Source organism: Aquarana catesbeiana, linkage group LG06, assembly GCF_042186555.1.
Source record: "Aquarana catesbeiana isolate 2022-GZ linkage group LG06, ASM4218655v1, whole genome shotgun sequence".
NCBI lineage: Eukaryota > Metazoa > Chordata > Amphibia > Anura > Ranidae > Aquarana > Aquarana catesbeiana.
The window spans coordinates 40,778,107-40,894,424 of NC_133329.1; the positions used below are offsets into that span (position 1 = coordinate 40,778,107).

Here is a 116,318-nt window from a genome sequence, read left to right on the forward strand (position 1 = left end):
CTGCGCCCACCAAGATTAACTGTGAGGACTTACAGTGTTGTGGCACCAGCACCACCACCAAAGGCCCAATTTTTCAGCCCCTGTTCAACAGGGGCATGTAATTACAATTCTTGATCTAATATTTCACAGCAGGGCCCTGTGAGGGCTTACAGTGTTGAGGCCACAACAACACCTAAGGCCCAAATTTCTGCTGAGTATATAGGGCAGGCCCCTACTTTCAAACATCCAACTTACAAACGACTCCTACTTGCAAACGGAAGGAGACAACAGGAAGTGAGATGAAATCTACCCCTAGGAAAGGAAATTCTCTCCTGTAAGAGTTAATATGGGAAAAACTTTTCTCCTTTCCACTGATGCTTTATCACCAATCTTTGTTTCACTAAAAAAAAACAATTTTCAAAAAACATTTGTCATTGGGACAAAAAGTGAGGTGAAATCTTCCGAAGAGGAGCACAGACAGCAAAACAAATGTCACAGGGGTGATAACCCTTCCCTATGTTTTCCAAAAAGCTTAAAAACAGATTTTTTGGCTGGAGCTACACTTTAAAAATGTACCAGTTCAAAATTACAAACAGATTCTACTTAACAACAAACCTACAGTCCCTGTCTTGTTTGCACCGCCTGTATACTGCTGTTCAGAGTATATAGGGCCTGGGGGCCCCACGCCTTTCCTTTTTTTAATTTGGGTGCGTGGTTCCCCTTAATATCCATACAGGACCCAAAGGGCCTGGTAATGGACTGGAGGATACCCATGCCGTTTGTCTCACTAATTTTCATCCATATTCCCAGGACCCGACATTACATTAAAGCCGCAAGCAGTTTTAAATGACTTTTTTACTTTTAAAATGTCATTTTGTGCAGGGACTGTTCTAAGCACGGGAAACACGCGCCACTTTACAGGCATACTATAGACACCCCCCAGGTACGATATTTAAAGGAATATTTCACTTTTTTTTTTTTTTACTTTAAGCATCATTAAAATCACTGCTCCAGAAAAAACAGCCGTTTTTAAAAGTTTTTTTTTGCATTGATACATGTCCCCTGGGGCAGGACCCGGGTCCCCAAACCCTTTTTAGGACAATACCATGAAAATTAGCCTTTAAAATGAGCACTTTTGATTTCGAACGTTCGAGTCCCATAGACGTCAATGAGGCTCTAACGTTCTTGTGAATTTTCGGTCCGTTCGCAGGTTCTGGTGCGAACCGAACCGGGGGGGTGTTCGGCTCATCCCTAATCTCCTATCACAATTTGGATTAGCAGCAAGGATGGGAAGTGTTATCATAATGGGGGATTTTAATTATCCAGACATTGACTGGGTGGAGGGAACCACGCATTCATCTAAGGCTCCCCAGTTCCTAAATGTCTTGCAGGACAATTTTATGGGTCAGATGGTAGATGCACCAACTAGAAAAAAAGCATTACTGGATCTACTGATTACCAACAATACAGACCTGATCACGGATGTGGAAAAACGGGGCAATTTAGGTAACAGCGATCACAGCGATCCCAGGTCAATTGGCTTCAGTATAAATCACACAAATAGGAAACATAAGGGGAATACAAAGACACTGAATTTCAAAAGAGCCAACTTCCCTAAACTAGGAACCTTGCTAAAAGGCATAAATTGGGATAACATTTTAGGAACAAAGAACACGGAGCAGAGATGGGTTTGCTTTAAGAGCATATTAAATAAGGGCATTAGCCAATGCATCCCATTGGGTAATAAATTTAAAAGAGCGCACAAAAGTCCTGGATGGCTTAACTCCAATGTAAAAATGCATATAAAAGCAAAGGAGAAGGCCTTCAAAAAATACAAGGTTGAGGGATCATCATCAGCATTCAGACTTTATAAAGAATGCAACAAGAAATGTAAGGGTGTAATAAGGGCGGCTAAGATAGAACATGAAAGACACATAGCGGATGAGAGCAAAAAAAAATTCCAAGAAATTCTTTAAGTATGTAAACAGCAAAAAAGGAGGACAGACCATATTAGCCCCATAAAGAATGAGGAAGGACATCTGGTTACAAAGGATGGGGAGATGGTGGAGGTATTGAATTTATTCTTCTCCTCGGTCTTCACGAGGGAATCGGGGGGTTTCAGTAACCAAAACTGCAGTGTTTATCCTCATGACACAACACAGGAAGCACCTCCATAGTTAACAGAGGACAGAATGAAAATTAGACTTGGGAAACTTAACATTAATAAATCACCGGGACCAGATGACTTGCACCCGAGAGTACTTAGGGAACTCAGTCAAGTAATTGCCAGACCATTGTTCCTAATTTTTACTGACAGTCTACTGACTGGAATGGTACCAGCTGATTGGAGTACAAAGAAGGGCAACAAAGCTAATAAAGGGTCTGGAGGATAATAGTTATGAGGAAAGGTTGAGAGCACTGAACTTATTCTCTCTGGAGAAGAGACACTTGAGAGGGGATATGATTTCAATTTACAAATACCGTACTGGTGACCCCACAATAGGGATAAAACTTTTTTGCGGAAGGGAGTTTAACAAGACACGTGGTGACTCATTAAAATTTGTAGAAAAGCGGTTTAACCTTAAACTACGTAGAGGGTTCTTTACTGTAAGAGTGGCAAGGATGTGAATTCCCTTCCACAGGCGGTGGTCTCAGCGGGGAGCATCGATAATTTCAAGAAACTATTAGATAAGCACCTGAACGACCACAACATACAGGGATATACAATGTAATACTGACATATAATCACACACATAGATTTGGACTTGATGGACTTGTATCTTTTTTCAACCTCAACTACTATGTAACTACCGGTATATGTAACACAGCATTGTAGTGTGAATAGGACACATCAAATGTATATTAAGGTTAGTCATTGGACTTAGTCCACAGAGTTATATGTGGTTGCTTTGTTTGTGGGGGTCTTCATATGTCAATACCCCAAAGGAATGGAATTTTTATGGCTATTTTGCATTTGTTTGTTTTGCTTCATTGCAGTACAAGGTGTTGGATGTGTGAACCTCATCTGCCCTCTGGGATATACTATTCTTCCTCTGCGCCTATACCTTCCACTCTCTGCTTTAAGTGAGTTTTTGAACTTTTGATTTGTATCTCTACACACCTTTTTACGCCCATTTCAAATATGATATGTCCAAATCTCTTGTACGTTTATTAAACTTGTGCACAACAGAAAATTTTGTTTAGTTTCGCTTCGTTGTCATTCGTAAAATACATAATTTCGTTCTGTTAGATTCATTATGTTATGTTAATACGTTTTCGGATAATTCATTATTTCTGTAGAGTGTCGATATTCGTTATACTGAATCTCGAATCATGTCAAATTCATTTGTTATATGCGCTATAATTTCGTTCGTATTCGTTGAAATTCGATATTTATGTATGTATATATATTCGTGATAATGATTCGTAGTTTGGAAAGTCGTTTGTTTATTGAATCACACACAATGACAATATCTCTTCTTCTCTGCTCAAATACAATACAACACCCTTCTCAGTCAATTCTCAGGAATGCACTTTGCCAGTAATCCAACCTCCAGCACAAAATTATTCAGCTGATTGGACTGTAAGATTTACTTTGAGTTGACCTTTTGTTTCATTAGATCTTTAACGATTTACCAAATCATGTCGAATTCATTCGTATCCGCTATAATTTCTTTTGTATTAGTTGAAATTCAATATTTACGTATGTATATTGATTCATGATGATTCGTAGTTTGGAAAGTTGTTTGTTTATTGAATCTATTGACACACACACTGACAATATCTCTTCTCCTCTGCTCAAATACAATACAACACAATTCTCACTCAGTTCTCAGGAATACACTTTGCCAGTAATCCAACTTCCAGCACAAAATTAATCAGCTGACTGGACTGTAAGATTTACTTTGAGTCGACCTTTTGTTTCATTAGATCTTTAACGAATTACCGAATCATGTCGAATTCATTTGTTATATCCGGTATAATTTCTTTCGTATTAGTTCAAATTCGTTATTTTTTTATTCGGACATTCGGATGCATCCGAATGTCCGAAAGATGCAAAATTCGGCCGAATTTCAATTAGTTACGAAACGAATTGCACAAGCCTAACGTTTATGACTTTTGCTCCTCTTGCAGCCACCTCAAGCCCAGTGTTGTGCCCCCACGACTGGACACTATATAGCCTCTAGCTCTGTGCATGCATGTGAGTGCTCAATACTTACGATATGTATATTATCTTATGATTACTCTATGACTTTTGTCATTAACTGTTATACATCTTTCAACATGTATAGGATCTCCTGAGGAAGCCTATTAGCGAAACTAATTCTCTTCTGTTCTCAGCTCCATAAGAGCTGGGGAGGAGTGAAGCAGCAGCACACTGAGCTTTCCAGCACACTGAGCTTCCCAGAAAATGGCTGCTCAGTGTGCTGCTGCTCCCCCCCCCCCCCCAGCTCTTATGCAACTGAGAACAGAGGGAATGTGATCACTTATAAAAAAAGGGCAAAAAAGATATTGATTCTTTATATTATTCCAGGGAACAGCAGAGGCGTCCTTCCCACCAAAACAGCTGTTCCCTTGATTAACCTTGGTCTGGCTTACATTCCATTTTCCTGAATCTTGGATATTTGGCTACTGTACCTGGATCCCGATTGGCCAATTGGCACAACATCTGCCTACAGAGAGATGCCTTCATCGATATTGTCACTCTTTCAGTCGGGAACATGGATAAGTGTTTGACTTTCAGTCAAAACTACGCCTGATTGGCTCACTGTCGTATGACAGGTGTACCCACCGAGTCCGGTAAGGAGTACCCATCCATTTTTTATATCTTTGATGAAAGTTTACCCATTTCCAACTTCTAGATGTGTCACACAGCCACCGTTGGATTTACTTCATTTTATCATCTGCCACAGAGGATACCTCTTTAGTCACATTCAGTGGACTTACATTCACAAACTTATTGTGCTATTACTTTAACAGTGTTGGGACTTTATTACACTTTAGCCAGTACACTTCATTATACACCACGTTTTATTTTTGTAGTTGTTTCATCACAACATTTAAATTTTTGTCACACATTATTCACAAGCACTACACTTTTTTATTTCCAATCTTTTTTTAATAAATGGATGCATGTTTACATGCTCCTCAACACAGAGTGGGCTTAGTGACTATAGTTACTACAGTTTTCACTGAGAGCTTCACGTCAACTGGTTGTTGCACTCACTGCAAGTATACCCGGATCTGGCATCGGAAACCCTCAGAAGGAGAAGGTTGTTGAAGCCCCTGCTGGAACTGCTAAGGACTAACGACGTACAATATTCGTGGGGCTTCCCAGCCTGCTTCATGAGAAAGAAAGAGGGCCGGTCGGCAACATTAAGATTTTCAGAAGATACGGAAAAATTCTGCAAAAAATTGGATATTCCGCTAGTGGAGATCCCAGGCTGGTGGGAAGCCCACGAGAAAACATCTAACGCCACGGACCAAAAGCTGTGGCATCTGTATGATAAAAAGAAGAAATCATCCAAGAAGAAGTCAGAGAGAAGATGATGGGGACACAGGGGACTGGACGTTGGAGACGGGAGGGGGGTTGGGGGGGAGAGAGCGCTGCACGGTGGGTGGGACTGGGAGGGGCAACCCCATCTGGGGGGCGGCGGCCGCTGTGGGCACCATAGATGGAGCTTAACCTTCGAGGGGGAGATCCGGTGGGCTGGAAGGACTGGGTTGGCCACGGATCCCAGAGCCTAGTGAAGGCAAAGCCCCCAATAGGCTGTGGGGCGGGGGGGTGGGTGTTGTGGGGTGGGAGAGGGTGACAGGAGGTGGGAGGGGGGAGGGAGGGGGGGGGCAGGTTCTCTCTCCAATTTTAAAGTAAAAGGGCTGCCAGAAGTCCAAATACACCATGGTGCAGATGAGTCAAAACAACAAGGTTTAGGTACAGTACAGACAGATAACACCGAAGATAGGCAAATACCGAGGAACCTTAGGTGGAGAAGGCCTTACAATGACGGAAGGAGGAGGTGGGAGGGTCAGGACAGACGATGACCATACTAAATATAGTATCCTACAATGTAAGAGGGCTTAACACTTCAACCAAAAGGGCCAACATTTTAAGCGAGTTAAGGTACCTCAAGGCTTATGTTGTTCTTTTACAGGAGACACACATCTCTCAGGACTCAAACCTTAAAATCTGGTCACGAGACTACCCATTGTGGTACTATGGGGACTCTCCAACTAAGCGAGCCAAGGGTGTCGCCATAGGATTTGCTAGAGGAGTGCGGTTTACACCGGAAGAGAGAATGGTGGACCCGGAAGGGCGCTATTTGCTTTTAAGGGGTAGAATAAATGATGTAGAGTACTCCATAGCAAATATCTACGGACCTAATAGGCACTCAGCAAAATTTCTGTTGAGGGTGGTGGAGAAGTTTATGGAGTTTAAGAGGGGGTGGGCAATCATGGCTGGGGACTTCAATATCTGTATGAACACTGAATTAGACTGTACGTCACGAGCACGGCGGCCAGGGATGGTCCGGGGGGAGTCACTGAAAAAGAAACTCCATCAATATCAACTGATGGATGTGTGGAGAATTCAACACGCTAAAATACGTGACTATACTTTCCATTCCGCCGTGCACGGGACGTCCTCGAGAATTGACCTATTCCTAGTAGAACATAGGATGCTGGACATGGTAACCGGGTCAAACATAGAAACCGGGACTTTCTCGGACCACGCCCCAGTATCAATAAAACTAAAGATAGAGGGTGCACACAATAGGACTAATATATGGAGATTGAACAAAGATCTGATACAGGATGCGGAGGTCGTGGATAGGCTAAAAAAAGAGCTAGATTGGTATTTTTTAACAAACAGTTCAGATACTACCTCTGAAGCCACAGTGTGGGAGGCCCATAAGGCCTATATCAGGGGGATCCTGATTACAATAGGGGCAGCAAAAAAAAAAAAGAGAGCAGGCGGAAAGGTGAAGTGTTATATAAAGAAATTCACGACCTTGAACAGAGCTTTAAAAATACAGGGGACCAGGGTACAGAAATGGAAATGATCATAAAGAAAGAGGAATTAAAAGATCTTATTGAACAAGAAAACAGAGCGCTCTTCTATCGGCTTAAGAAAGAAAGGTACCAATGGGGAGATATGTCTAGCAAATACTTATCTAAAATAGTTGTTGCACAAGCCAAATATATTGCCCCTAAGATTTATTTGTAGAAAAAATAAAAGTCTGAGGATGAGAGTCATGCTTTATTGGCACTGGTTCCAGAACAATGACATAGTAATTTTTCATATTTCCGTTGCTTTGAATTACAATTTAGAGACAACTACAAACTAAAATTTACAGGTTAGCAGTGCTATTTGACACAAGGTCACATTCACGCAGTTGGACCCTAAATGTCTACAGACACGCTGCTGTTGGTGACTCGTGGACCATACCAGCCGGCCCAGTTTTTAGTGTCCCTCCCGCCATGCTGAAAATAGATATAGCGCACTCCTGGTCCATAGTTACTGAATGTGTGTGTTACCTAAAGGGGAAGAGAAAGTAGAGAAGTCTTAACATAAAATTTAATTAAGGGTTGCTACACATACAATTTCATGTAGATTGTAGAACAATTAATAGGAAATTATATAAAGTTGTGAGGACTTTGTGTGTGGAAGATTGCAGCTCATCTAGAACATTCTATGTCAGAGTTGCCAAGTTAAAAATCAGCCCCGTCAGTAAATGTCAGGGGTCAGAGGATAGTACCATGGTGCTTGGGGGGGGACACAGCCATCCAAACCTTCCAAAAGTGTTGACACCAAAGAGACTGAGAGCTGCAATGGAGGAAAGGGTTGCTACGAGTGGTGTCAAAATATCAGAATTTCTGTTCAAACATGAGATTTTACACATATTGATGTGTCAAATGTCATCGGCAACTCTTTACGTAAAGCAACATTATGGAAGGATCTGTAAGGAATTGCAATTGGAACATTACATAATGCCATTGGCCATCACCGTCCGGTAGGTTCACAGGCTGTGGGCAAAACTCCTGTAAGGTTTTCTTGTCTGCAGAAAGCAGTCGGACCAACAACTCATACTGGCAGCTACAGTCTGTCCTAGACGCATACCTGAGGGGGAAGAAAGTTTCATAGGGCGTTACCACAACTTTCAGTTATATAAGGAGACTACAGCTTAGGTACTATTTTTGTTCAAACTTTTAGCCCTTTCGCGCCTAAGGGTAAAACAAATCTAAATGCCTAAGCACAATTTTGCAACTTCGATATGTGTTAGTAAAATTGTACATATCATCACATCTACTTTGTACATCCAGGTGGATTATACTACATTTTTTCAGGACAAATTGGGCTTTCATTTGGTGGTACATGATAATGGATATCTCTTAATTTTTTTTCAAGGGAAAACTGGCCCAAAAATAGTAAAAAAATTTTTTTTTTTTTATTTTGCTGTATAATTCTTGCTACTACCGAATAACAACCCAAATTGCGATGCCACATATGGGTTAGTTAGTTTTCGTTTGTAGCCGTAGTACAGCCCAGTGCGCATTTTGCCTTTTTTTTTTTTTTTTTTTTAATCTTACCTAAAACACACTGGCACTAACTGACACTGATACTAATGTAAAAAAAAAAAAAAAAAACTGACCCTGACCTTGACCCAAATACTAACCCTGGCACTGACCTAGATCAAACCTTGATCTAGGTATTTTTTTGGACTTTTGTATTTTATTTTTTATTATTATTATTATTTTTACACACACTTTTTTTTTCTCTGCAAGGGGAGAGAGAGAGATAATAAGTATCTCTCTCCTGCATTCACAGAGGAAGAAAACACGGGGGCAGGCTTCACAGTGACTGATCACTGTGATAGCCAATGAGAATCCATCACAGCGATCAGGTGGCCCGGAATCGGGAGATCCGGGTCCCAATTGTTAGTATGGGGCCCGGGGCTCCCGCCGAGACCCTGGTCTGTGTGCTGGGAGAGTACCACACGCAAAGGGAGATACACAAATATTCTGCCCCACAGAAAAATAGCCCAGTCCATTTTGGCCACATATGCGTACGGTCGGTGTGAAGGGGTTCATTTCAGTTGTAAATTATTGTTATTATTTAAGGTACTTATATAGCGCCGTCAATTTACGCAGCGCTTTACATATACAGGGGGTCCCCTACTTACAAACATCCGACTTACAAACGACTCCTACTTACAAACAGAGGGAGACAACAGGAAGTGAGAGGAAATCTACCCCTAGGAAGGGAAATTCACTCCTGTAAGAGTTAATATGGGAAAAAGGTGTCTCCACTGATGCTTTATCACCAATACTTATTTCCCTAATAACCCCAAATTTTCAAAATCCAATTGTCATTGGGACAGAAAGTGAGGTGAAATCTTCTGAACAGGGACACAGACAGCAAAACAAATGTTACAGGGGTGATAACCCTTCCCTATGCTATCTACAAAACTTAAAAATTGTTTTTTTGACTGGAGCTACACTTAAAAAAATGTACCTGTTTCGACTTACAAACAGATTCAACTTAAGAACAAACCTAAAGTCCCTATCTTGTTTGTAACCCGGGGACCCCCTGTACATTGTACATTCACATCAGTCCCTACCCTCAAGGAGCTTACAATCTAAGGTCCCTAACTCACATTCATATACTAGGGCTAATTTAGACCAGCATGTCTTTGGAGTGTGGGAGGAAACCAGAGTACCCGGAGGAAACCCACGCAGGCACAGGGAGATCATGCAAACTCTATGCACCATATGGCCAAAAGTTTGTGAACTTCTGACCAATACACCTATACAAGTTTGATGGACATCCCATTCAAAAACCACGGCCATTAATATTGATGTATGTAGCAACTTCCGGAGTTACTTTAGGCCACTTGTAAGAAGGTAAAGTCAGCCAGTCTGTTACGAGGTGACTCTGTCTCAGTGGTGGCCCCTGCACTGTGGGTGCATGGAAGCCGCCCCCCCATCCATGCACCATGGATTCCTATGGCAGGGGTGGGAGGGGGTGGTACTTTTTGAAGCACCCAATTAGAGCCAGAGGCTCTAATAGGCTTCAAAATAGGGTGGGCTCAGGGCGCAGAGAGTGCGCCCTGATCCCATCCAATTGTGTGACGATAGCAAATTACTTTTCGCTATTTTCACACTAACCTTCCTCCCCGCCAATCAGGAGGCAGGACATCAGACCTATTTCCTGATTGGCCAAAGCGCCAGGCCACCCTATTGGATGCCTGGCGCTTATAAAGAGGAGCTGCCAGAGCTGCGCGTGGGGGTGGGGGTGCTGTCAGAGCCACGCACAGGTAGTGCTGCCAGAGCCATGAGCCCCGCGAGTGTGTGTGGGGGGGGGGGGGGTCGGTAGTCACAGTGGCTGCATATGATGAGCACAAGTGGCTGCATATACTTGGCATTTGATGGGCACAAGTGGCTGCATATGATAGGGAAAAAGTGGCTGCATTTGAAGTGCACACTGGCTGCATATGATGTGCACAAGTGGCTGCATATGATGGGCACAGTGGCTGCATATGATGGGCACAAGTGGCTGCATTAGATGGGCACAGCGGCTGCGTTTGATGGGCACAAGTGGCTACATTTGATGGGCACAAGTGGCTGCATATGATGGGCACAAGTGGCTGCATTTGATGAGCACAAGTGGCTGCATTTGATGGGCACAAGTGGCTACATTTGATGGGCACAAGTGGCTGCATATGATGGGCACAAGTGGCTGCATTTGACAGGCACAAGTGGCTGCATTTGACGGGCACAAGTGGCTGCATTTGATGGGCACAAGTGGCTGCATTTGATGGGCACAAGTGGCTGCATTTGATGGGCACAAGTGGCTGCATATGATGGGCACAAGTGGCTGCATATGATGGGCACAAGTGGCTGCATTTGACGGGCACAAGTGGCTGTATTTGATGGGTTGATGGCAGCAAGTGGCTACATTTGATGGGCACAAGAGGCTGCATATGATGGGCACAAGTGGCTGCATATGACGGGCATAAGTGGTTGCATTTGATGGGCACAAGTGGTTGCATTTGATGGGCACAAGTGGCTGCCTATGATGGGCACAAGTGGTTGCATATGATGGGCACAGTGGCTGCGTTTGATGGGCATAATGGCTGCAATTGATGAGCACAGTGGCTGCATTTGATGGGGGGGAGTTCAGTATTTTTCAGTTTGTTTGTGCCCCCTCAACATTTTTTAGCACCAGCTGCCACTGCTCTGTCTCAAAATATTGTGTGGGAATAATTTCATTGTGTCTTAGGGTCCTTTTAAATAAAGCCTTCCTGTAGTGCTGTAATTGGTGGAGTTAGTGCCCATATATACGCTATATTACCAAAAATATTGGGACACCCGCCTTTTCACACTCATGAACTTTAATTGCATCCCAGTCTAATGCCCCGTACACATGGTCGGATTTTCCGATGGAAAATATGTGATAGGACCTTGTTGTCGGAAATTCCAACCGTGTGTGGGCTCCATCACACATTTTCCATCGGATTTTCCGACACACAAAGTTTGAGAGCAGGATATAAAATTTTCCGACAACAAAATCCGTTGTCGGAAATTCCGATCGTGTGTACACAAATCCACGGACAAAGTGCCACGCATGTTCAGAATAAATAAAGAGATGAAAGCTATTGGCCACTGCCCCGTTTATAGTCCCGACGTACGTGTTTTACGTCACCGCGTTCAGAACGATCGGATTTTCCGACAACTTTGTGTGACCGTGTGTATGCAAGGCAAGTTTGAGCCAACATCCGTCGGAAAAAATCCTAGGATTTTGTTGTCGGAATGTCCGAACAAAGTCCGACCGTGTTTACGGGGCATTAGTCTGTAGGGTTCAATATTGAGTTGGCCCATAACAGCTTCAATTCTTCTGTTAAGGCTGTGAGTGACAGGTGATTTACATATCTCATGCACATACCCAGCATTCTGATTCCTGTCGTTTTTGGGATGTACAAATAAAAAGGATTTTGATCTACAGTGGTGTGCGGTCATTTCTTCTAAATTCATTGTGTGTGGAGGCGAGCACCTACTGGATCATTAGGCTTCCTGGTCTCACCTGGAGCGGCGGGTGTGTCTTTTATCCTCGCTGTGAGTGACAGGTGATTTACATATCTCATGAACAAGCCAGAGAGAGGCATTCTGTGTACTTCAGATCCCCTCCTCCTTTCTTTTCTAGCTCTCCCAGGATTGGCTGTTCCACACCTCAGCATGATTGGGCATGCTGAAGTCATGTGGTGACTTTTCTGGGTTTTGACTGGATGTTAGAGATCATAGCAGAAGTTCAGTGTAAGAAATACACAGGAGAAAATGTATGTTGACAAGGGGAGTGTAGAGGTGGGCAGGGAGTCTACTGACATCACGACTCCACCCACCGAGCTCCAGACAACAGACCCACCCACAGAATCTGCAGTTTTTCGGGTCTCATAACAGACAGAGGGGAGACATTCGACAGGTAAGGATACATGCAGGAGGCATGTATATCCTTATCTGGGGTGGCACAGTGGTGTAGTGGGTAGCACTCTCGCCTAGCAGTAAGAAAGGGTCGCTGGTTCGAATCCCGACCATGACACTACCTGCCTGGAGTTTGCATGTTCTCCCTGTGTCTGTGTGGGTTTCCTCCGGGTACTCCGGTTTCCTCCCACACTCCAAAGACATGCTGGTAGGTTAATTGGATCCTGTCTAAATTGTCCCTAGTATGTATGAATGTGAGTTAGGGACCTTAGATTGTAAGCTCCTTGAGGGTGTAGGGACTGATGTGAATGTATAATGTATATGTAAAAGCGCTGCGTAAATTGACGGCGCTATATAAGTACCTGAAATAAATAAAATAAATAAAAATAGATAACCACTATGGCAGTAGTTTAGAAAGGATGAGAGTGGGTTTACATCCACTTTAAGAGTTCCCTTCACTGGAACTAAGGGGCCAAGCCCAACCCCTGAAAAACAACCCCACATCATAATCCCCCCTCCACCAAATGATTTGGAGGGGTGGCCCAATACTTTTGGCAACATATTGTGGATGACCAAGTTTGGGGTGGAAGAACTTCACTGCCCTGCACAGAGTCCTGACCTCAACCCGATAGACTACCTTTGGGATGAATTAGAGCAGAGACCACTAGGGAAGGCCAAGCCCAACCCCTGAAAACAACCCCACACCATAATCCCCCCTCCTCCAAATGATTTGGACCAGTGCACAGAAGCATTTCATTGTGAGTTTGGGGGCGATTTGAAAGACATCTGTGCGGGGGGCATGCACAGATGTCTATTGAAATCTCCCTCGAAGTAGGCAATAGGCTCCAATGTGAACGAATAATTAAGCTTATTATCAAAGCTTAATTGAAGAAGCTGAAGTTAGAAGCTGATTGGCTACCATGCACAGCTGCACCCGATTCTGAATGCTCCATCTCCTCCACAGTATCTATGAAGCAGCTAAGTCACAATTCCCATTTGCTCTGCACAGAGATACAAGATTCATCCTACAACTCTCCCTCCACCAATCAGCTTATAAATTACACTTACCAGTCTGTGATGATAATGGCCGGTTGAGCTTCGTCCATAATCTCAGCACTGAACCCCTCTTTCTTTAGGTCAATAATCTGGGACTTCTTGCAGGTTCTGCAAAGATCAAAAGATTTTTTTATTCTTTATTTAGGACCTTAAGAAAATCATATACAACATGATCTATATACATTGCAAAACCTTCTACCAAAAATGTATCCTTTTCACACCTGGTTGTGCTCCTCCAAATCCATCAGGGAAATGTCCTAGTTGTAGACTTTTAAAAAAATGACAACTTGGACTTGTGCTGTCCAGTAGACCAAAAATGCATACCCCCACCTTTTGTAAAAAAATAAAATGGACCCTAATTAAAAGAAAAAAAAAAGTGCATTATTTGTTGCATAAGCAAAGCATTGCAACTGCAATCAGTGGATCGTGGGTGCCATGCTTAGGTCTCTGCAGATTATTTCCCAGCCTCAGGTTCTCATGCACACTACTCCCCCAGGAATTATGTACCTTCATTTACGGGTCTGGAGAAGTAAATGGTGGACATGTGCTCCATTAGGAACTCCAAGTCCATTTTCATGGCAGCAGATAAAACTGGTGGTCCTCCATTCACGTTTGTGTGCCTTATCTGAGTGGATAAGGTAGCTGTGTGGGTGATCCATGCAATTTATCTAAAAATAAAGGATGCTATGGGCAGAAATAACCCACGATTGCAGCTTCAGAATGTGACTGATTTATAGTACATCCTAAATTTTGGGTGAACATAAAACATGGTCAGAAAGGTGGACTAAAGGCAAAACCGTTTTTTGTATAGAGTGAGCCAAATTGGGAGATTTCCCTTCAATTCCAAGAGTTAAGAGTTAGTGGTTGTAAAACAGGAAGTAAGAAAGAAATCTGTCTGAAGTGATTGAATTTCTGGTTGTCACTGGAACTAGTGTCCCCATTGGAAGATGTCCCCTCCGCTTTCCTATTTTGGGGAATTTACCATTAACTCTGTTTCTAAGAGTTGTCCAGGACAGCAGGGATTCCCTCCCTAATATACTGTAAATGTTGGGATACTATTTTTTTGTCATTATAGTTTCCCGGTCGGATTCTCATGCAAAATACTGGTGAGGGGGCAGCAGACAGGCATGTACTGGCCATCGGGACTACCGGGAGTTTCCCAGTGGGCCGATGGCCCGTTTCAGTGACTTTTTTTGGCAGTGTCACTGGCCGCGGCAGCTTCTGGCTATAAAAACATGGCCGTGAGATCTCCTTCCGGCTAGCAGGTCTCTTTCCCCTGTGTTCAGTGGAGAGGGGAGGGGCCTCCGACCCGGACAGCTAACCGGCATCAGTGTACAAGCAAATTGTCTACTTGTACACTGAAGAGAGATGCCGGTTCGCTGTCTGGGTCGGAGGCCCCTCCCCTCTCCACTGAACACAGTCCGGTGGTTGGCCGGTGATGGGTTGCCTAATGAATACTGGGAAATCCCGTGGGCACCACAGAGCTGCCATCTGCCCCCCCACCCCACTCAACTCTTAGCTGACAGCCAGAGGTGCAGGGGGAGATACTGCAGGCACCATTGACCACAGTTGCAGGTGAGTGGCCATGGGGTGATCTGCTGGATGTACTGAGTATTTGGGGGGACAGAGCTGGGTTGGAGGTGCACATTAAGTCCTGTACTAGCGCTACATCTGGTGAAAAGTGACTTGGCAGGTGACAAGCTGCATCTGGTGGCAGGTGACATGGCAAGTGACAATCCGTATCTGGTGGCAGGCGACATGGCAATGACAATCTGCATCTGGTGGAGGCGACGTGGCAAGTGACATGCAGCATCTGGTGGAGGCAACGTAGCAATTCACATGCGGCATCTGGTGGCAGGCGACGGTGGCAAGTGTAAGACTCCATCTGGTGGCAGGCGATGGTGGCAAGTGTAAGGCTCCATCTGGTGGCAGGCGACGGTAGCAAGGTTAAGGCTCCATCTGGTGGCAGGCGACGGTGGCAAGTGTAAGGCTCCATCTGGTGGCAGGCGACGGTGGCAAGTGTAAGGCTCCATCTGGTGGCAGGCGACGGTGGCAAGTGTAAGGCTCCATCTGGTGGCAGGCGACGGTGGCAAGTGTAAGGCTCCATCTGGTGGCAGGCAACGGTAGCAAGGTTAAGGCTCCATCTGGTGGGAGGCGACGGTGGCAAGTGTAAGGCTCCATCTGGTGGCAGGCGACGGTGGCAAGTGTAAGGCTCCATCTGGTGGCAGGCGACGGTGGCAAGTGTAAGGCTCAAGTGACAGGCTCAGGGCTCCCACTGATTCTGCATTATGGTGAGTTGAACAATTTCATTTTATATTACAATGTAATATGTGCATCAATGCCGGTTTCTGAAATTACAGCCAATTAGGCTGTAGCAATGTTCATGCATGACATTAGCCCTCCCATTTCACGCAGTGATGTGAGAAGGAGGAGAAAAATACAGAGGAGGATAAGTGAAATAATAAAAGAGGTGAGTGAGGAGTTAGAGCATGTTTTCAGTTAACACATTTTCATATAAAAAGCCATTTATACTTACAATAGAATATTTTGACATTTTTTTTGCGCAATTACGTATAGTTTATATACTGTTTTTGTGCATGTTTGCAAAATTAAAGTGGGCCGGTCTGGATGAAGTCCAGGACCAAATTTTTGTCCCAGTCCATCCCTGGCAGCAGACCACCTATTTAACCTCTTGTTGACCAGGCTGTTTCTGGCACTATTTGTTTACAAGTTTAAATCAGTATTTTTTGCTAGAAAATGATTTATAATCCCCAAACATTATCATTTTTTTTTTAGCAGAGACCCCAGGGAATAAAATGGTGATTGTTTCAATTTTATGTCACACAGTATTTGCGCAGCGGTTTTGCAAACACAATTTGTTTTGGAAAGAATACACTTTATTGAATAAAAAAAAAAAACACAATAGTTACCCCAATTTTTTTGTATAATGTGAAAGATGTTACACAGAGTAAATGGATACCTAACATTTCACGCTTTAAAATTGCGCATTTACAGAGGAGAATAATTGCTCCCACTCTATTGTTCGTGGTGATACCTCACATGTGTGGTTCGCATACCATTTACATATGCATGCGCAACTTAAGTATGCATTAGCTTCTGCACGCAAGTATGATGGGATGAGAACGGTTTAATTTTATTTATTTTTTATTAGTTATTTTACTTTTTATTTTTACACTGTCCATTTATATCACTTTTATTCCTATTACAAGGAATAAAATTCCTTGTAATAGGAATAAAATATATATATATATATATATATATATATATATATGTATTCCTATTACAAGGAATACATATATATATATTCTTCCAGCCTGGACTGCAAAATACATCATGGCGTCTCTCCGGTCCTCCAAAGCCATAGAGACGATCAAGGAGTGTTAACTCTTTGATCATCTATTGGAGCAGCTGGTCACACTGCCGGATCTTATGTCGGGCAAACTGGTGAAAATGGTAAGCCCGAGAAACACTAGCGAGTGGCGGAAGGGTGGGGGGGTTGATGACCCCTTCCGCCGATTCGGAAACCGTTCCAGCGGCTCATGAGTCACTCAGACAGGTTTCATGAAAAAGCTGGCCGCCTGTAGAAAAAAAAGAACCAGGAGTTATGGCTCAGTCTTAGTTTGTAGGGTTCAATATTGGGTTGGCCCACCCTTTGCAGCTATAACAGCTTCTGGAAAGGCTGTCCACAAGGTGTGTCTATGGGAATGTTTGACCATTCTTCCAGAAGCGCATTTGTGAGGTCAGGCTTATTACCAATATTCATATAAAAAAACATCTTGGTAGCAGTGACCATAACATGATTTAATTTAATGTTAGCTGTAAGCAACAAACACATATGGGAAATATAAAAACACTTAACTTTAAGGGAGCAAATTTTCCAAGGATCAGGGCTGCTCTCCAAGACTTACTGTAGACTGGGAGGGAATATTGGCATCGATGAACACAGAACAGAAATGGGAAATCTTCAAAAAGACTGTATGGGAACTCACTGCAAAGTACATTCCCAGGGGCAATACATTTAAAAGGCTAAAGATAAAACCTATGTGGCTCACGGCCGAAGTTAAAAAAGCTATACATAATAAAAAAGAGCTTTTAAAAATATAAAAATGAAGGAACACTATCATCGTTTAAAGGTTACAAAGAATATAACTGGGTACTAACATTTATAGGTAAAGTTGATCCAGGAAAATAATTTTTTTTCCCCTGCTGTAGAAAGTTGGATCATGTTTTGCTGGGGGGAGGGGGGGGTTGCCTTCCTCTGTATTAACTGTGGGTATAGGATTGTATGGTTGGTTTTTTTTTTCTTTTATTGGGTGAACCAGATGGACTTGTCTCTTTATTCAACCTACCGTATAAACTCGAGTATAAGTCGTTCTGAGTATAAGTCGAGGCCCTAATTTACCACAAAAAAAATGGGAAAAACTTGTTGACCCGAGTATAAGATGAGGGTGAGAAATGCACAGCTACTTTAAGTGGAAAAGAGGGTCAACATAGCCCATTTGCAGCATCACTGTGCCCATTTGCAGCCATGGGTCCCCTGAACTTCAAACTCGGTAGTTAAGGGTTCCTAGATGCCCCCTAGCTGCAGCCAAAATTTGGGGTCTCTGAACCCAAAGGGTCCCGAAATGATATTGCTGCAGATAGACACAGTTGACCGAATTTGGGGCCCCGTATCTCGGGGCCATTTAGTGCTAAGAACCCCAAATTTGGTGTGCAAACCCAGTGGAACTAGTACCATAAAATTTCCAAAGCTGGGGTTTTTTAGCACCAAGTGGCCCCGAGATACAGGGCCCCAAAAATCAGTTCAGAAAATGTCAAGCACTTTTCTGCAGCAGAGAATGACATTTTCCGAACCAGTTTTGGGGCCCCGTATCTCAGGGCCACTTAGTGCTAGGAACTTCAGCTTTGGATATGTTATGGTACCAGTTCCACTGGGTTTGTACACCAAATTTGGGGTTCCTAGCACCAAGTGGCCCTGAGATATGGGGCCCCAAATTCGGTTCAGAAAATGTCAAGCACTTTTCTGCAGCAGAGAATGACATTTTCCGAACCGATTTTGGGGGCCCCGTATCTCGGGGGCACTTAGTGCTAGGAACTTCAGCTTTGGATATGTTTTGCTACCAGGTCCATTGGGTTTGCATACCAAATTTGGGGTTTCTAGCACCAAGTGGCCCTGAGATACGAGGCCCCAAATTCGGTTCGGAAAATGAAATTTTTTGCTGCAGAAAAGTGCTTGACTCGAGTATAAGTCGAGGGGGCACTTTCAGAACAAAAAAATGTGCTGAAAAATTCGACTTATACTCAAGTATATACGGTAACTATATAACTATGTTTTCTATCGGGTTGAATACAGCACTGTGCAGGCCAGTCACGTTCCTCCACCCCAAATTCACTCATCTATGTCTTTATGGACCTTGCTTTGTGCACTGGTCCAAATCATTTGGTGGAGGGGGGATTATGTTGTGGGGTTGTATTTCAGGGGTTGGGCTTGGCCCCTTAGTTCCTGTGAAGGGAACTCTTAAGGCGTCAGCATACCAAGACATTTTGGACAATTTCATTCTCCCAACTTTGTGGGAAAAGTTTGGGGATGGCCCCTTCCTGTTCCAACATGACTGCGCACCAGTGCACAAAGTAAGGTCCATAAAGACACGGGTAAGTACGTTTGGGGTGGAGGAACTTGACTGGCCTGCACAGAGTCCTGACCTCAACCCGAACACCTTTGGGATGAATTAGAGCAGAGACTGTGAGCCAGGCCTTCTTGGCCAACAGCAGTGCCTGACCTCACAAATGCGCTTCTGGAAGAATGGTCAAACATTCCCATAGACACACTCCTAAATCTTGTGGACAGCCTTCCCAGAAGAGTTGAAGCTGTTATAGCTGTAAAGGGTGGGCCAACTCAAAATGGAACCCTATGGACTAAGACTGGGATGCCAGTAAAGTTAATGTGCATGTAAAGGCAGGCGTCCCAATACTTATGGTACTATAGTGTATCTTTATTGTTACTCCCAGGAGACTGAGAATAGGTTTATGTTTCTTTTGGGGCCGTTCGGAAGAGAATGCTGGTATTGTTTATAATTTAGCAAGTAAAACAGTCAGCTCAGGGATCTCCAAACTACGGCCCTCCAGCTGTTGCGGAATGACACGTCCCATGAGGAATTGTAAAACTCTGACATTCACAGACATGACTAGGCATGATGGGAATTGTAGATCCTGAACAACTGGAGGGCCAAAGTTTGGAGACCCCTGAGTCAGCTCCTCCTTATGTAATGGAAATGAGGAGGGGGAGGCTTTATGTGTTCCAGCAAAGGATAACTGGGCAGGGCTGACACTGGTTGGAATTTTAGTGTAGTAGACACAGTTACCAACTCAAACTGGCCATTAGGTGCCAAGCGCAGAGATGTATTCAATAGATTTTTTTCCCCAGAGTTCAACCATCCCATGTGCCATTAGAAGTATAAAATGAAAATCTTAAAAACAGTTTACAGCATTTATGTGTTAATGACATTAATGAAGGAAATTGGCCTTACTGGTTAGAGGTTACAAAGTATTTTATGAGAGATGGATTTGGAAAACATTCTCCCGAATCTCCAGGCAAATCTTCAATCTTCCATTCACTACCACCATTTTCATCTATGGTCCAGTATTTAAAATCCTCTACAGCGGGGAACACAGAATCGGAAAACACATTGAAGTCATGAAGCAAAATTAAAGTCATGTTTCTGCCAAGGCTGTCAGAATAAATGTTATAATATAAAATTGATTGTAGGTACACATTGTGAAGTCCGCTTTAATAACTTCCACATCTGTGGCATTATTAAAGCAGATCTCTAGCCATAAACCTCATTTTGACTAGTCCAATAAAATATATAAATAAAACCAGTGTTGGCTGTAATATTCAGCATCAATACAGATATTTCCCCCTCCATGCCTTTCTGCTGTCTCCAGTCTGATGGCCATCATCATTCCTCCCACTTCCTCTGAGCCCAAGTCATCCTGGACCTATCCCCAGCCTGTGACTGGACAGTGAAAAAAGTCAATCTCTGTCTCCCCTCCAAGTAAATGGAATTGTAGTCAGAGTCTTCGAGTGAGAAAGTGATACTCCTAAGCACCAAGGCCTGAGGTGTGCATTGGCCTGGCTGGTCAGTATGCCTGAAAGAGGGCATACCCTGAATGTAAGAATAAGAAAAAGTACTATAAGTATGTATGAAGACTGGGGAAAACGGGTGAGTGGGAACACAGAAATGCCGACGACACCTAGCCTTGACAGAGGAGGAGGTTTAAATAGCCCTCGGACTCCTCCCACAAATACAGGCAGGCCTCCGGCCAGCCTTACACTTGTAGTCAGAGTCTTCGAGTGAGAAAGTGATACTCCTAAGCACCAAGGCCTGAGGTGTGCCTTGTCCTGGCTGGTCAGTATGCCTGAAAGAGGGCAAAAAGACACAAACTTAGGTGAAGAATGGAAGGTAACAATCCATCAAGTGGAGTAGCGTGCGCCCGGATGGCAACAGTATATATCCGATAAGTATCCGCTATGACAGGAGAAACCCCCCCAACTTCTGACTTGGTGATGAGACGGAACCCCCTATAGAACCTGCGAAGCTACCCAGAACCCAACTAAACGTCCCGTGAAAGATTGGATAGAGCCTGAAGCCCGAGACAACCCAGACATGAGAATGAACTGCTTGTGAATGAGAGGATACGTGGGGGAAAGGGAGCAATGGCTGGCCCGAGGAGCCCCTGCAAACTGATAGCCGAGAAGATGGAAACTTCAAATGAACACCAGTGAAGTGCTCAGTGAAAAGCCCCAACCCCTGGCCTACCCATACTTGGTATGAGGAAGTGCGAGGGTGAGTGCAAAAGGACAACTGGCAGGAGTTCAAAATGCTGAATACCTGAAGGATGCAATGGAGTAGGCGGATGAGGCCCATGCACTATGGCAATAAGCATTGTCAACATGGAGAAGCCATGCCAGACACAGAACACTGGTCCCACCTGATTCGATCGGGTCGTGCTTCAGCCTGTGACCTGACAACAGAGTCTGAATCCTGAACCGAGGCAGGAGGGCCAGACTCCACCCCGGGGAAATAAGTCCCATGGCATGATATAGACATACCCAAAGTGACTGAAGCTCCCCTACCTGAAACAGGCTGGGGATCGGAAAAGATGACTGGACTGACGTCCCTGAGCAGTTCTCCAGGCAACATCCTAGACGAGATCAGAGCCGAGAGTGGAATCCAGAATCATGACATCGTTTGCCCAACCTACTACTTAAGGACCGTCAAGGGTGGCACAGCACACACCCTCAGAGAGACTGTGAATCCCTGGCGGTGACCAGGGCCTCTAAGCAACAGGACATCAACTGAAAGAAGATTGACGACTGCTTCCGACCCAAGGGTGAGCCCAGTGGTGAAATTACATCTGCACTAATAAATTAGCCCCAACAATGGGCAGGACTGATGAAAGTGAGTACAATCATGGTTGATAACGGTATGGATGCCAAAACAGCCCAACCTGAGAACACAAACAAGAGAAATGACAGACAACCAGACATGAGAACAACAACACCCCTCTGTGCCTACCTAAGTATGGGAATATGAGCAGAATTGACAAGACCACTACGTGTAAATGAACCTGATGACGGACCCCCTCCCCACCCTTGTGTAAGTAGTGAGTGAGCCCAAGTAACCTGCCGCGCAGAAACAGGTAATTAACTGAAAACTCAGGGCTGGTGTACCCACAGACCGTGGTGGGTAGTCATACAGGTGTGGTGAATGAACGTGCATCGTATGATGTATGGTATATGGGCGAGAAGATTGTGGTCAACAATCATTAACAAATGAAACCTCAGCCTGTATGGATCTGTAGACGTGACAGATCCTGACATGTGAGCCCTAGCTAACTGACCCAGGTACAAACATGAACAAAAAACGGTGAGACGTGACAAACAACGAAGATGAAAACCGCTACCGGAGTATATGCTGTGACTGAACAACAATGCCCCTCTGATAAATGCTGAGGCTGAAACACTAAGACAGAAATGCTGAGACTGAATGCTGAGGCTGAAAGGCTATGACAGAAATGCTGAGACTGAACGCTGAGGCAGAAACGCTATGACAGAAATCTTGGGGCAGAAACGCAAGGACAGCAACACTATGACAGAAAATGCTATGACAGAAACGCTGAAACTGAATGCTGAGGCAGAAACGTAATGACAGAAAGTTGGGGCAGAAATGCAATGACAGAAACGCTGAGACTGAAACGCTGAGGCAGAAATGCAATGACAGAAAATCCTGGGGCAGAAATGCCATGACAGAAATCCTGGGGCAGAAACGCTATGACAGAACGCTGAGGCGGAAATGCAATGACAGAAATCCTGGGGCAGAAATGCTGAGGCAGAAATGCCATTGACAGAAATCCTGGGCAGAAACGCAATGACAGAAACGCTGAGACTGAAATGCTGAGGCAGAAATGCAAAGACAGAATCATGGGGCAGAAACACTATGACAGAAATGCTGAGACTGAATGCTGAGACAGAAAAGTTGAGACTGAACGCCGAGCCAGAAATACTGGGGCAGAACACTATGACAGAAAACGCCATGACCGAAAAAAAACAAAACGCATTGACTGAAATTCTGGGGCAGAGACGCTATGACAGAAATCCTGGGGCAGAGACGCTATGACAGAAATCCTGGGGCAGAGACGCTATGACAGAAATCCTGGGGCAGAGACGCTATGACAGAAATCCTGGGGCAGAGACGCTATGACAGAAATCCTGGGGCAGAAACGCTATGACAGAAATCCTGGGGCAGAAAAGTTATGACAGAAACCCTGGGGCAGAAACGCTATGACAGAAATGCCGAGACTGTACACTGAGACAGAAATGCCGGGGCAGAACGCTATGACAGAAATGCCGAGGCAAAACGGGCCAAGCTTTTTTGCCTGTGAGTCTCACTAGTGTACCCCTAAATTTAGAGCCCAAAATGGCAAATCGAAGGTACACTAGTGAAGAGGCCTACACGTTTCTGAGCATGACAGAAAGTGAAGAGGAAGTCACTCATCTGTCAGATTCAGGCTCAGAATACGATCCTGTAGAGGACAGCGGCTCCATGACAGATAGCTTTGACAACGGAGTTGTGGTCCCTGCCAAGGTCAGGTGTACAAGACCCCAATCTTCTTCTTCTGTCCTTGAAGTGCAAGAACCGCAGGGCTCTCGTATGGAGCAGAGAAGTACTAGCGCCGCTATTCCTTCCGGTGAACTGGCAAGCACCAGCGGCCTAGTACACCCTGGCCGTACATCCAGCACTACAGTATCACGTGGTGACGTGGCGAGTCCCATAAGTGCAGTTCAAGCTGGCGAGGTGGCAAGCACAAGTAGTGTCCCGCTGCCACCAAGAAGACGAACACAGGCCCGTCGTGCCCATAGTGCCCTTCCTGCTGCATTCGCCAATCCGAATTGGGAACCCACCACTTCTGCAGCACCCGTACTTCCCCCATTCACTGGCCAACCCGGAATTCAGGTGGAAACAGTTGATTTTACGCCACTGGATTTTTATTCGCTGTTTTTCACTGAAGATCTCTATAGATCTATTGTGGACCAAAGCAATTTATACGCTGGTCAACACATCGCCGCTAATCCCCAGTCCTCCCTTGCCAGAGATTGGAGACCATTTACGGTCTCCGAATTTAGGATCTTTCTGGGCCTTTCCCTCAACATGGGCATAAATAAAAAGAGTGAGTTGCGGTCATATTGGTCCACTGACCCAATTTACCATATGCCCGTGTTCTCTGCTTCCATGGCCAGGGCACGATACGAGCAGATTTTGCGGTTCATGCACTTCAATGACAATGAATTCTGTCGTCCTCGTGGAGACCCTGGATACGATTGGCTCTACAAAATTCGGCCCCTCGTAAACCACTTCAACCAGCGTTTTGCAGACCTGTTTACTCCCCATCAAGTTGTCTGCGTTGATGAGTCCCTGATTAAATTTTCTGGCCGCTTGTCATTCAAACGGTACCTTCACAGCAAGCGTGCCAGATACGGGGTCAAGATGTATAAGCTCTGTGACAGGGCCACAGGCTATACATGTAGTTTTATGGTTTACAAGGGCAAAGATAGTCACGTAGAGCCAACAACTGTCCTGACTACATAGCAAGCGCTGGCAAGATAGCGTGGGACTTGGTGTCACCCTTATTCGGAAAGGGGTACCACTTGTACGTGGACAATTATTACACGAGCGTGCCACTTTTTAGTCATCTTTTTGATCATCAGATTGGAGCATGTGGCACCGTGCGACCTAATCGCCGGGGCTTTCCCCAGCGGCTTGTAGATTCCCGTCTTAGGCTGGGGGAGAGAGCCTACTTGCAGTGTAATAATTTGCTCGCTATGAAGCGGAGGGATAAGGAGAATGTTTTCGTTCTCACCTCCCTTCATGCAGACACGACGGCCCAAATTACAACGGCGACTGGTGTTGTGGAGAAACCCCTCTGTGTCCATGAATATAACCAAAATATAGGATGGGGTGGACCTCAACGACCAGTTGCTGGCGCCTTACCTAGTTGCCCGTAAGGCCAGACGCTAGTACAAAAAAGTGTCTGTTTATTTATTTCAATTGGCTTTGCTGAACGCTTATGTGCTATACAGAGCTTCAGGACGGACTGGATCCTTCCTTAAATTCCAGGAAGAGATCGTCTGAGCCCTTCTGTTTCCAGATGGTGCTCCACCTCACCTTACCCAACCAAATGCAGTAAGCCGGCTTCATGAGAGGCATTTTCCTTATGTCCTCTCAATTACCCCTACCCAACGAGCACCCCAAAAAAGATGTCGTGTCTGTAGCAAGCGTGGATTTAGGCGTGACACCCGGTCTTATTGTCCCTCCTGTCCTGACAATCCTGGTCTATGCATTGGTGAATGTTTTGAACGCTACCATACACTAGTTGAGTTTTAGCGTAGGGTACAGCATTGCACAGACTAGGACACACTTTCACACTTTCAAAAAAAAAATTGTCACTTTCCCGAAACTTGTGTCAAAATATAAAATATTCCATGGACTCAACATGCCTCTCAGCAAATAGCTTGGGGTGTCTACTTTCCAAAATGGGGTCATTTGGGGGGGTTTGTGCCATCTTGGCATTTTATGGCCTTCAAAACTGTGATAGGTAGTGAGGAGTGAAATCAAAAATTTACGCCCTTAGAAATCCTGAAGGCGGTGCTTGGTTTTCGGGGCCCTGTACGCGGCTAGACTCCCAAAAAGTCCTAAACATGTGGTATCCCCATACTCAGGAGAAGCAGCAGAATGTATTTTGGGGTGTAATTTCACATATGCCCATGGCATGTTTGAGCAATATATCATTTAGTGACAACTTTGTGCAAAAAAAAAAAAAAAAATTTGTCACTTTCCCGCAACTTGTGTCAAAATCTAAAATATTCCATGGACTCAACATGCCTCTCAGCAAATAGCTTGGGGTGTCTACTTTCCAAAATGGGGTCATTTGGGGGGGTTTGTGCCATCTTGGCATTTTATGGCCTTCAAAACTGTGATAGGTAGCGAGGAGTGAAATCAAAAATTTACGCCCTTAGAAATCCTGAAGGCGGTGCTTGGTTTTCGGGGCCCGTACGCAGCTAGGCTCCCAAAAAGTCCCACACATGTGGTATCCCCGTACTCAGGAGAAGCAGCTAAATGTATTTTGGGGTGCAATTCCACATATGCCCATGGCCTGTGTGAGCAATATATCATTTAGTGACAACTTTGTGCAAAAAAAAAAAAAAAAAATTGTCACATTCCCGCAACTTGTGTCAAAAAATAAAATATTCCATGGACTCAACATGCCTCTCAGCAAATAGCTTGGGGTGTCTACTTTCCAAAATGGGGTCATTTGGGGGGGTTTTGTGCCATCTTGGCATTTTATGGCCTTCAAAACTGTGATAGGTAGTGAGGAGTGAAATAAAAAATTTACGCCCTAAGAAATCCTGAAGGCAGCGATTGGTTTTCGGGGCCCCGTACACGGCTAGGCTCCCAAAAAGTCCCACACATGTGGTATCCCTGTACTCAGGAGAAGCAGCTGAATGTATTTTGGGGTGCAATTCCACATAGACCCATGGCCTGTGTGAGCAATATATCATTTAGTGACAACTTTTTTTTTTTTTTTTGTCATTATTCAATCACTTGGGACAAAAAAAAATATTCAATGGGTTCAACATGCCTCTCAGCAATTTCCTTGGGGTGTCTACTTTCCAAAATGGGGTCATTTGGGGGGGGGGGGGGGGTTGTACTGCCCTGCCATTTTAGCACCTCAAGAAATGACATAGGCAGTCATAAATTCCAGAAAATGTACCCTAGCTTGTAGACGCTATAACTTTTGCGCAAACCAATAAATATACGCTTATTGACATTTTTTTTATCAAAGACATATGGCTGAATACATTTTGGCCTAAATGTATGACTAAAATTGAGTTTATTGGATTTTTTTTATAACAAAAATTAGAAAATATCAATTTTTTTTCAAAATTTTCAGTCTTTTTCCGTTTATAGCGCAAAAAATAAAAATGGCAGAGGTGATCAAATACCATCAAAAGAAAGCTCTATTTGTGGGACGAAAAGGACGCAAATTTCGTTTGGGTACAGCACTGCATGACCGCGCAATTAGCAGTTAAAGTGACGCAGTGCCAAATTGTAAAAAGTGCTCTGATCAGGAAGGGGGTAAATCCTTCCGGGGCTGAAGTGGTTAAAGTGTTACTGAACCCACAACATTAAAATCAGCCTGTATATGCAGTACAGCATGCTTTTTATACTCCCTGTGGAATCTAAGGGGTTAATCCTCTGCATTGTGTAAAAAGGCTGTTTGATCCTGCCCCCCCTTCTGATCCTCCCCTTCTTCCACTGTCTCTAAGCCATCTCCTGATAGTACAGAGCCTTGGGGGCACTCTGCACATGCTCAGTTTGGTGTGTATTGCTAGAGAGTTTTTTTTTCTTGGGAGGGTGCATGTGATCAGCACAGGGCCAATCAGCACACTCTTCAGACAGAGGGTTAGGGGTCCTGCAGGCTGATTCTGCAATCGGTGGAGATTGAAAACTCCTCCTACAAGCTTTAACCAGATACTGATAGACGTCACAAGACTGCTATGTACTGCTAATAAGAAAAGGTATTTAGCAGTTCATATTTACTAAAATAATTAAATTTTCATGTTCTGTGTACTGTGGGAGACCAGATATAGTAAATGCAGGGTCCTGGGTTTAGCAACACTTTACGGCTACATTCACACTGCTGCAATCCAACGATTTTTAGTGTGATTATGTTGTGCAACTTGGATGTTTGCATATTCTTTAGGGCCAAAATGGTGCTGGAATTGCACCAATGTAGTACAGGAACTTCTTCCAAAGTACGCCATGCTGAGTTGCATTGGGGCGAACGGGCACCATTGAAAACTATGTGATTGTCATTGTCATGCAATTCTGTGCAACTCAAGTTGCATCTGAAATTGCACTGTATGAACAGAGCCCAATAGAATTAGGAAAAAAACTGAAATGCAAATTTCCTTGCACACCAGTGTCATATATAATCATGGTAATTTGCTATGTTTATTTCCTGTGATCATCAGCTCCACCTAGAGGCAATGATGTCATATTTTCCGGATTGAGGTATAGACCCCCCAAGCAATAACACAATATAGGAGTTAAAGACCTAATACACATCAATTAAAATCTAATGAAAACACTGCCTACATTATAAAATAGGCAAATAGGAATAACAATCTCACCTAGAGCGCATGGATTTTTGATCAAGTTCCTCTTCAGGCTAGATACAAGAAAATGATTAATAAATACTGGTGAAAGATTACCATTAAAAAACATCGGAAAATATTAAAACCCAAACAGACCCCAAAAAACACAAACTATTTAAACATTTATACAGCTCCTGGCCATACAGGTATCAATTAGAGGTTTGTGAAATTGGTCAATTTTTCTTGGCTGAAATTTTGTGCAACTAACCCACAGGACAAGGACATGGCAAGGACAGGACAAGGGCAGGAAAACTTTGCTTACTGGACGAAACTTTCTTGGGGAGTGATCAGGGGATTGCACAGGCTGTGTGTAACAATCATTATCTTAAAGTCATACTAAAGGAATTTTTTTTTTCATTAAGAAAAATGTTATACTTACCTGCTCTGTGTAATGGTTGTGCACAGGGCGGCCCTGATCGTCCTCTTCTCTGAGCTCCTGCCAGAGCTCCCAGCTCCTCCCCACTGCAGTGTGTCCCCACAGGAATATAAACTAAAATATTCCGCGCTTAGGACAATATTTAAAAGAGAACTGCAGCCCCCCCAGAAAATGGAAAAACACAGAGGTGAAATCCAAAAAATTAAAAAACTCTAGTGGGGAATGTGGCGCTGTTCAAAAGTGTATATTAATAAGGAATGTGTGGTGACAATATGTGAGAAAAACTATGAACAGATGTTAAATGAAGCATGTCATGTGTATACCATAAATATAAAACGTCACATAGTATAAAAAACAAAAGTGCAAATGCGTTGTAAATAATCATAAAAGAAATACATGCACTCAAAAAAGTAAAATATCACCAATATATAAATGTGCGTAATATTGGCGTGAGTAAACAAAATTGCAAGAGAAACGCACAAAAATGTCTAAAAAATGCACAAATAGCATCAATGGTGTAATAAATAATCAATGTGCACCAAAATTTTCAAAAATCAAGTCCAAATGGTGTAAGTGTCCAAGCAAAATTAAAGTTCTACATAAAGAAGAAAAGAAAAACGGTGAAAATTGTCTTGGCAATCCAAAAAGATCCCATGAAAATTATTGTGATCGTTGTGTAAACTTTTCTTCTGGAGCCCCCACTTGTGTCCCCACTCACCGGAAGACCCAACCCCTGCAGGGGTAATGGGCAAGTGAAAATAAATCCACTGATAGGATTCGATCGGTGTCCCCCTCTACGGATCCGCAATCTCCTTCCTGTTTGGGTTGTCACTGGTCCGGAAGACCCAACCCCTGCAGGGGTAATGGGCAAGTGAAAATAAATCCACTGATAGGATTCGATCGGTGTCCCCCTCTACGGATCCGCGATCTCCTTCCTGTTTGGGTTGTCACTGGTCCTGCAAGGTGTCCTGTATATCCAATGGGCCTGGGTGTCCAATATTCCTAGAAAGCGATCGGCTACTTCTCCTCTACTTCTAGGCACTTTTTGTTACCGTCTCCTACTCAGATCCACTTAGTCATACAAAAGATCCATTTGGCCAAGAAATCCTTTAAAAAAAAAAAAGGCGAGTGTGCAGAGAAAGGCTGGCAGTGCAGTGATGGGGAGGCTCGGCTGGTTTGTATCCTGTACGCTCAGCGGTTCTGTCTATGGATTCCTGCGGCTCATCTCCTTCTACACTCAGCTGACTCCTGTGCTCAGGATGCAATGCTGCTACTGCTGCCGCCACAACGATCACAATAATTTGTGAACCACTCCCGTGATTGTGCTTTCTGCGCGCTTCCTGGGGTGCACATCGGGAAGTGTCCATGATCACTGTGTTCATTGGACACAGCGCATCGCGGATCAGGGTACAGGGCCAATCACAGCACCCCTTTTCCACCAGCTCCCTCCTTTCCTCACATCGATACCGAGATCCCCACTGACTTCAGCCCCACTCCGAGCACTGCTGAGGGAGGGGCCTCTGACGTCAGCTGGGAGGAGAGGAAAAGATCTCCGGCGGGTCTACAGCGGGTCACGTGAGCGCCCAGCGGTGATGTCAATAAGGTATTTATCACAATAAAGTTACACAAGGAGACACACTGCACATTATATAATCTTTTTACAGAACAGATTACATGTTTTTAAAGGACTTTAACTAGGACTTATTTTCAGGGTATGGCTTATATTGCAGCCATCCCTGAAAATCATGCTAGGTCTTATTTTTGGGGTAGGGCTTATTTTCAGGGAAACACGGTAGGTGTACATACCCCTTGTTAATTGAGTCACCTATTGTTTCTGTCTGTTTGCTAATTCTCCTGGAGATTCCTAAGATGTGATTAGTCTTGTGTCAACTTTACCTTATTACCTAACCTCTGTGGGATATTTACCCCAATGTGTAATATTTGTTTTCATTGTTCATGTGATGACTTCCCCTATTTATGAAGTGTATAAAAACCTGTATTTCTGTTCAAAAAATCATTCCTTTTGGTTCTACCTCAATATCTTGTCTGCGTAGGATGCTTGGGGTCAGGAGCGCTCTGTGCATTGTGGGCGCACGGGCACCGCCTCCCCTATCCACCGCCGCCGTCCTCCCTATCCATGCGCCTGGCCCCTTTCAGGACACCGGGCACATGAATTCCTATGGCGGGGGTGGGTGGGGGACGGGTGTTTTTTGAAGAACCTGATTAGAGCCAGAGGCCCTAATAGGCTTTAAAATAGGGTGGGCTCGGGATGCAAAGCATTGCATCTGGAGCCCACCCAGGTGTGTTGCAACAGCGAATGAATATTTGCTGTTGCAACACTGATCCTACTCCTGGCCAATCGGGAAGCGGGTCTGATACCAGTCACTCGATTGGCTGAAAGGACAGGCGATCCTATTGGACGCCTAGGAGGAGGGGAGGAAATGCACGGCGGAAGCGAGGAGGAGAAGGCACAGGAGCCGCTGCCTGATGTTCGCCGATGCCCTGATCCGCGCCACTGCCCGATGTGCCCACTGATGTCCGATCCCTGATGTTCCCGCCGCTGCCCGATCTCTGATGTTCCTGCCGCTGCCTGATCCTCACCACTGCCCGATGTGCCCACCGATGTCCGATCCCTGATGTTCCCGCCACTGCCGGATGTGCCCACCACTGCCCGATCCCTGATGAGCCCGCCGCTGCCTGATCCCCGCCGCTGCCCGATGTGCTCACCGCCTAAATGGGGTAAGTGCCGGTGGACCAGCAGACAGTGAGGGGGTGGGGGGGTTTGAGGTGCCACGGGGGTGGTTGTTTGCTGCCCCCCTAAACAAAAAACCACCAGCTGCCACTGCTTGAGGTAACAGGTTGGTATTAGCTACTGGTCGGGGTGCCAGGCGGTCCATCATACAACATTTTTGAGATTATCATTATAAACACTGTAGTATACTTGCATTACAAAACCAATAAGTGTACCATCAATTACAAACATACTCTACATATCTAATTATTCAGCTAAACTGGCCCAGTCCTGTTGCCAGTGCAGTTCTTTGCTGTGTTCACAAAGGTTAGACACAGATCAGCCACTATTGCTTTACCTCTCACCTTGTGACTTACAATATTACATTCTGATTACTGAAGGAGAGAAGATTGAGGAAATGCTTCCTCCTGCCTGCAGCACACTGATGACATCAACTTATCCTAGGAAAAGTCACTGACTGGAGTTCACGGATGGCTTTTTAAGAAAAGGTGGTGTTTCTGAAACATATTATTGCTGAATATAATATGACTTATCAGAAATGTATTCATGCAGGCTTGTAAAGTTACTGCCAAACCTTCATCTGATAATTTCCTGTTAAGTCTTTGTAGCCTTGAGCTCTAGATTTTCCAAATCGGGTTCTGGCTGAGAATTACTGTTCAACAATGTTATCTACTTCTCCCTATCCTGCATGGAGTGTGCACAGAAAATAGACCCCATACATCGTGTGTGATCAGGTCAATGGTAATCTCACCTATTTGTTGTCCACATATTTGCAGTCACAGTCCCCGCAGCTGAACAGGATCTCACGTCCGCTATGTAAATGAAATAAAACATAAGAGAATTACAATCAGCATGAAAAAAAAAAAAAAAGGAAGAGGTACTTTGCAAAGTCCATACATACAGACTAATAACAAACTTTGAGAATGCTGCTCCCAGCTCTGAAATTTGGGATACACACTCTTTCACATAGTGTGGTCTTAGGGCTTGTTCACAATAGTAGTATTCTCTGAAGAGCGATCCCCATTTGGATCGCTCTTCAACAAGCATTTGACAGGCAGTGAGGAGGCATTATAGGTAAAACAGCGCTCAAGATAAGTCTCTACTAATTCCACCACCACTGCACACTGAGGAGTGCTGGCCCTGTACACTGCAGAAGTTTCAATGTGAAGAAAGTCTGGATGGCTACACTTCCATAAAATCACCTTTATTAATCCGTATGTCACAAAGACAATCCACAGCGCATAGAAGAGGGATATAGAGCAACAGCTAATGCGTTTCACACCATCTTCGGTGCTTAATCATAGCTCAAATGATAAACACACACCCACACTATACACTATACTGTATGTCCAAATAGCAAAATAATGCACTTGTATATATGACAAAAATGCTATTACTAGAAAAATGAAAAACAAAAACGAATATAAAGGCAGATTGCCATTCTGTGACAGGGGAAGGCAGTGATCTTGTGTTTCTGATGTCACCAATGGAGGATCCAAAGTACCGCTTGAGATTCTTTTAGGCTCGATTCACACTAATGCATTTTTTGATGCATTTTGCAGAAATGCAGGGAAATTTTTTAACATGGGTTCCTATGGAACATGTTCACAACAATGCATTTTTGTGCCTCTGCGTTTTTGGAAAGGGTCAGGGACTTTTTTTCCCGCAAAATGCAGCATTTTGCATGTAATAGAATTCAATGGGCCCGCATCCAAAACTCAAGTACCGTGTTTTTACCTCGATTTTGCCGCGATTTGCTTTTTGCGTTTTTTTCTTTCTTTTTTTTACACTGTATATAACTGGTTGCTAAGGAGGGGGCCGGGAAGCCGCGTCCTTAACAACCGATGAGTCATCAGCTGTCAGCTGGCTTTGCGCTCAATGTAAAAAAAAAAAAATCGTGAAAAAAACGGCGTGGGGTTCCCCCAGGTCCATACCAGGCCCTTGGTTCTTCTATGGATTTGGAGGGGACCCCCCCCATGCCAATTTTTTTTTTTTTTAATGGCGTGGGGGTCCCCCCAAAATCCATACCAGACCCTTATCTGAGCATGCAGCCCGGCAGGTCAGGAAAGGGAGGGGATGAGCGAGTGCCTCCCCCCCTTCTGAACCATACCAGGCCGCATGCCCTCAACATGGGGGGATGGGTGCTTTGCCCCTATGTTGATGCGACAAGGGCCTCTTCCCGACAACCCTTGCCCGGCGGTTATCGGGGTTTGCGGGCGGGGGCTTATCGGAATCTAGAAGCCCCCTTTAATAAGGGGGCCCCCATATCCCAGCCCCCCCATGTGAATGAGTATGGGGTTCATTGTACCCCTACCCATTCACTAAAAAAAAAAGTAGTGTAGTGTTAAAAAATACAGTAGACAGTTTTTGACAAGTCTTTTATTAAAAATCTTCTTCTCCGCTTCTTCCTCTGGTCTTCCGGAGACCACGCCCCCTTGTGACATCACCACCCGGGGCATGGTGGGTCTATGACGTCACAAGGGGGCGTGGCCTCTGGGTGGCGTAATCCGATTGCCACACCCCCATCGTTATTTAAGAAGTGGCATCGGCACTGACAGATCAGCGGGACGCAGCATCGGAGGAGGGTCATCGGCGGGAGCTGCGCAGAGGAAGAAGAACACCGGACAAAGAAGACAGAAGAAGAGTGGAAGAAGAAGCAGGGAGAGAAGGAGAAGACCGGAGGATGAAGATGCGGGAGAAGATGGAGGAAGACTGGAGGAAGAAGCGGAGAAGAAGAAGAAGAACACTTCTGTTTATTTAGCTAGGAAGTGGTGGTCCTGTGGGCTCCAGAGGAGGTGTGCGCTGACAAGAGGTGGGCCAGGAAAAACATTTTTGATATTTTTAAACAAAAAACCCACGGAGAGCCGCTTTCCATGGGGGCACTCGTGCAGGCGCGTTCCCGAGTCCTGCTGCTACGTCCATTGACACAGACAGCAGGACTTGGCCCCCGCCCCCCCGTGTTACTGGATTTGATTGACAGTTCAAATGCAGCACAAGGTCTATCGGTGGTCACAGGTAGACTGACTGTGGACAGCTGCTGGCTCATAACAAGCTAGAAGGGGCTCTGTAGAAAGTAAACACAAAGGAGAGCAGCGCCATCTAAGTGCAGCAATGTTAAAATATTTTATTACAGGACAGACAATTTGGAATTCACAAGATCGTAGAGGTAACAGCGCATGTAGAAGGATTTAGATAGTTCATCCACTCCTGGGAGAAGGCGGTAGGCTCACAGATGGAGAGACAGCTGATGATTCTGGTTCAGAAAGGGCTCAGGGGGCGGTTAATGGGGAGGAGTGCGCGTTCGGAGCATACATGCTCCTTCATCAGGCAAAATGATTTTGCCTGATGAAGGAGCATGCATGCTCCGAATGGAAGTAAATGGAAGTGACGTGTACAGCCGCCACTGAGCCTTTTCTGAGAACCAGGAAGCGCTGGGAGCCACTAGCACAGCCAGAATCATCATCTGTCTCTCCATCTGTGAGCCTACCGCCTTCTCCCAGGAGTGGATGAACTATCTAAATCCTTCTACATGCGCTGTTACCTCTACGATCTTGTGAATTCCAAATTGTCTGTCCTGTAATAAAATATTTTAACATTGCTGCACTTAGATGGCGCTGCTCTCCTTTGTGTTTACTGTCTACAGAGCCCCTTCTACCTTGTTATGAGGCGGCAGCTGTCCACAGTCAGTCTACCTGTGACCACCGATACACCTTGTGCTGCATTTGAACTGTCATACATGGACTCCCTGTTATAGAGAGCTTTCTAATTGCCCACTCTCTCTATCAAGCTGACAGAGCACACATGAGCACATGTATATATTTTTTCTGTGTTCGATCCCGCTGCTATCAATCTATCCAATGAGGACCCGAGACAGCGGCTGGAACTGCTGGGCTCGTTCTCGTCGCTGGAAAGATCGGGCTCAAGTAAGTAAAAGAGGGGCTCTGGGGGGGCTGCTGCACAACAAAAGGTTTTTCACCTTAATGCATAGAATGCACTAACTGTGGGGGATGTGCGTTCAGTGACGTCTCCAGCTTTCATATCTAGGGGAGGCACATGAGGGGACAGGGACAAAAGTAGGGGGGGGCAACTATAAAACGCAATTTTATATATATATATATATATATATATCACTTTATATATCCTGACAATGGGTATAAAATGCATGCAAATATACAATATTAAGCCCTGTACTCCTGCAACAATGCCCCAATACATACAAAAAAAACAAAAGAGAAAGTTACCTGCGCACTATCCCAAATCCCTCTGCCTATTTCCCCTGGGCGGGGAACTTTGATTGACAGATCACCCGTCACTGGGATTGGATGGGTGATCTGTCTATCAAAGTCCTGGGACCAGGAGGAGGGGCTGTATCTGACAGCGAGCAACACAGCAATTGAAATGAAAGCTGTTATCACTGTGTTCCCTGCGCTGCGCTCTAAACACCTGGGCGGCTCTCTCTCTCAGATTGCAGAGTGTCAGCGTGGATGGAGAGGGAGGGAGTGAAGGGAGGGGGGATATCCCGCAGGTGTGACAGGACGCTCTCCTTATCAGGAGAGCCTATGTTATTCTGACAACGGCATTAGCAAGATGTGGGCTGTTGCAACAAAAGGCATTTTAATTGGGGGGGCACATGTGGAGGCACAGCATAATGTTGGGGGGGTCAGGGCCCCCTCTGGCCCCACGTTAGTGATGCCACTGTGTGTTTTTGCTATGAGAAGGCAAAGATCCATGTCCCTGCTTAGCAGAAACACAGGCTCTCTACCTCCCCTACTAACAGAACTGCGATCTGCCTTGTTGTTCATCGGCAGACCACCACTGTGTCTCCCATGGGAACAATCGCCAGGTCTGACTTACTGCCGTATATGTACTGTATACGGTCGGCAAGTGGTTAAAGTGATTGTAAAGTCTCCTTTTTTTAAGTTAAAAATAACAAACATGTTATACTTACCTGCTCTGTGTGGTGGTCTTGCCCAGATCCTCCTCTTCTCGGGTTCATCGTCGGTTCTCCTGGCCCCGCTCTCCTGATGAGTGCCCCACAGCAGGCAGCTTGCTATGGGGGCACCCTCTCTCTCCTCATTGGCTTACTGACTTTGATTGACAGCAGCAGAAGCGGCACCTCACTGCTGTCTCAGCAAATGAGGAGGGGAGTCCTGGGCAGCCGAGACACTCCTATAACATCGCTGGAACTAGATGGGGCTCAGTATTAGGGGAGCTGAGGGGGGCTGCTGCAGAGAATGCGTTGAGATAAGAAACCTTCTGACTTTACAACCACTTTATAAACAAATTGCAACCTGTTCAAACAAGCTTCATAGCTGTGGTGCAAATTTTTATGCTATTTTCATTGGTTGTGTCCAAAAAATATGTTTTTTTTTTCAATGCAAAATGGCCACTCAAGCTCTCAGAAATTGTGGCCTGTTCAAACAGGCTTTCTAGCTGTGGTGCAAACCTGTATGCTCAGTGTCCAAAAAAAAGATACACATATGTATTTATTTATTTATTTATTTTGTGGGTGCCAACTGCTTGCCCAACCACTCAGAAATTGCAGCCTGTTCAACAAGGCCTTCTAGTTTCTTGGTGAAAATCTGTACGCTCATTCCATTGTCAGTGTCAAAAAACTACAAAATTTTTTTACATGCTCTCTCAGAAATTGTGGCCTGTCCAAACAGGTGTCTAGCTGGGGTGCAAACCGTATGTTATTTCCATCATTGATTTAAAAAAAAAAAAGATCTTTTTTTATGAATGCTAAATGCCTGCTCAGTTGATCATAAATATTAAGCTATCCATATAAGCTTAATGGCTGTGCTGAAAAAAATTTCCCATTTTTTCCATGTTGAGACAAATTTTAGATTTCAAGGAGGTTTTTTCTGGATGCTAAATGGCTGTTCAAGCTCTCGGAAATTGCAGGCATGTCCAAACAGACTTTTTCGCTTTGGTGTAAACCTGTATGATATCTCCATCCATGAAGATAAACGCCTGATCAATCTCTTTTAAACTGTTTGTTCACAAATGTTTTTCTAACTGTAGGGCAAACCTGTATGCTGTTTCCATCCTCAGTGTCAAAAAAAAGACACTAATGCCACGTACACACGACCAGACTTTCCGGCAAACTAGGTCTGACGGTATTCCCGTCGGACAGATTTGAAACATGTTCTATTTCTAGGTCTGTCGGATTTTTTCCCCAACAAAAGAATCGAACTAGCCCACACATGATCGGATTGTCTGACAGACTAATTCCATCGGACCTAGTTTGCTGGAAAGTCCGGTCGTGTGTACGCGGCATAATAGTTCTTGTTTTTAGAGGCTAAATGCCTGATAAATCTCTTTATTTCCATGTTCAAAAAAGACATTAATATTTATTTTTTTATGGATGGTAAAAACCTGATCAGTCTCTTGGAAATTGTGGTCAGTTCGAAAAGGCCTTCCAGCTGTGGTGCATACTATACTAACTATACTGTGTCCAAGAATTACACTTTTTTTTTTTTCAGATGCTAAATGCTTGCTCAAGCTCTCATAAATTACTGCCCCACCATATAGGCTTTCTAATTGTGGTGCAAACCTGTATGCTGTTTCCATCCTCAGTGTTCAAAAAAGACACTGATATTCCTTTTTTGAGAGGCCAAATGCCTGATCAATCGCTCAGAAATTGTGGCCTGTTCAAAAAGGCATTCCAGCTGTGGTGCAAATCTGTACCCTATTCCTATTGTCTGAATAAAACACTATTTTCTTTTTTTTTCCACTTGCTAAATGCCCACTCAATCTCTCAGAAATTGCAGTCTGTTCAAAAAGGCTTTCTTATAAATCTGTATGCTATTTAAATTGTTGATGTCCAAAAAAAATACACTATCTTTTTCAGATGCTAAATGGCTGCATAATGGATTAAGTCCAAATTAATTTATAAGTTTATACTAAAAAACAGCCAATGTGTTTTGCGGTCAGAAGAAACGCATCCATCTGGACTTCACTCTGCAGTGTAGTTGAGCATCATGGGAAATATAGTTCAAAAACATCTGGGGTGCCAAAGTTTGCCATCACTGCATTAGGGTGTGCACCAAAATCTCAAACACACGCCTTTCTCTGCAGCCTCAGCTGCACTGAACAGTGAATAAATGGGAAGTGTCCTGAGTGGCTTCCTGTTCATTTACAAACGGAAGCATAGTAAACACAGTTTACTATGCTTCACTTATGAATGAACACAGTGAGTGAGTGTGTTCATTTAGAAAAGGAAGGAGCCAGTAACTGACATATTTACTGGCCCCTTCCCCCATTTTCAATTTTGAAGCATCCCCCACAACAGCCAGGGAGAGAGGAGAGGAGGGAAGCCTGCAGCATTGCAGGGGGGAGGCAAGATGGGGGGGCAGGCAATAGGAGGAATCTGCACCGCATGCAGTGATTAGGGTGTGCCCAGGCACACCTAGCACATCCCCCACACACACCTATGAGAATGTACTACAGAAAAATGAATATTTACGGGGAAAAAAAAAGATATAAAATTTAAATTGCTGGCTACTGAATAAAATTTCCCTGTGGACTTTTTTTTTTGTAAAAAATGACATGGAGGCTCCCCCACCAAATCAAACACAAGGCATTAGGAGCTAGACACTGCCCTGGGAGACCTGTACCAATGCTAACAAACTTTTAAAAAGTACCATTTGGTTGGAAACAGCTCTTTTATTAGGGGTTAAAGGACAAAATTTAGGGTGAACAAATCCAACATGCTTGGGGTACAGGCGGTCCCCTAGTTACAAACATCCAACCTACAAACGACTCCTACTTACAAACGGAAGGAAACAACAGGAAGTGAGAGGAAATCTACCCCTAGGAAGGGAAATTCACTCCTGTAAGAGTTATCATGGGAAAAAGGTACCTCCACTGATGCTTTATCACAAAGGCTTGTTTCCACAACAATCCAAAATTTTCAAAATCCAATGGTCATTGGGACAGAAAGTGAGGTAAAATCTACTGAACAGGGGCACAGACAGCAAAACAAACATTACAGGGGTGATGATAACCCTTCCCTATGCTATCCAAAAAGCTTAAAAATAGTTTTTTTGGCTGGAGCTACACTTAAAAAAAATTTACCTGTTCTGACTTACAAACAGATTCAACTTAAGAACAAACCTATAGACCCTATCTTGTTTGTAATCCGGGGACCGCCTGTATATACTACTGCAAATGTGACATTTACAGAGGAAGAAAATGTGTTTTTACATTGCAGGTCACTACAGGCATACCCCACTTTTAAGTACACAATGGGGTTTATTTACTAAAGCTGGAAAGTGCAAAATCAGGCTCACTTCTGCATAGATACCAACGAGCTTCCAGGTTTTATTACCAAAGCTTAAAGGGGTTGTAAAGGTAAAAGTTTTTTCACCTTAATGCATTCTATGCATTAAGGTGAAAAAACTTCCGACAATACCGCCGCCCCCAGCCCCCCTGTTTTACTTACCTGAGCCCTCGAAAGTCCAGCGCTCGCCCCCGACATCCTCTTCGTTGATCAGCCTGACCGCTGATTGGCTAGAGTGGATGGATTGAAAGCAGAGCAGCCATTGGCTCGCGCTGCTGTCAATCACATCCAATGACTTGGCGCGCCGGGGGGCGGGGCCGAGTGATACAGCCGGCGGCTATGGCCGCCGGCTGTATCACGGGAGCGCGCCCGCAAGAACTCACCACCATGTGAGGGAGCTCGCATGGTGGTGATTAGTTCTTGTGGGGAGGAGCTGAAACAGCCGCCGAGGGACCCCAGAAGACCAGGTTCGGGGCCACTCTGTGCAAAACGAGCTGCACAGTGGAGGTAAGTATAACATGTTTGTTATTTAAAAAAAAAAAATAAAAAATTTACCTTTAGTGTTCCTTTAATTGAACAAGCTGAGGTTAGAAGCTCATTGGTTTCTATGCAGAAGTGAGCCTGATTTTGCACTTTCCAGCTTTAGTAAATAAACACCATTGCGTACTTAAAAGTGGGGTATGCCTGTACTTACATTTCCTGTCTGCTTTGTTCTGTTTGTAAAAAAAAAGCAGCCAGGATTACCCTTAACATCCAGGACAAGATACAGGATAAGAGAAGTGGTATGGTGCAGAATCCATACATATTGAATAAGAACAGATACTGAGACTTCACCCAGCATAGTGGACAAGAGAAGTGATACTGTGCACTATTCATACATATTGGCAATTTTGCTTTACCATCAGCTTTTGCAAACTCATTCTGCTCATTCCTGCACATCAGTCACCCAACTTCCAGGCACCATCCCACTGGCCACCTATGGCGATAATTAGTATAAACAAGGCCCCATCCAAAGACCTCTCACTCTCTTTTGTTGGGGGTTCCCAGCACTACTTTCTTTCACTCACTGTTTTCGTCCCCCTTGCACTGGGCATGTGTAGTCATCTGTCTTCAACTCAACACTTTATGATCTACGTAGACCATTCTTCTCTCTGCCATCAGCAGATAAAATGACACTGAAGAGCCAGCACATGAGTTCCAAATCAACATCAGGATGCTCTAGGGCAGGGGTAGGCAACCTTTTAGAGGCGGAGAGCTACCATGACAGCATCAAAGACAGCAAAGTTCACTACGGTACCGCTGCATTTTAATTTTTTTTAGTTAACTAGAAAGCCCCCAGAAGTCAGTAGTTGGTAGGACAGTATACAGAGGTCAGTAGTTGGTAGGACAGTATACAGAGGTCAGTAGTAGGTAGGGCAGTTTACAGAGGTCAATAGAGGGTAGGGCAATATACAGAGGTCAATAGTATGTAGGGCAATGTACAGAGGTCAGTAGGGCAGTAGAAATGTGCGATTAGTTTCGTACAAAGTTTCGTACAAAGTTTCGTACAAATACAAAATTCGTACGAATTTCCGTAAATTCGTACATTCGGGAGGATCCGAAATACCAATTGCTATGCTTCCGAATTTTGTACGAAATACGAAATTTCGTTTACGAATTTCAGATCCAAATTCCGTTACAACGGAAACGAGAATGTTCGTTTATTGCGATTATTCATTATGGTGAAGTTAAATAACCCAGGAAGTCAGCACAGCACAGGGATGGTGGGAGCCCCTCATAATGATAAATTCGTCATAACGAACACTCGTAATTGTTACGAAAAGTTAACAAACCTAAAAGTTAAAAACCCAGGAAGTCAGCACAGCACAGGGATGTGGGGGCCCCTCATAATGATAAATTCATCATAACGAACATTCGTAATTGTTACAAAAAGTTAACAAACCTAGCGAAAATTCATATCTCGTACGAATCCAAATAGAATTTTGGACAGGAATTACGAAATACAAATTAATTCTAATACAAAACAGAACGAAACGAAACAAATTTATTGACGGCGCATATGTCTATAGGGCAGATGAGAGGGGTGAGCAGGACAGGGGCTAGCAGTGAACAGAGCATGGCTGCAGCATTTCCAAAGTCGAGTTCCACCTGGTGGGCATGTCACAAATCAGGCGGTTTAGGGGCAGGTGGAATTCCCACCATGGGTGGCTCCAGGCCAAAATTTTTGGGGGTGCTGTGCAGGTGCTGTAACAAAAATAGAGGGGGCTGACCTGGCGCGCGAAGCGCGCCGCAAAATGTGTGTGTGTGGCTAAATTGAGTGTGGCCAAATGTCAGTGATTCTTCCCAATCTATAGCTTGTAGTGTGCCACGTTTCCCTCTTTGTATAGGCTAAAAAGAGCCTGGAGGTACACTCAAGAGATTGTGAAGTAAAATGAGCTCAATTGAGGCCGACAATTATACCCCCCAGCATATATCAGGGCCAGCAATAACCTCAAGTCAGTGGGTAGTAGTTGGGTATTAAAATTCAACAGCCACAAAGAAGCCAGAGAACCATCTAAAAACTCAGTTACACATTGATAACAGGCCATGCAGTTGGGCACGTTGTCCCATACCCAAAAAAAACTACAAAATGTCCTAAAGGTAATCACCTCAATATACACCACAATAATTCAAAGAAAGTAGTAAAAGCATTAAAAGTATCAATAAATATATATATTAAATATGTGCTAAAAACAATAAAAGTGTAATCTGTGCATGCACATAAAGTGCAATGTGCAACACAAGTGACCCCTATTAGAATTTCACATCAACAAAGTTCATTAGAATTGTCTACAAGCATATTGAATCCTCTGCAAGCTATTAGCAGCTACTTCCGTGCACCATCACCCACTGGGTGAAAACTCACCAGAGGTTAAGGTAAGGTAGTGCAGCATCATGTTATTTGGCACAGTGCATTTTTGAAAAGTAGTGCATGCACTATTTTTTGTGCAGTCTGGTGCGATTTGCAGCCATTCAAATAATAGGCTGCAAAATCGCACCACACTGATTTGCACAGAAACTTGGAACAAGCTCCTTTGAAAACTGATTCACGCGCATTTTGCTTTTCAGAGGTCTTTGGCAGGTGGTGAGGAGGAGATATATTACTTCTTTACCGCCTGGTTTACACCTACAATGGTTGTACTTTTAAACTGCAATTGCATGCATAGCAGTTATAGCTTTAAATCAGCCCTTTCACAACCTGTCAAACAATCTTAGATCACTTTTTAGAGGAACAGTGGTGCCTGTTCCACTTGTAAAACAGCCCTTAGCTGCATTTGGCTGTGGTACCCTTAGGGCTTCTTTATACATGAGATTGGGGTTGGTAAAACCCGGTGGTCGAGTCACACTTTTACCTTCCCCAATCCCTACCGCCTTTAGCTGCAGAGGCAGTAGCCAAAGGTGTACACATGCCATGTTGTGCCCATATAGCTGGTATTGTGCATCTATATGGGCTCAATAGCATCTTTATTCTATTGTGCCTACAGTATATAGATGCTATTGTGCCCACATAGCTTTTACTGTGCTCTATGATGCCCACTGACCATAACTTCTTGCAGCACTTCCAGCTGTTGTGGATTCCGCTACCAAGAATGAGAGACGGAGTGCTATTGGTATCACTCCACCTGAACTATGGACAAGAAATTGGCTCAGGAGGCAGGCTTGATGTCCCCATGGCCATCTGCAACCTCCAGCCCTGCTTCGCTTGTTCTGTGTCCGGCTGCAGCCTTTATCCACAATCAGTGACAGAAAGTCGGCAAGCCCAGGACCTACCAGTCACCTGGATGCGATCGACTGGTAGATCGTGGTCCACGGGTTGCCAACCTGGGCTCCAGTGGCGGTGCATCCATTAGGGGCGCTCGGGCGCCGCCCCCCCCTCTGTGTACTATGGATAGATTCATGCATTCCATGGCCGCTGTAGCCACCTCCTATTCAGGAGTGTGCTGTGAGTGTAACAGGGGACAGAGGGATGGACAGGGGGACAGAGGGATGGACAGGGGGATGGACAGGGGAATGGACAGGGGAATGGACCGGGGGATGGACCGGGGGATGGACAGGGGGACCGTGGGATGGACAGAGGGATGGACAGAGGGATGGACCGGAGGACCGTGGGATGGACAGGGGGATGGACAGGGGGACCGTGGGATGGACAGGGGGATGGACAGAGGGATGGACAGAGGGATGGACAGAGGGACGGGGGATGGACAGGGGGACCGTGGGATGGACAGGGGGACCGTGGGATGGACAGGGGGACCGTGGGATGGACAGGGGGATGGACAGATGGACAGTGGGATGGACAGAGGGATGAACAGAGGGACAGGGGGACAGTGGGATGGACAGGGGGACAGTGGGATGGACAGATGGACAGGGGTACAGTGGGATGGACAAGGGGACAGAGGGAGGGACAGGGGGACAGAGGGAGGGACAGATGGACAGTGGGATGGACAGAGGGATGGACAGGGGGATGGACAGATGGACAGGGGGACAGAGGGAGGAACAGGGGGACCGTGGGATGGACAGGGGGACAGAGGGATGGACAGATGGACAGAGGGATGGACAGAGGGATGGACAGGGGGACAAAGGGATGGACAGAGGGATGGACAGGGGGACAGAGGGATGGACAGGGGGACAGAGGGAGGGACAGGGGGACCGTGGGATGGACAGGGGGACCATGGGATGGACAGGGGGACAGAGGGATGGACAGGGGGACCGTGGGATGGACAGGGGGACATAGGGATGGACAGGGGGATGGACAGATGGACAGAGGGTTGGACAGAGGGATGGACAGGGGGACAGAGGGATGAACAGGGGGACAGAGGGATGGACAGGGGGACAGAGGAGGGTACAGTGGGATGGACAGGGGGACAGTGGGATGGACAGGGGGATGGACAGGGAGATGGACAGATGGACAGGGGGATGGACAGATGGACAGGGGGACAGTGGGATGGACAAGGGGACAGAGGGATTGACAAGGGGACAGTGGGATGGACAAGGGGACAGTGGGATGGACAAGGGGACAGTGGGACTGTGGGATGGACAGGGGGACAGAGGGATGGACAAGGGGACAGAGGGATGGGCAGGGGGACAGTGGGATGGACAGGGGGACAGTGGGATGGACAGGGGGACAGTGGGATAGACAGGGGGATGGATAGGGAGATGGACAGATGGACAGGGGGACAGTGGGATGGACAAGGGAACAGAGGGATTGACAAGGGGACAGTGGGATGGACAAGGGGACAGTGGGATGGACAAGGGGACAGTGGGATGGACAAGGGGACAGTGGGACCGTGGGATGGACAGGGTGACAGAGGGATGGACAAGGGGACAGAGGGATGGACAGGGGGACAGAGGGATGCCAATACCTCAGTGGAATTTTTGGGGGTGCTATGAGGGTGCTTGAAACATTTTTGGGGGGGCTTCAGCACACCCAAGCACCCACCTGGCGCCGCCCCTGATTCCCGCTCACACACGTGTGCTGTGAGTGCACGAGTGCTGCGAGTATCTGTGTAATGTATTGTTGAGTACCCGTGTATTGTTGAGTATTAGTGTCAGGAAGATAGTTGTTAGTTAATTTGGACAGGGTATAATCCCCAATCCCCATTAAATTAGTGGGTACGATGCCCCGGCGGGTGTGGAGATGCGACTCAGTGTACATCTTGCGGCATGTATGCGTTCCTTGATTATCCAATCGAATACTGCTGTGCAAAATGTTTTTTCCCTGGAAGACCAGGTTCTGAATCTAGGGAAGCAACTGTCAACACTGAGAAGACTCTCCATACAAAAGGAGAGTTGGGATCGTACCCGGCAGGTGCCAACAGGGGCCAGCACAGAGGCGGGTGGAGATAAAGAGGGGCAGGCACCAAAGTAGAGTAGATGGGTGACAGTCAGGAAGGGTAGAGGGGAAAGTACCAGGGAGGCCGGTCCTGGGCTGGAATATCCCAAGACGTACGCCCCGTTGGCGTGACATTGGTGAAACTAGTCAGGGACCAGCATTTCTGGAGCTGAGCGACTCCCCCTAGCTGCCAGGGGAATAACTCTTCCAGTGAGAGTGGGAGTACATGCAAAGGAAAGGAAAGACAGATTCTAGTGGTAGGGGACTCAATTCTTAGAAGGACAGAGAGGGCAATCTGTCACAAAGACCTGAAGCGCAGAACTGTATGTTGTCTGCACCCAAATGGGGAAGGTGCAGACAGACTGGGAGTGAAGATGGCCGACAAGTTAGAGGGGCTTTTAAACTAGGCGACGGGGGGGGGTGTAGAGATAGTCAGCGTGGAACAAATTCCAGAGGGTAGTATTGGGGGCATTAGTGGTAGGTTGACTAAAGCACCTAAACCCGAGGTAAGTACAGTAACAAATCCTATTTGCAACCTCAGAACACCCGATAAGGAGATAGTATGCGACCGGTCTAAACTACGTGGCATGTTCATCAATGCCAGGAGTCTAGTGGACAAGATGGGAGAACTAGAGCTAACTATATATATATATATTTATACAGTGGTGCAAAAAAGTATTTAGTTAGCCACCAATTGTGCAAGTTCTCCCACATAAAAAGATGAGAGAGGCCTGTAATTGTCATCATAGGTATACCTCAACTATGAGAGATAAAATGTGGAAACAAATCCAGACAATCACATTGTCTGATTTGGAAATAATTTATTTGCAATTTATGGTGGAAAATAAGTATTTTGTCAATATCAAAAGTTAATCTCAATACTTTTTTATATATCCTTTGTTGGCAATGACAGAGGTCAAACATTTTCTGTAAGTCTTCACAAGGTTGTCACACACTGTTGCTGGTATGTTGGCCCATTCCTTCATGCAGATCTCCTCTAGAGCAGTGATGTTTTGGGGCTGTTGCTGGGCAACACAGACTTTCAACTCCCTTCGATGGGGTTGAGATCTGGAGACTGGCTAGGCCACTCCAGGACCTTGAAATGCTTCTTACGAAGCCACTCCTTCGTTGCCTGGGTGGTGTGTTTGGGATCATTGTCATGCTGAAAGACCCAGCCACGTTTCATCTTCAATGCCCGTGCTGATGGGAGGAGGTTTGCACTCAAAATCTCACGATACATGGCCCCAATCATTCTTTCATGTAAACGGATCAGTGGTCCTGTTCCCTTTGCAGAGAAACATCCCCAAAGCATGATGTTGCCATCCCCATGCTTCACAGTAGGTATGGTGTTCTTTGGTTGCAACTCAGCATTCTCTCTCCTCCAAACACGAGTTGTGTTTCTACCAAACAGTTCTACTTTGGTTTCATCTGACCTTATGACATTCTACCAATCCTCTTCTGGATCATCCAAATGCTCTTTAGCAAACCTCAGACAGCCCGGACATGTACTGGCTTAAGCAGGGGGACACGTCTGGCATTGCAGAATCTGAGTCCCTGGCAGCGTAGTGTGTTACTGATAGTAGCCTTTGTTACGTTGGTCCCAGCTCTCTGCAGGTCATTCACTAGGTCCCCCCTGTGGTTCTGGGATTTTTGCTCACCAAAGAGCTGTCGAAGGACACCAGAAACAAAATTGTAGACCTGCACCAGGCTGGGAAGACTGAATCTGCAATAGGCAAGCTGCTTGGTGTGAAGAAATCAACTGTGGAAGCAATAATTAGAAAATGGAAGACATGCAAGACCACTGATAATCTCCCTCGATCTGGGGCTCCACGCAAGATCTCACTCCGTGTGATCATTTTGACCCCACGGAGTGAGATCTTGCGTGGAGCCCCAGATCGAGGGAGATTATCAGTGGTCTTGCATGTCTTCCATTTTCTAATTATTGCTTCCACAGTTGATTTCTTCACACCAAGCAGCTTGCCTATTGCAGATTCAGTCTTCCCAGCCTGGTGCAGGTCTACAATTTTGTTTCTGGTGTCCTTCGACAGCTCTTTGGTCTTCACCATAGTGGAGTTTGGAGTGTGACTGTTTGAGGTTGTGGACAGGTGTCTTTTATACTGATAACAAGTTCAAACAGGTGCCATTAATACAGGTAATGAGCGGAGGACAGAGGAGCCTCTTAAAGAAGAAGATAGAGGTCTGTGAGAGCCAGAAATCTTGCTTGTTTGTAGGTGACCAAATACTTATTTTTCACCATAATTTGCAAATAAATTCTTTTAAAAAATCAGACAATGTGATTGTCTGGATTTGTTTCCACATTTTGTCTCTCATAGTTGAGGTATACCTATGATGACAATTACAGGCCTCTCTCATCTTTTTAAGTGGGAGAACTTGCACAATTGGTGGCTGACTAAATACTTTTTTGCCCCACTGTATATATATCAAATACACTGCCACTAACTGAATAACCTGCCTGCTTAATCTAACTCAAGCTATCTCTCTGTCCACGCTAGGGATGAGCCGAACACCCCCCTGTTCGGTTCGCACCAGAACATGCGAACAGGAAAAAAGTTCATTCGAACACGCGAACACCGTTAAAGTCTATGGGACACGAACATGAATAATCAAAAGTGCTAATTTTAAAGGCTTATATGCAAGTTATTGTCATAAAAAGTGTTTGGGGACCTGGGTCCTGCCCCAGGGGACATGGATCAATGCAAAAAAAAGTTTTAAAAACGGACGTTTTTTCAGGAGCAGTGATTTTAATAATGCTTAAAGTCAAACAATAAAAGTGTAATATTCCTTTAAATTTCGTACCTGGGGGGTGTCTATAGTATGCCTGTAAAGGGGCGCATGTTTCCTGTGTTTAGAACAGTCTGACAGCAAAATGACATTTCAAAGGAAAAAACCCATTTAAAACTACTCGCGGCTATTGCATTGCCGACAATACACATAGAAGTTCATTGATAAAAACAGCATGGGAATTCCCCACAGGGGAACCCCGAACCAAAATTAAAAAAAAAAAAATGACGTGGGAGTCCCCCTAAATGGGTAGGTGGGTAGGGGTAAAATTAAGGGACAGTGCTCAGAGGTGGGTAGGGAGTGAAGAAAAGCAGTGACTCAGAAAGGGGGGGTACCTGCATTTATTCTCAGAGAAAAAAAGCCCTGCCTATAAATATTTGTATTCAGTTTTATTATGGGGTTGATTTACTAAAGGAAAACAGACTGTGCACTTTTGCAAGTGAAGTTGCCCTCTGCAAGTGCGGTTGCTCCAGAGCTTAGTAAATGAGGGCGAGCTCTGCTGACTTCCATCATCCAGTCATGTGCAAGCGAAAATGCTGTTTTTTTTAATTTTTCCTTGAAGGTGGTTGGTTATTCTTTGTAATGTGAAGCTTTATCTCATTTACTAAGCCCTGAAGCAACTGCACTTTGCAAAGTGCACAGTCTATTTACCTTTAGTAAATCAACCCCTCTGTATCTAGGAAAGAATCCAGGCATTTCTTAAAACAGTCTACCGAGCTGGACAGAATCAGCTCTGGAAGGAGTCTATTGCATATTTTCACAGCTGTTGCTGTAATGAAACCTTTCAGTATTTGGAGATGAAATCTCTTTTCCTCCAAAGAGTAAAGAATGCCCCCTTGACCTCTGTGATGACCTTAAAGTAAATAACTCAACACCAAGTTCACTATATGGACCACTTATGTATTTATACATGGAGATCATATTCCCACTTATGTATTTATACTAGAGGTCGACTGATATGGGTTTTTCTCTGGCCGATGCCGATATTTAGAAATTGCGGTTGCCGATATATGATGCCGATTTTTTTGGGCCGATATATTAGGCCGATTTTTTATTTTTTTTTTACCTTCATTTCATAAAATCTAACAGTTAGATCCCTTTCACAATGGAGCGTTTTTCAGGCGCTTTTGGGCTAAAAATAGCTCCTGTAAAGTGCCTGTAAAATGGCTCCCCTGCAGTCTTAGTGTGATATCCCGAGTGCTTTCACACTGGGGCGATGCGCTGGCAGGATGTTAAAAAAAAGTCCTGCAAGCAGCATCTTTGGAGCGGTGTATACCACTGCTCCACCACTCCTGCCCATTGAAATGAATGCGCACCGCTGCCGAAGCGCCTGCAAAGCATTTCGGCAGCAGCGCTTCATGGGCGCATTTAAGCCCTTCCTCGGCCGCTAGCTGGGTTATAAGTGCCCCGCTAGCAGCCGAATAGCACCGCTAAAATGACGGTAAAGAGCCGCTAAAACTAACAGCGTTTTACCGTCAACGCATGCCCGCTCCAGTGTGTAAGCAACCTTAAGTAATAAGTGATACAGAAAATTTTTTAGATTGAAACATTTATTAAACAAAACAAACCTCCAATCAGTTCACTTGTATGTATAATTTAGATTAAAAAAAAAATAACTATATCTTAAATATTAAATACACAATAACAGGTAATCAAAACTTTTGGACGAAAAAAAATGGGCTAACTTTACTGCTTATTTTTGTTTTTTTATTTCATTAATTTTTTTTAAAAAATTGCGTTTGAAAGACCGCTGCGCAAATACCGTGTGACATAAAATATTGCAACAACCGCTATTTTATTCCCTAGGGTCTCTGCTAAAAAAAATATATATATAATGTTTGGGGGTTCTAAGTGATTTTCTAGCAGAAAATACAGGATTTTTACTTGTAAGCAACAAATGTCAGAAAAGATTTAGTCTTTAAATGGTTAAACTGAGAACTTCTACACACAGAGTTCAGCTCATTGATAAAATAACCTGAAGAGATACAATGTTTCTTTTTATCAGACTTGGCAGGCTGCCCAGGGAGGAGAGAAGTCTTTCTACAGATGTCAGGCAACTTGCATTGACTTCTATTACAGAAGTCATTTGCAAGTGCTGAAGTTATAATCGGCTTTTTTTATCGGCTAATGCCGATTAAGTAAAAAAAGCCAAATATCGGCCGATATATCGGTCGACCTCTAATTTATACATGGTAATCATATCCCCCCTTCTTATGTATTTATATATGGTGATCATATCCCCCCTTATGTATTTATACATGGTGATCATATCCCCCTTAATCTCCTCTTCTTAGGAGAGAATAAATTCAGTTCCTCTAATCTTTCCTCATAGCTGATCTCCTCCATGCCTCTTATCAGTTTGGTTGCCCTTCTCTGCACTTTCTCCAGTTTCCTGATATCCTTTTTGAGAACTGGTGCCCAAAACTGAACTGCATATTCCAGATGAGGTCTTACTAATGATTTGTACAGGGGGGGCAAAATGATATCTCTCTCTGGAGTCCATACCTCTCTTAATACAAGAAAGGACTTTGCTCGCTTTGGAATCCGCAGCTTGGCATTGCATGCTATTATTAAGCTTATGATCTACGAAAACCCCCAGATCCTTCTCCACCATTGATTCCCCCAGTTGTACTCCCCCTAGTATGTACTGTATGATGCATGCATAGTCTTAGCCCCCAAGTGCATAACTTTACATTTATCAACATTAAAGGAGTTGTAAAGGCAGAAGGTTTTTTATCTTAATGCATTCTATGGTACTTTTAATCCCAGACCCTTTATCATTCATAAATACTGTATATTAAAAAGTAAGGGTCCCAGCACTGAACCTTGGGGTACACCACTGATAACCTTCAACCATTCAGCATAAGAATCAATAACCACTACACTCTGAATTCGGTCTTTTAGACAGTTTTCTATCCATTTACAAACTGATCTTTCTAAGCCTGTAGACTTTACTTTACACATGAGCCGTGTGTGGGGAACTGTACCAAACGCTTTGGCAAAATCCAAGTATACCACGTCCACCGCCACCCCTCTGTCCAAGGTTTACTTATCTCCTTATAAAAAGATGATGCTGAGACCTCCATTTGCCTAACTATACAATGATGTATATGTCACATTTTGTTGAAAATTTACAGGCAATAATTTGTGAAATATGAATAGTTTTTGCAATCTCTGAATGGAATGTTCTCACTAAACTTTAGCTCTTCAACAATATCAAAATTAAAATCTTAGTTTAGACACCAAAAAATGAATATAATAAGTAGGGATGAGTTTTGAGTTTATCGTTACCATGGGTAACCTCAAGGTTTTGCAAAGCTTGTAAATCAAAAACTTTTTCCTGGAAAAGTCACAGGTTCACACCAGATACAAGTCATAGTCACAAAAACATCCAAGAGTCCAAGTTCATTTAATAAAAAGAAGTGATTCATAGCAGAATAGAGCCAATGTATTTTGGGGGCCATACACACTCTCAAAGCTCCAAAACAAGTAAAAATACAAAAGCCATACATCTAAAAGGCAAAGGATAATATTACAGTTAATATATATTAAAGTGGTTGTAAAGGTTTTTTTTCACAAACATCTCTATACTTAGAGTGCAATGACCTCTTCCTGGGTCTCTCACCGGTGCTCCTTGCCCCTCCTCTCTGTCCAGTGCCCCCACAGGAAGCCACTTGCCAAGGGGGCACTTGTGTGTGCTCGCTCCTGAGCCTACCTGCTGCGTGCATTGACACAGACAGTGGGACTTGGCCCCACCCCTTTGTCACTGGCTTTGATTGACAACAGCGGGAGCCAATGGTGCCTTCCGGTGCCCCAGTAAAGCCAGTGAGACATGGAAGTGAGGGGATAGAATAGCTGCACACATGCACAGCACCAGAGGGCTTAGGTAAGTAAAACGGGGAGGGGGGGGTGGATACTAATGCCTAAATATTTTTTATCTTAATGCAAGGATTGCATTAAAGTGTAAGTTCACCTTTACAGAAAAATCTGTAGGTGAACTTACACAGGACCGCCTCCTCAGCCCCCCCTGTCCCGCTGACCTGCAGTGTGGCGATCTCCAGTTCTGAGCCCCAGTATAGCCGCCTCACTGGACCAGGGCTTAGAAATCCCCTAGACATTCTCTCTGCTTCTTCCCTGCTGACAGGAGGGGCTACGTGGGATCTGATTGGTTAGCGCCGACCAATTAGAATATTCTGAAACATCCCTCCTGACGGGGGACGTTTTGGAGATAAGCCGAGGGGGTTTCTAAGCCCTGGACGGGTGAGGTGGCTTTACCGAGGCTCAGAATGGAAGATTCAGGTCAGCGGGACAGGGCGGCTGAGAAGGGGGTCCTGTGTAAGTTCACCTTACAGATTTTTCTGTAAAGGTGAACTTATCCTTTGAGGTAAGGTTTTTTCAGTCTAGGCACCCTTTAAAATATATGGACAGTCTCGAGGCACCCTCAAAAATTATGTACAGTCTTGAGGCACCCTCCAAAATTATGGAAAGTCTCGGGACACCCTCCAAAATTACAGACAGTCTCGAGCCATCCTTTAAAATTATGGACAATCTTGGGGCATGCCAATTTAAATTGTAAAAACTATTCTAATAGATTTACATAATGCAGCAACATCCACATGTAGGAGACCCAACATTAGAGGTGATTTATTCTTCCAAAGCAAATACACTTTTGCAAACTGGCACCCACTAGTATTCCAGTGTTTCTCTTCTTCCTCAGTTTTATTCATCACTTAGCTAATGTGACCCCAAAGGTGATGGACAGAGGCAAGTAAGGGTTAAACAAGGATTCTATACAGGCAACTGGCATCCTCCTTATCAACTGATGATGCCATTGGCCATTAGGAGGTCGTCAGCTAGAAGGTCGTAATGGTTCACAATGAAAACCTATTGCTTTGTATTACTAAAAGGCAAGCTTCATCCACCCGCCAGCTTATATACAATTTTTGGGAAGCTTTTAGGAATTTTGCCAAGGCACCCTGGTTGAAAAAGGTTGGTCTAGGACATCGAACAAAATCAAACAAATGTAATATTTTTTTTCCTACAGCATAGACATACAGATGTATCTCAAAAAATTAGAATATCATCAAAAAAATAATTTCAGTAATTCAATTCAAAATGTTGATAATTATGGCTTGCAGCCGGTGAAAACCCCAAATTCAGTATCTTAGAAAACTTGAATATTACATAAGACCAATAAAAAAAAGGATTTTTAATACAGAAATGTTGGCTTACCCAAAAGTATGTCCATGTACAGTACAGTATGCACTCAATACTCCTTTTGCATGAATTACTGCATCAATGTGGCGTGGCATGGAGGCGATCAGCCTGTGGCATTGCTGGGGTGTTATGGAAGCCCTGGTTGCTTTGATAGCGGCCTTCAGCTCATCTGCATTGTTGGGTCTGGTGTCTCTTATCTTCCTCTTGACAATACCCCACATAATCTCTATAGGGTTTAGGTCAGGCGTGTTTGCTGGCCACTCAAGCACAGTGATACCATGATCATTAAACCAGGTATTGGTACTTTTGGCAGTGTGGGCAGGTGCCAAGTCCTGCTGGAAAATGAAATCAGCATCTCCATAAAGCTGGTCAGCAGAGGGAAGCATGGAGTGCTCTAGAATTTCCTGGTAGAGCTCTGCGCTGACATTGGACTTGATAAAACACTGTAGACCAACATTAGGGATGGGCCTAACACCCCCCGGTTCGGTTCGCACCAGAACACCGTGAACAGGCAAAAAGTTCTAGCGAACATGCAAACCCTATTAAAGTCTATGGGACACGCACATGAAAAATCAAAAGTGCTCATTTTAAAGGCTTATATGCAAGTTATTGCCATAAAAAGTGTATGGGGACTGTGGTTTTAATAATGCTTAAAATAAAACAATACAAATGAAATATTCCTTTAAATATCATGCCTGGGGGGTCCCCTTCGTCTGCCTATAAAGTGGCGCATCTGTGCGATGTGTAGCAATAATTACATTTCTAAAGGAAAAAATGTCATTTAAACTTGCCTGCGGCTGTAATGTATTGCCGGCTCCTGGCGATATAGATGAAAAATCAAGCAAAAAAACAGCGTGGGGTCCCCACCCAGTCCATACCAGGCCCGAAGGAACTAATTTAATTAGGGGAACAAAATGTTTAAAAAATTGGCATGCCCCCCCCCAAAATCCATACCAGACCCTTATCTGAATATGCAGCCTGGAGGTCAGGATAGAGGGGGAGCGAGAGCCCCCCTCCTGAACCATACCAGACCACATGCCCTCAACTTGGGGGGGTGGGTGCTTTGGGGCAGGGGGGCAAGAGCCTCTTCCTGACAACCCTGGCCATTGGTTGACGGTGTCTGCGGGTGGGGGGCTTATCGGAATCTGGAAGCCCCCTTTAACAAGGGGGCCCCCACATCCCGCCCCCCCTATGTGAATGGGTATCAGGTACATTGTACCCCTACCCATTCACCAAAAAAAGTGTCAAAAAGTAAAAACCACAACAGACAGTTTTTGACAATCTCTTTATTAGAAAAGAAAAAAAGTGTCCCACGTACATCCATTGTCAATCACGCCACCTGACGGACCCCAAAAAAATAAAAAACTCTGCCTCGATGGGAGGCCTCCTGGCATCTGCTGTCTTTTTGCTTTGACGGCTGTTATATAGGCAAGGGCGGGGCCACCCGCTGACGTAACCGGATGAACCCACCTCCTCTGACGTCACATGATGTCAGAAGGGGGCGGGGTCACTCTGTTACATCACTGGGTGGCCCCGTCCTTGCCTATATAACAGCTGTCAAAGCCAAAAGACAGCAGTCACCGGGAGGCCTCCCATCGAGGCGGAGCTTTTAAAAATGTTTCTATTTTTCGGGTCAGTAGGCCGGCATGATTGAAGATGGATGGACATCATGGGACACTTTTTTTTTCTTTTTTAATAAAGGAATCGTCAAAAACTGTCTGTTGTGGGCTTTACTTTTAGATGCTTTTTTGGTGAATAGGTAGGAGTACAATGTACCCGATACCCATTCACATAGGGGGGCCGCGATCTGGGGGTCAGGGTCCCCTTGTTGAAGGGGGCTTCCAGATTCTGATTAGCCCCCGCCTGCAGACCCCAACAGCCACCGGCCAGGGTTGTCGGGAAGGGGCCCTTGTCCCCAAAGCCCCAAAGCACCTTCCTCATGTTGAGGGCAAGCGACCTGGTATGTTTCAGGAGGGGGGCGCTCGCTCGTCCCCCCCCTTTCCTGGCCTACCAGGCTGCTTGCTCGGATAAGGGTCTGGTATGGATTTTGGGGGGGACCCCACGCCAATTGTTTTAAAATTTTGGTGTGGAGTTCCCCATAAAATTTTTGCCACACCCAAAGGGCCTGGCATGAATTTTGGGGGGGACCCCACGCCAATTGTTTTTAAATTTTGGCGTGGAGTTCCCCTTAAAATCTATGCCAGACCCGAAGGGCCTTATTATGGATTTTGGGGGGACCCCACGCTGTTTTTCTTAATTCTGTCATAGGGTTCCCCTTAACCACTCCAATACACTGTATTATATACTCTGCACTGCACTATATACCCTGCACTGTATTATATATACTACACTGCAAAATTTTCCACAGTCCGTGATGATTTGGGGAGCCATGTCATCTGCTGGTGTTGGTCCACTGTGTTTTTATCAAGTCCAAAGTCAGTGCAGCCCTCTACCAGGAAATTCTAGAGCACTTCATGCTTCCTTCTGCTGACTAGCTTCATGGAGATGCTGATTTCATTTCTCAGCAGGACTCGGCACCTGCCAACACTGCCAAACACTGCCATTAGTGCATTGATGCAGTAATTCATGCAAAAGGAGCCCCAACCAAGTATTGAGTGCATACTATACCGTACATGGACATACTTTGCAGGAGGCCAACATTTCTGTATTAAAAATCCTTGTTTTTTTATTGGTCTTATGTCGGACATTGATCGGACATTCCGACAACAAAATCCATGGATTTTTTCCGACAGATGTTGGCTCAAACTTGTCTTGCATACACATGGTCGGACAAAGTTGTCAGAAAATCCGATCGTTCTGAACGTGGTGATGTAAAACACGTACGTCGGGACTATAAACGGGGCAGTAGCCAATAGCTTTCGTCTCTTAATTTATTCTGAGCATGCGTGGCACTTTGTGCGTCGGATTTGTGTACACACGATCGGAATTTACGACAACCGATTTTGTTGTCTGACAATTTTATAGCCTGCTCTCAAACTTTGTGTTTTCGGAAATTCCGATGGAAAAAGTCCGATGGAGCCCACACAAGGTCGGAATTTCTGACAACAAGGTCCTATCACACATTTTCCATCTGAAAATCTTATCGTGTGTACAGGGCATAAGAGTTGAATTACTGAAATAAATGATCTTTTTGATGACATTCTAAATTTATTTTATGAAATTCACCTGTACATGAAAGCACAAAAATGTTATACATATAATCATATAAATCAAGGTGTACTATAGAGAAAGATACATTTGTATCTCCTAAAGCATTTTATATAAGGAGTAAAACCATACCTTAGGAATTCAGATGGACTCGGGTGAGCAGAAACCAAAAAAAGCTGCAGTAAAAGGAAATATAAAAAAAAACATATATCAGTGGCAAAGTAGCTCAGAATGGAAAGGAAGGGTTTAATGTGTATAAGAAGATAAGAAAGCATCTGAAGTAGAACATTAGAAGACATCATACCTGGGATTTACTGCTTGGAAAGTTTCAGGAGGACAGATGCACACCTGTGTAAGTGAATGCTGCAAAGGTGAGTGATGTTCTCATGTTGGGGGTTTAAATAGAAGAAAAAGGTGCAGAAATTTGAAAAGGGGGGAGGAGAGAGAATACATGGGACCAATGAAGGAACGTGTTAATGCTGATGTTGATGACCCTGACTAACCCTGAGGGAGAATGGAATGACATACTAATATTTGGATGACGATGGGGACACTCATACTGATAACAGGATTGATTAAGGAGAGATTGTCCAACACATTTAACCACTTGAAGGCTTTTTCTGGCACTCTTTGTTTACAAGTTTAAATCAGTATTTTTTGCTAGAAATTACTTATAACCCCCAAACATTATACTCTTTTTTTTTTAAACGAGACTCTAGGGAATAAAATGGTGAATGTTGCAATTTTTCATGTCACAAGGTATTTGCGCAAACACAATTTTTTTGCAAGAAATACACTTTAATTAATAATAATAAAAAAAAAAAAAAAACAACACAAAATAGTTACCCCAATTTTTTTGCATAGAGTGAAAGAAGATGATATGTCGAGTAAATAGATACCAAACATGTCATGTGGAATGGCGACAAACTATGGTACTTAAAAATCTCCACGCTTTAAACGCCTTTACAGGTTATCTGTTTAGAGTTACAGAGGAGGTCTAGCACTAGAATTATTGCTCTCGCTTTAACGTTCGTGGTGATATCTCACATGTGTGGTTCGAATACTGTTTACATATGCGTATGCGTTCGTTTCTTCAAAGGAGGCTGGGGGCGCTTATTGCCCTATGGTTGGTATCAGTAAAATAGTGTCCCAAGGGCCATCTGGCCTGCAGGCTGCAGTTTGGAAACCACTGTTCTAGATCAACTGAGGGTTTGAGGCTCATAAAAATGCTTTTATGTATTTATTTTTTTTAATTTGTTAAACTTTATTGATTGTATAGTTTTTTTATCCTGAATATGTAACTAAATCTCCTTAAGTTAGACGTAAACCCGACATCTACTTTGCAAAAATACTGTATCATAAACACTTGTTTAAAGAAAATCTTTGTTTTCGGCTTTTTCTTTAACCACTTGAGACGCTTTCATGACCAGACCATTTATTGCGATACGGCACTGCGTAACTTTAACTGACAATTGCGCGGGCGTGCAACGCTGTACCCAAATAAAATTGATGTCCTTTTTTCCCCACAAATAGAGCTTTCTTTTGGTGGCAATTGATCACCTCTGCAGTTTTTATTTTTTGCTTAAAAACAAAAAAAGACCGACCATCTTGAAAAAAACAACAATATTTCTTACTTCTTTCTGCTATAAAACACATCCAATAAAAAATGGAAAAAATCCAATTTCTTCATAAATTTGGGCCAAATATATTCTGCTACATATTTTTGGTAAAAAGAATCCCAATAAGTGTATATTGATTGTTTTGCACAAACTATGGGATAGATTTACGGAATTTTTATTTATTTATTTATTTTTATCTAGTAATGGCGGCGATCAGTGACTTATAGCAGGACTGCAACATTGCGGTGGACAAATTGGACACTATGGGGTTGATTTACTGAAGGCAAATAGACTGTGCACTTTGCAAAGTACAGTTGCTCCAGAGCTTAGTAAATGAACAGAAGCCCAGCTGACTTCCATCATCCAATTATGTGCAAGCAAAAATGCAATGGCAGCAACACCCGCTATTATTTCATGAAAGATCTAGATTTTAAAATATCGGAAATTACTTTTGGAATGGCATTAATGTGTTAAGGCTTATAGAGCTGTTTTAGGTGAGCTGAGATCATGGAGCTATTTTGAGCATTTGATAATCTAAATCAGGGGTCATTAACCCCCGGTCCCCGGCCCACTACTGGGCCGTGGCCCTTCTGCAGCCGGGCCGCTGGTGCGGGCGGCCGGCAAGAGACATACTGGGCTGCAGGCATGAGAGCGCTAGAAGGATGGAAGAAGCGAGCGGGCGGGCAAGCAGAGATGATATCATCTCTCTCCGCCCCCACATCACCGCTCTTCCGCCCTCAAAGCCAGTGCTCTGTCCCAGTGTTGGAGGTGCGGTGGGGAGCAGAGAGATGACATCATCTTATACTGCCCGCCCCGCATCACTGCTCTCCTGTGGCTCCTCGCTGTGTGAAAACTTAGATTCCTCGTTCAGCGGAGCAGATTGCCTGGCCACCCCCCCCCCGGACAGCTAATCAGGAATGGCAGAAGGGTGGAGCCAGAGAGTGACAGCCGAAGGAGTCCCGGACCCTACCTCTGCCAGGTAAGACCGGCTGCAGCAAGAGGAGGGAGACACCCTGCTACATCCAGAGGGGCGATCCCACAGAGATGTGACGTCATCAGTGACAGGTGAGCTGTGTGTGGGAGTACAGAAGAGGTGTGCTGGGACTTGTAGTTCACCCCCTCAGCTGTCTGCCTGACGTACCACAAGGGGCACTCCACTCACTCCGCAACGTGGCAATCCACATCTTGTGGCAGGCAGTGTGGCTGGTGATGTGGCAAGTGACATTCCACATCTGGTGACAGGCAACGTGGCAAGTGACACGCTCAGAGCTCCCACTGATTCTACATTATGGTGAGTTGAACTATTTCATTTATTACTACAATGTAATAATAGAAATAATGCGCTTCAATCATCCTGACACCATATCAAGCATGGTGCCGTGATGATTGAAGCGCTAACACCAGCCATTGCCCACGAAAAATCGTGACCCCCCCCCCGCCCCGGTCCAGTCCTTGGCACAACTTTCTTCCACGCAGCCGGTCCCCGGTGCCAAAAAGGTTGTGGACCACTGATCTAAATAAAGTGAAACCTTGGTCTGAGAGTATTTTGACTTGATAAACGAGCGATGTCTTGATAGACAAGTAGCATCACGTCACAACTGAGTATAAAAGAGAAGAGAGGCGCCTCTAAGTGTAGCAATACGGTTAAATTTAATGAAGGTACAACATTTAGCAACTCACGTGGTTGATGATTAACCACTTAAGGACCAGCCGCCGCCAGTGGTGTCTCCAGCTTTCATTTTTAGGGGGGGCACTTGGGACAGGGACAAAAGTAGGGGGGCAACTATAAAATGCAATTATTTATATATATAGATCTATATATATAGATATATATATCTATATATATAGATATATATATCTATATATATAGATATATATATCTATATATATATATCTATATATATATATACATATATCTATCTATATATACATATATCCTGGGGCCCTTTACTACGATCCCACAACGGCCCCTTCACATGTTCTGCAGTGAGCTCCCTTCCTACTGTATTGGGGCCCCCCCAGGGTGGCAGAAAACAAGAGATATATGTCACCAGCATACCAAGAAAATATAAGGGTCCCAAGCAGTGGGAGAACTATCAGGGTTGCAAAGGTTGTCTTGCCACCGGGCCCTGGTGTTCTGCCACTGTGGGGTTCCCAGGCCTCCTCTTGCTGTCCTGCCCCTGATATTGACAGCGCTGGTCTGGCTTCCTGCCCCTGCTATTGATATTGCTGGTTGGGGGGGTCAGGGCCCCATCTGGCCCCCCCTAGGGACGCCATTGGCTGCCACAGTTGTAGTGCGGCAGGTTGGCTCCCCTGCTCAAATCGCCATAACTGTACGTCGGCTGCTTTAAGAGTTGTAGGGGGCACCGGAGCAGATGCGCATGGTCGGCGGCCGTGACGTGATCGATCCTGACAGAGACAGAACAGAGATCTGTCAATGTAAAAAGACAGATCGCCATTCTGTCAGGGGAGGAAAGACAGATCTCCTGTTCCTACTGTTTAGGAACAGCGATGGGTCTCCTTTCCATGCAGTCCCTTCCTCCTACAGATAGAAAGACTCCATAGATAACACAGATAACCCCTTCCTGACCAGTCACATTTATACAGTAATCAGTGGCTATTTTTAGCCCTGATCGCTGTATAAGGCCAGGTTCACACTGGTGCGATGCCGCATCGCACCGACTCGCATGGCAGTTCGGACTGCCATATACGAACTGCTGGGGAGTGTTAATAAATTATTAACGACACCCCCAGTTCAGCTTGCATATCGCACTGCGAACTGACAGTTCAGACATGAATCGGATCGCACAGGTGTGAACACACATGCGATCCGATTCTGGTCCGAACAAAAAAAAGGGTCCTGTGCGTGTTTGGACCGAATGCGGTGCAATATCAGCCATACTGTCTGTATGGCTGACATTGCATCGCACAGACATTGCATGTGATGTGAACAGCAGTGTGCTGTGTATCACATGCAATGTCTGACATCGCAAGCAGTGTGAACCGGGCCTTAATGTCCCAAAAAAGTGTCAAAAGTGTCCAATCTGTCCGCCACAATGTCGCAGTCCCACTAAAAATCGCAGATCACCACTATTACTAGTAAAAAAAATTAAAATGCCATAAATCTATTCCCTGTTTTGTAGATGCTATAACTCTTGCTCAAACCAATCAATATACGCTTATTACAATTTTTTTTAACAACTATACATATCGGCCTAAACTGAGGAAGAGATTTGTTTTTTATATTTTTTGGGGGGATATTTATTATAGCAAAAAGTAAAAAATATTGCTTTTTTTTAAATTGACGCTCTGTTTTTGTTTATAGTGCAAAAAATAAAAACTGCAGAGGTGATCAAATACCACCAAAAAAAAGCTCTATTTATGGGGAAAAAACAACATCAATTTTGTTTGGGTGCAGCATCACACGCATGTGCAATTGTCAGTTATAGCGACACGGTGCCGTATCGCAAAAAATGGCCTGGTCATTAAGGGGACAAATCCTTCCAGTCCTTACTGTATGTGGTTAAAACAGGCACATCTAAGTATGCAGGCATCTGGGGTAAAGCTGTCCACATAGACCGTCCTCCTCATCGCCATCAACATCATCCTTTCCACGCTGCGCTCCACGAGCTATTCAAGCCTCGCTTTCAGATCGCTCTACTGCAGGGTAGTCTTCCCGGTCATGATTGCAGACTAAGAGCGGTGAGAGCTAGCGGTGTGGAGGACGGTCTATGTGGATAGCGTTATCACGGATGCCTGCATATTTAGATGTGCCTCTTTACATCATCAACCATGTGAGTTGCTAAATGTTGTACCTTCATTAAATGTAACCATGTTGCTACACTCAGAGGCGCCTCTCTTCTATTTTATAGTTTGTAGCTCCTGCTGGATTTTGCTTCTAATCCCCTTGTGGAGGCTTCTGTTTGTAGATGGACATTTTATGGTTACACAACCTGGTCACATTGCTATAATCTTTTTATATGGACTATAAACCGAAAGTCTTATGAATAAATGGTTGTGGAACGAATCATCTGAGTTTCTATTATTTCTTATGGGAAAATTCACTTTGAAATACGAGTGCCTTGGATTACAGGCACGTTTCCGGAACAAATTATGCTGGCAATCCAAAGTTTTACTGTATTCACATTTTTAACTTGTAGGAGGCTGGCCTAATTACCACAACAGGAGTTGCTGATCTCCATCTTGGACCAGCATGGCACCCGACATATACAGTATGTTGAAACATCCTCTTCCAGTTCCAAGGAAACTCGGATATTTGTAGAACTGAAATAAACGTATTCCTTGTAACTCTGCGATTAAACCAGGGTAAAGGTTATCCAAACAATATTTCCTGTTCATCAACATTGTGTAAGTTACCGGAGAATGGTACTATATAATGTCACATAAAAAAGCTTGACAGGTTCTTGTTCCAAGCTCAATAAACAATTCTTCTCAAGGGTCAAACCACCCAAAGGTGATATTATGGTGGGTGGAATTGTGATGAGTCCATGGTCCTGCGTATGGACTGCATTTACTGTGTATGCATGTAAATGTTTGTGCCATCATTTACATCTGCACAACGTTCAGCAAAAATGCGCTCTATTGGAGCCACCTGCATCCTAGCAATGAAGGATGCTGGATGACAGGAGTGTTCTTCATTGCTAGGATGCAGGCAACTCCATGCCTCCTTGTAATGTTAGTTGCTAGGATGCAGGAGGCTCCTTGCCCTCTAGAATCCTTCATTGGTAGAATGCTGAGGGCTGATTGCGACCTAGTGTCCTTTGTTTGTGTGCATGCAGATGGCTCCTTGCTGCTTACACACGGGCCAAATGTCGGGAGACATTGGGCAGTTCAATAAAAACCGGCCGACATTCGGCCCATCTGTATGTTAGCCGGTCCAACAGAAGCTGTCCTTTTAGCCAGCTTCTGTCGGACGAGCATGCTGCAAAACCAGCAGCCGACTGGCTCCCAATCAGAGCTCTCAGCCAATGGCAGAGAGCGCTGACCAGAGAATTCTGGCAAGGGGGCCACCCCCTTTTCAGAACACAACAGGGGAGATCGCTGCACTAATGATGGATTGTTAGTACAGCAGCTCCAACGGGAGCTCTCAGCTTTTTTTCATTCAACCAACTATTAGTGTGTACCAGGCTTTAGTGTCCTTCACTGCTAGGGTGCAGATGGCTCCTTGCTGCTCAGCCTCCTTCATTGCCAGGATGCAGGCAGCTCAAGTCGCTTAGCATCCTAGCAACCATCAATAGGCTACATTTGCATCAATGTTACACTGCAGAAAAAAGACTGAGAGCCCATTCACACAGGGGCAACACGACTTCCAGCGCGACTTTGGGAGGCAACTTGGACACGACTTGAGTATGAATCACAGCACGACTTGGGGCAACTTACAACACAACTTGAAGTCGCCTCCAGGACAGGGAACTTTACAAGTGGCCAATCAGAGCTTATCAGCTGTGTGTGAGAAGGAGGGGGCTGGCTGTTTAGTGGAGGAAATTACTTTCTGTTTCTTTTCTGCTTTCTGTAAAGTTGCCTCAGTATGAACAGTGATCAGACTTGGAGGCAACTTCCATTGAAATCAATGGGTACAAGTTGCCTTCAAGTCGGATTGAAGTAGTACAGGAACCTTTTCTGAAGTCGAAGCGACTGCAGTAGTGTGCATTAAGACAGATCCATTCATTTACATTGATTTTTTCATGTAGCGCGACTTGAGGCGACTAGGGGCGACTTGGGGCAACTTGAAGTCGGATCCAAAGTTGCCCCTGTGTGAATGGGCTCTGACAGTAGTCCATTAAGTCTGCCTTTTTTTTGGGGGGGTTACAAGTTTTTTTTTTGTTTTTTTTTTTGTTGTTTTTTTCGTTACTTTTTTTGTCTGACTATAGATCTATGTTTGTCACAACCATGTTTGAAGCCATTTACTGTTGACTGTCTCACTACCTCTACTTGAAGGTTATTCCAAGCATCAACTACCTTTTCAGTAAAATAATATTTCCTAAGATTAGTTTTGAACTTTCCTCCAGTTAATTTGAGGTCATGAATGTATATACGTATAAATAAACCTTCCGCGCTATCACTATAGCTAAATCTAATAGGGCGTACACACGGTCGGACTTTGTTCGGACATTCCGACAACAAAATCCTAGGATTTTTTCCGACGGATGTTGGCTCAAACTTGTTTTGCCTACACACGGTCGCACAAAGTTGTCGGAATTTCCCATCGCCAACCACGGGGTCACGTACACCACGTACGACGAGACTAGAAAAGGCCGGTTCAGAATCAAGCGCGGCACCCTTTGGGCTCCTTTTGCTAATCTCGTGTTAGTAAAAGTTTGGTGAGAGACGATTCGCGCTTTTTCAGACTCGTGGCTTTCAGATCGTTTTCTGCCGTTCAGTTTGTGCTTGTGGGTTTGTATCTGCTCTTCAGTGCGTGCAGTCAGTTCGTATCAGAGTTTTCTGTGTGATCTTGCCTGCTCGTTGCTGTTTTTCAGGTCGCTCTTCACAGGCCTTGCTGTTCTTCAGTGCGTTCTGTTACTTCGTTCTGAGCAGCCGACCGTTTTCTAGCCATGTTTCGTATGCGTACTCCTCGTAGAGTTCGTGCTGTGCGGGGGCTTGGTGTTGGGGTCCTGACCTTGACACAAGTCCAGTCCATGAACAGGGTGGGGAGGAGTTCATGGAACAAGAATTGGTTGCTTCAGCGTGACCAGTTCTCTCATATGCCTTTGCTCCGTGAGATCCGTGAGAATAATCCTGATGATTTCAGGAACTTTCTCAGGATGACGGATCCCGTGTTTCACCATTTGTTGGCTTTGCTGACCCCCTATATTAGCAGGCAGGATACCTGCATGAGGCAAGCCATCACTCCGGAGCAGAGGTTGGTCGCTACCTTGCGGTATTTGGCCACAGGGAGAAGTCTGCAGGACTTGAAGTTCTCGACAGGCATCTCCCCCCAGGCTCTGGGGATCATTATCCCAGAGACCTGTTCTGCCATCATACAGGTCCTGCAGAAGGAGTATATGAAGGTAAGATTTTTATCCTTTTATATAACATTTTATTGTCTTTAATGTTTGATAATATATTGTATTTCTTTCCTCATTCCCTAATTACCATGCTTGTAATATGCTGTGAATGTCCCCTTTGTCCTCATGCATGCTGGATTTTTATGTAATTATTATTTTAGGTCCTTCATACATATTTGCCCTTCACTAACCTCCCCAGCATGGTGTCTCCTGCCTCTATTTTCACCTCATGTAGTCACTTAACAATGTATTTTATCAGCTCCATAGTAGTGCTTTACCCCAAACACCCCCTAAAATGTTTGGTAATGTTATTTTTTATTTAAATTCAGGCAGAGTGCCAGAGGCTTTTTTTTGTAGTGTCCCCAAATAATTTTTAGTAACCCTCCCTCCCCCAACTGCTAAGTCAGCTGATACCAATTCTCTATCCTCAATCATCTATCTGCTGACTTTGCCAAACCCATACACACTATACCCATCTCTTTAGTGCTCAGATTTATGGATGAATTCCCCAAAGCATGTAGTGCAAGGGCCTGCCTGTATACTTTCCAATGGTACTGTTTAAAGTTTTTGTATCCTATTATTATCTTGATAGGTAATAGTAGAATGTCCAAATGTCCTCAAATGTGTGCAGTGTGTATTTCTATCTTTGTATTATGACACTTCTTACCTGTCCAGTGGGCTGCCAATAGTGTAACTAAGGAGGGGCTGTTCAAAGTAATACCCATTATTTAGGCATTCATCTCTCAATGAAGTGAAGAGGGTTACCTGTCCAAGATTTCCACACACCCCATAATGTTAGAAATGGCCCATGAGAGGGGGGGGAGGGGGAATATGATAGGTGTACCTTATACTTTGGCCTTGTTAAATTCCCCTTAATAAATGCTATCTGGAGGTTGACCCATAATGTTTGTGTCTAATCTGCTTGCCATGTTTCAGAGTAAAAATAGTAATGTTTATTGTTTTTTCCTCAACAGTTTCCTTCCACGCCACAGGAATGGCAGACTGTGGCCTCCCACTTTGCCCAGCGGTGGGACTTTCCTAACTGCGGAGGGGCAATTGATGGGAAACACGTCCACATCGTCCCACCACCCAACTCGAGGTCGTACTATTATAATTACAAGGGGTTTAATAGTATAGTGATGTTGGCGGTGGTGTCGGCTAATTACGACTTCTTGTATGTGGACGTGGGGAAGAATGGCCGGATGTCCGATGGTGGAGTCATCGCCCAGACGGAGTTCTACAGGCGTCTCCAGAATGGCAGCTTGGACTTGCCAGCTCCAGAGGACAATGTTGAAGGACTCCCATTTGTGTTCGTTGCTGATGAAGCATTTGCGCTGGGGGACCACCTGATGCGGCCATTCCCAATGAGGACCCTCACCCCGGAACAGAGGGTTTTTAATTACCGGCTGGCCAGAGCCCGAAGAGTGGTGGAGAACACATTTGGAATCCTGGCCAGCTGGTTCCGCCTATTTCTGACACCTATCCATATAGCGGAGTATAAACTGAACCATATAATACTTGCGTGCTGTGTTCTCCATAACTTTTTACGGAAACATTCGGCCAACTATGCTGGCTCAGTTGGGCCTGAGGCCGGAATCCTACATCAAACCACACTGACGGCGCTTGAAAGTGGCCGTCCTGGCTTGCCCTCCCTGAGTGCCCGTGATGTCCAGTTACGCTACCTGGAGTTCTTTGCTGGTAGGGGGGCTATCAATATGCCAGACAATATGTGAAGCCTTTTTCAAATAAAAAAAAATAAAGAAAATCTTTGTGGACATTTACTGCTTGTGTTTTTTTTAGCTGACCCTGACAGAAATGTTTTGAGTGCAGAAAATGTCGTGATTGGGTAACCTTATACAAAGCACTGTTGGCTGTTATTTCCTAAATGCAAAAACACATTTCACTACAAGTGCACTTGCAACTGCACTGAAACTGCACTTGTAGTGCAAAGAGGATTTGCCCTTAGGAAATAACCCCCACTTTTGCATCAAACAGCTATTACATCACCCCAAAAGTGTTGTAGTGTTGAGACAATAATCCACACATTCTTGAGTAAGCCACTTTTTTATACCTGCACAATCACATGTGCATTTACCAAAGGTTTTTAAAACAAACCAACATGTTTGTTGTATAACAATTTTTGCAGTAGCATTAGCAAAATTCGAAATGTCCATTTCAGATAAAACAGGCCTGTAAAACCAACAAGAAAGCCAAAAAACTTGAACTTACAAAGTTCACATTAGGTAAAACCTGAAGGCTATATCAGACATCAGTATTTAGGAACTGGGTTTGATATAGCATTCAGATGGGGGGAAATCACCCCTGGAAAAGCCAAATTTGGCAGATGCACACCGATTTCCCAATGTCAACATGTGCTATCTGCCATTAGGGGGGATCAAGGGATGTGTTTTGGGGGAGCAAGCCCTTCCTCAACGCGACTTTATAATTGAGGAAGGGGTTGCACCCCCAAAACGCGTCCATTGATCTCCCGTGATGGCAGATAGCACATGTTGGCACACTGTGTGCATCCTCCAAATTTGGCTTTTCAAAACATTGCAAAAAAATTTAAAAGATTGGACCACAATCCAAAAAGTGATTTTGTGGGGTTTAAATTCGCCCCAAAACATCAATGATGTTATTATTTTTTTAATAACATCATGGATTTTTTGCTGGATGTTTTGCAGTTCGGCATTACACCCCATGATCTCCCTGATCAGGATCTGGGCACTTTCTGAAGTAAAGCGTTCGGGATCCACAACCTCACGATCACCTAAAAAGAGATAAATAAAAAAAAAAACAGGTCTCAAAAATCTGCCACCATCCATCTCTTTTACCTGAGCCTGTGGTCGCAGACACTCACCTGTTGTGGTGCCAATCTCCACCACATCTTCTTCTTCCTCCTGCTCTTCTTGGGTTTGCGGTATTTCACCTTCTTCCAGAGGTGGGGGGTCTCTGGTCTCCTCGGATGAGGGGTGTCCTCCGAGTCTTTTCTCCCCTATGTAAAACAAAAATGGTATAATTAGCACACAGATATTTGATGGCAGAACTAGAAATAGGAAACATTGCTTGGAAGTGGGGTACAATTGTCTATTTTAGCCGAGTTCCAAGATGTATTTTTTTTATTGCCCTTTGTCAAGCTGCAATACTTTACTGGTTTAGTACAAGCTTCACAGATGTAGCCCCCCCTATAGTATACACTGGAGCACCTGTGTGGCCCCCTAATAAAAATGGTGTTCTGGTGTCCCACACTAGTGCTCCAGTGTCCAGATATGAAAACAGCTGCTCAGTGTCCTCTCCTTACACACAATCTAGTTTGCATTTCATTCTAGTAACAAACCCATCTACACAAACAAATATTTGGCATCCAAGTAGGCCCAAAAAAAATGTCGGAAAATGCATATGGCCTAAACAATGGTGTTCTAGAGGCCGAAAGAAAAATGTTTGATACGAACGAATAATGGGCCCATGAACATTAAAGTTGCCCTTTTAAACGTTACAATTAATAAAAGCATATGGAGCAGCACGAACGGAATAAAGACAGAAAGAATAGGAACACAGCACAACTACTTACTTTTTTGCAGCACTCTCCGGATCTTTCGGTACTGCTCTGGCTCTCTCAACTTCAGGTCCGACCACTGCTTCCTGAGCTGATCTTTAGATCTTCGTACCCTGAAATTCCTGTGAAGGCTTTTGATCACTTTCGCCATGATCTTGGCCTTTCTGATATTGGGGTTGGGGTAAGGCCCATACTTCCCGTCATAGTCGGACTTCCTCATGATGTCGACCATCTCCAACATCTCCCCAAAGGACATATTTGTGGCCTTAAAACGTCTCCTTCTGGATCGGGACGTGCCTGGATCCGGGCTTTCCTCCTCCTCCTCGTTGCTATAATTAGCACACACCTGCTGTGACTCCGCCATGTGCTCTTCACCCACTGCGCTGAACGAAAAGGGGTGGGGAATAGACTAGAAAGAACGTCAGGGGTGGGCGGAGTTACACGCATGTGCAGTGTGTATAAAGCGTAACACGCATGCGTATTACGTACGATCTGTGAGCGGAGGAAGGAGCATTGGACGCGCCGATCGTAAGAACGAAGGTAAGAGACAAACTTGTGCCTATACTGCTTCTAGATTGAGGCCTATATTGTAACATGATTAGGAGAGTTTTGTCTGACATTAGGCTTTGTCTTGTGTTGTGTCTTGCAGTGAACATGGATATGCTACTCAAAGATAATGACTTCATGTCAGTATTCCTAGAGATGCTAAGGGAGCTGCCCTGTCTGTGGGAGATTAAACACCCCCATTTCAAGAACCAAGCAAAGAGGAAGGCAGCACTGGTGCAATTGTGTGAAATTGTGAAGCAGGTGATTCCCACGGCAGACATCACTTATTTAAAGATATTAATTGGTTGCCTGAGGAGTACATATCTGAGGGAGCGCAAGAAAGTCCTGGATTCACAGAGATCTGGAGCAGCAGATGACATCTATGTCCCCAGGATGTTGTACTACGACAGGCTGCACTTTCTGGCAGGCCAGACTGAACCCAGGCCATCCCTCTCCAGTCTTCCTTCCATGCTTCCTTCCCCCCCGGTTGAGGCTTCTGACGCCCAACCTGGGCCTTCCAGGCCACATGTGGAGGAGCCCAGATTGAGCCAGGTATAGCATTCCTCTAAATATTTCTGCTTGTCCAATCAATGATGTTAACTACATGTTAGTTGGGAGTACTAATTTAGGATTGTGATTGATGATGCAAAAAATAAAAGCATGTCCCTTTTTCATACACAGGGAAGTCTCAGCCAGGAGGTGGCCGGGCCGAGCCGGCTGGCTGATCTGCAGGTCCCTCCACCCCCCCTGAAAAGAGAAAGTGGCAGTAGGAGGAGTGCCCTAGAGGAGGCTGCTATAGGATTCTTTTGGAGGGCTACAGAGGTCCTGGGAGCACCCCACACCATGGAGGAGAACATTGCTGCCTTCATTACATATAAAATGCAGAGGATGGAGGAGGGCCAACAAGCCATGTGTGAGGCCCTCATATTGGAGGCTCTTGAGAAAGGTATGAGGGGCCAAATGACACCTCAGACACACCTTTGTGATGGTCCTCTTCCTCCTCCTGCAGGTCCTCCTCCTCCTCCTCCCTCTCCTCCAGGTCCCCCCAGTCCTCCTCCAGGTCCCCCCAGTCCTCCTCTAGGTCCTCCCAGTCCTCCTCCTCCTCCAGGTCCTACTCCTCCTCCTGCCACATCTCCAACTGCACAGCCACAGCCCGGAAGGAAGCGTGGAAGGAAGACCAGACAGTGATTGCCCTGGGTTCAGTCTGGTCGGCCAAAAAATGCAGCCTCTTGTGGTACCACAGCCTGGGGACACTGATGTCATCTGCTGCTATCGGGATCTCTGTGAATTCTGGACCAGACTGCCCTCCCTTACATATGGACTCCTCAGGCCACCAATTTTGATGTTGAAGAATTGATGTCTGCCGTGGGGGTCCCAGGCTTCGCTAATTTCTCATGTTGATCCAGTGTTGCCTCCCTCTTTGTTTGGTTCTGAGCCCTTAATAAAGGATTTTTGTTTTGAATTATACTCTCCTATGTGTTTTACTTCAAAAAGGACAGTTTTTTTGTGAGGATTCAGGTACATTTCAAATATACAATGTGAAATGAACAAGGGTCACCAACACCAAACAATCTCCTTGAGATTAAATAATAAAAGATATCAATGGTGTTGGGGTAACTTGACACACAAAACACACCCAAAAATATTCTGGAGTAAAAATAAAAATAACATTGAACAAAGATCAGCCTTGGAAAAAATCCAAACATTAAAGAAAAAAAAAGGCTGAAAATCCAAAAAAAAAAAAAAAAAATAATAATATAAAACTGTCAGATGTGACAACTAATAACAATATATTCAGGGAATCCCACTAAAAAAACACAAATAAAAGTTTGTGAGCAGTGTGCGTGAATATGAGCAGCAAAACTACTTAATTCTTGTCACATTATAAAGAAAAAGAGAGTGCGCTGTATTAAACCATTTTTAACATTGCAGCGTGACGAAAGTGCTGTATCCATTGCGAACGCTAAGTTTACCAGAACGAGCTGTCCCGTCTCGGAATTTCTTCTGAGCATGCGTGGCACTTTGTGCGTCGGAACAGGCCACACACGGTCGGAATTGACGTGATCGGATTTTGTTGTCGGAAAATTTTATCTCCTGCTGTCCAACTTTGTGTGTCGGAAAATCCGATGGAAAATGTCCGATGGCGCACACACACGGTCGGAATTTCCGACAACACGCTCCGATCGGACATTTTCCATCGGAAAATCCGACCGTGTGTACGGGGCATAAGTACACTGTGCTACAAAACTAAATGATATAGGAGGCAGCTAAACACCAGTCTGCATCCAACCACCTGTGCAAATGCAATTAAGATATACTACCTTGATGGAAGTCAGAACAGCTTCTTCTCATTTATTAAGCTCTGTTTGCCTTTACTAAATCAACCCCAAAATGTCACATTATAATAGGAAGTGCCTGAACAAGATATTTCATGACAGGATCACCAGGAATTATCTTATTGAAAACTGCAGATTTAAAGCAGAACGCCAAGCAAACATTCTTATTCAAATCTTCTATATAATAAAAAAAGTTACCTCTAATGGGGTGTATGCCACTTGCAGGATTGCATTCTCATTCATGCCAGACAGTACAGCTCTCACTATACTTCTGGACTGTGGCACCTATGAGAGCTGTAGCTCTCATGAATGTAAGCCCTCAAGTTGTTTACTTGTCCCCCCTGTCCACTTTTACAATCACAAAAAGCCTTGTACTTTGTGAATGGTTGACAAAATACAAAGAACTTTTCAATGGTATTCACATCTTAAAGTTTGAATTAAATTTTAGTGATTTGGGTTACATATAGTAAAAACAAAATTATTTTAGGTAAGGTGAGATCAAGGAGCAACCACAGTTGCCAAGTCATCTGACTGTTCACATACTTTACCTTGTATGAAACAAGGGTCGCTCATCTCAGCATGATTTGCTGATAGACATTTTGGCCAGTCATGGTGCTTGGCATTTGTACTTGTTTCAAACTTTCTCCTCCGTTTCAACAGAACCCACATGTTTACAGAACCATAAACTCATGCTTCAAAGTAAATGTGAGCTCAGATCAGGGTGAATTCCTTCTAACAATATTTCCTGTTCATTGGAAACTGTGCAGGTTACTGGAGTATGGTACCTATATGATATTACATGAGAATATTTGTCACTTCAATCAGAAATTCTTCTTCTATAGAGTAGATTGTAATACTGTGTGTAAGCCAATGAATAATATAAAAGTAAAAATTATACTAATAATAAGAAATCACACTTGCAAATGATGTGATACCAGCATATGGTAACTCTGTCTGTGAGAATTGTACTGTTCCATTACACCACATACAGCTTAAAGTGACAATAAACTCAAATTTTTACATCAGTCATTCTAAAATATGAAGTATACCATGGCCCTCCTTTTGTTTATTTATTTTTAAAGTCTCTTACCATTATTTTCAGGCTTCGTCCGGGTACTTTTCCCCCATTCTCCACTGATGCACCTCACCATTACCATTAGCAGTGCCATCATTTTGGCTGAATGTGCCTGCAAGTAGATGTGTAATACATATTGGTCGTGAGCAGGAAAGGATGGCTACAATTACATACACAAGGGCCGGTGTTCTGCCGAAAACTCCAACTCGCCAAAATCTCCAACCACGTCACTTCCGGTGACTCTCCTGTAGCAATACTTGGAGATTTCGACGAGTTGCCTGCTTTTACAGAACACCAGCAGCATATACGGTACATCGGATAATGAGTGGACATTGTTAGTCCGCCCGATACTAACTAAGAACATGGCCACCTCTAAGGCAGCAACAACTTTTTTCCTCCTTACCCGCTGTTCTGTTAAAACATCCAACTAATACTGTATACGCTGCCGGTGTTCTGTGAAAAAACTTCTCGAAAAATCTCCAATTATTGATGCTGGAGAGTCACCGGAAGTGACGTGGTTTGAGAGATTTTGGCGAGTTAGAGTTTTCGGCAGAACACCGGCATGGAGAACAAATGTAGCCACCCTAGAACAGGAAGTCTAGGAATAGCAGAATAAAGCTTGCATTTGAGAATTGAAACAAAGGCAGAGATAGATAGAAGGTACATTCTACTTACAGTGGGGCAAAAAAGTATTTAGTCAGCCACCAATTTGTTGGTAAGAGCACCTAAAAGCCACACAAAAGGGGCACAGATCTGTCCCTCCTCCTCCTTGCTCACCTCAGTCTGCCCCTGCCATACCTCATGACTATACCTCATGACTAGGGATGGTCCCGACATAAGTTCAACTCGAACATCGGGTGTTCGCCCGTTCGCAGAACAGCGAACGTTATGGGGCGTTCGCAGGAAATTTGCGGAACTCCCCAAAATGCACTGCTATATCGCAGTGCATTGCTGTATGATGATTGGCCAAAGCATGCACCTGACCTGCATGCTTTGGCCAATCACAGAGTGCTCTGCTGGGAGAGCCATAATTGACCAAAGGCAGGGTGCATTTGGCCAATCATGGCTCAGGGGGACTAAGTCCATGCTCCACACTATGTAAGGCTGCTTACAATGCGGCCATGTGTAGTGTTGTTGGCGTGGACAGAGAGATAGCTTGAGTTATATTAAGCAGGCAGGTTATTCAGTTAGTGGCAGTGTATTTGATATATATACAGTGGGGCAAAAAAGTATTTAGTCAGCCACCAATTGTGCAAGTTCTCCCACTTAAAAAGATGAGAGAGGCCTGTAATTGTCATCATAGGTATACCTCAACTATGAGAGAAAAATGTGGAAACAAATCCAGACAATCACATTGTCTGATTTTTGAAAGAATTTATTTGCAAATTATGGTGGAAAATAAGTATTTGGTCACCTACAAACAAGCAAGATTTCTGGCTCTCACAGACCTGTATCTTCTTCTTTAAGAGGTTCCTCTGTCCTCCACTCATTACCTGTATTAATGGCACCTGTTTGAACTTGTTATCAGTATAAAAGACACCTGTCCACAACCTCAAACAGTCACACTCCAAACTCCACTTTGGTGAAGACCAAAGAGCTGTCGAAGGACACCAGAAACAAAATTGTAGACCTGTACCAGGCTGGGAAGACTGAATCTGCAAGCAGATTGGTGTGAAGAAATCAACTGTGGGAGCAATAATTAGAAAATGGAAGACAAACTAGACCACTGATAATCTCCCTCGATGTGGGGCTCCACTCAAGATCTCACCCTGTGGGGTCAAAATGATCACAAGAACGGTGAGCAAAAATCACAGAACCACACGGGGGGACCTAATGAATGACCTGCAGAGAGCTGGGACCAACATAACAGAGGCTACCATCAGTAACACACTATGCTGCCAGGGACTCAGATCCTGCAGTGCCAGACGTGTCCCCCTGCTTAAGCCAGTACATGTCCAGGCCCGTCTGAGGTTTGCTAGAGAGCATTGGATGATCCAGAAGAGGATTGGGAGAATGTCATATCGTTAGATGAAACCAAGTAGAACTGTTTGGTAGAAACACAACTCGTTGTGTTTGGAGGAGAGAGAATGCTGAGTTGCAACCAAAGAACACCATACCTACTGTGAAGCATGAGGGTGGAAACATCATGCTTTGGGGCTGTTTCTCTGCAAAGGGAACAGGACGACTGATCCGTGTACATGAAAGAATAAATGGGGCCATGTATCGTGAGATTTTGAGTGCAAACCTCCTCCCATCATCAAGGGCGTTGAAGATAAAACTTGGCTGGGTCTTTCAGCATGACAATGATCCCAAACACACCGCCCAGGCAACGAAGGAGTGGCTTCGTAAGAAGCATTTCAAGGTCCTGGAGTGGCCTAGCCAGTCCCCAGATCTCAACCCCATAGAAAACCTTTGGAGGGAGTTGAAAGTCCGTGTTGCCCAGCGACAGCCCCAAAACATCACTGCTCTAGAGGAGATCTGCATGGAGAAATGGGCCAACATACCAGCAACAGTGTGTGACAACCTTGTGAAGACTTACAGAAAACGTTTGACCTCTGTCATTGCCAACAAAGGATATATAACAAAGTATTGAGATGATCTTTTGATATTGACCAAATACTTATTTTCCACCATAATTTGCAAATAAATTCTTTCAAAAATCAGACAATGTGATTGTCTGGATTTGTTTCCACATTTTGTCTCTCATAGTTGAGGTATACCTATGATGACAATTACAGGCCTCTCTCATCTTTTTAAGTGGGAGAACTTGCACAATTGGTGGCTGACTAAATACTGTTTTGCCCCACTGTATATTTAAGCATACCACATTTATTTTATTTTATCCCCCCTGTGGAATATACCAGGCCCTTAAGCTCTGGTATGAATTTTAAGGGGGAACTCCATGCAAAAAAAAAAAAAAAAAGCATGGCTCTCTCACAAAATCTACACCAGTCCCTTATCTGAGACTGCAACCTGGTTGGCCAGGAAAAGGGGGTGAGGAAGCATGCACCCCCCTCAGGCCACATGCTGTGAACCTGCAACCTTTGACGTGTCTGGCACAATCTCTATTTGCTGAGCCACCTGAGATGCTGGACAGCTCCCTGGGCAATTCCTTGGACAATCCTGCCTTGTACCTTGTTTCTGGTGAACCTATAACTCTATGATCCTCCCAAGAACCTTCTTTTTAGAACAGTGTACATTGTAGAAATTCAGCAATGCTGAAGCTGCTGTCATTCCTGCCCAGCCAATGAAAGAGGCCGGTGTTCAAAACCCCAAAGCCAGCTGCATGAAAACGTCAGCGGCCAGCAGGGAACTCCAGGAAGTCACATCTCTGGAGCCAAGGTGGGTATAGTTCCACTTAAAGCTATGCCTTTGCATTACCTGAGAAGAGGGAAGAGAGAGCAGCACCACTCTAAGTGTAATAAATAAGTTAAAAAGGAAGCTTTAATATGCTTAAAATACACTCACATTCTGGCAGTGTTAGTCAGGCATTTGGGTAAAAGGTTTTGTTCTTCCTCAGCTGTACTGGGTATTCCTTCGGTTTCCTGGCTGGGCAGCAGTGATGGAACAGTCCCCGTCCGCTGCAGTGGTGTCCGTAGCTCCGAGGCTGAAGGTATCACAGGCAGGCACGTCAGCTGGGCATGTCAGCAGGACACGTCAGACGCTGGAGAACAGTGGGCATGGCTTAAGGCGCTCGTGTTCGGAGCATGCGTACTTCTTTGTCAGGCAGGGGATTCGGTCGTCCTCTGCAAGATTCATATAGAGAGAGGGGAGAGAGGGGAGGGGAAGGGGACAGACTGCAAAGTTCAGCAGACCAATGCTGTATTTCAAAGGCGCAATAGGATGCTTCTGTTAGGCAAGGATTATTATGGGCATGTGCTAGACACGGGGCTATGGATTGTTAATGAAATGGCCATACAGAAAACAAGCATAAATAAAAACAAAATACAAAGCAATCAGGATAAGGGTTGTTTTTTTTTTGTTTTTTTTGTTTTTATTTATGCTTGTTTTCTGTAAGTTCCTGAGATGACGCTAATGCTAAAGACATGTACGGAGCTGTAATGAAGTGGAAGCGCAGTGCAGCCATAACAGGGTGAAAGTAACTTAGTGGGTTAATAATGAGGAGTGGTTTAGGGAATTCAGTGCCCTGTTGGGATTGGGGGATTAGTTTATAGGGGAGGAGTGTGTAACTTTAGGAAGTAGCTGGGGGGTGTGGGATGATCAGTCGTGGGAGAGATAGCTAGGAAGAATGTTCCCTCCCTCCCGCCCTTAGGGATGTGGTCAAAAAAATGGTTCTTATCAGAGAGTATGGCGTTAGTTCCTTGACGACGGGAGTATATATATGTCTATGAATATATAGATATATATGAAAAGGAGGTTTTGAAAACGTTGGGACACATCCCAGGATGGAGTAGTCCGGTTGGTCTAGTGCCAGTTTTTTGGACCAACGGGTAATAAGTGGTGGTCTGTGGTCAGTTAGTGTGTCCTCGAGGCAAGTTAGCAGCTGGGGGCAGATGCTAACAATAGGGGCTACATGTTTAAAAGTTAAGGGTCGTCAGGGACCAGAAAAAAACAAAACTTACTGGGAGTTAGAGTTTAAAATCTCTTTGAATATTTTGAATATGTAAATTCAATTTTAAATATTTGAAATAAAAAGTTACTGTTTTATTGTTTTTTGTTAATAAAGGCCGTAAAGGCCATTTACATCCATTCAAGTGTCAGCGTCATTAATGGTAGAGTATACGTTTTACATGTATTGGTGGGGCAATAAGGTATCTGGCTACCCTAGTCATGCATGTATTTACTTATCACTCAAGTTCAATGGAAACCGCCACCATAACAGGGGTTTCCTTAACCAATGTCACATATATTTTTCTGAATTTACTTCACTTCAGCTCTGTAAAACGTACCCCCCTTCATGACCAGGCCATTTTTTTGCGATATGGCACTACGTTGCTTTAACTGATAATTGCGCGGTTGTGAGACGCTGTACCCAAATAAAAGTTGTCCTTTTTTCCCACAAATAGAGCTTTCTTTTGGTGATATCACCACTGCATTTTTTGCGCTATACATTTTGAAAAAAAAAAATGTACTTTCTGCTATAAAACAGATGCAATAAAATTTCTTTAAAAAAAAATCCAATTTCTTCATCAGTTTAGGCCAATATGTATTCTGCTACATATTTTTAGTTAAAAAAAAAACAAATCTCAAAAGGGAAAATTTAATTGGTGTGTGCAAAAGTTATAGGGGTTGATTTACTAAAGATAAAAAGACTGTGCAGTTTGAAAAGTGCAGTTGCACACGGCAAGAGCAGTTGCTCCAGAGTTTAGTAAATGAGCAGAAGCTCTGCTGACTTTCATCAACCAATCATGTGCAAGCAAAAATTTTGTTTTTTTTATTTTCCTTGCATGTGATTGAGTATTCTTTGCAAAGTGAAACTTTACCTCATTTACTAAGCTCTGGAGCAACTGCACTTGCAGAGTGCAACTGCACTTTCCAAGGTGCACAGTCTATTGGCCATTAGTAAATCAACCCCATAGCGTCTACAAACTATGGGATATGTTTATGGAAATGTTACATATTTATTTATTTTTTACTTGTAATATCGGTGATCGGTTACTTATGGTCGGACTGCAATATTGTGGCACAAAATCGGACACTGACACTTTTGACACTTTTTTGCTCTGTGCAAATTTATTGCACAGAGCAGGTAGGTATAACATGTTTGTTATTTTTAAAAAGGATGTAGCGTCCTGGAGTTTGGTCAGGGAGCTCCTCATGGATTTACTTGCCAGGAATAGTTATCTTGGTCGATTGATAGGGATCTATTGATTTCTCCCTACGCTTGGCCTTGTTGCACTTTTCTCTTCTATCACTAGGTGGCCGGGTGGTACTTGGTGGTACTAGATACGAGAAGGGCAAGCTAAGGTCAGGTTATGGGTATGTGGGTGTCCCAGCCAATGGGCAGGAGTTTACTTTAATTCCTTGGCCTGCTGGGAGAGTCTATATATTCGGGTGAAGTCAGGTGATCTGTGTTCTGTGCCACCTGGACGGCTGTCTGGGTGGACGTGTGTCCTACGCCCCGGGCTGCTAGGCCAGAGATTGCCCCTATCCCAGGGGCATCTGGCTGCTAGGCCGTGTGAGAGCCTATCCAGAAGTGAAAGAGTAGCGCAGGGTTGGGGTTGCGGCTTGCAGTCTAACTAGAAGTGACGGTTCTGCTGGCCAGAGAACCTGTCAGTGGTCGGAGGTAGAAGGGAAGCTGTCACCATGAAGGGACCAATCGCCTTTACCAGAGACCACAGAGAGTAACTGAAGAAAGTAACGGAGTCATATTGTCACTGAAAGGGCACAGTGGAAAATCAGGAAACTTCAGGCGGTGATCAATTTAGGGACCCAACCAGCGGAGGTGACGCTTGCAGAGCAACCTTGTGTGTCAGGCTGAAGAAGAACTACAAGCAGAAGTTGCAGTAAAATTGAAAGGACTGTTCCGTTTGAGTTAGGAACTGTTAAAGACTGTTACCATAGGAGACAGCAATCCCGCACATGCAGATGTCGTGCCTTGCTGGGGCCTTTCCTTGTACGGCTGTCCTCCTATTGAAGTCCCGGAGTCTGCCAATTGAGTTTGCAACTATCTAAGGGCGTCCTGGCCCTAACCCTCTTTCCACCAAAAATATATAAAAAGGACTGTCAAAGAAATGAAAAAAAACTCTTTTACATCCAAGAAGTGTCTGGCGCCCAATTACTTTCACCATCTTTGCACCCACTATGCCTCACAACCCACCACATATTGAAGGATGTCAGCTATCTTTGGCCATGGAGGTCCTCATTAGACCAAAAGAGGTAAAAGACCTTGCTACATTATTTTAAAAAACCTGAAGGTTTACAACCACTTTAACATCAGGTGCGATCAAAGGGTTAACTGTGTGTCTAGCCAGTGTTTTATTATAGTGGGAAAGTGTAGTGATGTATTAGTGGAATGAAGGTTTATTATTAACTATTACTATATTGTGAGTAATTTTCTGCAGTGGTTCTTCCAAAGAATGCATTCATTAACACCCAACACAGAAGAACAAAGTTCTTGTGAAAAACCTTGCAACAGAGGACAAAATCCAACAGAGTAAATATGACAATGAACAGTAGCTTTCAGAGTCCCATTTGTCCTAGAATATATCTAGACCCGTGCCCTCATCTCTTGATGGAAAAAGTAAGAATCAAAGACTGAAAAAAAACTCCCAGCTCAAATCGTCCCCCTAAAGTATTATTTTGACACTAGAGGGGGGTTCTGCTAGGTCTTACTGGCAATAACCTCACGTTAGTGTTTACCAGGTAAACAAACCACCATTTCCCATGAATACCCCCTCAAGTCTAATTACCATCAATAAATAGTTTTTGTACTATTCCTTTCAAGTCTGATTACACAAAACGTACATTTTACAATCCCCTGCAAGTAACTCCTTTTGGCTGCATTCACACCTGAGCGTTTCGTTTTCAGGCAGAAAGTCGCACGTTTTTGCTGTGATTTTGCACAGGTCAAGCGGTTACCAATGTAAAAAAGCATAAAAACACCTGTAATCTGTCCAAAAAGAAGCTCATGTACTTTCTTGAGCTTAAGGTGTTTTGCTTCAGGCTACAAAATGCTCAGGGGCCATTTAAATGAATGGGATTTTGCTTGTTGTGCATTTTTCAGGCGTTTTACGATCTGAAAACGCTCAGGTGTGAATGCAGCCTTAGATTTGTAAAATGCACAGCTTGCCTACCAGCTATGTTAGGCCATAAAACATAGCCTACATATTATAAAAAACTGTGCATGTATGTAGCGCTACCCTCATGAGAGCCGCTGATAGACTCTGTACCCCATTGGTTGACCCGACTCTGCAAGTCCTCTGTCCTGTGACATCTCTGACACCCTGGGTTTGGTCATTTCTACCAACTGACACTCAGGGGCGTAACTAGAAATAGCAGGGCCCCATAGCAAAATGTTGTATGGGGCCCCCCTGCAAACAGCCCCCCCCCATAGCTTCCCTAGTGTCAATGCAGCATGACCTGTGCCCAATGCAGCGTGACCTGTGCCCAATGCAGCATGACCTGTGCCCAGTGCAGCGTGACCTGTGCCCAATAAAGCGTGACCTGTGCCCAATACAGCGTGACCTGTGTCCAATACAGCCTGGTCTGCCTGTGCCCCATACAGCCCCACCTATGCAGAGGAAGAGGCAAACCACCCGGATCAGCAGAGATTGCCCGCTGTAATAGCTTTCATTTGAATTTTCTGTCTTCCCGGGGCTCATCGTCACATAGCCCCACCTCATGGCCCGACGCCTTTGATGACATCACATGTCCCGCATTGGATCGGCGTTCTGTCTATCAAAGGCACAGTGCCAACAGGTGGAGCTATGTGACGTGAGCCCCGGGAACACTGGAAGTTCTAATGAAAGCTCTTATATCGGGCAATTCAGCTCTCTGCTGATACGGACAGCTCGCCTCTTCCTTTCCTCTCTCTTCCCCTGGTTGGGAGACTGTGCCGGCAGTGCTCTTATCCTCACTGGGCCCCACTCGGCTGCGGGCCACATAGCGCCCGCATGGGTCGCTATGGTGGTAGTTACGCCCCTGCTGACACTAATAAAAAGGGACACATAAAAGCGCATACCATAACACTGTAAGTCATAGAAATACGTTATCTGAACAATATGGCATTTAATAGGAAATGCAGTTTTGAGTGAGGTGAATTGCACAGAACACAATATGACCCAAATACAATAAAACTTTATTTTAGTCACAGAAACCTATGTGAACAGGTGGCAGAAAGGTAGAGGACTGACACTGTGGGGTTGATTTACTAAAGCCCAATAGACTGTGCACCTTGGAAAGTGCAATTGCACTCTGCAAGTGCATCTGCTCCAGAGCTTAGTAAATGAGGTAGAGCTTCACTTTGCAAAGAATACCCAATCACATACAAGGAAAATAAAAAACAGCATTTTTGCTTGCACATGATTGGTTGATGAAAGTCAACAGAGCTTCTGCTCATGTACTAAGCTCTGGAGCAACTGCTCTTGCAGTGTGCAACTGCACTTTCCAAAGTGCACAGTCTTTTTGCCTTTAGTAAATCAACCCCTGTGTATCCTTTGTCAGTCCACTCCTTTCTGTCTCCTCAGCCCACAGGTCAACATCAAACAACTAACCAGGCACAATGCAAACTGTTGTGTTTAAGTTGGCTGTCGCTTTAAACAGAGTTCCAGAGAAGTGAGAGTAAATCTCTTATGCTAAGACAGCCTAATGCCGCGTACACACAAGCGGACTTTACGGCAGACTTTGCCTGGGGGACGGGATTTCGTCGGACAATTCGATCGTGTGTGGGCTCCCGCGGACTTTGTTTTCTCAAAAGTTGGACGGACTTAGATTTGAAACATGTTTTAAATCTTTCCATGGAACTCGAGTCCGGTCGAAAAGTCCGCTCGTCTGTATGCTAGTTCGACGGACAAAAAGCCACGCTAGGGCAGCTATTGGCTACTGGCTATGAACTTCCTCGTTTCAGTCCGATCGTACATCATCATGTACGAATTCGACGGACTTTGGTGGATTGTGTGTAGGCAAGTCCGTTCATTCAGAAAGTCCGTCATAAAGTCCGTCGAAAAGTCCGCCGGGCAAAGTCTGCCGTAAAGTCCGCTCGTGTGTACGCGGCATAAGTCACTTGAGCAAATAAGGATAGGACAACAAAAGGTTTAATCATTACTCCATGGAATCCGGCAAATCTTCAGCTATAGCACTTAAAAGGTGATGAACAGAATAATCCTCAAGGGCAGAGTAAAGCGAAATTTAACTTGTATGTGTTTACCCTTGCTGTAATGGCAGACTCTTCCTGTGGGATTTAATAATCTGTAATCACCCTGTATGTTGCTTTAATATTATTGTATCCAATAAGCTTACAGATGATAGAAATGTGAGCAAAGAACAATTGTCTGCATACAGTGTCAATTGGAGTGAATTAACTTGCTTCCAGTGGCACTACAAGTATTAGAAAACTGGGCAGAAAAAATGATGTCTATATGTAGTGTCTTATAGAACTAAATGGGCAGGTGCCCGCTCACCAGTGTTACAGAAGGTGCAGGTATCGATGCAGGTGATGATGGGGAGTCTTTCAGGAACTCCCTCTGGGTCCTGGTTCTGGGGAATGGCGTCTGACCTCTGTCACACTGCCTACCTGGATCTGAAATGCAGGTATCGCTGGAGGATCAAGAACAGTCTCCTGTCCGCTGTGGATAGGAGGTGATGCTGTCTGCAGATGTCCCTCTGAATGCAGCGGTGTGGCTCCTTTCCCTATGCAGACCACGACTCGTCCACAGCTCAAACTGATACAGAGCTCCTGCTGGCAGATTCAAGCCGGCGTCCCAAGAGAGCAATCCAAGCCGCAACCCACCTTTTTATATCATCTCCCAGCAGTCTGTACTTTTTTCTTAAGCAATCTGGTAATTGTAGTTCAAACCAGTCCTGCTGAAATTGATACCCCAGCATTCTGAACTACACGTCCCATGATGCTTTACTCTGCTCTAAATTCTGTCTTTTTGTTTAGAAAAATAACACATGAAGTCCAAGCACTGCACGCTGTCTCTGAATTGCAGGCACAATAGCCAGCTCCTGGCTACATTCCCCCCCCCACTTGAATTCTTTGGCCCCCAAAGAGGCAGAGAAATTAAACTATTCAAACATTAATGAAAAGAAAAGGGTTGTTAACAAGTCTATATTAACATTAACCACAATCTAATCTCAGCAAATATTGACACACATCTGGATTTTGCTGGAACCATTTATATACACTTTCAATCAATTCAAAATCAGTTTTCTGACAGGCCAGGGCGATTGCAGTGTCCCACCCATTGGTGTCAGAGGTCAGAGCAGAGTCGCCCCCTACCCAATTCACAGTAGGGGGATTAAGCCTAGGAACTTGCCTTTGATTGGTAGAAATCAGTTCATCAGAGCTCTCTCCCAGAGTATTATATGTGAGTCTCTTTGGAAGATGTATATTTCGCCTCAGTCGGATGCTCTTCAGGTATTGGGGAAGAGTTTCCTGCTGGCCTCCTGGTTTGGTCGGGGCTGTGTGATTCCAGAGGAAAGTCTGTAGCTGCAGATTCAGGGCCAGGCTGTAAAAGATGGAGATCAATCTCCTCAGTGACCTTAGGGATAGGCATTTGACATTCCCTACTTTCAGTCTCTGAAGGGCAATCTGGCTCAGGCAGTATTAAAGCCTCATCGATGAAGTTGATTTAATCTCCTGTTTCTTTCTCAGAAGTTGGGCTGATACTTTCAACCTTGATCTGGTCGATTTCCCGAAATGGTGGTAAGATCTTAACCTCTGGACTATGTAAATTTCTTATTGCTCCAGTCCGCTCTCTTCCTCTAGCCACTCCATTGGGCCTTGCATCAGTTTCTGCTTCTGTAGGCCACAGCCAGTAAGGCACTGTTTCCTCATCCTCACTATCTTCTTCCTGTATTACAGTGGCAAAGCTCGTCGACATGAACGGGTCCTGGGTGGGGTTGATTTTGGAGGAGGCGAAGGGGGCACTTGAGGCACCCTGACAGCATCAGACAATGGAAGCAAGTGATTTTGATGCCACATCTTCAAGGGCCCTTGTTTTCCCTCAAGCCCGATCTGATAGACTGGCAACCCAGGAAGCTGTTTACAGATGACATAAGGTCAATGGTCAGCCAGCTTATGCTTTCCTGGTACCCCCAAATTCTTCAACACTCGATCTAAGGGCTGCAAATCCTGCACTCTCACTTTTAAGGCTCGGTTCACACCTAATACTGATGCGGCTCCCAGCAGAGGTCCTGTGTGTCCCGGTCCACTGTTTCAGGTCCGATTTCAGCCCAAATTTTGGGCTGAATTTGGACCTGAAAGAGACTAAAAGACGCACAGGACTCCTGTGCAAATTTGCACTGGAGCCATATAGGAGATATGTGAACCGGCTCCATAGAGACCAATTCACAATCTCCTGCTATTGCGAGTCGCAATAGTGTGAACCCAGCCTAAATCAAAATGCTTTTTGTTCCTTAGTTTTCTGGTCGAAGTATGTTCCATGGCTTTTTCATATGCTTGATGCAGATTCTTCCGTAGCATTTCGACATAACCCCTATGAGAAGTCAAGGAAGTGTTGTCGACAGAGGTTCCAAAAGCTAGATCAATAAGAAGGTGAGCTTTTCTTCCAAACATGAGTCGGTAGGGGGAATAGCCAGTGGCATCACTTACAGTACTGTTGTAAGCATGGACCACAGCTGCAATGTGATTTCCCCAATGCTGTTTCTTCTCAGTGGGCAGAGTCCCCAGCATATTCAACAAAGTTCTGTTAAATCTCTTGGGTTGAGGATCCCCTTGCGGGTGATAAGGCGTGGCCAGAAACTTCTTAATACTTAACAAGATACACAGCTGGTGGACTAACCTGATCTCAAAATCTTGGTCAGAGTGGATTTGAATCGGCAGTCCATAATGCACAAAAAACTTCTCAACAAGAACTTTGACCACTGCGGTCGCCTAATTTTATTGGGATAGGCTTGCGCATAATGGGTGAAATGGTCGGTCACCACCAGGACATTACTTCTACCTGTATCGGGTTCCAGGCATAGGAAGTCAATGCAAACCCACTCCAGAGGCTTCTGGCTCTGCAAGTGTCCCATAGGAGAAGCCCGAACTGGTAATGTCTTGCGCTGGATACATGCAAAAGAGGAATTACAATAACTCTCTACCTCTCCTCTCATGTTGGGCCAGTAGAACCTATCCCTCACTAAACGAAAAGCTCTCTCTGTACCTAAATGTCCATGGTCATCATGCAAAGCTATCAAGATTGTTGCACAGTGTTTCTCAGGAAGGAATAGCTGCCATTTTAACTCCATATTCTCAGAAGGACCTCGCCTATACAATACTCCATCTCTCAATTGCAATCTATTCCACTCCCGATGTAGAATCTTCGCTTGAGTCACCGAGCTCTGCAGCATTAAGAAGTGTGGATCCTGCTTGCTCAGGGCTTGGATAGCCAGATGGCACTGCAGATCCTGATCTTGGTCCTTTCTCAATTCTCTTTTGGACAACCGAGGAAGGCCCTCACCTCATACTTGTTTCAGCCCACAATAACATTTGGGTACTCCAGAGGGATGAACTCCTATGGACTCAGCTCCAACACTTAATTTCAACCGCTGGGCTATGCTTTGACACAAGGCCTGTACACCTTCTGCAGTCACATAGGCCCAATCTTCTGGCTCCTTCACTCGCTGATAAGGTCTACGAGATAGGGCATCCGCATCTTTTTTTTCCTTGCCCCAGACCGGTACTTTAGGCTGAATTGGAATCCTGCAAGGGCAGCCAGCCACTTATGTCCTGTTGCATCTAATTTGGCAGAAGTTAGGAGATAGGTCTAAGGATTATTATCCGTCTTCACCACAAACACTGCTCCATATAGGTAATCTTTGCACTTGTCCACCACGGCCCATTTCAGAGTCAGAAACTTCAGTTTGTGAACAGGATAATTTTTCTCTGATGGGGTGAGACTGCGACTCACATAATCCACTGGTCTGAGAGACTAGAGAATTCCCCCCAGCCCATCTCTACTGGCATCTACATGAAGTTTATAGGGCTTGGTAGGGTCAGCATAGGCCAATACCGGAGTGCCAGTGAGACTCTTCTTCATATGAGTGAACGCTTCTTCACACTGGGATCTTGCACCGATTCTCCCTTCCTGCGACAACCAGACTTAGGCTCATCCTCTCCTTCTCCCGTGGCCACCTGCAGCAGTTCATTAAGAGGCTGAGCAATCCTGTCAAAGTTAGCCACAAAGCTACAATAGTAAGAGCAGAATCCCAGGAAGGATCTCAATTCAGTTACAGACCTTGGCCTAGGCCATGTGGTGACAGCCTCCAACTTCTTCGGGTCCGTGGCTTCCCCTCTAGCTGAGATGACATGACCCAAGTATGTAACAGAAGTTCTGTAGAACTGGCACTTCCACGACAGCTTCAACCTCTCCTCATGGAGCCATGCAAAGACCGGGCTTCTAAAGTTTTTGCTTTTCTAAAGTCTTCCCGAACACAATGATATCGTCTAGGTACATGAGTACTTTTATTAGATTCATGTCTCCTACTGTTCTTTCCATCAAATGCTGGAAGGTTGCTGGGGCTCCACGACAATCTTTGAGGCATCCGTCTAAACTCATAGAATCTCAAGGGGCACACGGTCTTCCCTCTGTCTTCCAGGTGTATGGGGATCTGGTAGTACCCACTCTTCAAGTCGAGTACACTGAACCATTTAGCTCCGATAAGACACTGCAGGGCATCTTCAATACGAGGGCTCGTGTACTGGTCAGGAACAGTACGTCGATTCAAAGTCCAGTAGCCAATGCACATGCGCAATGACCCATTCTTCTTCTGCACCACCACAATAGGAGAGGCGTATGGGCTTCTGGACTCTTGAATGACCCCGGACCTCTTCAACTCGACCAACTGTTCCCGAAGGTCTTCAAGTTCACTGAGAGGTATTCTCCGGGCTCGCTCTCGAAAGGGCTTGTCTTCCTGCAGCCAAATTTGATGCTGAGCACTCTTGGCACATCCCACATTGAAAACATCCTTCAAGAAAATCTTCTCCCACCTAGCCAGCTGTAACTTCATTCTTCACTGCCATGCGGGGGGGTAAAGCTTCAGTACAATGCTGGACTTCTTTCCGCATCCTCTGACAATCTTCCTCCCTAGCAGCCTCTTCAGGAAGCACAGGGGTGGCTACACTCACTCGTCCCACCAGCATACGTGCTCCTAAGGTAATTGGATGATCTGTGACATTTGGAAGACTAATGGGCAACTTCTTCCCAGTTCAGGACAGATCCTTAGTAGGGACAAGCTCAGGGACCATCTCCATCCCAGCAGCTTGGGCCTGTTCATTTGTCTCTAACACAACGAAGGGCCCGGGTTGGTCCTAGATCAACTTGATTGTAGCCTTCAGGCAAGCAACTTCTCTGGTCAGGCAAGCAACTTCTCTGGGCTGCAGCACTCTCTCCCTTGTTTATAGCTTACACAGATGTCCTACCCACTCAGCAAGTGCGCTCTGTTCCTTGGCTACACAATGGCGGGCCTGAAGCAACTTAGGGTGAATCTTTTTGGGAATGGAGCCACCTTCTCCCAGTACAGATGACAACAGCCTCCTCACCAAGTCGGTGTTTGTCCCAATCAGTATGGAATTCTGTTCAGCCCCTGGTAGCCTTGAGGCACACAACTGTCAGTGTATCAAACGTCAAATGCTTCTACTTTTCCAGCAACTGCTGGCCCAAACGCTATTTGTATGGGAATATGCCCATCATACAGTAATTTGGCCGGTCCTGTTCCAAAACCTCTGCAGTTTTTATTTCTTCATCAGTTTAGGCCAATTTGTATTCTACATATTTTTGGTAAAAAAAAATTCGCAATAAGCGTATACTGATTGGTTTGCGCAAAAGTTATAGTGTCTACAAAATAGGGCATAGATTTATGGCATTTTTATTATTTATTTATTTTTTTACTAGTAATGGTGGCGATCTGCGATTTTTAGCAGGACTGCGACATTGCGACAGACAGATCAGACACTTTTGACACTTTTTTGGGACCATTGACATTTATACAGCGATAAGAGCTAAAAATAGCCACTGATTACTGTATAAAGCTCACTGGTAGGGAAGGAGTTAACACTATGGTGCGATCAAGGGGTTAAGTGTTACCTAGGGAGGTGTTTCTAACTGTGGGGGAAGTGGACTGACTGAAGGAGGAGGAGAGAGATCGCTGTTCCTGATCACTAGGAACAGTAGATCGCTCTCTCTACTCCCCTGTCAAAACGGGGATCTGTTTGTTAACATACACGGGGAATGAGGATCTGTTTGTTAACATGCCTCGCGAATCGGCTCCGACATCACACCGCTGGCACCCCCTATTGCTCCTAAAGTGGCCGAAGTATGCCTACGGTGATTCACGCAACCGTGCCAACCAGTATAATGATGGCGGCTGGTCAGCAAGTGGTTAAACCATTGGAATCTTCTGGATAAATATGACCTTATGACATCACAGAGCTAGCATATACAGATGTGGATCAGTGATGGCATCCTCAGTCCTTCCATAATGCACCATGGGTTTTCCTCAAGTTTCCATAAGATGCCAGTCGCTGTATACAGTGCTGTGAAAAAGTATTTTCCCCCTTCCTGATTTTTTTTTATTTTTTTGCATATTTCTCACACTTAAATGATTAAGATAAAGCAAATTTTAATATTACACCAAGATAACCAGAGTAAATCCAAGATGCAGTTTTTAAATTATTATTTCATTTATTAAGGGAAAAAAGCTGTTCAAACCTGCCTGGCCCTATGTAAAAATGTAATTACCCCCTCCCATGCTGAATCATGAATGAACTGTGATTAACCACAATTTTTTGGAAAGCTGAGTTAAATTTCACTTGCCACACCCAGGCCTGATTACTGCCAGACCTGTTGAATCAAGAAACCACATAAATAGAAGCTGTCTGACAAAGTGAAGCATGCTAACGGATCACAAAAGAACAGATCGCTAAGAATATGCATGCATCATACATACTAGGGGGAGCACAACTGGGGCAATCAATGGTGGAGAAGGATCTGGGGGTTTTGGTAGATCATAAGCTCAATAATAGCATGCAATGCCAAGCTGCGGTTTCCAAAGCGAGCAAAGTCCTTTCTTGTATTAAGAGAGGTATGGACTCCAGAGAGAGAGATATAATTTTTCCCCTGTACAAATCATTAGTAAGATGTCATCTGGAATATGCAGTTTAGTTTTGGGCACCAGTTCTCAAAAAAGATATCGGGGAACTGGAGAAAGTGCAGAGAAGGGCAACCAAACTGATAAGAGGCATGGAGGAGCTCAGCTATGAGGAAAGATTAGAGGAACTGAATTTATTCACTCTTGAGAAGAGGAGATTAAGGGGGGATATGATCACCATGTACAAATATAAAAGGGGTCCATATAGTGAACTTGGTATTGAGTTGTTCACTTTACGGTCAACACTGAGGTCAATGGGGCACCCTTTACGTCTAGAGGAAAAGAGATTTCATCTCCAAATATGGAAAGGTTTCTTCACAGTAAGAGCTGTGAAAATGTAGAATAGACTCCCTCCAGAGGTGGTTCTGGCCAGCTCAGTAGATTGCTTTAGGAAAGGCCTGGATTCTTTCCTAAATATACATAATATTACTGGGTACTAACATTTATAGGTAAAGTGTTAGAAAAGTTTTAAATGTTTATTGTGTGACTAATTAAAAAAGAAAAACCCTGAGACTGATTTTTAAGATGGCGTCTAAGCACATGTTTGAATTACCTTCCTTTTGTCTTTGTCTAACAAGCTTTGCCATATATGGTAGAACAGACTGCACAGGAAATGCTAATTAGCCAATAAAGTACGTACCATTTTGTACCAGACATGCTATCAGTGTTTCTTCAGCCAATAGAAGTGTTATAGCTATATTATTGTAGGTATTAGGAGGGGGGTTGTACATCCCTTTGTGTGATTCTTACTGCATCTTTTCACTTGTAAGCATCATCCTTTTGTGTGACACATCTGTAATAAATTGTCTGCTTTTCAATACATCTGAAGATCAGTCAAACTTCAGATGTATTGAAAAGCAGACAGGAGAAGAATAATCCTAACATTCGAGCCGGAACCAACGAGTGCATTCCGGGTCGAACAGTCCCAACAAAAACTTTGGTGAGTATCGGACTTCAAAGCTCACTGAGAATTAAAAGTCCCCCCACTCAACGTTAGTGGTGAAATAAGGGCAGGGGCCTGAGACCTGGATCCACTATCTGGTTTCGAACCAACATGATCTAGTCCTCCTGGTGTTTGAGAGGTAAGATAATTTAAATTATTCTTAATTCTTTCTAATGCTGCATACACACGACCAGTTTTGCCATCGGAATAAACTCCGAAGGTTTCTCAGACGGAACTCCGACGGAATTCCACTCAAGCGGTCTTGCCAACACACGGTCTCACCAAAGTCCAACCGCCCAGAACGCGGTGACGTGCAACACGTACGACGGGACTAGAAAAAGGAAGTGCAATAGCCAGCAGCCAATAGCTTCCACCTCGTACTTTCTTCAGAGCATGCGTCGTTTTTGGTCCGTCGGAACAGCATACAGACGAGCGGGTTTCCTGATAGTGGCATTGCACTATATGGCTCATAAGAATTGGACTGGAGCCGGCGTCTTGGATTACTGCACTGTCTCAGGTACCACTGGACAACATTGTCTGGGAGAATGTGCTACATCTGGGCCGCCTGCTCGGGGACAACCCTCGGTGGGACTCATAGGAACCAAACAGTTGCAGCTTCAGGTAAAGGTGACCCAATAGTTAAATAGCAGATCCAATAGTCATATCACTGATGGGTCTAGCAAAAGAGAGTTAGAACAGACGCAAGTGTTATCTAAATGTTTAACAAGTATTTAAGAAGCAGAAAAATAGCTAAGTATGGCTAAGTGGAGAAAAAAAATAAGTGCAAGAAATCATTTTGGGGAGACTAAAGCCTGCTCTCTTTGCAGTTTCCTCACTCCTCCCCTCGTGTGAATCTCCTGTAAGGAGGGAGTGAAGTGCTCCTCCTTTTCAAATTCCTGTGTGAGAGATTGTGTCTGTAAAAAAGTTGACTCTTGAACAGCTATGACAATACAGAAGGGTTATATTGTAGGTATTGAAGCGTAAGAAAAAGGGAAAAGGTTCCATACGCTGATAAGACCAGGTGGCTTTATTTTAGCATGCCAGAATATTAAAGGAATTATGCAAGTTAAAGCGGAGTTCCAACGACATTTAACAATTAAAAAAAAAAAAACATTTCTGAAGTTAATACATTGCCATGTAATACTCACGTTTTTGCCGCAATTCGTCCCCCGATGACGCGTTTAATACCCAAAAGAAGCTTATATTATTGATTGCTGGCCATTGTCATTTTGCTTGTGGGCATGTGAAGCCCACAAGTATTTATTTCCGGGATACGGTGCAGCTGAGCGGCCAGCATGCACCGCCCCGTTCTCGCACATGCGCAGTAATGCGCCGTAGCGGCGCTGTAAAGTATACAGGTTGCCATAACAACGGGCGTCGGAAATGCCCACCCCATTGTTATGGAAACCTAGCCCTCGGCGCTGCCCACTGTCTCCTGGGAAATGATGACACACATCTCCCAGAAGCAGTAGCGAGCGGAGGCGCCGAGGGAAGTGACGTAAGGAGCCGAGATGATGAAGAAGGAAGATTTCAAGGGACCACATACCAACAGGCAAAAAAAGGTAAGTAAAAAAAAATTTTTCTCCAAATGTTTATCTTTGTATTATTTCATGCACATTAATGATTTATTTTTTTTTTTGGGTGGAACTCCACTTTAAGAAACAGTAGTTGGACAAGGAAGTACATGCCAGAAGAGAGAAATTATCAGAAGGTTAATAATGGCCTTAAAGCAATAGATAGAAAACATGAAAGTGAATTGCACTATAAAGAAAGTGAACAGAATGTTGTAGAATTATCAAGTGGCTTGATGAATGTGAGAAAAGAAAAGGCTGAGAATGTTTTGATTATTTTAAATGTGGCCAGTGCATGGCAGAGACAGTATGTGACTGAGTGCTAACATTACTTCCATAAGGAAACAAGGATTTGAATGGGCTTTGCTAAGAGAAGTGTGCAGTAGCACTGAAGCCCAGAGAGAGGAGAGAAAAGAGAATACAACAGACTTGATGCTTTTATAGCCCAAAATAATGGTCAAGGAGCTGTTTCTCAGAAACAAGAAAATGCAGATTGCCTGACAGATGTAGCAGAAGAAAGATGTAGCAGAAGAAAAAGGGAGATGGTGATAAATATGTTAGTAAAGCAGCATGAACTTTTGAGCACACAGAGGTTAATTTGTGCATCTGTGAAAATATTAGGATTTTCGGTGGGAAAGAAAGTTCGAATAATAGTCTCAAAGTAAATATTTGTTGGATATGTTACTTTTAGAATTCCCAGAATTTCAACTGTAAAGTGTTAATGATGCAATGCTGTTTATATTTGGGTACATTTATAAAGTTAAAAGGCTAATTTCTGAATCAGAATATGTGTTTGGGTAAAAAGAAAAAAAAATGTTCTGTTTTTGGACCCTGTGGATTTCACTTGGGACCAGAGCATAAAGGGGGTTCATGTTTTATCTATTTCTGCTAAAATATCAGGGTCTGAGAAGGACTGACTGCTCTATCGAATGAATTAGCGGAAAACTCAAGTATTAATGATCCATTCACAAACATCATGTTTTATCTCAATTGCTGTGGCTTTGGCCATTTTGGTCACTTGCGGATGCTGCTGCATTCCCTGTATTCGAGGACTTTCACTAAAACTGATTGAAATTGCAGTCTCAAGAACGATGTATCAAGCCCTTCCTACCTCAGAGGAGACCTATGTGGACATTGAAGCTCAACTTAATGACATACAGTCCGAAAGTGTATAACACAGGGACTATCACTGAAATGTGTTGAGATAAAATAGTCACACAAGAGGAGGGAATGTTAGAAACATTTTAAATGTTTATTGTGTGACTAATAAAAAAGAAAAACCCTGAGACTGATTTTTAAGATGGCTTCTATGCACAGGTCTGAATTAACTTCTTTTTGTCTTTGTCTAACAAGCTTTGCTATGTATGGTAGAACAGACTGTACAGGAAACGCTAATTAGCCAATAAAGTACATACCATTTTGTACCAGGCATGCTATCAGCATTTCCTAAGCCAATAGAAGCATTATAGCTATATTATTGTAGGTATTAGGAGGGGGGACTGTACATCCCTTTGTGTGATTCTTACTGCATCTTTTGACTTGTAAGCATCGTCCTTTTGTGTGACACATCTGAAATAAATTGTCTGCTTTTCAATACATCTGGAGTTCGACTGATCACAGGAGAAGAAGAATCCTAATATTTTGGTCCTTCGAGCCAGAACCAACGAGTGCATTCCAGGTCGGACAGTCCTGACAAAAACTTCAGTGAGTAAAATTGGGATCAGGAAGGAATTTTTTCCCCTGCTGTAGCAAATTGGATCCTGCTTTTCTGGGGGGGGGGGGCTTTGGTCTTTATTGGAAGATATATACACCCTAAGGTGGTGTCTATCATCATCTTCTTAAATTATCATTTCACATCTCTTCACATTATAATTTTATTCTCATTTTTCTCTTCTCTCTCATACATTCATTTTTATCCTCATCTTTATTCTTATTTCCATATTTATATTCATTTTTATTTTATTTTGATTTAATTTTATTTTCATCTATTTTCTATTTTATATTTATTTTATTTGCCTATTTTTATTTTCATCTTTATTTGTGTTTCTATTTCTATTTTTCCACATTTTATTGTTGCATTTATCTTTATTTTTATTTTTATGTTTATTTTTATTTTATTTTATTTTTATTTTATTTATTATTTTTTATTTTTTTCATTATTTTTTATATTTATTTTTATTTAATTTTAGTATATTTTTATTTTTTTATTTTTAATCTGTATATTTTCTATTTATTTTTTTCATTTAATTTTATTCCATTTTTTGTTATTTTTATCTTCCCTCTTCTCTTTCTTTCTTCCTTTTTTCATATCCCCTATTTTTTCATTTTTCTTAATAACACTTAGGCTTCACTATCACAGTACTCTATTCCATTCATCTCTATTTATTTCTCTTCCCTCCATTTCTTTGTCTTCCATTACACCTTTACGATATCACAACTTAGTGACAATTGACATCGATACACCACTTAATATTTCATCTTAATTATATACATTCATCTATTTTATTTAAATTCTACATCTATCCTTTGGTTGAGCAGATCCTAGCTGACGTTACTGCGCATAGTCGATCGCCTTGCCGTGTCGTCAGTATAGAGCGTAGTTGACGTCACTGCGCATTGTCCCTAGCCTCTGTTTACCTTTAGCGCTCCACGAGAGGGGAAGCAACGTGCGCCTGCCTCACTAGACGAGGTAACGCATGTCCGGTCACTCGCTCTCCCCATCTTTGGATATAAATTACATTACCAGAGATTTTGAGCATATAGTAACCCCACTAGTTCAAGCTTACTGGCAGATTTTTTCTTGAGGAAGTGGTTTATATTTACGATCACATTATATTTATGAGAATACTGGGATAAAATTCGGCACGACATTGGAATGCACACAGACACACCATAGTGAGGCTTGGAACGCACGCGGGTCCGCCATTTTGGCCAAACCTGGAAGTGCATGTTAATTGTAGATACGAGCTGGATTCTCATCAAGGGGGCCATGGCATCTATATTAAGGGGTATGGCAGCAGTGGGTGAGTACCCCAGATGAAGTCTTGTAAGACGAAACGCGTCGGGAGACTCCGCTGCCTGCCATAATTTTACTTGAAGCGCTTTTTTTACTACAGAAATGTAAGTTGTTTACTTGTTTTAATAAATTCGTTTTACAAACGGTATTATGCTATGTGGCCCCTTTTTATTTCATATGGGCTATTCTTCTGAGATGATCCATTGGAAGGTTTGCCATCCACTATAAAAGAGAGTTCCCTCACGGCTCTGGATACGTTTGGAGTTATGCTGCCATCCAATTGGGAGGTCCTTCCTTTTTTTGCCTGTTGGTGATACAAGCTAGATTGACTCATTGAACGTATGTTCCTATGAGTTCAATTCCTCTGGTAAGCCTTCACTCTTTCCGTGTGGAGGGTCCATCACACCTAATTTTCTGCGTGTGTTATCCACGTGGTGATTAAGGAATTTTATATACCCTTTGGATTAACAACAGTCTTCTGTATTTGAAGGGACATCTGAAGAGCACCAGAGACTGTATTTTTGCACACTGTGGACTGACATAGACTTTTCTTTCCATATTCTTATATATACGTTATATCATAAGCTTGTAAAATCTCTAGCGCTACACTTGTTTGTGCACTTATAACTTTAGACAAAATCCTTATTTGTTGTGTGAGCTGCTGTTGTGTTGGGTAAGCGCAGGGTTAAACTTTTTTCTTCTCTGTTTATATACTGGTTCGGAACAAACACTGCTGCTGCCCTATTTTTTGCCGCGTTTTCATCTGCTATGATGGACATTTTTGACTATCGAGCTTCCCATAAGGTTAACACTGAGGGAGTGTTTATTATAACTGGGAGTGATACGGAGGTGGGAGGACTATTTCTGAGACTAAAAAATATTATGACCACTGAACTTCATCTTCAGTGGGACCTAGTATTTTTACAGCAATATATCTCAGAACAGATGGTACCAAGAAGCCTCCGTTGGCTAGATTCTTGGTTTAAATATTTTAATGATGCCGGTATTAATTTTTTTAATGTACTTATTTCTAAGAAAAAGAACAGACTTGTTTCTCTAGATAGGGAAATCAAAGAATTAAAAGATAAATTACTAGCACATAAGAATACCCAAGAATATAATTCTCTGTCCTCCAATCTTCAGAGCCATCTTGAAAAGGAGGACAGGGATCAGAAATATAAAAAACAGAAAAAATACTCTAGAGATGTTAGGGATTATAGGAACAACACAGTTTTTGGTTGGCAGAAACTTTTCTCAGTTGCTCCATCTATGGAAGTTTCGTCTGGCAACATCGAAGCGACTGTGCCACCAAATGCCCCCATAACTTCAACATCTCTAGCCCCCCAACCTACTGCCACCAGAGGTCAGACATTTAGGGGCACAGAGAGACATAATGAAGAATCACACAAGTCTCAACCAAGAGTGCGTCATTTCAAGCCACAGACCCCCAAGAATTTCCCAAGGGGGAGGGGCAACCATAGAGGGAAACGTGGCAATAGGGGTAACCCTATGGGGAATACACATCATTCCGCCACACGTCCCTACTGGGACTATGATAACCAACCCCAACGTCCTCCATTTGCAAGACATGAGACATGCTCTGATCCATATCGTGATGAAAGTCCATATTATCGCTACCCCTCCTCCCCAATCCGCACATATAACAGATACTCACCCCTTAGAGATACATATACCTCTAATAATAGGAGAGACAGTTATGTTGATCCTCCGTACGTTCAAAACCCTATGACCTATCAAAACCAGGGTTTTCACAAGGACCGACACGCCAGAAAACGCGGTCCAGACCTAAGAGAGGGTGTCGAGGGGGGAGGAGACTACAGAGAAGAAAAGAGAAAAAGAGTTTAGTGGGGCAAGGGGTATTTAATTTGAGTACTCAAACACTTACCCACGCCGCAATATCAGTGCTTGATAAAGGTCTCAAATACGCCCCCCCTAAGAAATTAAATACATTTCATACGTTCATCGACGTCCACAAGTATATATGCAAAATTAATATCCAAAGGTACTTGATTTCTAATCCAACACGGACAGATTACCCGGCAGCTACTTCAGGAACTGTACACTCGGGACTATTTAATCCTTCTCTATTCATCCCCCCTGTCCCTATCACTCCTGCAGTAAAAATCTTTAGGGATCTCGTTCTTGATGATCTTGCAAGATTGCCAGAAAAGCACATTCGACATTCACCATTGTCGAAAGAAGGATTACAATCCTTGTGTGCACGAAAAAATTTAGTGGTCCGCCCAGCAGACAAGGGAGGAGGAATAGTTGTACTAGATAGGAGCCAGTATGATGAGGAGATGTATCGGATACTGAGAGAACCTGATACTTATATGGAACTCCCCAGTAATCCCACTAGCATTTATAAAAAACAATTACAGACACTTATAACTAAAGGTTATGATTCGAAGATCTTAAACAAAAAAGAAAAAGCATTCCTGATACCCTCTGCGCCAAGAATCCCCACTATATATTATTTGCCTAAAATCCACAAAAATCCGGTATGCCCCCCAGGTAGGCCCATCGTGAGTGGTATTAATTCCATTACCTCAAGAATAGGCAAATATATTGATTTTTATTTGCAGCCTATTGTAACAAAAACACCCTCTTTTTTGAAAGATACTAGTTCCACGATTAAACTTCTGGAAGGGATTCAATTGCAGGAAGGGTATATCATGGCCACAGCGGATGTGGCCTCGTTATACACGTGCATACCGCATGAGAGAGGCATAGAAGCTGTCAGACATTTCCTTTACCGGGAACAATCTCTGGCATCTTTCAATGCGATTTTTTGATAGAACTGCTTGAATTCGCAACCAAACACAACTACTTCTGGTTCGATCAACGTTACTATCTACAACAACGTGGAGTTGCCATGGGAGCAAAATTCGCTCCGAGCCTTGCGAACCTCTTCATGGCCAAATGGGAGGAGGATGTCGTCTATACCCATGGAACCACTTCACTGGTTCTGTGGGCTAGATATATAGACGACATCCTCCTCCTATGGAGTGGCACTCCAGAATCATTGAAACAATTTTTCGAGTGTCTTAATACAAATGATAGAGGTATCTCCTTAACATATGAAGCTAGCGAAAATAAGATCCACTTCCTCGACTTAGAAATTAAGATTGCCTTGCCGTGTCGTCAGTATAGAGCGTAGTTGACGTCACTGCGCATTGTCCCTAGCCTCTGTTTACCTTTAGCGCTCCACGAGAGGGGAAGCAACGTGCGCCTGCCTCACTAGACGAGGTGACGCATGTCCAGTCACTCGCTCTCCCCATCTTTGGATATAAATTACATTACCAGAGATTTTGAGCATATAGTAACCCCACTAGTTCAAGCTTACTGGCAGATTTTTTCTCGAGGAAGTGGTTTATATTTACGATCACATTATATTTATGAGAATACTGGGATAAAATTCGGCACGACATTGAAACGCACACAGACACACCATAGTGAGGCTTGGAACGCACGAGGGTCCGCCATTTTGGCCAAACCCGGAAGTGCATGTTAATTGTAGATACGAGCTGGATTCTCATCAAGGGGGCCATGGCATCTATATTAAGGGGTATGGCAGCAGTGGGTGAGTACCCCAGATGAAGTCTTGTAAGACGAAACTCCACTGCCTGCCATAATTTTACTTGAAGCGCTTTTTTTACTACAGAAATGTAAGTTGTTTACTTGTTTTAATAAATTCGTTTTACAAATGGTGTTATGCTATGTGGCCCCTTTTTATTTCATATGGGCTATTCTTCTGAGATGATCCATTGGAAGGTTTGCCATCCACTATAAAAGAGAGTTCCCTCACGGCTTTGGATACGTTTGGAGTTCTGCTGCCATCCAATTGGGAGGTCCTTCCTTTTATTGCCTGTTGGTGATACAAGCTAGATTGACTCATTGAACGTATGTTCCTATGAGTTCAATTCCTCTGGTAAGCCTTCACTCTTTCCGTGTGGAGGGTCCATCACACCTCATTTTCTGCATGTGTTATCCACGTGGTGATAAAGGAATTTTATATACCCTTTGGATTAACAACAGTCTTCTGTATTTGAAGGGACATCTGAAGAGCACCAGAGACTGTATTTTTGCACACTGTGGACTGACATAGACTTTTCTTTCCATATTCTTATATATACGTTATATCATAAGCTTGTAAAATCTCTAGTGCTACACTTGTTTGTGCACTTATAACTTTAGACAAAATCCTTATTTGTTGTGTGAGCTGCTGTTGTGTTGGGTAAGCGCAGGGTTAAACTTTTTTTTCTCCCTCATATGCCAATCTCTCGATGGGCCTATGGGAGCATAAATATATATGGCACAATAATCCTTATTCTAAACATCTCATCTATTACGGCAGATATATAGATGATATCGTCATCATCTGGAATGGATCTACCAAAGACATTCAGGATTTCGTTAATTATTATAATGATAATCCACACGGTTTAAGTTTCACTCATGTTACAGATGCAGACAAATTGGCCTTTCTCGATTTAGAATTGTACCATGTTGATGATGATTAAACCAACAGCTGGCAACTCACTGCTACACTATAATGCCCCGTACACACGGTCGGACTTTGTTCGGACATTCCGACAACAAAATCCTAGGATTTTTTCCGACGGATGTTGGCTCAAACTTGGCTTGCATACACACGGTCACACAAAGTTGTCGGAAAATCTGAACGTTGTAAACGCGGTGATGTAAAACACGTACGACGGGACTATAAACGGGGCAGTGGCCAATAGCTTTCATCTCATTATTTATTCTGAGCATGCGTGGCACTTTGTCCGTCGGATTTGTGTACACACGATCGGAATTTCCGACAACGGATTTTGTTGTCGGAAAATTTTATAGCTTGCTCTCAAACTTTGTGTGTCGGAAAATCCGATGGAAAATGTGTGATGGATCCTACACACGGTCGGAATTTCCGACAACAAGGTCCTATCACACATTTTCCGTCGGAAAATCCGACCGTGTGTACGGGGCATAAGAGCTGCCACTATCAAAAGTGGAAAAACAATATTCCTAGAGGATAATTCTGCCGCTTTAGGCGCAACTGCACAAACATTTCAGATTTCATAGAACAAAGTTACTTACTTAGCAATAAACTGAAAGAAAAAGGCTACCCAGAATCTTTGATTCACACACTATGCACGAGATACACCCATTCAGAGAGACAAAGGGGTTTTCGACCAATCAGTTCATTTTACTACTAGATTCCACTATGAACACAAAAAATGGAATCAATTTTAAAGAAACATTGGCTTATGCTGTTGGAGGATTTGCATCTAAAAACCTTATTGCCCAATATACCCAAGGTCACGTATAGAAAAGCACCCAACATAAAAAGCAAAATTGCTCCCAGTAAGCTAAAACCTCGCCCCACCAAGTCTTTACCCCACATATGTCTACTTCCGTTGTATGGTATGTTCCAATGTAAAAAACCCTTATGCAAAACCTGCAGTTTTGTACAGCATGGTCAGAAACAATTTACCACAAAAGGAAAAACCTACATCAGTGAATTCTGTAATTGCTCATCTGATTACATTGTATTTTGCCTCTGTTGCCCCTGTCACCAACTTATGTAGGCTGCACCATCCGTCCACCTCGACAGAGGTTTGGCCAGCATCGGAGAAAGGACGAGGAAGGCAAAGACAAACACAGCGTTCCTCCTCACTTCTCCAAATATCACAAAGGATCCACTGATGGCCTAAAGGTATGGGTAGTGGAACAGATGCCAAAAAATCTCTCTGAGGCTGAGAGGTTCTATAAGCTCTGTGAACAGGAAACGTATTGGATCTATTCTCTCGACACCCTGTCACCTGGGGGCTTAAACGAGGCATTAGAGGTGTCCACTATACTATAATAATATTTTGAATTTTGTTCCTTTTTCTTAGGCATTACTTTTATCATGATGGTTATCATAAAAATAAAATCTTTGGGGTGGGGGGGCGTTCCGACCCAATAGTAAGTAAATTCATATACTTTTTTTGTAAGCGGGCTATAATATTCATTTTCATTTACACTTTATAATGTTTGATATACATATGTATCCTCCAGATATATGCAATACAGTTTATGATTCCTTTTTTCTCCCCTTTTTCTCCTTTCATTTTTGTGTTAAACACCAAAGCAGGGTCTCTATTTTCCCAAAAAGCTCATCATCCCCCTACATGTTGAGGAAGATACTAGTTGATGCAATCAAATAATCTTATTAATTGGGAGCACAATCTTGGCAGACACTGTAAATGTATTCATATATGTGTATACATGTAGATGCGTATGCGTATGTATATAAACATATATGTCTCTGGCATTCTAAACATCGGCCCATATCTGGCTCTCAATAGTGATATATAATTTAATCTGTTTAATTCATCCCAATACAATAGTCTTTTTATCACGTTTTTTATTTTTCATTTTCATTTTATTATTTATTTTTATATTTATTTTTATTATTTATATCTTTATTTATTTTAAATTTTGTATATATTCTTATCAACTTGCCCACTTCTAATTAATATAGTAATCTAATTTCATAATCAGATGTATATATACTACTATTTCTTAGTATTTATTTATTTCATGCAATAGTGGCACCAGAATTAATTAATGTATTGTAATATCTCTTAAATGCTCCTCCTATATATGTTTTATTGATTATGTCATTTTTTAATCCTCTCTGAATAATTTGTATATTTATATGTTGCCGCCCCCCCCCCCCCCCCCCCCCCCTTTTCGCTTCTTCTCACATCAACTGTGCTGCTATTCTATAAGATGTAAGTGTAAGATCTCCACTCTATCCACTAGATGGCAGCCAACCAATGTACATATAAGGCTGTTAACATCCTATGTTCCGTAAGCTTGAGAAAGGAGCGCGCCTGTCTTGATAGCCAGAGTGCATCCTCTGAAACGTCGTCGCGACCATCAATGATGTCACTGCGCCCGATGCTGAGTTCCAACACCGACGCACAGCTTCAAGCAAGCCTCGGTCACAGCTCTTCAGCCTCCCAAAAATCCTGCTGGAGATGATTCCCTTCTCCTGGGTATGAAAAGCTGCAGTAATGCTAAAGCACCGGACAGACGCCACATCAGTGTGGATAGGACATGTGCTGGACTTCCATAACTTTGCTGCAAGTGGATAATTGCACCTGTAATTCATTAAATGCTATTAGTTCTAACCCGGAGGTGCCTGTTCTCTTCTTTTTGCATATCCTGGAGTCTGCTCTCAACTTCCCTCTGAAGGCTTGCCCCGGTTCATGGAGTTTTGCAATCTGTATACAGGTCTTTTTTCCTCCCCCTCCCCATTTAGTCTCACTCAGCCCCTCTCCATTCATACTAAGAACTCCATAACAAGGACTGAATTGATGGACTTTCTACTATCATACATACCATGTGACAGTGCCGTTATCCCCTGTGTTTTTCTGTGGTAAGGGGGAATGCTGTGGACTCTGATGTAAGGGGGAATGCTGTGGACTCTGATGTAAGGGGGAATGCTGTGGACTCTGATGTAAGGGGGCAGTCTGATGTAAGGAGGAACTCTTGGAACCCTGTTTCCCCTTACACTGTAAAGGGAAACCCTGCAGACTCTGATGTAATGGGGAACTCTGTGGTAAGGGGGAATGCTGTGGATTCTGATGTATGGGGGACTCTGATGTAAGGGGGATGCTGTGGACTCTGATATAAGGGGGATGCTGTGGACTCTGATGTAAGGGGAATGCTGTGAACTCTGATGTAATGGGAATGCTGTGGACTCTGATGTAAGGGGAATGCTGTGGACTCTGATGTAAGGGGGCACTCTGATGTAAGGAGGGACTCTTGGAACCCTAATCCCCCTTACACTTTAAAGGGGAACCCTGCATACTCTGATGTAATGGGGAACTCTGTGGTAAGGGGGAATGCTGTGGACTCTGATGTAGGTGGCTGTCTGATGTATGGGGGGACTCTGATGTAAGGGGGAATCTGTGGACTCTGATGTAAGAGGGGATGTTGTGGACTCTGATGTAAGGGGAAGTCTGTGGACTCTGATGTAAGAGGAATGCTGTGGACTCTGATGTAAGGGGGCCGCCTGATGTAAGGCGGGACTCTTGGAACCCTGATCCCCCTTACACTGTAAAGGGGAACCCTGCAGACTCTGATGTAATGGGAAACTCTGTGGTAAGGGGGAATGCTGTGGACTCTGATGTAGGGGGCCGTCTGATGTATGGGGGTACTCTGAGGACTCTAATATAAGGGGGGATCTGTGGACTCTGATGTAAGAGGGGATGCTGTGGAGATTCTAATGTAAGAGGAATGCTGTGGACTCTGATGTAGGGGGCCCTTCTGATGTATGGGGGCACTCTGAGGACTCTGATGTAAGGGGGAATCTGTGGACTCTGATGTAAGAGGGGATGCTGTGGACTCTAATGTAAGGGGAATGCTGTGGACTCTGATGTAAGGGGGAATGCTGTAGACACTGATGTAGGAGGCCATCTGATATATGGGGGAACTCTGAGGACTCTGATGTAAGGGGGGGATGATGTGGACTCTGATGAAAGGGGGGATGCTGTGGACTCTGATGTAAGGGGGAATGCTGTGGACTCTGATGTAAGGGGGAATGCTGTAGACACTGATGTAGGAGGCCATCTGATGTATGGGGGAACTCTGAGGACTCTGATGTAAGGGGGGATGCTGTGGACTCTGATGTAAGAGGGGATGCTGTGGACTCTGATGTAAAGAGAATGCTGTGGACTCTGATGTAAGGGAGTACTCTGATGTAAGGAGGGACTCTTGGAACCCTGATCCCCCTTACACTGTAAAGGGGAACCCTGCAGACTCTGATGTAATGGGGAACTCTGTGGTAATGGGGAATGCTGTGGACTCTGATGTAGGGGGCCGTCTGATGTATGGGGGAACTCTGAGGACTCTAATGTAAGGGGGAATCTGTGGACTCTGATGTAAGAGGGGATGCTGTGGACTCTGATGTAAGGGGAATGCTGTGGACTCTGATGTAAGAGGGGATGCTGTGGACTCTGATGTAAGAGGGGATGCTGTGGACTCTGATGTAACGGGGAATGCTGTGGACTCTGATGTAAGGGGGAATGCTGTGGACTCTGATGTAGGAGGCCATCTGATGTATGGGGGAGTTCTGAGGACTCTAATTTAAGAGGGGATGCTGTGGACTCTAATGTAAGGAGAATGCTGTGGACTCTGATGTAAGGGGGTACTCTGATGTAAGGAGGGACTCTTGGCACCCTGATCACCTTACACTGTTAAGGGTAACCCTGCAGACTCTGATGTAATGGGGAACTCTGTGGTAAGGGGGAATGCTGTGGACTCTGATGTAAGGGGGAATGCTGTGGACTCTGATGTAAGGGGAATGCTGTGGACTCTGATGTAAGGGGAATGCTGTGGGCTCTGATGTAAGGGGAATGCTGTGGACTCTGATGTAAGGGGGCCGTCTGATGTAAGGCGGGACTCTTGGAACCCTGATCCCCCTTACACTGTAAAGGGGAACCCTGCAGACGCTGATGTAATGGGAAACTCTGTGGTAAGGGGGAATGCTGTGGACTCTGATGTAGGGAGCCGTCTGATATATGGGGGAACTCTGAGGACTCTAATGTAAGGGGGAATCTGTGGACTCTGATGTAAGAGGGGATGCTGTGGAGACTCTGATGTAAGGGGAATGCTGTGGACTCTGATGAAGGGGGCCGTCTAATGTATGGGGGAACTCTGAGGACTCTGATGTAAGGGGGAATCTGTGGACTCTGATGTAAGAGGGGATGCTGTGGACTCTGATGTATGGGGGAACTCTGAGGACTCTGATGTAAGAGGGGGATGCTGTGGACTCTGATGTAAGAGGGGATGCTGTGGACTCTGATGTAAGGGGAATGCTGTGGACTCTGATGTAAGGGGAATGCTGTGGACTCTGATGTAAGGGAGCTGTCTGATGTAAGGCAGGACTCTTGGAACCCTGGTCCCCCTTACAATGTAAAGGGGAACCCTGCAGACTCTGATGTAATGGGAATCTCGGTGGTAAGGGGAATGCTGTGGACTCTGATGTAGGGGGCCATCTGATGTATGGGGGAACTCTGAGGACTCTGATGTAAGGGGGATGCTGTGGACTATGATGTAAGGAGAATGCTGTGGAATCTGATGTAAGGGGGTACTCTGATGTAAGGAGGGACTCTTGGAACCCTGATCCCCCTTACACTGTAAAGGGGAACCCTGCAGATTCTGTTGTAATGGGAAACTCTGTGGTAATGGGGAATGCTGTGGACTCTGATGTAGGAGGCCATCTGATGTATGGGGGAACTCTGAGGACTCTGATTTAGGAGGGGATGCTGTGGACTGTGACGTAAGGATAATGCTGTGGACTCTGATGTAAGCGGGTACTCTGATGTAAGGAGGGACTCTTGGAACCCTGATCCCCCTTACACTGTAAAGGGTAACCCTGCAGACTCTGATGTAATGGGGAACTCTGTGGTAAGGGGGAATGCTGTGGACTCTGATGTAAGGGGGAATGCTGTGGACTCTGATGTAAGGGGAATGCTTTGGACTCTGATGTAAGAGGGGATGCTGTGGACTCTGATGTAAGGGGGAATGCTGTGGACTCTGATGTAAGGGGGAATGCTATGGACTCTGATGTAGGAGGCCATCTGATGTATGGGGGAACTCTGAGGACTCTGATTTAAGAGGGGATGCTGTGGACTGTGATGTAAGGATAATGCTGTGGACTCTGATGTAAGCGGGTACTCTGATGTAAGGAGGGACTCTTGGAACCCTGATCCCCCTTACACTGTAAAGGGTAACCCTGCAGACTCTGATGTAATGGGGAACTCTGTGGTAAGGGGGAATGCTGTGGACTCTGATGTAAGGGGGAATGCTGTGGACTCTGATGTAAGGGGAATGCTGTGGGCTCTGATGTAAGGGGAATGCTGTGGACTCTGATGTAAGGGGGCTGTCTGATGTAAAGCAGGACTCTTGGAACCCTGATCCCCCTTACACTGTAAAGGGGAACCCTGCAGACTCTGATGTAATGGGAAACTCTGTGGTAATGGGGAATGCTGTGGACTCTGATGTAAGGGGGAATGCTGTGGACTCTGATGTAAGGGGAATGCTGTCGGCTCTGATGTAAGGGGGCCGTCTGATGTAAGGCGGGACTCTTGGAACCCTGATCCCCCTTACACTGTAAAGGGGAACCCTGCAGACTCTGATGTAATGGGGAAATCTGTGGTAAGGGGGAATGCTGTGGACTCTGATGTAAGGGGGAATGCTGTGGACTCTGATGTAAGGGGAATGCTGTGGGCTCTGATGTAAGGGGGCCGTCTGATGTAAGGAGGGACTCTTGGAACCCTGATCCCCCTCACACTGTAAAGGGGAACCCTGCAGACTCTGATGTAATGGGAAACTCTGTGGTAATGGGGAATGCTGTGGACTCTGATGTAAGGGGGAATGCTGTGGATTCTGATGTAAGGGGGAATGCTGTGGACTCTGATGTAAGGGGAATGCTGTGGGCTCTGATGTAAGGGGAATGCTGTGGACTCTGATGTAAGGGGGGCCGTCTGATGTAAGGCGGGACTCTTGGAACCCTGATCCCCCTTACACTGTAAAGGGGAACCCTGCAGACTCTGATGTAATGGGAAACTCTGTGGTAATGGGGAATGCTGTGGACTCTGATGTAAGGGGGAATGCTGTGGACTCTGATGTAAGGGGGAATGCTGTGGACTATGATGCAAGGGGAATGCTGTGGGCTCTGATGTAAGGGGGCCGTCTGATGTAAGGAGGGACTCTTGGAACCCTGATCCCACTTACACTGTAAAGGGGAACCCTGCAGACTCTGATGTAATGGGGAACTCTGTGGTAAGGGGGAATGCTGTGGACTCTGATGTAAGGGGGAATGCTGTGGACTCTGATGTAAGGGAGCTGTCTGATGTAAGGCAGGACTCTTGGAACCCTGGTCCCCCTTACAATGTAAAGGGGAACCCTGCAGACTCTGATGTAATGGGAATCTCGGTGGTAAGGGGAATGCTGTGGACTCTGATGTAGGGGGCCATCTGATGTATGGGGGAACTCTGAGGACTCTGATGTAAGGGGGAATCTGTGGACTCTAATGTAAGAGGGGATACTGTGGACTATGATGTAAGGAGAATGCTGTGGAATCTGATGTAAGGGGGTACTCTGATGTAAGGAGGGACTCTTGGAACCCTGATCCCCCTTACACTGTAAAGGGGAACCCTGCAGATTCTGTTGTAATGGGAAACTCTGTGGTAATGGGGAATGCTGTGGACTCTGATGTAGGAGGCCATCTGATGTATGGGGGAACTCTGAGGACTCTGATTTAAGAGGGGATGCTGTGGACTGTGATGTAAGGATAATGCTGTGGACTCTGATGTAAGCGGGTACTCTGATGTAAGGAGGGACTCTTGGAACCCTGATCCCCCTTACACTGTAAAGGGTAACCCTGCAGACTCTGATGTAATGGGGAACTCTGTGGTAAGGGGGAATGCTGTGGACTCTGATGTAAGGGGGAATGCTGTGGACTCTGATGTAAGGGGAATGCTGTGGGCTCTGATGTAAGGGGAATGCTGTGGACTCTGATGTAAGGGGGCCGTCTGATGTAAAGCGGGACTCTTGGAACCCTGATCCCCCTTACACTGTAAAGGGGAACCCTGCAGACTCTGATGTAATGGGAAACTCTGTGGTAATGGGGAATGCTGTGGACTCTGATGTAAGGGGGAATGCTGTGGACTCTGATGTAAGGGGAATGCTGTCGGCTCTGATGTAAGGGGGCCGTCTGATGTAAGGCGGGACTCTTGGAACCCTGATCCCCCTTACACTGTAAAGGGGAACCCTGCAGACTCTGATGTAATGGGGAAATCTGTGGTAAGGGGGAATGCTGTGGACTCTGATGTAAGGGGGAATGCTGTGGGCTCTGATGTAAGGGGGCCGTCTGATGTAAGGAGGGACTCTTGGAACCCTGATCCCCCTCACACTGTAAAGGGGAACCCTGCAGACTCTGATGTAATGGGAAACTCTGTGGTAATGGGGAATGCTGTGGACTCTGATGTAAGGGGGAATGCTGTGGATTCTGATGTAAGGGGGAATGCTGTGGACTCTGATGTAAGGGGAATGCTGTGGGCTCTGATGTAAGGGGAATGCTGTGGACTCTGATGTAAGAGGGGCCGTCTGATGTAAGGCGGGACTCTTGGAACCCTGATCCCCCTTACACTGTAAAGGGGAACCCTGCAGACTCTGATGTAATGGGAAACTCTGTGGTAATGGGGAATGCTGTGGACTCTGATGTAAGGGGGAATGCTGTGGACTCTGATGTAAGGGGGAATGCTGTGGACTATGATGCAAGGGGAATGCTGTGGGCTCTGATGTAAGGGGGCCGTCTGATGTAAGGAGGGACTCTTGGAACCCTGATCCCACTTACACTGTAAAGGGGAACCCTGCAGACTCTGATGTAATGGGGAACTCTGTGGTAAGGGGGAATGCTGTGGACTCTGATGTAAGGGGGAATGCTGTGGACTCTGATGTAAGGGGGATGCTGTGGGCTCTGATGTAAGGGGGCCCTCTGATGTAAGGCGGGACTCTTGGAACCCTGATCCCCCTTACACTGTAAAGGGGAACCCTGCAGACTCTGATGTAATGGGAAACTCTGTGGTAAGGGGGAATGCTGTGGACTCTGATGTAGGGAGCCGTCTGATATATGGGGGAACTCTGAGGACTCCAATGTAAGGGGGAATCTGTGGACTCTGATGTAAGAGGGGATGCTGTGGAGACTCTGATGTAAGGGGAATGCTGTGGACTCTGTTGTAGGGGGCCGTCTAATGTATGGGGGAACTCTGAGGACTCTGATGTAAGGGGGAATCTGTGGACTCTGATGTAAGAGGGGATGCTGTGGACTCTGATGTATGGGGGAACTCTGAGGACTCTGATGTAAGAGGGGGATGCTGTGGACTCTGATGTAAGAGGGGATGCTGTGGACTCTGATGTAAGGGGAATGCTGTGGACTCTGATGTAAGGGGAATGCTGTGGACTCTGATGTAGGGGGCCGTCTGATGTATGGGGGAACTCTGAGGACTCTAATGTAAGGGGGAATCTGTGGACTCTGATGTAAGAGGGGATGCTGTGGAGACTCTGATATAAGGGGAATGCTGTGGACTCTGATGTAGGGGGCCATCTGATGTATGGGGGAACTCTGAGGACTCTGATGTAAGGGGGAATCTGTGGACTCTAATGTAAGAGGGGATGCTGTGGACTCTGATGTAAGGGGGATGCTGTGGACTTTGATGTACGGGGGAATGCTGTAGACTCTGATGTAGGAGGCCATCTGATGTATGGGGGAACTCTGAGGACTCTGATGTAAGGGGGGTTGCTGTGGACTCTGATGTAAGAAGGGATGCTGTGGACTCTGATGTAAGGAGAATGCTGTGGAATCTGATGTAAGGGGGTACTCTGATGTAAGGAGGGACTCTTGGAACCCTGATCCCCCTTACACTGTAATGGGGAACCCTGCAGACTCTGATATAATGGGGAACTCTGTGGTAATGGGGAATGCTGTGGACTCTGATGTAGGGGGCCGTCTGATGTATGGGGGAACTCTGAGGACTCTAATGTAAGGGGGAATCTGTGGACTCTGATGTAAGAGGGGATGCTGTGGAGACTCTGATATAAGGGGAATGCTGTGGACTCTGATGTAGGGGGCCATCTGATGCATGGGGGAACTCTGAGGACTCTGATGTAAGGGGGAATCTGTGGACTCTAATGTAAGAGGGGATGCTGTGGACTCTGATGTAAGGGGGATGCTGTGGACTTTGATGTACGGGGGAATGCTGTAGACTCTGATGTAGGAGGCCATCTGATGTATGGGGGAACTCTGAGGACTCTGATGTAAGGGGGGTTGCTGTGGACTCTGATGTAAGAAGGGATGCTGTGGACTCTGATGTAAGGAGAATGCTGTGGAATCTGATGTAAGGGGGTACTCTGATGTAAGGAGGGACTCTTGGAACCCTGATCCCCCTTACACTGTAATGGGGAACCCTGCAGACTCTGATATAATGGGGAACTCTGTGGTAATGGGGAATGCTGTGGACTCTGATGTAGGGGGCCGTCTGATGTATGGGGGAACTCTGAGGACTCTAATGTAAGGGGGAATCTGTGGACTCTGATTTAAGAGGGGATGCTGTGGACTCTGATGTAAGGGGAATGCTTTGGACTCTGATGTAAGAGGGGATGCTGTGGACTCTGATGTAAGGGGGAATGCTGTGGACTCTGATGTAAGGGGGAATGCTGTGGACTCTGATGTAGGAGGCCATCTGATGTATGGGGGAACTCTGAGGTCTCTGATTTAAGAGGGGATGCTGTGGACTGTGATGTAAGGATAATGCTGTGGACTCTGATGTAAGCGGGTACTCTGATGTAAGGAGGGACTCTTGGAACCCTGATCCCCCTTACACTGTAAAGGGTAACCCTGCAGACTCTGATGTAATGGGAAACTCTGTGGTAAGGGGGAATGCTGTGGACTCTGATGTAGGGGGCCGTCTGATGTATGGGGGAACTCTGAGGACTCTAATGTAAGGGGGAATCTGTGGACTCTGATGTAAGAGGGGATGCTGTGGAGACTCTGATATAAGGGGAATGCTGTGGACTCTGATGTAGGGGGCCATCTGATGCATGGGGGAACTCTGAGGACTCTGATGTAAGGGGGAATCTGTGGACTCTAATGTAAGAGGGGATGCTGTGGACTCTGATGTAAGGGGGATGCTGTGGACTTTGATGTACGGGGGAATGCTGTAGACTCTGATGTAGGAGGCCATCTGATGTATGGGGGAACTCTGAGGACTCTGATGTAAGGGGGGTTGCTGTGGACTCTGATGTAAGAAGGGATGCTGTGGACCCTGATGTAAGGAGAATGCTGTGGAATCTGATGTAAGGGGGTACTCTGATGTAAGGAGGGACTCTTGGAACCCTGATCCCCCTTACACTGTAATGGGGAACCCTGCAGACTCTGATATAATGGGGAGCTCTGTGGTAATGGGGAATGCTGTGGACTCTGATGTAGGGGGCCGTCTGATGTATGGGGGAACTCTGAGGACTCTAATGTAAGGGGGAATCTGTGGACTCTGATGTAAGAGGGGATGCTGTGGACTCTGATGTAAGGGGAATGCTTTGGACTCTGATGTAAGAGGGGATGCTGTGGGCTCTGATGTAAGGGGGAATGCTGTGGACTCTGATGTAAGGGGGAATGCTGTGGACTCTGATGTAGGAGGCCATCTGATGTATGGGGGAACTCTGAGGACTCTGATTTAAGAGGGGATGCTGTGGACTGTGACGTAAGGATAATGCTGTGGACTCTGATGTAAGCGGGTACTCTGATGTAAGGAGGGACTCTTGGAACCCTGATCCCCCTTACACTGTAAAGGGTAACCCTGCAGACTCTGATGTAATGGGAAACTCTGTGGTAAGGGGGAATGCTGTGGACTCTGATGTAGGGAGCCATCTGATGTATGTGGGAACTCTGAGGACTCTAATGTAAGGGGGAATCTGTGGACTCTGATGTAAGAGGGGGTGCTGTGGACTCTGCTGTAAGGAGAATGATGTGGACTCTGATGTAAGAGGGTATGCTGTGGACTCTGATGTAAGGGGGAATGCTGTGGACTCTGATGTAAGGGGGCCGTCTGATGTAAGGAGGGACTCTTGGAACCCTGATCCCCCTTACACTGTAAAGGGGAATCCTGCAGACTCTGATGTAATGGGGAACTCTGTGGTAAGGGGGAATGCTGTGGACTCTGATGTAAGGGGGAAGTAATTTACACCCCATGCATGCATATGCGCACATTTGAGTGTGATCGGCCATTAACATATCGCATTAAAATGTGTGAAATTGCATGAACGCACATGCGTGAATATACGCACAAATACATAAAAAAAAAAAAAGCCTGAAAAAATAGATGCAACAGGAGTAGTGTGTGCAAGAGGCCTCACCCCCTTCCTGCCCAGGCCAATTTTCAGCTTTCAGCGCTGTCAAAATTTGAATGACTGATTGCGCGGTCAGGTTACACTGTACACACATGAAATTTATATCATTTTGTTCACACAAATAGAGCTTTCTTTTGGTGGTATTTGATCACCTCTGAGCTTTTCTTTCTTTATTAGACAAACGAAAAAAGACTGAGCAGTGCTGATGGATTATATGACGGAAAAAAAGTAGACCAAACAACAAATATGTATAGAGATATTTTTAAAGCAAAGGGGAATCTTTATTGAGTAGTTTGGTTTCGGCCCCAACGGCATTATTTTAGTTCCCACTGAAGTACATTCCTTACAGCTTTTTTTTAACCACTTACAGACTGGAAGGATTTGCACCCTTAATGACCGGGACATTTTTTGCGATTCGGCACTGCATTGCTTTAACTGACAATTGCGCGGTCGTGCGACGTTGGACCCAAACAAAATTGATGTCCTTTTTTTCCCCACAAATAGAGATTTCTTTTGGTGGTATTTGATCACCGCTGCATCTTTTTGGGGTTTTTTTGCGCTATAAATGAAAAAATGTAAAAAAAATCATTACTTCCTCAGTTTAGGCCGATATGTATTCTTCTACATATTTTTGGTAAAAAAAAAAATCTCAATAAGCGTATAATGATTGGTTTGCGCAAAAGTTATAGCGTCTACTAAATAGGGGTTAGATTTATGGCATTTATTATTATTTATTTTTTTCCTAGTAATGGCAGCGATCTGCATTTTTTTTAGCAGGACTGCAACATTGTGGCAGACAGATCGGACACTTTTGACACTTTTTTGGGACCAGTGACATTTATACAGCAATCAGAGCTAAAAATATCCACTGATTACTGTATAAATGTCACTGGCAAGGAAGGGGTTAACACTAGGGGGGAGATCAAGGGGTTAAGACCACAGCAGAATAGACTGGTTAGGAGATGACAGCTAGTTGGAGGCTGGAACAGGCAGGTGTTGGCTGGCAGCAGACAGGTGATGAACAGGTACTGGCTGGCAGCAGACAGATGATGAACAGGTACTGGCTGGCAGCAGACAGGTGATGAGCAGATACTGGCTGGCAGCAGACAGGTGATGAGCAGGTACTGGCTGGCAGCAGACAGGTGATGAGCAGATACTGGCTGGCAGCAGACAGATGATGAACAGGTACTGGCTGGCAGCAGACAGGTGATGAGCAGGTACTGGCTGTCAGCAGACAGATGATGAACAGGTACTGGCTGGCAGCAGACAGGTGATGAGCAGGTACTGGCTGTCAGCAGACAGATGATGAACAGGTACTGGCTGGCAGCAGACAGGTGATGAGCAGGTACTGGCTGGCAGCAGACAGGTGATGAGCAGGTACTGGCTGGCAGCATACAGGTGGTGAGCAGGTACTGGCTGGCAGCAGACAGGTGATGGGGTGGTACTGGCTGGCAGCAGACAGGTGCTAAGCAGGTATTGGCTGGCAGCAGACAGGTGATGAGCAGGTACTGGCTGGCAGCAGACAGGTGGTGAGCAGGCACTGGCTGGCAGCAGACAGGTGGTAAGCAGGTATTGGCTGGCAGCAGACAGGTGATGAGCAGGTGCTGGCTGGCAGCAGACAGGTGATGAGCAGGTACTGGCTGGCAGCAGACAGGTGATGAGCAGGTACTGGCTGGCAGCAGACAGGTGATGAGCAGGTACTGGCTGGCAGCAGACAGGTGGTGAGCAGGCACTGGCTGGCAGCAGACAGGTGGTAAGCAGGTATTGGCTGGCAGCAGACAGGTGGTGAGCAGGTACTTGCTGGCAGCAGACAGGTGATGAGCAGGTACTGGCTGGCAGCAGACAGGTGATGAGCAGGTACTGGCTGGCAGCAGACAGGGGATGAGCAGGCAGGTACTGGCTGGCAGCAGACAGTGTTCCCTAGGGAGGTGCTTCTAACTGTGGGGGCAGTGTAGTGACTGGGGGAGGAGACAGATCTCTCTTCCAAATCACTAGGAACAGACGATCTGTCTATCCTCCCCTGACAGAACGGGGATCTGTCTGTTTACATTAACAGATCCCTGTTCTGTCTCTCTCAGGAGCGATTGTGGATGGCCGGCGGACATCATGGGCATGCACACCGGCGTTGCGGGCGCGCGTGCCTCTGGTGGTGCGCACGCGCCCCCTAGTGGTCTTAAAGCAACCAATGTACCATGGCGGCGATTCGCCCAGGGGAGAGGAGAGCCAACCTGCCACAATGCAACTGCGGCGGCTGGTCTCTAAGTGGTTAAACTAAAAAAAAAGGGAGAACCGGAGAAGAGCAAATTAATGGAGGGTCTGCATGACTAAGGAGGTTACAGGTCAGAAAAGGGTTAAAATGTGAGTTCAGTGTGGAAGGGGTGTAGGTCTTACTAGATAAGTGGTAAAAGGTCAGATGGGCAGGATGGGACCACAAGGGTTGTTTCTACAAAGGCTTCTGGGTACTGGGTAGATATTCTGGAAACTTTACTCAAAGAGGAAGACCCCCCATCCACTTGCCCTTGACTTGCAATTCATTGCAAGTCAAGGATTGTTGGGCAATATAAAAAAAAAGTCACAGCAGGTAGGCAAGTCAGGGGGTCTTGGGGTGGGGCTGTGAATACTTGAATTGTTACAAAAGTCAGGGCCCATTTGGGCATGGTACTTCCTTTTGGTTGGTTATTGCTCACCACCTGTCTGCTGCCATCCAGTACCTGCTCACCACCTCTCTGCTGCCAGCCAGTACCTGCTCATCACCTGTCTGCTGCCAGCCAGCACCTGCTCACCACCTGTCTGCTGCCAGCCAGTACCTGCTCATCACCTGTCTGCTGCCAGCCAGCACCTGCTCATCACCTGGCTGCTGCCAGCCAGTACCTGCTCATCACCTGTCTGCTGCCAGCCAGTACCTGCTCACCACCTGTCTGCTGCCAGCCAGCACCTGCTCACCACCTGTCTGCTGCCAGCCAACACCTGCCCATCACCTGTCTGCTGACAGCCAGTACCTGCTCATCACCTGTCTGCTGCCAGCCAATACCTGCTCATCACCTGTCTGCTGCCAGCCAGCACCTGCTCACCACCTGTCTGCTGCCAGCCAGCACCTGCTCACCACCTGTCTGCTGCCAGCCAGTACCTGCTCATCACCTGTCTGCTGCCAGCCAGCACCTGCTCACCACCTGTCTTCTGCCAGCCAGTACCTGCTCATCACCTGTCTGCTGCCAGCCAGCACCTGCTCACCACCTGTCTGCTGCCAGCCAGCACCTGCTCACCACCTGTCTGCTGCCAGCCAGTACCTGCTCACCACCTGTCTGCTGCCAGCCAGTACCTGCTCACCACCTGTCTGCTGCCAGCCAGTACCTGCCTGTTCCTTCAACTTAGCTGTCATCTCCTAACCAGTCTATTCCACTGTGGTCTACTGTTGGCTTCCTTCTGCTCTGGCTTGAACACCCCCTGCTGGGCTCAGCTGGAATCAAGGTCAACAGGCACTCTGTGCTCCCGTACCACCTGTCCAATCTGAGCCAGAGGTTTAGGAGAGGCCTTCCTCATCAAGTCAGGATCCTTCAACCAGGTATGTGACATCGGCTGAGGACATGGGAGATTGTAGTTATAGACTAGTAGGGATGAGCCGAACACCCCCCGGTTCGGTTCGCACCAGAACCTGCGAACGGACCGAAAGTTCGCACGAACGTTAGAACCCCATTGACGTCTATGGGACTCGAACGTTCGAAATCAAAAGTGCTCATTTTAAAGGCTAATTTGCATGGTATTGTCCTAAAAAGGTTTTGGGGACCCGGGTCCTACCCCAGGGGACATGTATCAATGCAAAAAAAACTTTTAAAAACTGACGTTTTTTCGGGAGCAGTGATTTTAATGATGCTTAAAGTAAAAAAAAAAAAGTGAAATATTCCTTTAAATATCGTACCTGGGGTGTGTCTATAGTAGGCCTGTAAAGTGGCTCGTGTTTCCCGTGTTTAGAACAGTCCCTGCACCAAATGTCATTTTTAAAGGAAAAAATCTCATTTAAAACTGCTTGCGGGTTTAATGTAATGTCGGGTCATGGCAATATGGATGAAAATCAGTGAGACAAACGGC

The 116,318-nt window shown here is 44.8% G+C and overlaps 1 protein-coding gene across 1 annotated transcript; it reads right to left on the reverse strand.

The window, feature by feature from the left end:
* Nucleotides 1–7,221: 7,221 nt before the first annotated feature.
* Nucleotides 7,222–57,437, reverse strand: LOC141148351 (F-box only protein 6-like). Its single transcript, XM_073635742.1, has 8 exons — nucleotides 57,082–57,437; nucleotides 56,910–56,953; nucleotides 32,189–32,249; nucleotides 28,286–28,323; nucleotides 20,058–20,184; nucleotides 13,522–13,617; nucleotides 7,963–8,095; nucleotides 7,222–7,512 (listed from the first exon to the last, which is right to left on the reverse strand). The coding sequence occupies exons 3-8, from the start codon at nucleotides 32,203–32,205 to the stop codon at nucleotides 7,378–7,380; spliced, it is 546 nt and encodes a 181-aa protein (XP_073491843.1). The 5' UTR covers nucleotides 32,206–32,249; nucleotides 56,910–56,953; nucleotides 57,082–57,437; the 3' UTR covers nucleotides 7,222–7,377.
* Between the last annotated feature and the right edge of the window lie 58,881 nt (nucleotides 57,438–116,318).

Bases quoted from the DNA above. Each gene is read 5' to 3' on its own strand.
- LOC141148351 (XM_073635742.1), bottom strand. The intron at 13,618-20,057 runs GTAAGGCCAATT...TGATCTTTGCAG, and splicing joins TACTTTGTAACCTCTAACCA to AACCTGCAAGAAGTCCCAGA. The intron at 8,096-13,521 runs GTAAGTGTAATT...CTTCCCCCTCAG, and splicing joins GCCATTATCATCACAGACTG to GTATGCGTCTAGGACAGACT.